Raw genomic sequence first — 142411 nt, forward strand, 5'->3', positions numbered from 1 at the left:
GCTCTGCGGTGCGCCCAAACAGTGGTTTACCCCCACATATGGGGTATTGACGTACTCAGGAGAAATTGCACAACAACTTTTGTGGTCTAATTTCTCCTGTTACCCTTGTGAAAATAAAAATTTGGGGGCAAAAAGATCATTTTTGTAGAAAAAATGCGATTTTTTATTTTCACGGCTTTACGTTATAAACTTCTGTGAAGCACCTGGGGGTTTAAAGTGCTCACCACACATCTAGATAAGTTCCTTAAGGGGTCTAGTTTCCAAAATGGTGTCATTTGTGGGGGGTCTCCACTGTTTAGGCACATCAGCGGCTCTCCAAACGTGACATGGCGTCCGATCTCAATTCCAGCCAATTCTACATTGAAAAAGTAAAACGACACTCCTTCTCTTCCAAGCTCTGCGGTGCGCCCAAACAGTGGTTTACCCCCACATATGGGGTATTGACGTACTCAGGAGAAATTGCACAACAACTTTTGTGGTCTAATTTCTCCTGTTACCCTTGTGAAAATAAAAATTTGGGGGCAAAAAGATCATTTTTGTAGAAAAAATGCGATTTTTTTATTTTCACGGCTTTACGTTATAAACTTCTGTGAAGCACTTGGGGGTTCAAAGTGCTCACCGAATATCTAGATAAGTTCCTTAAGGGGTCTAGTTTCCAAAATGGTATCACTTGTGGGGGGTTTCCACTGTTTAGGCACATCAGGGGCTCTCCAAACGCGACATGGCATCCGATCTCAATTCCAGCCAATTCTGCATTGAAAAAGTCAAACGGTGCTCCTTCACTTCCAAGCTCTGCGGTGCGCCCAAACAGTGGTTTACCCCCACATATGGGGTATTGACGTACTCAGGAGAAATTGCACAACAACTTTCGTGGTCTAATTTCTCCTGTTACCCTTGTGAAAATAAGAATTTGTGGGCGAAAAAATCATTTTTGTGAAAACAAATGCGATTTTTTATTTTCACGGCTCTACGTTATAAACTTCTGTGAAGCACTTGGGGGTTCAAAGTGCTCACCACACATCTAGATAAGTTCCTTAAGGGGTCTAGTTTCCAAAATGGTATCACTTGTGGGGGGTTTCCACTGTTTAGGCACATTAGGGGCTCCCGAAACACGACATGGCGTCTGATCTCAATTCCAGCCAATTCTGCATTGAAACAGTCAAACGGTGCTCCTTCACTTCCAAGCTCTGCGGTGCGCCCAAACAGTGGTTTACCTCCACATATGGGGTATCGGCGTACTCAGGAAAAATTGCACAACAAAATTTGTGGTTAAATTTCTGTTTTTACACTTGTGAAAATTAAAAAAAATGGTTCTGAAGTAAAATGTTTGCAAAAAAAAGTTAAATGTTCATTTTTTTCTTCCACATTGTTTCAGTTCCTGTGAAGTATGTAAAGGGTTAATAAACTTCTTGAATGTGGTTTTGAGCAGCTTGAGGGGTGCAGTTTTTAGAATGGTGTCACACTTGGTTATTTTCTATCATATAGACCCCTCAAAATGACTTCAAATGAGATGTGGTCCCTAAAAAAAAATGGTGTTGTAAAAATGAGAAATTGCTGGTCAACTTTTAACCCTTATAACTCCCTAACAAAAAAAAAAATTGTTTCCAAAATTGTGCTAATGTAAAGTAGACATGTGGTAAATGTTATTTATTAACTATTTTTTGTGACATATCTCTCGGATTTAAGGGCATAAAAATACAAAGTTTGAAAATTGCAAAATTTTAAAAATTTTCGCCATATTTCCATTTTTTTCATAAATAATCACAAGTAATATCGAAGAAATGTTACCAGTAACTTGAAGTACAATATGTCACGAAAAAACAATCTCAGAATCAGTGGGATCCGATAAAGCGTTCCAGAGTTATAACCTCTTAAAGTGACACTGGTCAGAATTGTAAAAATTGGCTCGGTCATTAAGTACCAAATTGGCTCTGTCACTAAGGGGTTAAACATATAGAAACATCTATCTGCAGTACCTGTGACCATATAAACATATATCGAAGATCAGATACCTATCACAGTGGTAAGTCACAGTACCCGTGCACAGCAATCCCGTCCTCCCTGATGCGCGTTTCCTGAGGAAGGCAAATCGCCGAAACGCGCGTCGGGGAGGACGGGATTGCTGTGCACGGGTACTGTGACTTACCACTGTGATAGGTATCTGATCTTCGATATATGTTTATATGGTCACAGGTACTGCAGATAGATGTTTCTATATGTTTATGAATAGACACTCTATATGGACTTTTTACTTCTATGGTCCATAATACTACTAATGCACTTTAATCCGGTCCCTTTGTGATATGTGTGTGTGGGCTTGTGTAGGGAATGTTTTCCTGCCATGCTGTATACCTGTGTTTTTACCACATAATAAAGGTTTTTCTATATTTGCATTAATCGGACGGTGTTGACTGCGTTTTTGGTGCTTTTTTATTTGGTATATCTATATGCAGTTGTCCATTCATGGTTCGGGTCTGCCTTGGTTAGTATAATGTATACAGTGCCTACAAGTAGTATTCAACCCCCTGAAATTTAGCAGGTTTACACATTTGGAATTAACTTGGCATTGTGACATTTGGACTGTAGATCAGCCTGGAAGTGTGAAATGCACTGCAGCAAAAAAGAATGTTATTTCTTTGTTTATTTTTTTGTAAAATTGTGAAAAGTCTTTTCAGAGGGTCATTTATTATTCAACCCCTCAACCCACCAGAATTCTGTTTGGTTCCCCTAATGTATTAAGAAGTAGTTCAGGCACAAAGAACAATGAGCTTCACATGTTTGGATTAATTATCTCTTTTTCCAGCCTTTTCTGACTATTTAAGACCCTCCCCAAACTTGTGAACAGCACTCAAACATGGTCAACATGGGAAAGACAAAGGAGCATTCCAAGGCCATCAGAGACAAGATCGTGGAGGGTCACAAGGCTGGCAAGGGGTACAAAACCCTTTCCAAGGAGTTGGGCCTACCTGTCTCCACTGTTGGGAGCATCATCCGGAAGTGGAAGGCTTATGGAACTACTGTTAGCCTTCCACGGCCTGGACAGTCTTTGAAAGTTTCCTCCCGTGCCGAGGCCAGGCTTGTCCGAAGAGTCAAGGCTAACCCAAGGACAACAAGGAAGGAGCTCCGGGAAGATCTCATGGCAGTGGGGACATTGGTTTTAGTCAATACCATAAGTAACGTACTCCACCGCAATGGTCTCCGTTCCAGACGAGCCCGTAAGGTACCTTTACTTTCAAAGCGTCATGTCAAGGCTCGTCTACAGTTTGCTCATGATCACTTGGAGGACTCTGAGACTGACTGGTTCAAGGTTCTCTGGTCTGATGAGACCAAGATCGAGATCTTTGGTGCCAACCACACACGTGACGTTTGGAGACTGGATGGCACTGCATACGACCCCAAGAATACCATCCCTACAGTCAAGCATGGTGGTGGCAGCATCATGCTGTGGGGCTGTTTCTCAGCCAAGGGGCCTGGCCATCTGGTCCGAACCATGGGAAGATGGATAGCACGGCCTACCTGGAGATTTTGGCCAAGAACATCCGCTCCTCCATCAAGGATCTTAAGATGGGTTGTCATTTCATCTTCCAACAAGACAACGACCCAAAGCACACAGCCAAGAAAACCAAGGCCTGGTTCAAGAGGCAAAAAATCAAGGTGTTGCAGTGGCCTAGTCAGTCTCCTGACCTTAACACAATTGAAAACTTGTGGAAGGAGCTCAAGATTAAAGTCCACATGAGACACCCAAAGAACCTAGATAACTTGGAGAAGATCTGCATGGAGGAGTGGGCCAAGATAACTCCAGAGACCTGTGCCGGCCTGATCAGGTCTTATAAAAGACGATTATTAGCTGTAATTGCAAACAAAGGTTATTCCACAAAATATTAAACCTAGGGGTTGAATAATAATTGACCCACACTTTTATGTTTAAAATTTATAAAAATTTAACTGAGCAACAAAACTTTTTGGTTTGTAAGATTTATGCATCTGTTAATAAATCCTGCACTTGTTTGAAGTTTGAAGGCTCTAACTTATTTGCATCTTATTAAACCTGCTAAATCTGCAGGGGGTTGAATACTACTTTTAGGCACTGTATAATTGAATGGATATGATAACTAAGACAGACCATGTATTCTACTGAATTCTGTACACAGTGTTCCAAATTATTATGCAAATTGGATTTAAGTGTCATAAAGATTTAATTGTTTTGTTTTTCAAATACACCCATGGATGGTATTGTGTCTCAGGGCTCAATGGATCACTGAAATCAATCTTAAACACATGTGATAATTAGTTTTCCAGGTGATTCTAATTAAAGGAAAACTACTTAAAAATGATGTTCCACATTATTAAGCAGGCCACAGGTTTCAAGTAACATGGGAAAGAAAAAGGATCTCTCTGCTGCCGAAAAGCATCAAATAGTGCAATGCCTTGGTCAAGAGATGAAAACATTAGATATTTTCCAAAAACTTAAACGTGATCATCGTACTGTTAAGAGATTTGTAGCTGAATCTGAGCACAGATGTTTCATGCTGATAAAGGCATAATGAGGAAGATTTCTGCCAGGCAAGTTCATTGGATTAAGAGAGCAGCTGCTAAAAAGTCATTACAAACCAGCAAACAGATATTTGAAGCTGCTGATGCCTCTGGAGTCCCTTGAACCTCAAGGTGTAGGATCCTTCAAAGGCTTGCTGTGGAGCATAAACCGACTGTTCGGCCACCCCTAAACAGTGTTCACAAGCAGAAACGATTGCAGTTGGCCCAGACATACATGAAGTCTAATTTTCAAACAGTCTTGTTTACTGATGAGTGTCGAGCAACCCTTTATGGTCCAGATGGTGGAGTAGTGGATAGTTGGTGGATGGCCACCATGTCCCAACAAGGAGGTGGAGGAGTCATGTTTTGGGCCGGAATCATAGGGAAACAGCTGGCAGGGCCCTTTAAGGTTCATGAAGGTGTGAAAATGACCTCTGCAAAGTATATAGAGTGTCTGACTGACAACTTTCTTCCATGGTATAAAAAGCATAAACGTGCCTTCAGGAGCAAAATCATCTTCATATTATTATTATTATTATTTATTTATATAGCACCATTGATTCCATGGTGCTGTACATGAGAAGGGGTTACATACAAGTTACAGATATCACTTACAGTAAGCAAGCTAACAATTACAGACTGATACAGAGGATGAGGTGAGGACCCTGCCCTTGCAGGCTTACAGTCTACAGGTTCATACATGACAATGCACCATCTCATGCTGCAAAGAATACCTCTAAGTCATTGGCTGCTATGGGCATAAAAGGAGATAAACTCATGGTGTGGCCACCATCTTCCCCTGACCTCAACCCTATAGAGAACCTTTGGAGTATCATCAAGCAAAAGATCTATGAGGGTGGGAGGCAGTTCACATCAAAACAGCAGCTCTGGGAGGCTATTCTGACTTTATGCAAAGAAATACAAGCAGAAAATCTCCAAAAAATCACAAGTTCAATGGATTCAATAATTGTGAAGGTGATATCAAAGAAGGGTTTCTATGTTAACATGTAACTTGGCCTTAGCTTTTTTGTTCACTGAATGTGACCTCCTAATGCTGCAAATTCAACAAATGAGCATTTTCAGTTTTTTTAAACATATCAAATGTTTAGAAATTCTACTGTGCCTAATAATTTGGAACAGTGCATTTTGAGTTTTTATTCATTTTGGAGATTATACTTGTTATCATTGGGAGGTTTCGCAATAGAATTCGATGTATACTCTAACGAGTGATGACTTTTATTAGACTGACTGTCATTTGCACCGACCATTTAGGAAAATCTGAGAAAAATGTTATTTGCATAATAATTTGGAACATAGTGTAGTAATGGCACCTGTTTGAACTTGTTTTTTCACACATACCTTTGATAATTATTGCCAAGAGCAGGTATCTCTGAACAGTAGAACAATCGAGCACAAATCCAGAGTTTGCTAAATGCTAAATCTTTCTGAAGGTCTTTTACTTTCAAGTAGAGGTTCTGATTTGCCTCTCATTTCCGGTTCAAATAAAAAATGTTGCCCTCCTAATTAATGTTTCTATCAATTTTTATTTAAAAAAGTTGGTTCCACGTCACAGACACCCCCTTTGCAGGGGAAGATATAGACTGCATGGTTACAGAGCCATATTCACTGGTGGTCCATGAGAGAACAGTGGATGGCACGTGTCTGTGACTGGTATAGAGAAGTCACAAACTGTAGCAGCCATTTTGGAAAGATGGAAAAACAAAATGCTGAATCGATGGCAGAAATATTCATTTTGAAAGCAACAGGTATGTTGACTGTACATTTGCTGTATATACTTAAAATTTACTTTGAAATATCTGGGACTAATTATTTTTTTTTTGCTTATGGGCCTGATAAGTTATAATCAGGTAGCTGCTAATTACCTGCCAGTTGTGCCCGCTGCCGATCTGGCTCAGAGCATTCAAGGGCTTCTGTGGCTTTCGGTTATGTCACGTCGAGAGAGAACCTGCTTTTCTTTGACTCAGCTGTGTTGACGAAGCGTTACTGCCAATGCTGCGGGGAGCGAGCTTTCGATCACCATCATGTCAGCAGTTACGCTCCGTCAACACAGAAGCCCAGAAGAGGAAGAGCTGCTCTGTTGACATGAAGCAGAAGAATCGCTGGCAAGAGTGGTATGTGATCACTCTGAACAGGAGCTGGGCACAACATGAAGTAGTTAGCAACTACCTGCCTGTTCCCGTTAGTTCTTAGTCCAATAAAAAAAAGAATAAAATAGTCCTGGAAACCCCTTTAAGATATCAGAACACATCCCCTGCTGGGTGTCAAGTACAATCAGTCCTGTCTTTGACAACACAGAAGCCGCCGCAGGCTCTGTACGTACATCTCACAAGGTGGTTCCAGGAGGTCTCCACTCACAGGAGCTTCCAACACCGACCATCCAGGTCCACGGTCTTTCCAGGTGCTTCCAGGAAGTCTCCACTCACAGGAGCTTCCAACACAGACCGTCCAGGTCCACGGTCTCTCCAGGTGATTCCAGGAAGTCTCCACTCACAGGAGCTTTCAACACAGACCTGACCTCTTCCAGGGCCTACAGTACAGACCATTCAGGTCCAAACACTCTAAACCCTGTGACAAACACCCTGGTCACATTATGAAGCTGTAACCACCCCCACAGGTGGGAGGTGTGTGTGGCTAGTTCGACCCGCTCAGCTCTTCAAACTAGCCCAGTAAGCCTCCCTCTATAAACTATACAAATACTTGTGAGACTACAAGTCCCAGAATGACAATACTGCAGGCTTATGGCGCAGACGTCCTCTGCGACACATACTGGCCATTTACAATCCTGCCGGACTTTGTCTCATCACCACAGTTATACCCACGACTGCCATGCATTCTTATGGCCTCAATACACCTCCGTGCATATTCTGAAGAGACCATGCAGCGCCCCCATCCTGTAACAGGGGTCACTGCATCACATACCCTCTACCTCTGTTCAAACTTGCGGGGTTGAACACATGCCATAAACCAGTGGTCTCGAGACCGGGTGCTCAAGTCACCTTGCCCTACAAGTTGCGAGAACTGTCTCAGTCGGTTCTGGACATCATTCAGTATCACACCTTTGATAGGCCTCCCCCGCCCACAGCGGTCAGTATGTCTGCCTTGGGCTTCAGACCTTGAGTCACTATCTGTCTGTGTCACCAGACCCTTTTTAGTCAACCCACTTACAGTCGAGGCGACTGTCTGGTCTGAGTCTGACTCATCTACTACATCACAGGAGCTACTGTCCAGGTCTCTCAGTCTCATACTGAGAGAACTGCCACTTGCGGATTCTCAACGTTCTTGTCTTGCTGAAAGTCTTCCGCTACCTGCCATTTCATTATTTGGAGGGCCCCTTCTGGTCCTTATATCTCGGGTTGAAGGTGGCCGCCATCTTATGTTCTGCATCTGTTTATTAATCTGTAGTCTGTCCAGTCTTAGATGCTCTATCTCCATCAGGTACTTTACCTGATATTCCAGGAGCATTCGGATGTTCCTAAGGCTTTCCACGGAGCCAACAACAATGATTAGAACAATGCCATCTTCACCAGCTACCTGGACTTCATCATCAGGTGGGATCCTCACTCTCGCCACACCGGATCTATTCACAAGCTCTTGCATCACTTTTCCACGCCTTCCAATGACTTTCCCTAACAGATGTCTAGGTACCGGAATTACATCTTCCATTAAGCCCAGACGATTTTTAACTTCCCTTGAAAGCTCCAGACAGCGAGCGGCTTTCCTATTACTCAACATTATCATCTGTTTTGTGCGGAGACATTGTAGATGCATATCCCTCAGGACAGTCACCCGCTTCACTGTTTCTTCCCTGGTCGATAGTACGCTTAATCTCAGGTGCCCAGTGCACCCTACACGCTTCGACCGCTTTTTTAAAGGCCTCATGCACACCTTCACTGGTACATGCATCTTGTACGTCTTCGGGTACCTCTATCACGCACTTGAAGAGCGGGGTCTCACTCTCTTCATGGACGGACGGCTCCTGCTTTGCCATGGACCTTTCCATCAAGACATCTGCCACAACCAGGGGACTGTCTTGTTCTGTTTTTAGTGCCAATTCCTCCGCTTTACACTCTTCCAGACCCCTGGCCAAGATGGGCATTAGCAGCTTCACCCTGTTACCACTCTGGCACCGGCACGGTAAATCTGCGACCACCACCTCTTTCTCTTGTAGAGGGCCTCTTAGTGCTTCTCTGAGGATTTCCACATCTTCCTTTAGGGCCTTGGTCACAGTTTGCCACGTTGACAGGTGATCTCTGAGCTCAGACACCTCTTTCTCCAAGGCACCCACTCGGCACTCAGCAGCCTGTCTCCGAAGCTCCTCTTGCTTTAACCGGGTTTCTACTGCCTTCTCGATCCTCCTTAACTCGCTTCTCACATCTTCTGGCTTGGTTGAGTTTCCATCACTCGAGAAGGTATCTGCTTCGCTTCAGGCCCTACACCTCTGGTGGCTTCCTCCACCTCTGCACGCTTGCACTCAGCACGGTCATCTTCAGCCCTCTCTGGGTCTCAGCAGTGACATCCTTAGCTTCGTCCCGGTTCTCTGGGACTTTAGAGTACTTCACACACTCCAGGTCCTCAGCATCAGCTTTTCTGGAGCCTTCACCATCTTCCGTCACCCCACCTTTATTCAAATCTTCACAAGGTGTAACTGGTTCAGCCCCTTTTCCTCTTTTACGTCTCCGGTGACGGAAGAATTGCCGTTTGGACCTGAGTCAGCCTTACTGCACTCTCTTCCACTGGCGTCCTCATCTGAATGGGAGTCACCACCACCCGATCGGTCATCCTGGATCCAGCAGTCGCCACTTACACAGGTCATATTTTCTGGTATGGCTGCCCCTGCCATCCTGACATCAACTTGTGGAGCACTGTCGTTCCCCTGTGTCAGTGTTTCTGTCAGCACAACATCGTACTCAGCTCTAGCGGTTGTTGCTGGCAATGACATGTCACAGTCACCCTCGGAGTCTGTGTCACACCCCACAGTATGGTGAACCCTTAAGTTCCTCTCTATCTGGGTGTCAGCTCCACAGGTTTTATAAACGACATTACTAACAGTCCTTTTGGGGTACACGTCAGGTGACATGTCAGTAAGTTGAGCAGACGCAGCCTTCCCACTGGTCAACCCGATGTCTGACCCGTCAATTTTGGGAGGTATTACTGTCTTAATGTATGCCCCCGCAACAGTATAGAGACTTCCATCCTCCTGCTGTAGAAGAACGCCCTTCTCCCATAAGACTGAGAATAACTTAGAGTCCCGGCCTACTATCACTGGACAGGGTAGGTTTGGGACTATGGCGGCCTCAAGATTTGTATAGCCCCTGACCTTGTCGAGGTGCACCCGGGCCACTGAATACACCTTAGTGTCCCCATGGATGCTGCTAACCTCGATCTTTTTGGACCTTACAAATTGATCCTCAGCAGACTTTACCAGGGTCACCGAGCTCCCGAATCGACCAGACCAAATACATCCTCTACCTCTGCATCAAGCTCCAGAACACATCCATGTAGCCTCTGGCCAGGAGAGTAGTTCTTATTGCAGATTGGACATGCGTAGTACCATTGTCCCTGGCAACAGTTCGTCTGTACCACCCCTTTAACTTTGGGAGGCTCTGCCCCTTTTTGGGTAACTTCCACTTCCCGGGACTCCTTATTGGTCAAGCAACCCACAGCACTGCATGGACCTACATAGCATGAACTACGTTGTTCCCGGCTACAGTCCAATGGTACATTCGCCGCCACCTCTTTTTTTGCCACCACACCTATTTGGGTTACCACCCCCTTTTGTAACTCCGCCCCTTTAGGGATTCCACCCCCTTTTGGGCAACTACTCCCTTCTGGGATACCACCCCTTTTGGGACTTCGCCCCATTTTTGGCATCCATCCATGTTTGGGTTACCGCCCCCTTTTTTGGGACACCATCTCTTCCCCGGGGTACACCCCGTGGACTCCCCATGGTACTCTCAGGCACCAGTTCGCACAGTAAAAAAAGTTTCTTTAGGTCGGTACTGGCCCTTTAAGAGTTTGCACAATCTGGACCAACAAAGTTTTAATGACACCTAACCAGCTCCTGCTGGTGCTACCACAGCTCCTGCTACAGTCACAAACCACCAGTCATCCGTGTGCTGATCACAAGCCGCTGCAACTGCCACTGCAGCTAGTGCTGCTGAACCTTTTGCTGCAACTGCAGCTCCTCCTGCAAGGCTCTGCACGACTCCGCACCGCAGACATCGTGGACCCGCCGATTCACAGCAACTCTTCGTAACCCCACCGAGTTACAGCCAGATGCTTGTACTCTTTGTGACCCCACCAAGCCACAGCAAGCTGACTTGAGAAAAAAAACTTTGTGACCCCGCCGAGCCACAGCAAACACCTCATACGTGCTTTCTGAACCGTTGCCCGCAGTCTAGTACCATATGTGAGATAGCACTCACTAACGGGTTGGGGAATACTCGCTTGACAGCGGATTAACGTAGTCAGGCACAGTTTTCTCACAAAAACAGTCTATTTGGTTTATTTATACAGCAAAAACCACATAACATAAAGTCCATTTCATTACATCCATGAACATATTACGACCACCAGTTTGTTCATGCAGCAGATAAACCTCTCTGCCATATATTACAATCCCCTTGTCTGGGTTACCTTCCAGGAGCTTTGCTCCCCACTCCATCTCCTTGTCAGTCCTGTGTTGTGAATTCTGCTCTTGGGCTCCCTCCGGTGGTTGTTGGTGGTAGTGCAGTTGTCTTGGGGTTGTAATCCGGGCAGGTGTTTCTGCTGATTGCAGCTCTATTAGGTATTTAGGTGTGCAGAATCCATGAGTCCATGCCAGTTGTCCATTGTACTTGGAGGGATTGCATCTCTCTCTGGCTCCTCATGCCCTGCTGCCAATTCAGCTAAGATAAGTGTCTGTTTTTTTGTCTCTGTGCACACATGCAGTGTGCTTTGCAATTCAGTGCAATTCATTGTGTTTTTGTCCAGCTTAGACTTTGTTTGGATTTTTCAGTCATGCTGGATTCTCAGGAGATGCAGATATACTTTCTATGTCTTTAGTTAGATGTAGAATATTTGTATTATCTGCTGTGGATATTTTTAGGATTTTAACACTGACCGCTTAGAATTCTGTCCTATCCTTTTCTATTTAGCTAGAAGTGTGTTGTGAATTTGGATTCTGGGCTCCCCCGGTGGCTACTGGTGGAATTGAACTTGTGTCATCATCTTCCCTGTTCACCTGTTCCCATCAAGTGTGGGAGTCGCTATATAACCTGGCTTCTCTGTTAGTTGCTTGCCGGTCAACAATGTTATCAGAAGCCTCTCTGTGCTTGTTCCTGCTCCTAGACAACTACTAGATAAGTTGGACTCTTGTCCATGTTTGTTTTTGCATTTTTGTTCCAGTTCACAGCTGTAGTTTCGTTACTGTGTCTGGAAAGCTCTTGTGAACAGGAATTGCCACTCTGGTGTTATGAGTTAATGCCAGAGTTTTAAAGTAATTTCTGGATGGCGTTTTTGATAGGGTTTTCAGCTGACCATGAAAGTGTCCTTTCTGTCTTCTGCTATGTAGTAAGTGGACCTCAAATTTGCTAAACCTATTTTCATACTACGTTTGTTATTTCATCTCAACTCACCGCCAATACATGTGGGGGGCCTCTGTCTCCTTTCGGGGTATTTCTCTAGAGGTGAGCTAGGACTAATATTTTCCTCTGCTAGCTTTATTTAGTCCTCCGGCTGGTGCTGGGCATCTAGAATCAACGTAGGCATGCTACCCGGCCACTGCTAGTTGTGCGTTAGGTTTAGTTCATGGTCAGCTCAGTTCCCATCTTCCAAGAGCTAGTTCCTATATATGCTTATGCTATGTTCTCTTGCCATTGAGATCATGACAGTTTGACCGGCCCTCAAAGTGTTAATTGTTTGGGCTGAAGCAGGAGAAAAAGAAGTGTTGAAGGGAAATTTTTTTTTTTTTCCCCTCAGAGTTTTGCTGCCTAGCCCTTAATTGCTGTCTAGCTGCTTCTTACCTCCTCTTAACCCTTGAATGGCTCTGTGTCCACCTGTTTGTAATGGATCTTCAGAGTGTAACTGCAGGTTTGAATAATCTCGCCACGAAGGTACAAAATTTGCAAGATTTTGTTTGTCATGCACCTGTATCTGAGCCGAGAATTCCTTTGCCGGAATTTTTCTCGGGGAATAGATCCGGGTTTCAGAATTTTCGAAATAATTGCAAATTATTTTTGTCCCTGAAATCTCGCTCTGCCGGAGACCCTGCACAGCAGGTCAGGATTGTGATTTCCTTGCTCCGGGGCGACCCTCAAGACTGGGCTTTTTCATTGACACCAGGGGATCCTGCGTTGCTCAATGTGGATGCGTTTTTTCTGGCCTTGGGGTTGCTTTATGACGAACCTCATTTGGAGCTTCAGGCAGAAAAAACTTTGATGTCCCTATCTCAGGGGCAAGATGAAGCGGAAATTTACTGCCAAAGATTCCGTAAATGGTCTGTGCTTACTCAGTGGAATGAGTGCGCCCTGGCGGCGACTTTCAGAGAGGGTCTCTCTGATGCCATTAAGGATGTTATGGTGGGGTTCCCTGTGCCTGCGGGTCTGAATGAGTCCATGACAATGGCTATTCAGATCGATAGGCGTTTGCGGGAGCGCAAACCAGTGCACCATCTGGCGGTGTCCACTGAGAAGTCGCCAGAGAGTATGCAGTGTGATAGAATTCTGTCCCGAAGCGAGCGGCAGAATTTTAGACGGAAAAATGGGTTGTGTTTCTATTGTGGTGATTCTACTCATGTTATATCAGCATGCTCTAAGCGCACTAAAAAGCTTGGTAAATCTGTTTCCATTTGCACCTTACCGTCTAAATTTATTCTATCTGTGACCCTGATTTGCTCTTTGTCATCTATTACCACGGACGCCTATGTCGACTCTGGCGCCGCTTTGAGTCTTATGGATTGGTCCTTTGCCAAACGCTGTGGGTATGATTTAGAGCCTTTGGAGACTCCTATTCCTCTGAAGGGGATTGACTCCACCCCATTGGCTAATAATAAACCACAATACTGGACACAAGTAACTATGCGTATTAATCCGGATCACCAGGAGATTATTCGCTTTCTGGTGCTGTATAATCTACATGATGATTTGGTGCTAGGATTGCCTTGGCTGCAATCTCACAACCCAGTCCTTGACTGGAGAGCTATGTCTGTGTTGAGCTGGGGATGTAAGGGGGCTCATGGGGATGTACCTGTGGTTTCCATTTCATCATCCATTCCCTCTGAAATTCCTGAGTTCCTGTCTGACTATCGTGACGTCTTTGAAGAATCCAAGCTTGGTTCGTTACCTCCGCACCGAGAGTGCGATTGTGCCATAGATTTAATCCCGGGTAGTAAATACCCAAAGGGTCGTTTATTTAATCTGTCTGTGCCTGAACATGCTGCTATGCGAGAATATATAAAGGAGTCCTTGGAAAAGGGACATATTCGTCCATCGTCATCTCCCTTAGGAGCCGGTTTTTTCTTTGTGTCAAAAAAAGACGGCTCTTTGAGACCATGTATTGATTATCGGCTTTTGAATAAAATCACTGTTAAATATCAATACCCATTGCCGTTGCTGACTGATTTGTTTGCTCGCATAAAGGGGGCCAAGTGGTTCTCTAAGATTGACCTTCGTGGGGCGTATAATTTGGTGCGAATCAGGCAGGGGGATGAGTGGAAAACCGCATTTAATACGCCCGAGGGCCACTTTGAGTATTTAGTGATGCCTTTTGGTCTTTCTAATGCTCCGTCAGTTTTCCAGTCCTTTATGCATGATATTTTTCGCGATTATTTGGATAAATTTATGATTGTGTATCTGGATGATATTCTGATTTTTTCGGATGACTGGGACTCTCATGTCCAGCAAGTCAGGAGGGTTTTTCAGGTTTTGCGGTCTAATTCTTTGTGTGTGAAGGGTTCTAAGTGTGTTTTTGGGGTACAGAGGATTTCCTTTTTGGGATATATTTTTTCCCCCTCTTCCATTGAAATGGATCCTGTCAAGGTTCAAGCTATTTGTGATTGGACGCAGCCCTCTTCTCTTAAGAGTCTTCAGAAATTTTTGGGCTTTGCTAACTTTTATCGTCGATTTATTGCTGGTTTTTCGGATATTGCTAAGCCATTGACCGATTTGACTAAGAAGGGTGCTGATGTTGCTGATTGGTCCCCTGATGCTGTGGAGGCCTTTCGGGAGCTTAAGCGCCGTTTTTCCTCTGCCCCTGTGTTGCGTCAGCCTGATGTTGCTCTACCTTTTCAGGTTGAGGTCGACGCTTCTGAGATCGGAGCTGGGGCAGTGTTGTCGCAGAAAAGTTCTGACTGCTCCGTGATGAGGCCTTGTGCCTTCTTTTCCCGTAAATTTTCGCCCGCTGAGCGGAATTATGATGTTGGGAATCGGGAGCTTTTGGCCATGAAGTGGGCTTTTGAGGAGTGGCGCCATTGGCTTGAGGGGGCCAGACATCAGGTGGTGGTATTGACTGACCACAAAAATTTGATTTATCTTGAGACCGCCAGGCGCCTGAATCCTAGACAGGCGCGCTGGTCATTATTTTTCTCTCGGTTTAATTTTGTGGTGTCATACCTACCGGGTTCTAAGAATGTTAAGGCGGATGCCCTTTCTAGGAGTTTTGAGCCTGACTCGCCTGGTAACTCTGAGCCCACAGGTATCCTTAAGGATGGAGTGGTATTGTCAGCCGTTTCTCCAGACCTGCGGCGGGCCTTGCAGGAGTTTCAGGCGGATAGACCTGATTGTTGCCCACCTGATAAACTGTTTGTTCCTGATGATTGGACCAGTAGAGTCATCTCTGAGGTTCATTCTTCTGCGTTGGCAGGTCATCCTGGCATTTTTGGTACCAGGGATTTGGTGGCAAGGTCCTTCTGGTGGCCTTCCCTGTCACGAGATGTGCGAGGCTTTGTGCAGTCTTGTGACGTTTGTGCTCGGGCCAAGCCTTGTTGTTCTCGGGCTAGTGGATTATTGTTGCCCTTGCCTATTCCTAAGAGGCCTTGGACGCACATCTCGATGGATTTTATTTCAGATCTGCCTGTTTCTCAGAAGATGTCTGTCATCTGGGTGGTGTGTGACCGTTTTTCTAAGATGGTCCATTTGGTTCCTCTGCCCAAGTTACCTTCTTCTTCCGAGTTGGTTCCTCTGTTTTTTCAAAATGTTGTTCGTTTGCATGGTATTCCTGAGAATATCGTTTCTGACAGAGGGACCCAATTCGTGTCTAGATTTTGGCGGGCATTCTGTGCTAGGATGGGCATAGATTTATCTTTTTCGTCCGCTTTCCATCCTCAGACGAATGGCCAGACCGAGCGGATTAATCAGACCCTGGAGACATATCTGAGGTGTTTTGTGTCTGCTGACCAGGATGATTGGGTTGCTTTTTTGCCATTGGCGGAGTTCGCTCTCAATAATCGGGCCAGCTCTGCCACTTTGGTGTCTCCGTTTTTCTGTAATTCGGGGTTTCATCCTCGATTTTCCTCTGGTCAGGTGGAATCTTCGGATTGTCCTGGAGTGGATGCTGTGGTGGAGAGATTGCATCAGATCTGGGGGCAGGTGGTGGACAATTTGAGGTTGTCCCAGGAGAAGACTCAGCTTTTTGCCAACCGCCACCGTCGTGTTGGTCCTCGGCTTTCTGTTGGGGATTTGGTGTGGTTGTCTTCTCGTTTTGTCCCTATGAGGGTCTCTTCTCCTAAGTTTAAGCCTCGGTTTATCGGCCCGTATAAGATATTGGAGATTCTTAACCCTGTTTCCTTCCGTTTGGACCTCCCTGCATCCTTTTCTATTCATAACGTTTTTCATCGGTCATTATTGCGCAGGTATGAGGTACCGGTTGTGCCTTCCGTTGAGCCTCCTGCTCCGGTGTTGGTTGAGGGTGAGTTGGAGTACGTTGTGGAGAAAATCTTAGACTCTCGTGTTTCCAGACGGAGACTCCAGTATCTGGTCAAGTGGAAGGGATACGGCCAGGAGGATAATTCTTGGGTGAATGCATCTGATGTTCATGCCTCCGATCTGGTTCGTGCCTTTCATAGGGCCCATCCTGATCGCCCTGGTGGTTCTGGTGAGGGTTCGGTGCCCCCTCCTTGAGGGGGGGGTACTGTTGTGAATTTGGATTCTGGGCTCCCCCGGTGGCTACTGGTGGAATTGAACTTGTGTCATCATCTTCCCTGTTCACCTGTTCCCATCAAGTGTGGGAGTCGCTATATAACCTGGCTTCTCTGTTAGTTGCTTGCCGGTCAACAATGTTATCAGAAGCCTCTCTGTGCTTGTTCCTGCTCCTAGACAACTACTAGATAAGTTGGACTCTTGTCCATGTTTGTTTTTGCATTTTTGTTCCAGTTCACAGCTGTAGTTTCGTTACTGTGTCTGGAAAGCTCTTGTGAACAGGAATTGCCACTCTGGTGTTATGAGTTAATGCCAGAGTTTTAAAGTAATTTCTGGATGGCGTTTTTGATAGGGTTTTCAGCTGACCATGAAAGTGTCCTTTCTGTCTTCTGCTATGTAGTAAGTGGACCTCAAATTTGCTAAACCTATTTTCATACTACGTTTGTTATTTCATCTCAACTCACCGCCAATACATGTGGGGGGCCTCTGTCTCCTTTCGGGGTATTTCTCTAGAGGTGAGCTAGGACTAATATTTTCCTCTGCTAGCTTTATTTAGTCCTCCGGCTGGTGCTGGGCATCTAGAATCAACGTAGGCATGCTACCCGGCCACTGCTAGTTGTGCGTTAGGTTTAGTTCATGGTCAGCTCAGTTCCCATCTTCCAAGAGCTAGTTCCTATATATGCTTATGCTATGTTCTCTTGCCATTGAGATCATGACAGAAGTGCCTCTTTTGCTAAATCCTGTTTTTCTGCCTGCGTGTGTTTTTCCTCTTATACTCACAGTCAATATTTGTGGGGGGCTGCCTATCCTTTGGGGTTCTGCTCTGAGGCAAGATAGAATTCCCATTTCCATCTATAGGGGTATTTAGTCCTCCGGCTGTGTCGAGGTGTCTAGGACGTGTTAGGTACATCCCACGGCTACTTCTAGTTGCGGTGTTAGTTTAGGGTTTGCGGTCAGTACAGGTACCACCTACTCCTGAGAAAGTCTCTCATGCGGCTCCAAGGTCACCGGATCATAACAGTACAACTGGCCCACAATGAGTTAAATGCATCTCAGAAGAAGGGAAGAAAGAGCCATTTTTCTTTCTGTAGCCTGCTTTGTCTTTTCTTCCCTCTTTTCCTCTGGGTGACTGAGGAGTCTTGTGCTAGCATGGATGTTCAGGGATTAGTTTCTCGTATAGACCAGCTTGCTGCTAAGGTACAGGGTATTTCTGATTATATTGTTCAGACTCCGCTTTTAGAACCTAGGATTCCTACTCCTGATTTGTTTTTTGGGGACAGGTCCAAATTTTTGAGTTTTAAAAACAATTGTAAACTGTTTTTTGCTCTGAAGCCTCGTTCCTCTGGTGATCCCATTCAGCAGGTTAAAATTGTCATCTCCCTGCTGCGTGGCGACCCTCAGGATTGGGCATTTTCCATGGAATCTGGGAATCCGGCCTTGCTTCATGTAGATGCCTTTTTTCAGGCTCTAGGATTATTATATGATGAACCAAATTCTGTGGATCAAGCGGAGAAGACCTTGTTGGCCCTGTCTCAGGGTCAAGAAGCGGCAGAATTGTATTGTCAGAAATTTAGAAAATGGTCTGTGCTGACTAAATGGAATGAGGATGCTTTGGCGACAATTTTCAGAAAGGGTCTTTCTGAATCTGTTAAAGATGTTATGGTGAGGTTTCCCACGCCTGTTGGTCTGAGTGATTCTATGTCTCTGGCCATTCAGATTGATCGGCGCTTGCGGGAGCGCAGAACTGTGTGCGCTGTGGCGTTGTCCTCAGAGCAGATACCTGAGCCTATGCAGTGTTATAGGATTCTGTCTAGAACGGAACAACAAGGATTCAGATGTCAGAATAGGTTGTGTTTTTATTGTGGCGATGCTTTTCATGTCATTTCAGTCTGCCCAAAGCGTACAAAGAGAATCGCTAGTTCAGTTACCATCGGAACTGTGCAACCTAAATTTCTGTTATCTGTGACCTTGATCTGCTCATTGTCGTCATTTTCTGTCATGGCGTTTGTGGATTCAGGCGCCGCTTTGAACTTAATGGACTTTGAATTTGCCAGGCATTCTGGTTTCCCCTTGCAGTCTTTGCAGAACCCTATTCCTTTAAGGGGCATTGATGCTACACCTTTGGCTAAAAATAAACCCCAGTTTTGGACACAGGTGACCATGTGCATGGCGCCAGCCCATCAGGAATATTGTCATTTTCTGGTGTTGCATAATTTGCATGATGCTATTGTGCTGGGTTTTCCATGGTTGCAGATACATAATCCTGTGTTGGATTGGAAGTCTATGTCTGTGACTAGTTGGGGTTGTCAGGGGGTTCATAATGACGTTCCTGTGATTTCAATCTCCTCTTCCTCCTCTTCTGAAGTTCCAGAGTTTTTGTCTGATTTTCAGGATGTATTCGATGAGCCCAAGTCCAGTTCCCTTCCACCGCATAGGGACTGTGATTGTGCTATTGACTTGATTCCAGGCTGTAAGTTTCCTAAGGGCCGACTTTTCAACCTGTCGGTGCCGGAACATACCGCCATGCGGAGTTATGTCCAGTCTTTGGAGAAAGGGCATATTCGGCCATCTTCTTCACCGTAGGGAGCGGGATTTTTTTTTGTTGCTAAGAAGGATGGCTCCTTGAGACCCTGTATTGATTATCGCCTCTTGAATAAGATCACGGTCAAGTTTCAATACCCTTTACCTTTGCTTTCCGATTTGTTTGCCAGGATTAAGGGGGCTAGTTGGTTTACTAAAATTGACCTTCAGGGGGCATATAATCTTGTTCGTATTAAGCAGGGTGATGAATGGAAAACTGCGTTTAATACGCCCGAAGGCCATTTTGAATACCTTGTGATGCCATTCGGGTTCTCTAATGCTCCATCTGTTTTTCAGTCCTTCATGCATGATATCTTCCGGAATTATCTTGATAAATTCACGATTGTATATTTGGATGACATCTTAATTTTTTCCGATGATTGGGAGTCTCATGTGAAACAGGTCAGGATGGTATTTCAGATCCTTCGTGATAATACTTTGTTTGTGAAGGGGTCTAAGTGTCTCTTTGGAGTGCAGAAGGTTTATTTTTTGGGCTTTAATTTTTCTCCCTCATCTATAGAGATGGATCCGGTTAAGGTTCAGGCCATTCATGGTTGGATTCAACCCACATCTGTGAAGAGCCTTCAGAAATTTTTGGGCTTTGCTAATTTTTATCGCCGTTTCATTGCTAACTTCTCCAGTGTGGTTAAACCCCTGACCGATTTGACGAAGAAAGGCGCTGATGTAACGAATTGGTCCCCTGTGGCTGTCTCTGCCTTTCAGGAGCTTAAATGCCGATTTACTTCTGCCCCGGTGTTGCGTCAGCCAGATGTTTCTCTTCCGTTTCAGGTTGAGGTTGACGCTGCTGAGATTGGGGCAGGGGCCGTTTTGTCTCAGAGGAATTCTGATGGTTCCTTGATGAAACCGAGTTCCTTCTTTTCCCGTAAGTTGTCGCCTGCTGAACGCAATTATGATGTCGGCAATCGGGAGTTGTTGGCTATGAAGTGGGCGTTTGAGGAATGGCGACATTGGCTTGAGGGAGCCAAGCACCGTATTGTGGTCTTGACCGATCATAAAAATTTGATTTACCTCGAATCTGCCAAGCGGCTGAATCCTAGACAGGCTCGATGGTCCCTGTTTTTCTCCCGTTTTGATTTCATGGTCTCGTGTCTTCCGGGTTCTAAGAATGTTAAGGCTGATGCCCTCTCTAGGAGTTTTTTGCCTGATTCTCCTGAGGTATTTGAGCCGGTCGGCATTCTGAAGGAAGGGGTTGTCCTTTCTGCCATTTCCCCTGATTTGCGATGGGTTCTGCAGGAATTTCAGGCTGACAAACCTGACCGCTGTCCAGTGGGGAAACTGCTTCTTCCTGATAGATGGACTAGTAGAGTGATTTCGGAGGTTCACTGTTCTGTGTTGGCTGGTCATCCTGGTATTTTTGGTACCAGAGATTTGGTTGGTAGGTCCTTTTGGTGGCCTTCTTTGTCGCGTGATGTGCGTTCTTTTGTGCAGTCCTGTGGGACTTGTGCGCGGGCCAAGCCTTGTTGTTCCCGTGCTAGTGGGTTGCTTTTGCCTTTGCCGGTCCCTGAGAGGCCCTGGACGCATATTTCTATGGATTTTATTTCAGATCTTCCGGTTTCCCAGAGGATGTCGGTTATCTGGGTGGTTTGTGACCGGTTTTCTAAGATGGTTCATTTGGTGCCTTTTCCTAAATTGCCTTCCTCTTCTGATTTGGTTCCGTTGTTTTTTCAGCATGTGGTTCGTTTGCATGGTATTCCGGAGAATATTGTGTCCGACAGAGGTTCCCAGTTTGTTTCTAGGTTTTGGCGGGCCTTTTGTGCTAGGCTGGGCATTGATTTGTCTTTTTCTTCCGCATTTCATCCTCAGACAAATGGCCAGACCGAGCGAACTAATCAGACTTTGGAAACTTATTTGAGATGCTTTGTGTCTGCTGATCAGGATGATTGGGTGGCTTTCTTGCCATTGGCCGAGTTTGCCCTTAATAATCGGGCTAGTTCGGCTACCTTGGTATCGCCCTTCTTTTGTAATTTTGGTTTTCATCCTCGTTTTTCTTCGGGGCAAGTTGAACCTTCTGATTGTCCTGGTGTGGATTCTGTGGTTGACAGGTTGCAGCAGATTTGGGCTCATGTGGTGGACAATTTGGTATTGTCTCAGGAAGAGGCTCAGCGTTTTGCTAACCGTCGTCGGTGTGTTGGTTCCCGGCTTCGGGTTGGGGATTTGGTCTGGTTGTCTTCCCGTCATGTTCCTATGAAGGTTTCTTCCCCTAAGTTTAAGCCTCGGTTTATTGGTCCTTATAGGATTTCTGAGATTATCAATCCGGTGTCTTTTCGTTTCCATAATGTTTTCCATAGATCTTTATTGCGGAAATATGTGGTGCCCGTTGTTCCCTCGGTTGATCCTCCTGCTCCTGTGTTGGTTGATGGGGAGTTGGAAGATGTGGTTGAGAAGATTTTGGATTCTCGCTTTTTGAGGCGGAGGCTTCAGTACCTTGTCAAATGGAAGGGTTATGGCCAGGAGGATAATTCTTGGGTTTTTGCCTCTGATGTCAATGCTGCTGATTTGGTCTGTGCCTTTCATCTGGCTCGTCCTGATCGGCCTGGGGGCTATGGTGAGGGTTTGGTGACCCCTCTTCAAGGGGGGGGTACTGTTGTGAATTCTGCTCTTGGGCTCCCTCTGGTGGTTGTTGGTGGTAGTGCAGTTGTCTTGGGATTGTAATCCGGGCAGGTGTTTCTGCTGATTGCAGCTCTATTAGGTATTTAGGTGTGCAGGATCCATGAGTCCATGCCAGTTGTCCATTGTACTTGGAGGGATTGCATCTCTCTCTGGCTCCTCATGCCCTGCTGCCAATTCAGCTAAGATAAGTGTCTGTTTTTTTGTCTCTGTGCACACATGCAGTGTGCTTTGCAATTCAGTGCAATTCATTGTGTTTTTGTCCAGCTTAGACTTTGTTTGGATTTTTCAGTCATGCTGGATTCTCAGGAGATGCAGATATACTTTCTATGTCTTTAGTTAGATGTAGAATATTTGTATTATCTGCTGTGGATTTTTTTAGGATTTTAATACTGACCGCTTAGAATTCTGTCCTATCCTTTTCTATTTAGCTAGAAGTGCCTCTTTTGCTAAATCCTGTTTTTCTGCCTGCGTGTGTTTTTCCTCTTATACTCACAGTCAATATTTGTTGGGGGCTGCCTATCCTTTGGGGTTCTGCTCTGAGGCAAGATAGAATTCCCATTTCCATCTATAGGAGTATTTAGTCCTCTGGCTGTGTCGAGGTGTCTAGGACGTGTTAGGTACATCCCACGGCTACTTCTAGTTGCGGTGTTAGTTTAGGGTTTGCGGTCAGTACATGTGCTACCTACTCCTGAGAAAGTCTCTCATGTGGCTCCAAGGTCACCGGTTCATAACAGTCCTGTCTTTGACAACACAGAAGCTGTCCCAGGCTCTGTAGGTACCAGGAGGTCTCCACTCACAAGAGTTTCCAACACCGACCATCCAGGTCCACGGTCTCTCCAGGTTCTTCCAGGAAGTCTCCACTCACAGGAGCTTCCAACACAGACCTGATCTCTTCCAGGACCTACAGTATAGACCATTCAGGTCCAAACACTCTCAACCCTGTGACCCATACCCTGGTCACATGATGAAGCTGTAACCACCCCCACAGGTGGGAGGTGTGTGTGGGTAGTTCGACCCGCCCAGCTCTTCAAACTAGCCCAGTAAGCCTCCCTCTATAAACTATACAAATACTTGTGGGACTACAAGTCCCAGAACGACAATACTGCAGGCTTACCGGGCAGACTTCCTCTGCGACACATACCGGCCATTTACAATCCTGCCAGACTTTGTCTCATCACCACAGTTATACCCACGACTGGCATGCATTCTTATGGCCTCAATACGCCTCTGTGCATATTCTGAAGAGACCATGCAGCGCCCCCTACCTGTAACAGGGGTCACTGCATCACAATATATACCACACAGGAATATGAAATATCCATAATTCAGGGAGATATTGCACTCCGGTTGGTTGCCAGCTACCAAAACTGTTACGATTTCACCCACAGATGCAAATATTTTTGCTGATCATGGATATATCCACGGATTGTGTCAAACTCAGATTTTATATATACTAGAACAGACCCAAGAAGAAAATTAACTGTTTACGGTTCACCCACATTGCTCACACCCCCAGTGGGGGAGCATATAAATAGGGAGGACCACTAGTAATTACAAAAAGGACACTCCTACAATATTAAGGACCAAAAAAGAAATTGGAGTATATGTCCAAAAGATTAATATTCCAAATTTTATTGAATAAAATACACAGATAGCAAAACAAACATTAAGGCAGCACATAAATATATAAATAAATTCAGTTAAAGTGGGTAGCACAGACCAGACCGCCCCCTGACGAAGCCGACGCGAAACGCGCGTTGGGGCAACGGTGCTGTCCAAATCTGACGCCATTCTTGTGGTAAGTGCATGGGGTCCGGTTTTTTGACTATTGGTCACTTGAGTGCTAGCCTGTGTACAGGGCTGCACGGGTGTTTATACATGACCCAACATATGTCCCCTGTGCCTTGGTACAAAACTTTGCATTGTGCACATGACTTGTTATATTTATACGGCGTTGGTAATGGACAGCACCGGCTTTCTGGTCTGTGCTACCCACTTTAACTGAATTTATTTATATATTTATGTGCTGCCTTAATGTTTGTTTTGCTATCTGTGTATTTTATTCAATAAAATTTGGAATATTAATCTTTTGGACATATACTCCAATTTCTTTTTTGGTCCTTTATATATACAGTTGTGTGTGACAACGTTTTTTCCCCTTAGTGATTTCCTATTATTTTGAATGTTTGTCACACTTAAATATTTCAGATCACCAAACAAATTTAAATATTAGCCAAAGAAAACACAAGTAAACACAAAATGCAGTTTTTAAATGAAGGTATTTTTTATTAATTGAAAAAGAAATCCAAGCCTACAGCAGGGCCAGACTGGGACTAAAATTCAGCCCTGGCATTTGAAGTCACACAGGCCCACTTGTCGCATGGTGACTGTATAATATCTTTGTACACTTGTAGGCTACAAGAAGTGAGGGGAGTGTAACACGACTATATAACATATAATTACAGCTGTATCCAGCATTACAGCTCAGTCCCCATAGAATGTAATACAACACAGCCCCCATAGACTATAATACAGCACAGCCCCCATAGAATGTAATACAGCACAGCCCCATAGAATGTAATACAGCACAGCCCCCATAGAATGTAATACAGCACAGCCCCCATAGAATGTAATACAGCACAGCCCCCATAGAATGTAATGCAGCCAGCCCCATAGAATGTAATACAGAACAGCCCCATAGAATTTAATGCAGCACAGTCCCCATAGAATGTAATGCAGCACAGCCCCCATAGAATGTAATGCAGCCAGCCCCATAGAATGTAATGCAGCACAGCCCCCATAGAATGTAATGCAGCCAGCCCCATAGAATTAAATGCAGCACAGCCCCATAGAATGTAATACAGCACAGCCCCATAGAATATAATGCAGCACAGCCCCATAGAATATAATGCAGCACAGCCCCATACAATATAATGCAGCACAGCCACCATACAATGTAATGCAGCCAGCCCCATAGAATATAATGCAGCACAGGCCCATAGAATGGAATGCAGCCAGCCCCATAGAATATAATGCAGCACAGGCCCATGGAATGGAATGCAGCCAGCCCCCATAGAATGTAATGCAGGCAGACACCATACAATATAATGCAGCACAGCCCCCATAGAATGTAATGCAGGCAGGCAGCCCCCATAGAATGTAATGCAGGCAGGCAGCCCCCATAGAATGTAATGCAGGCAGGCAGCCCCCATAGAATGTAATGCAGGCAGGCAGCCCCCATAGAATGTAATGCAGGCAGGCAGCCCCCATAGAAAGTAATGCAGGCAGGCAGCCCCCATAGAAAGTAATGCAGGCAGGCAGCCCCCATAGAAAGTAATGCAGGCAGGCAGCCCCCATAGAAAGTAATGCAGGCAGGCAGCCCCCATAGAATGTAATGCAGGCAGGCAGCCCCCATAGAAAGTAATGCAGGCAGGCAGCCCCCATAGAAAGTAATGCAGGCAGGCAGCCCCCATAGAAAGTAATGCAGGCAGGCAGCCCCCATAGAATGTAATGCAGGCAGGCAGCCCCCATAGAATGTAATGCAGGCAGGCAGCCCCCATAGAAAGTAATGCAGGCAGGCAGCCCCCATAGAAAGTAATGCAGGCAGGCAGCCCCCATAGAAAGTAATGCAGGCAGGCAGCCCCCATAGAAAGTAATGCAGGCAGGCAGCCCCCATAGAAAGTAATGCAGGTAGGCAGCCCCCATAGAATGTAATGCAGGCAGGCAGCCCCCATAGAATGTAATGCAGGCAGGCAGCCCCCATAGAATGTAATGCAGGCAGGCAGCCCCCATAGAAAGTAATGCAGGCAGGCAGCCCCCCCCCAATAGCTCCACAGTCCAGTCATCACTCATTGATAAAAAAAACCCAAACAAACACACTACTCACCTCTCTCCTCGTGTCCCGCGCTGCTCCTGGCTCCGGCCTCAGCAGTCGCAGTCTGCCCGCCCGGTCACACAGCAGGTGCGCGATGATATGACGTCATCGCGCACCCGCAGTGTCAGCGGCAGGCAGAGTGGGGAATGATGGGAGAGGGGGCGTCAGCAGACGCTCTCTCCTCCATCATTGCATTCAACTGTACCGGCGTCTATGACGCCGGTATAGTTGAATGCGGGGCCGGGAGTGCGCCGACAGCGGGGGGAGTGTGCCGACAGCGGCACATTCGAGCGGCCCACTACTGCCATCGGCCCTTCTGGCATTTGCCAGAACTGCCCTATGGCCAGTCTGGCCCTGGCCTACAGGGCCCTGTGTGAAAAAGAGATTAAACCCCTGCCCCTTCAAAGATAAATTAACCATGGTTTATCACATCTTTGGAAAGCTGCGTTCACATTTCCTAGCACACCCAGGCCTGATTACTGCCACACCTGTTCTCAATCAAGAAGTCACCTAAATAGAAACTGCCTGAGGAAGTGAAGTAGACCAAAAGATACTCAAAAGCTAGACATCATGACACCATCCAAAGAAATTTTGAAACAAATGATAAACAAAGTAATTGAGATCAATCAGTCTGAGAAAGGTTATGAAGCCATTTCTCAAGCTTAGGGACAAATGGCGAAAACATGGAAGTGGTGAACCTTCCCAGGAGTGGCCGGCCAACCAAAATCCAAAATTACCCCAAGAGTGCAGCAACGACTCATCCAAGAGGACACAAAAGACCCCACAACAACATCCAAAGAACTGCAGCCCTCACTTGCCTCAGTGAAGGTCAGTGTTCATGACAGCACACAAAAGTTGAACTTCTTGGAAGGTGCATGTCCCATTACATCTGTAGAAGTAACACAGCATTTCAGAAACGGAACATCAAACCAACAGTAATACATGGTGGTGGTAGTGTGATGGTCTGGGACTATTTTGCTGCTTCAGGACCTGGAAGACTTGCTGTGATAATGGAATAATTAATTCTGCTGTCTGCCAAAAAATCCTGAAGGAGAATATCCGGTCATCTGTTCGTGACCGCAAGCTGAAGTGCACTTGGATTAGCAGCACAATGATCCAACACACACCAGCAAGTCCACCTCTGAATGGCTTAAGAAAAACAAAATTAAGACTTTGGAGTGGCCTTGTCAAGGTCCTGACCTTAATCTGATTGAGATGCTGTGGCATGACCTTAAAAAAGCGGTTCATGCTCGGAAACCATCCAATGTGGCTGAATTACAACAGTTCTGCAAGGATGAGTGGACCAAAATTCCTCCAGAAAGTTGTAAAAGACTCATTGCCAGTTATTGCAAACACTTGATTGCAGTTAATGCTGCTAAGGGTGGCCCAACAAGTTATTAGGTTTGGGAGGCAATCACAATTTTCACACAGGGCCCTGTGGGTTTGGATTTTTTTTCCCTTAATAATAAAAACATTCATTTAAAAACTGCATTTTGTGTTTACTTGTGTTATCTATGTCAAATATTTACATTTGTTTGGTGATCTGAAACATTTATGTGTGACAAACATGCAAAAGAGTAGGAAATCAGGAAGGGGTCAAACACTTTTTCACACCACTGTATATAGAATTGAAAATATTGTACTTCCATTGTCATGTAAGGCCTTCTGACATGGAGCTGTGCAGGCTTCCTTTAGGCATTTTTCACCCAGCATTGCTTAGCACCTATATAGTAATTAGGATGTACACAGTCAAAAGATATGTAGGTACAGTAAGGCCTCATACTACTCTATGGGTGTCATGTTATGGCTGCATACAAAATGAAGCCATGACACAGACTTTTTAATAAGGCTCTGAAATCATATCTGATTTGAAGCACTCATTGCAGATTTGTAATGGAAAAGACATACTTCTGGGACTGGTCGTTATCTGGAGATTGGGCCCTTCTGATGAGGAAGCTCCTGCCTCCATGCAAAACAATGAACGAAGAGGTGGCCATGCTGTTGCTGTAGTGCGCACTAGGGTTGAGCGAAACGGGTCGGCCATTTTCAGAAGTCGCCGACTTTTGGCAAAGTCGGGTTTCATGAAACCCGACCCGACCCCTGTGTGGGGTCGGCCATGAGGTCGGCGATCTTCTGAATCTGGTATCGGAATTCCGATACCGAGTTCCGATATGTTTGCGATATCGGGAATCGGTATCGGAATCCATATTTAAGTGTTAAATAAAGAATCAAAATAAAAAATATTGATATACTCACCCTCGGACGCGCCCTGGTACTAACTGGCAGCCTTCCTTCCTAAGAATGAGCGCGTGAATGACCTGCGGTGACGTCGCGGCTTGTGATTGGTCGCGAGCGGTCACATGGACAAGCCGTGACGTCATCTAAGGTCCTTCACGCGCTCATTCTTAGGAAGGAAGGCTGCCGGAAAGAAGCAGGGCGCGTCCGAGTGTGAGTATATACCTAATAGGAATATACTCACCCTTGGACGCGCCCTGCTTCTTTCCGGCAGCCTTCCTTCCTAAGAATGAGCGCGTGAAGGACCTTAGATGACGTCGCGGCTTGTCCATGTGACCGCTCGGGACGAATCACAAGCCGCGACGTCACCGCAGGTCATTCACGCGCTCATTCTTAGGAAGGAAGCCTGCCGGTTAGTACCAGGGCACGTCCGAGGGTGAGTATATCAATATTTTTTATTTTGATTCTTTATTTTACACATTAATATGGATCCCAGGGCCTGAAGGAGAGTTTCCTCTCCTTCAGACCCTGGGAACCATAGTATCCCATTGCACTGCATTGGGTTTCGTGTTTCGGCCGACCCCGACTTTTTTATAGGATCGGCTGATTTCACTCGACCCGACCCGATCCTATAAAAATAAAAGTCGCTCAACCCTAGTGCGCACTCAATAATTTATGCTTCAAAAATGTTAACAAAAGGAGTAACATTTTCTTCATTACCTTTTCTTCAGGAGCGTACAGCTCCTCTATCCCCCAGCTGTCTGCTGTTTGGGGGGTAGTGCTATCCTGTTGATCAACAGTTCAGACAAACAGCATAGCAAATTGCTGGCCCAAAAGAGTGCGTTTCCACTAGGGCGATCTGGCCAGCTGCAAGGGTGATCCAGCCAGCTGCAAGGGTGATCCGGCCAGCTGCAAGGGTGATCCGGCAGCTGCTAGGGTGATCTGGCCAGCTGCAAAGGTGATCCGGCCAGCTGCAAGTGATCCGGCCAGCTGCTAGGGTGATCTGGCCGGCTGCAAAGGTGATCCGGCCAGCTGTAAGGGTGATCCGGCAGCTGCTAGGGTGATCTGGCCAGCTGCAAAGGTGATCTGGCCAGCTGCAAGGGTGATCCGGCAGCTGCTAGGGTGATCTGGCCAGCTGCTAGGGTGATCCGGCCAGCTGCTAGGGTGATCCGGCCAGCTGCTAGGTTGATCCGGCAGCTGCTAGGGTGATCTGGCCAGCTGCAAAGGTGATCCGGCCAGCTGCAAGGGTGATCCGGCAGCTGCTAGGGTGATCTGGCCAGCTGCAAAGGTGATCCGGCCAGCTGCAAGGGTGATCCGGCCAGCTGCTAGGGTGATCTGGCCAGCTGCTAGGGTGATCCGGCCAGCTGCTAGGGTGATCCAGCAGCTGCTAGGGTGATCTGTCCAGCTGCAAAGGTGATTCGGCCAGCTGCAAGGGTGATCTGGCAGCTGCTAGGGTGATCCGGCCAGCTGCAAGGGTGATCCGGCCAGCTGCTAGGGTGATCCGGCAGCTGCTAGGGTGATCCGGCCAGCTGCTAGGGTGATCTGGCCAGCTGCTAGGGTGATCCGGCCAGCTGCAAGGGTGATCCGGCCGGCTGCTAGGGTGATCCGGCCAGCTGCTGGGGTGATCCGGCAGCTGCTGGGGTGATCTGGCCAGCTGCAAAGGTGATCCGGCCAGCTGCAAGGGTGATTCGGCCAGCTGCAAGGGTGATTCTGCAGCTGCTAGGGTGATCCGGCCAGCTGCAAGGGTGATCCGGCCAGCTGCCAGCTTCAGAGTGCCATGAGCAGGCTGTAAAGCATGATCTGCTCGCACCACTTGACCCTAGGCAACGAACTGTACACTAGAAATAAAGATCCCCTTTTATTGAGAATGAAGAGGTTTTTTTAATAAAATCGAAATTACAAAGATCCTGATTTTTACAATCTTGCTTTGTAAAACTTGCACTGCGCCAAATTTATTATGGGACTAAGATGAATTTCAAAATGCGTCATATAAATTAACAGACTGTACTGTTATCTCTGTAGAAAATGTTGGTGCAAAAGTAAGGCTAGTTTCACATTTGCACACCAAACAACAGATCCAGAATTGAGCAGCACCAGGTAATGTGGATAATCTTCACAGGCTGTGACTATAGAGGACAGATTTTTCCAAAGACTTCTAACACAAAGCTCTATTCTTGCATGTACGGGAGGTGCTCTTCATATAGCAAGAAAATAGAAATCCACATAATGCAAAGTTTGAACAGATGCGGCACTCACCCGAATGTTACAGAAATCAGTGTCTTTTATTCGCTTTATGCGGCATTAGACATTTGCGGAGAGGCAGCAGGAGACAGAGAGGGCTGCGGGGAGAAGAAAGTGGACAAGTGGAACGCATGCGGTTAAAAAAATGCCGCATTTGCACACTTCTCAATGCGTTTTTTCCTGCGTTTGCGTTTTTGGTGCGCATGGTGACAAATTTTACAGGAGAAAAATCTAGATAACCAGACACCGCCAATGGGACTACAGAGGGTGTGTATTATGGGATCTCTATATATAGACCCTAGGACTGCTGAAATCTTAACAGTGTGCTACTGTATCCTGTGTCATGATGGATCTTCGCATGGAGAGCTTTTATTTCAACCTGGATTTAAGCATCAAGCTGTTTCTTGCCTGTGCGTTTGCTTGGGAGCAAGACAGAAATCGCGAAAGATGGAGGAGACGTCGTAGGCGTTTTTGGAGACACCCCATTATTGAATTACGTGAGAGACGTGGAGCCTATCACACGCTGTATGGCAAGCTTAATGCCAACCCGGACAAATTCCCTGAATATACAAGGATGTCGCAAGACTCGTTCCGGGATTTGCTTGCTCGTGTCCAAGGAACCATACGGAGACCGGACACCCAGCTCTGTAGAGCGATTCCACCAGAGGAACGTCTGCTGGTTACATTAAGGTACGTAACAAATCTAAACCAATGGCAGTGCAAATTTTGGGTGTTCTGACATGTATTTTTTTGGTGTTTTCCTTTCTGTCTTTAGCATAACAACACCATAAATAGAATAGATTGTAATTTTTTTTTATTTTCTTCCAGATTTCTGGCAACCGGAGAGAGTTTATCATCCCTCCACTTCCAATACCGGCTTGGAATATCCACCCTGTCCTGAATAGTTGCGGACACCTGCCGGGCTTTGTGGAATGTACTCCGGGATGAGTTCATACCCCTACCCACCTTGGACATGTGGATTGAAAATGCGGAAAAATTCTGGAGTGTGTGTGATTTCCCCAACTGTTTGGGAGCGGTGGATGGAAAGCACATCCGCATTATCAAACCAGCAAGAACAGGATCGGAGTACTTCAATTATAAAAAATATTTTTCTGTTGTGCTCATGGCAATAGCCGATGCGGACTGTCGCTTCATCGCCGTGGACATTGGAGCTTTTGGCCGTGGCAACGATTCCCAGACTTTTAAGAACTCTGATATGGGCCGCCGTGTGTATGGCAAAAATTTTAATTTTCCACGGCCACGACCGCTCCCCAACACTCAAGGTCCACCAATGCCATTTGTTATGGTTAGTGATGAGGCCTTTCAGATGTGTAAAAACCTACTGAAGTCATATTCCAGTCGGGACTTGAACCACACTAAAAGGATTTTTAACTACAGACTGACCAGGGCCCGAAGAACAGTAGAGTGTACTTTTGGGATTCTAGTCTCAAAATGGCGCATTCTTGCATCAGCCATTAATCTAAAAATGGAGACAGTCGACGAGGTGGTCAAAACCTGTGTGGTTCTGCACAATTACATAATGGCTAAGGAGCGGCCCAACATTGAACTGGATGAACCAGTTGCACACCCACTGCCCGATTACCAGCATCACCCGCTGTGGTCAACAGCTGAAGTTGGCCACATGCGGGACCAATTTGCTGCCTTTTTTGTTTCGGATATTGGACGTGTGTCATGGCAGGACAATGCTGTGTAAATGTCCTGTTGTGATTTTATCTGTACCTGTTATTTTCTTAAATGTTACTAATATTTCTCGTTAATAAACTTTATTTTTTGGTGTCTTGACCGTGTCTCCTATGTACAGTGGGGCAAAAAAGTATTTAGTCAGTCAGCAATAGTGCAAGTTCCACCACTTAAAAAGATGAGAGGCGTCTGTAATTTACATCATAGGTAGACCTCAACTATGGGAGACAAACTGAGAAAAAAAAATCCAGAAAATCACATTGTCTGTTTTTTATCATTTTATTTGCATATTATGGTGGAAAATAAGTATTTGGTCAGAAACAAAATTTCATCTCAATACTTTGTAATATATCCTTTGTTGGCAATGACAGAGGTCAAACGTTTTCTGTAAGTCTTCACAAGGTTGCCACACACTGTTGTTGGTATGTTGGCCCATTCCTCCATGCAGATCTCCTCTAGAGCAGTGATGTTTTTGGCTTTTCGCTTGGCAACACGGACTTTCAACTCCCTCCAAAGGTTTTCTATAGGGTTGAGATCTGGAGTCTGGCTAGGCCACTCCAGGACCTTGAAATGCTTCTTACGAAGCCACTCCTTCGTTGCCCTGGCGGTGTGCTTTGGATCATTGTCATGTTGAAAGACCCAGCCACGTTTCATCTTCAATGCCCTTGCTGATGGAAGGAGGTTTGCACTCAAAATCTCACGATACATGGCCCCATTCATTCTTTCATGTACCCGGATCAGTCGTCCTGGCCCCTTTGCAGAGAAACAGCCCCAAAGCATGATGTTTCCACCACCATGCTTTACAGTAGGTATGGTGTTTGATGGATGCAACTCAGTATTCTTTTTCCTCCAAACACGACAAGTTGTGTTTCTACCAAACAGTTCCAGTTTGGTTTCATCAGACCATAGGACATTCTCCCAAAACTCCTCTGGATCATCCAAATGCTCTCTAGCAAACTTCAGATGGGCCCGGACATGTACTGGCTTAAGCAGTGGGACACGTCTGGCACTGCAGGATCTGAGTCCATGGTGGCGTAGTGTGTTACTTATGGTAGGCCTTGTTACATTGGTCCCAGCTCTCTGCAGTTCATTCACTAGGTCCCCCCGCGTGGTTCTGGGATTTTTGCTCACCGTTCTTGTGATCATTCTGACCCCACGGGGTGGGATTTTGCGTGGAGCCCCAGATCGAGGGAGATTATCAGTGGTCTTGAATGTCTTCCATTTTCTAATTATTGCTCCCACTGTTGATTTCTTCACTCCAAGCTGGTTGGCTATTGCAGATTCAGTCTTCCCAGGCTGGTGCAGGGCTACAATTTTGTTTCTGGTGTCCTTTGACAGCTCTTTGGTCTTCACCATAATGGAGTTTGGAGTCAGACTGTTTGAGGGTGTGCACAGGTGTCTTTTTATACTGATAACAAGTTTAAACAGGTGCCATTACTACAGGTAATGAGTGGGGGAAAGAGGAGACTCTTAAAGAAGAAGTTACAGGTCTGTGAGAGCCAGAAATCTTGATTGTTTGTTTCTGACCAAATACTTATTTTCCACCATAATATGCAAATAAAATGATAAAAAAACTGGATTTTTTTTTTCTCAGTTTGTCTCCCATAGTTGAGGTCTACCTATGATGTAAATTACAGACGCCTCTCATCTTTTTAAGTGGTGGAACTTGCACTATTGCTGACTGACTAAATACTTTTTTGCCCCACTGTATTTCCTCTACAAACCAAGGCTGTCCTAATACTAGCAGTATTTGGTCTGTATTTAATATCAGTATTTGTAATCCAAAACCAGGAGTGGGTGATAAAGGCAGAGGTGCTAGTTATGTTAATATTATAATTTTCATCTAATGGTTCCACTCCTTGTTTTAGCTTACAAATACTGATATAAAACACTGACCACATACTGCTAGTGTGACGGCTTCCATGTTGTTTTAGTGTTAAGGTTGTTGAAGTCATTGCGTGCTGATTCTGTTCTGCAGTATCCATTGGACACAGACTGAAGAGACAATGGCTGTCATACAAAAGAGATCTATACTCATCAAGTCAGGTGTCAGAAATAATGAATTCATGATGCACATATAACAGCCTCATGAATTCACTATTTCTGACACATGTACAGGTGAGCATAGATATGCCGTGTATGACCTCCATCGTCCCTTCACTTTGTGTGAAATAGATTACGTACACAGAAGAGAAAATGGAGGTTATAAAAGCCAGTTCTCTACTCACCAGGTCTGGTGTCCTAACTAATGAGTTTTTGGACACCTGACCTGTTGAGTATAGTTATGCATTTTATTTCTGCCATTTTCTCTTCAGTCTGTAACACTAGTCACAGACTAAGCAGAAGGAAGAGATTATGGAGATAATACAAGTATTAATTTTTGGCCCACCTCATATCTCTATACTAAAGACACAGAAAGCTGCAGTCTTTTATTTGCTAACTACTGGAGCTATGATGTGGCCAAAAAATTAAGTGTTCGGCGCACAGTGTGTGTTGACGGCGGTGAAAAACACAATTAAACCACACATAATTGGGGGCAAAAAATAATATTATTTATTTTGTTATACACAAACTTTTAATTTAACTGCGCCTGCTTGGGGTAGAGTGATGTAAACGGGGGGTGTGAAGCTGTGAGGTCTGGCTAACTGTTGACGACGCAGAGGTGGCAGGAGAAGGGGCAATGAAACTAGAAGAGTCTGGAAGTTCGGGGATGGGGCTTGACACATGAGAGGCTTGAGACGCACTGGAAGGGTGAGACAAACCTGACATTACAGACACACTGGGAGGTGAAGGGGGAGGAATACTAAGAGTCAGCTGTTTTTTGTTTTTTTTTCCTTTCTGGGATTGCCGGGTTCTGGGAAGCCTCGGTGGGCTCATATGTCGTGGCATTGTCGTGGTGGGTGACCTGTCAGGGTCCGGCTGCACTGTGCCAGAGTCCATTGTGCTCGTAGAGCGTGCAGCCATGCCAGAGTCCATAGTGCTCGTAGAGCGTGCAGCCATGCCAGAGTCCATAGTGCTCGTAGAGTGTGCAGCCATGCCAGAGTCCATAGTGCTCGTAGAGCGGAAGGCCATGCCAGAGTCCATAGTGCTCGTAGAGCGTGCAGCCATGCAAGAGTCCATAGTGCTCGTAGAGAGTGCAGCCATGCCAGAGTCCATTGTGCTCGTAGAGCGTGCAGCCATGCCAGAGTCCATAGTGCTCGTAGAGCGGAAGGCCATGCCAGAGTCCATAGCGCTTGTAGAGCGGAAGGCCATGCCAGGGTCCTGCTGCATCGTGGTGTTGGCGGTACGGAAGGCCATGCCAGGGTCCTGCTGCATCGTGGTGGTGGCGGTACGGAAGGCCATGCCTGGGTCCTGCTGCATTGTCGTGTCAGTGGAGGAGGTCCAAGCAGGAGCAGCGGTTGTCATGGTGGTGGCGGTGGGCTGTCCAACAGCACTCGGCATGGTGGTGGTGCTGTACTGGTGTCCGGCAGTGCTAGGAATAGAGGTGGCCGTGCAGTGGTATGCAGCAGAGGTCGGCATTGAGGTTAAGGTGTTCCAACATGCCCTGCTCAATTTGGTTAAAAAAATGATGTGCTGGCCTCTGGAGGTCGGCTTTTACTTGGTCAAGGCTTTTGGTGACCTCTTGGATACGTGTATTCATGTGGCTAAGGGAAATATCCATTCGGTCACCCAAAGCTTTGAGTCCTTCGTGAAAAACCGAGCTCAAGTGCAAAAACTCGGGCATGAGGGACCTGTCCGATGCTTACCTGTCTAAATGGGCCTCAATACAAATGCACAAGCAGGGTGCAGCAGACCCAAATAAAACAGCAAATGCACAGGTGCAATACCTAATGAAACAGCCAGCCTTCAATCAGGGATTGGCCGTGTGCATTCCTTGTGTGAACACGCCACATACAGAGTATGTATCTTAGTGCATTGGTGTACCACACGGCCAATCCCTGATTGAAGGCTGGCTGTTTCATTAGGTATTGCACCTGTGCATTTGTTATTTTATTTGGGTCCGCTGCAACCTGCTTGTGCATTTGTATTGAGGCCCATTTAGACAGGTAAGCATCTCTGCCTGTTTTTGGTGTGTTTTCTTGAATTTTTCCTTTTTTGGTGTTTTTCATGGACCTGTCCAATGCCCTCTGCCGCTGCCGGGAGGAGCCCCAAAAAAAAGGGGCAGTGGCAGAGGACTGGGAAAGGGGAAGACCTGATGGACCAGCTTCCTGGTCTCCAGTTTGTGTGGCAGGCCCACTTGCTGCAGCGCTGCTGGATGGCTGGGACGGGTCCGTGGCTGTCTGATGAAGGACCGCTCCAGAACCTGGGCCAACAGTGCTGCTCCATGTGCTGCGAAAAAAGGAGAAAAAAAATTAATACCAAAAATTAACCAGACGCCAACTCCTGTGGAATAGAAACATACAGATTATGGCAATACAACACAACCTAATGCACGGGAGAAATACTTACGTTCTCTGGTTAAGGATCGGTCTTAAAAATGCCAGAACGCGATGGTATTTGTACTTTCGGATCCTTGCTCCTGAACCAATGGGAACACGGCTCTCTTGACGCAGGTCCTTGTTGAAGCGGTCCTTCATCGAACGCCAACGTGTTTTGACTCTGGCCACTGTTGAAAAAACAAAACATAATGGTCAGACAATGGACTTTTGGCCGTGGTCACACAACTGTGTGTGATGGGAGAAACTCCTGAGAGTTTCTTTCATCACACAGAGTCGAGTGAGCACGGCCAAGGTCTCTGCTGCTTCACACTGCATTGCAATTCTTACCAAATGCATTTCGGACCCGAGTCGGGGCGTTGTCCCAGCCATCCCGTATCGCTTTGGCCACCTCATTCCATAGGCGCCGGATCGTCACGTTGTCCGAGTGCTGTGGAACCCGGGTGTCCCACAACGGGACTCGCTCCTGAACCAGGGAGATGAGGAGGTCATTTTCTATGAGGTCTTCATCCCGTTCTGGAACCTAAAAATTAAATAAATACATTAATGTTGGATACATTAACATAAGGAAAAGAAAGAAAACAGAGGCTGAGAAATGGCATGAATAAGGAAAGTCAAGATACAAAAGGATTCCAGAAGAAAAATGTAAAGAAATAGGAATGTAAAGAAAGGAAGATTCAAGAATACTAAAGTGAGGATACAGTAAACAGTCAGCCTTGTATACGTACACGCTGCCGCCTTGCCACCCGACCGTGACTCTGCTGCTCCTGCCCAGTCTCTGCCGCAGTAGAAGAAGAGCTCTAAAAAAATGAAAAACAAAAATTGTCATATGTGTAGATGTGACAGTGAATACTTACCAATCTGAGGAGGCGAGTACTCATCTCACTGACATGTTCTACTTCAGAAGGCCCAGGATGTTGCTCCTCATCAGAAGTAGAAGAAGACGACATTCTGATGCATGTAGAAAGAAAGAAATGGCAGAAATTAGGACATGTAGAGACAGAAAATAGAAAATAAAGGCATTGGCTAGGATATATCACATTGTTCAGAGGATTGTTTGTTCCAAGGTGCTGTGGTCTGTCTGCTCTGCTTGGCTGTCTGCGCAGTAGTGATCCGCAAATGTCCACTCCCTCCCTTTATCACCTTGTATGTGGGGGGTGGCTTATCAGTGTCTAGACATGTTTTTCTCTGGTGCAACGCATGCGTTCACATAGACAGCAATGCGTTTTTTTTTGCGCATTCCTTACGCAATCGAGCGCATACGTTTCTAGGCGGCAAATTGACGCCTCTAAAATTACTACATGTAGCATTTCCGCGCCAAACCGCAGACGACGAAACGACGCATGCGTCATCAAACGCGGCAAAACGCAATCGAACGCAGGCACATGCGTCCCTAATGTTAAAGATAGGAATACACAACGCATGCGGATATTTGCGGAAGAAACGCTGCGGACATAACCGCAAATGTGAAACCGGCCTAAGCGAGCTAAGAGGTGACGAAGGAAAACAGGGCTAAGGCTAGTTCACACTGTTTTTTTCTGCTTCATTATAAAACCTTAACTCCTTGAGAAAACACATCCATCCTACCGTATGATGGGTCCTTCCTACAACAAATCTGTCCTGATGTGTCCGTCCGTCCCATGAAGGATCCGTCCTGTTGGTTCTCTTCTTTGATGGCTATGTCTGATGATGGGTCAGTCCTATGCTGGATGTATCCTATCAATGGTTTGTCCTATGATTTCCTAGGATGTATTTGTCCTACGGTGAATCTGTCCTGTGATGGATAAGTCCTTTACGGACTATGAGGTGTTTGGCTCCTGTCCTGGAGGTGCCAACTTTAGTTTACCCCAGTGTCATGGCAGGCACGGTGCACATCCTGTATCATCTGTCTATGGTCATACTGTCATAGAGCAGGACACTACCAATACATCTCCACTATTATGTCTCGGGTGCATCACTTTGACAATTCACCCCCACAGCCTATTACATGCCTCACACACTGGAAATCCCCCAGTCTGTGCAGAGCAGAGTTACCCCCCCACGCAGACGTAATGCACAGCTCTTCCTCTTTTGCTACAGTGTACACTCTACCGGGCTGATCCATTGTTCGGTTTCTAGGGGGAGGACCGCTGATCTCCTCCTGTACGCGTCCTGAGTTCCAGGCCTACCTAGTACCTCGGTGGAGTGAGGACCGGTGCACGGAGCAGTCGCTTGTGTAGTGGGCGGCCCCTGTGTGAGGATGGCTGAGTGCAGGCTCCGGGATGGGCCGGGGCAGAGGCTGGGACCAGAGTCTCCGTGGTGAGTGCAGCTCATGTCCTGCTCCTCCCTGCACAGGTAAGCGCTGGGTGTCACTGTGGCCCCTACAGTGCTAGTCTGTATGTGGTGGCTCCTCACACTGCAGACTGGCTGTGGCACCTGCCGGCTCCTCATCCTGGGCTCACAGCTGTTCCTAGGTCCCTGCTCACATTGCCAGGCATCGGGGACACACACCTGGAGCTGTCTTGTGGATGTGCTGGCAGGTTAGTACCCAGATTAGCCCCAGTGTAAACCTATACCAGTAATCTGCAGTGTTTCTGGCCCTAATCTGTGCACATAATGGGCATGCTGTATGTGAGAACATCTAAAGCTAAGTTCACACAATAAGTATTTGGTTCAGGTTTTTCCACTGCGCATTTTAGTGTGCAAAACATGCAGCGTCTTAGGCTGAGTGCACACGGTGCGAGTTTTCGGATGCATACGGTGCTGATTTTGACTTGCGGCTTGTTAATTCAGTGTTTTTGCTGCAGATTTCTCCAATACCAATGACAGGGGGGAAATCTGCACCAAAAATGCAAGTAAAAAACATACGTTTCTGCCTCTGCGGTATTCCTGCGAAGAGATGCAGAAATATCTGCACCAAATATTTTACATGTGCACATACCCCTACAGTTCCAGCAAAGTAGATGGGATTTCTCAGAATCTTATGCCCACTCTGCTTTTCCGCACTGTAAACTGACCCGCGATGGGGTAAACTGACCCGCGGTGGGGTAAACTGACTCGCAGTGGGGTAAACTGACTCGCGGTGGGGTAAACTGACCCGCGATGGGGTAAACTGACCCGCGATGGGGAAAACTGACCCGTGATGGGGTAAACTGACCCGCGATGGGGTAAACTGACCCGCAGTGAGGTAAACTGACCCGCTATGGGGTAAACTGACCCGCGGTGGGGTAAACTGACCCGCGATGGGGTAAACTGACCCGCGGTGAGGTAAACTGACCTGCGGTGAGGTAAACTGACCCGCAGTGAGGTAAACTGACCCGGGGTGGGGTAAACTGACCCGCGGTGGGGTAAACTGACCTGCGGTGGGGTAAACTAACCCGCGGTGAGGTAAACTGACCCGCGATGGGGTAAACTGACCCGCAATGGGGTAAACTAACCCGCAGTGAGGTAAACTGACCCGCTATGGGGTAAACTGACCCACTATGGGATAAACTGACCCGTGGTGGGGTAAACTGACCCACGATGGGGTAAACTGACCCACGATGGGGTGTACTGACCCGCGGTGAGGTAAACTGACCCGCGGTGAGGTAAACTGGCCCGCGGTGAGGTAAACTGACCCGCAGTGGGGTAAACTGACCCGCGGTGAGGTAAACTGACCCGCTATGGGGTAAACTGACCCTCAGTGGGGTAAACTGACCCGCGGTGAGGTAAACTGACCCGCGGTGGGGTAAACTGACCCGCGATGGGGAAAACTGACCCGTGATGGGGTGTACTGACCTGCGGTGGGGTAAACTGACCCGCAATGGGGTAAACTGACCCGTGATGGGGTAAACTGACCCGCGGTGGGGTAAACTGACCCGCGGTGGGGTAAACTGACCCATGACGGGGTAAACTGACCCGCGGTGGGGTAAACTGACTCGCGGTGGGGTAAACTGACCCGCGGTGGGGGTAAACTGACCCGCGGTGGGGTAAACTGACCCGCCGTGGGGTAAACTGACCCGCGATGGGGTAAACTGACCCGTGATGGGGTAAAATGACCCGTGGTGGGGTTAACTGACCCGCAGTGAGGTAAACTGACCCGTGAAGGGGTAAACTGACCCGCGGTGGGGTAAACTGACCCACGGTGGGGTAAACTGACCTGCGGTGAGGTAAACTGACCCGTGATGGGGTAAACTGACCCGCGGTGGGTTTTTGAAACCCGCAACAGCTTCTCTTGCGGTTTTGTGTTTTCTTTGTGGATTTTCTCCATAAACTAGAGATGCAGAAAATCTGCATGTAAAAAAAGCTGACTTGCGGTCACGCGCCTACCCCTAATGGTTCTGGCGCCATAGAATCCTCACAGTGCGCAGTGCGATGTGAGGATTCACTTGTCTGCACATAGGATATAAGTCTGCAGTCACAATAAGGCCAGACAACCCCTTTAAAGGGAACCTGTCAGCAGGATTGTGCACAGTAACCTGCAGACAGTGTCAGGTCGGAGCCATTATACTGATTACAATGATATCTGGTGATGAAATCCATCTTGTGGTTGTTGTGTAATCTTTATTTTCAGTTTTGAGCTAACGATATGCCCGTGCTCCAGGGCGGCCTGTGGGGGTCTTCATGTAGTGCTCCGATTGTTCATCTGTATGGCTTCTGACAGATCACTGATCCCTCACTGACCCACTCCCGAGTGTGCATAATAAATATTATACATATCTTGGAAAAAAAATACCTTTCTGCAGGCAGGTACCAGTGGTGGCATGATCGCATATGTGCTGTGTTTATAATTAATTTCTTTGCTGTTCTCCTGATATTCCTAGAAAAAAAAAAGTTTAAAAAGGGCACTGGCCGCAGGTGAAAATAAAAATTACACAACAACCACAAGACGGATTTCATCACTAGGTATCATTGTAATCAGTATATCGGCGCCAACCTGACACTGTCTGTAGGTTACTGTGCACAGTCCTGCATTTCCCTTAACTTACATAAGTGCTGTAATGTGAGCTGAGTAGCTACATGTGTATCTTGCTACAATCCAGTTATATCACATTCCATTATGTTTTGCTTTCTGAATTTCCACTGTCAGGCTAAGGCTGCTTTCACACATCAGTTTTTTGCCGTCAGGCTCAATCTGGCGAATTTAAAAAAAAACCGGATATGGCGAATGATGCCGCTGGATCCATTTTTTTCCCCATAGACATGTATTAGCGACGGATTGCAATGGATGGCCACACGTTTCATCCGTTGTTCGCCGACGAAAATTGTTGATCCGGCGGCGGGAAAAAATGTACAAAGTTATGTTTTTTGTATCCGGGAAAAAAACGCACAGCGCTGGATCCGGCGGCATCCGGCGTTTGCTACAATGGAACCCTATTGCGCTGGATCCGTCAAATGACGGAATCCAGTGACAGATTCCGTTTTTTTAAATTGAGCATGCTCCAATTTTTTTGGGAATCCAATTAGCTGGATCAGCTAGTCGGATCTGTCGAAAAAACGGATCCGTTGCATCAGTTTTTCACAATCTGCGACGGATCCGTTTGTTTCAAAATTCGCCGGATTGTGCCTGACGGCAAAAAACTGATGTGTGAAAGCAGCCTAAGTTCATAAATGTGTATGCAAATCAGCTGATTTTCTTCCTGAAAAAATGGCTGATTTTCATCTGTATTGTCATCTGTTTTTATACATATGGCATCAGCAGTTGTCAAAATATGCAAGAGCAAGTAAAGTTTCCTATGTTAAAAAATGCAATTTATTTGTAAATATGATGTTACAAGGTGGATCCACCCCACTGGCTTCAGCCCTCCTCCAGGTGATTGACAGTTCCCTCCCCATGTACACACGGGCGGGAGAGACCTGTCAATCAACTACAGTGGTGCCGGTCTTATCTTGTCTCATTGTGGTCACCGGCTGGATATTTAGACTGTATTTTATCGGGATCGCCGAAGTGCCAAACACGAGTGATAGCTAAGAGGTGGTTATATAACTGCACCTACAAGACCAGTGAATGCATGTAACTGCACAGTGCAAAAAAGCCCCAAATAATGTACATGTGAGTGTGTGTCTGCCCTACTGACTAGCTCACCGGGTTTTTTCCCTGCCATTGTTTCCATGATTCTCATTAAGTTATGTTTACTTTTCTCAATGATTTTTTAGGTTCCGTGATGAATCTGTCATATGGATAGAAACATGTTCTGAGTGTCAGGACAGCAATTTTTATATGAGACATGCTATGGACTATTTGATTGGGTCAAGTATTCAGTTTGGGGGCCCCCGGCACAAGAAGGCAGTAACCAAAGTAGGACATAACATGAGAGGAGCCATTGCCTACCAGGGGAGGACCATGCATCTTGATGAGCTCTTGACATAAACTGGACCCTTAGTGACGTGACAACTTGAGCAGTAAGCTGGGTTCACACAAGCTATTTCACGGTCCATATATAGACCTCAATGCACGTCTGGTGGCCGGGAATCCAGACCTGAAATTACACCCTCCTATGTGTCCATGAGGCAGTAAGTTTGGGTTAGGAGACCAGTAGTCAGTCCGGTCATTGAGGTGCATAGATGGAGCGTGACTTACACTCTTGTGAACTTGGCCTAAACAGTGATCCAGTTGGTGTTTATTCTGCACTGTTCTCTCATTCAGAGACGTTCTGAATTGTTATCGCCACTTTTAGATATCTTCTATCATTTCATGTGCAGTGATACATGACGAAGGCTTACCCTGTATACGCACGTCATTTGGTGCTTATGATCCTTTTTTTTCACCATGGAGTTACAGGCGTCCGCCAGCTTTGTAGGTGTAATGTTACCGTATATACCGTACCCACATTGTATTATGGGTATCGGTACATGTAGTTTAATGCATATTTGAATAGAAGTTAAGATTTATAGTCCTCAGCCAATCACTTGTTTTATCTGGGATGATGTGGTGAGTTGAGGCTACTCTTATGGTATCAATAAGCCTTTTTTGTAATATCTCCCTATAATTTCAGGCGTATTAGAAATGCAATATGGACAACGTTTTCCAGAAATGTAAGAATCAGATGGCTGAAAACCAACAATGGATGTCCAATCTGAGTGAAGAACTGTGGGACATTCCCCTGTATAAACTGTCAGTTCCAGGTATAATTTGGTGTATCACTGGTCTTTGGCTTCATTTTCCATTTGTAGTGTTGAAACCCATCTTTTACCCCAGGGTAAGACAGCAATTAGCATTTTTGAGGAGTATTTTTTGCCATCATGGAGTATGTAATTTGTAGTAACTTCCAACTGCAACATATAGGAGCTCGCTAGTTGTGCAGAAAAGCATTCCTACATCTTGTAACAATGCTTCAATGTCTTATATAGAGAATTGAGGCAATTCTAAAGCTACGTGCACACTTTGTTTTTGACTTACATTTACTCTACGCACCTGTAAAGTTCCTAATACACACACACACGCTAAATGGGTAAATAGCCCGGTATATGGCAAAAAAAGTAGTTTACTGCAGTATTACATAACTATACTTTTTTATCCCACAGGGTCCAGTAAAAGAAAAAAAAAAAGCATTAAACAAATAGGCACCAATTCATCAATACCGGCAGTTTTCTTGCCGTCTTGATGAGTGGATATGGTGGAGTCATATGAGCTGCACTACTCTTCGTGAATCTGAAGAGTTACATGCGCCTCCGTGTGCTACCCCAGAAGTTTCACCCCGTTCTGGGTTTGGAGTGAGATTTCTGACATAAGGAATGCCACAACTCTTCCATGAATTGGACGCCTTTCACCCCCCAGCTTCGCTCATTTTAATGACACTGACAATAACGGGCTTGAAAACGCCAAAAGTTGCCACATTTTTGGACAGTTTTTGAGTTGTGACAGCACTTTGTGACTTTTCAAAGCAATTTACTCCAGAATTTTGGTGACATTGCAGAATTGCAGCCATACTTTTTTTTTACTTACAAGTCTATGACTGATTTGTGAGCCATCAGTCTTTCATTAATCACAGTTTATAAAACATAGTGTGAACGTAGCCTATTGTGCGATTAGTGTGTGATAGGAATGACGAAAAAAAGGTAGAATGGAAAAGCCATCTCTGTACAGGTAGCCGTTGGGACCAGTTAGGTGTTCCTTGTACAGTTCTTCTAATAATCCTGTAAAGTAATCTATAGAAACTTTGTGCAATCCTCAAGCAAGAAATCAGTCTTGTGATCAGGTAAATCAAATTCAATTTTAACCTGCTTTTTTTCTTTAAATCTCTGCTCATTTTAGGCTTAGCAGTCAAGAGGGTGTCCTGGTCAGTGATTGACCACTTCCTGCATATAGAGATACAAGGGCTTGCAAATGTATTCACCCCCTTAACTTTTTAGCTATTTTATTACATTACAACCTGTGTTTAAATATTTTTGCCATCCGATTTGTGTGTGATGCAGCAGCACTAAATAGTCTAATTTGGTGAAGTGAAAAAAATATAGGCATAAATTAAATTTATGGGATCAAATAACTAAAAATTGGCATGTGAATATGTATTCACCCCTTTTGCGATGAAGCCCCTAAAAATTTCTGATGTAAGCTATTACCTTCATAAGTCACATGCTTAGTGAAAGGATGCTCACCTGAGTGCAAAGTAAGTGTCACATCGTCTGTCAGTATATACACACCTTTTCTGAAAGGCCACAGAGGCTGCCACATCACTAACCAAACACCATCACGAAGGCCAAGGAGATCTCCAAACAAGTCAGGGACAATAGAAAACATAGAGAATGAATGAGCACCAAGGAACCAATGAGTAAATATTTAAAAGGTAAAGTTTTCTTGAAGTAAAATATAAAAAACAAGTATGACTGAGGAAGTAGGGTGATGACACTGACAAGCCAGAACGTGGAACTACAAGTCAGAGAGGTAACAAACAGGCAATAATAAATGGAATCTGACTCGCCCAGAAGAAGGAACTTAGCCGAAACGCGCGTTGGGGCAGTGGCACCGCAAATCCCAGGTACCATCAGGTTGTTTTAACATACTCCCTCTCTTTGCTCAATATCTTTTCCAAACACTGCATACAGCTTTGTTTATCTCATCTGTTGGTGCTCTCATTTTCCTTATACTTTGTATATAGTCTGTAGCATTGCTTTATATGGAATTATTTGGCTACATATGTACTCTTGAGCAATGTATATTCCGTTTATTATTGCCTGTTTGTTACCTCTCTGAGTTGCAGTTTCACATTCTGGCTTGTCAGTGTCATCACCCTACTTCCTCAGTCATACTCGTTTTATAAATTTTACTTCAATAAAGCTTTACCTTTTATATATTTACTCATTGGTTCCTTGGTGCTCATTCGTTCTCTATATGTTTTCTATGGTTTCTGCACTGAACCTGCTGTACCTATCCTTTCTCCCCCTAGTGGCCACTAGACTTGTTTCTATATTTATTGTGGGTGATTGCCTCTAGAGGATTAAGTCAGGGACTATGTTGATTTGACGTATAAGTCAGGGTTGGATTATTAAAAAAAAATAAAATCGCAATCTCTGATGATCCCCGGAGCACCATCAAATCCATTATCATCAAATGGAAAGAAGAAAGTAGCACAACCTGCCAAGTAAGGGAAGCCTACCAAAACTTTCAGCCAGGGCAAAGAGGGCATTAATCAGAGAGGCAGCACAGACACCAAAGCAGCTGCAGAGTTCCCAGAGACTGGAGTATCGGTCCATACGACCACAGTAAGCCGTACACTTCATAGAGTGGCCTTTATGGAAGAGTGGGCAGAATAAAGCCTTTGCTTACACACAAAAATTGTAAGGCTCGTTTTGAGTTTGGCAAAAGACGTGTGAGACTCCGCAAATGTATGAAGGAAGGTGTTGTGGTCAGATGAGACAAAAAATTACCTTTTTGGCCACCAAGGTAAACAGTATGTCTGACACCAAACCAACTCAGCTCATCACCCCAAGAACACCATCCTCACAGTGAAACATGGTGGCAGGATCATGATGTGGGGATGTTTTTCAGCAGCAGGGACAGGGAAAATGGTATGAGTTGAGGGGAAGATTGATCGTGCAAAATACAGGGATATTCTTGTGCAAAACCTGTTTGTCAGTGACTTGAGACTGGAACCGAGGTTCACCGTCCAACAAGATAATGACCCAAAGCGTACTGCTAAAGCAATACACTAGTGGTTTAAGGGGAAACGTGTAAATGTTTTGGAGTGGCCTAGTCAAAGCCCAGACCTTAATCCAATTGAAAATCTGTGGTCAGACTTGAAGAGTGCTGTTCACCTGAGGAAACCATCTAACCTGAAGGAGCTGGCCCAGCTTTGCTTTGAGGGACAGGCAAAAATCCCAGTGGCAAGGTGTGGAAAGCTCCATAGAGACTTTTCCAAAGTGACTTGCAGCTGTAATTGCTGCAAAAGGAGGCTCTACAAAGTTCTGACTTTAGGGGGGTGAATAGTTATGCACACTGAAGTTTTCAGTTTTTTTGTCCTATTGTTTTCTTCACAATAAGAAAACAAAATGTGCACAGTTGTAGGCATGTTCTTTACAGGAACTGATACAAACCCTCAAAAAAAAACAACCTGTGAAATTCCAGGTTGTGAGGCATCAAAACACGAAAAATGCCAAGGGAGGGGAATACGTTCACAAGCCACTGTAGCTGGAAATCACTAGCTCCTAAACTCTCCCTAGCTGTCATGGTATTGCATACATTGTGGGTGAAGGGGAGTGGTTATGGGCAGCAGAATGAACACCCACAGAGATTGTAAGGGTATGGCTCCACGGTACGGCTTGCCGGCGGGTTCGCCGCAGCGGCGAAGCCGCTCGGCGCTAAGCCCCGCCCCCTTTCTGGGACGCGATGGTGCCGGATGTGTACAGTACACATCCGGGATCATCGCACCCCTCGCCATAGGGCCCTGTGATATGCCTTGCGGGGACGCTGCGTCCCCGCAAGGTGTACGGACATGCTGCGTTCTGAAAAGACGCGCAGCATGTCCGGAGTCGCAGGGCCGCCGCGTGCGGGTTTCCACGCATAGTGGAGACGGGATTTCATAAAATCCCCTCCACTATGCTGGAACATCTGGACGCTGCTTGTTTGACGCTGCAGCGTCAAACAAGCAGCGTTTACTGACCGTGGAAACATACCCTAACAGTTAAATGCCGCTATCAGATAGTTTTGATCGATGTTGTCTAACTCTGGTCACTGCTTTTAGAGGCAGGTGCAAACCCAGGAGAGGAACAATCAGCGGAAAAATATAATAGAAACACGTCACCACTTCTGTATTTATCACCCACTCATGGTTTTGGCTTACAGATACTGAACGTGTGAACGTGGCCCAAAGTTGAAGTTTTATGTTGGAGTTTGATTTACCTGTAAGGGTATGTGTCCACGTTCAGGATTGCATCAGGATTTGGTCAGGATTTTTTTTGGTTTTGGCTTACAAATACTGATGGAAAATCCTGACCAAATCCTGAAGCAATCCTGAACGTGGACACATACCCTAAATCAGTCTTTTCAGCTCCTCCTGCTGTGTTAGGGTATGTTTCCACGGTAAGTAAACGCTGCTTGTTTGACGCTGCAGCGTCAAACAAGCAGCGTCCAGATGTTCCAGCATAGTGGAGGGGATTTTATGAAATCCCGTCTCCACTATGCGTGGAAACCCGCACGCGGCGGCCCTGCGACTCCGGACATGCTGCGCGTCTTTTCAGATCGCAGCATGTCCGTACACCTTGCGGGGACGCAGCGTCCCCGCAAGGCATATCACAGGGCCCTATGGCGAGGGGTGCGATGATCCCGGATGTGTACTGTACACATCCGGCACCATCGCGTCCCAGAAAGGGGGCGGGGCTTAGCGCCGAGCGGCTTCGCCGCTGCGGCGATACCGCCGCCCCTCCGGACCGTGGAGCCATACCCTTAGGGTATGTGTCCACGTTCAGGATTGCATCAGGATTTGGTCAGGATTTTCCATCAGTATTTGTAAGCCAAAACCAGGAGTGGAACAATTAGAGGAATAGTATAATAGAAACATATGCTCCACTTGTGTATTAATCACCCACTCCTGGTTTTGGCTTACAAATACTGATGGAAAATCCTGACTGTTATGGTTCTCAATGGCAAGAGAACATAGCCCAGCAAACATAAGTACTAGCTCTTGGAAGGATGGAAACTAAACTGACCATGAACTAAACCTGCCGCACAACTAACAGTAGCCGGGTAGCGTTGCCTACGTTTTTATCCCTAGACGCCCAGCGCCGGCCGGAGGACTAACTAGTCCTGGCAGAGGAAAATATAGTCCTGGCTCACCTCTAGAGAAATTTCCCCGATAGGCAGACAGAGGCCCCCACATATATTGGCGGTGATTTTAGATGAAATGACAAACGTAGTATGAAAATAGGTTTAGCAAAATTGAGGTCCGCTTACTAGATAGCAGGAAGACAGAAAGGGCACTTTCATGGTCAGCTGAAAACCCTATCAAAATACCATCCTGAAATTACTTTAAGACTCTAGTATTAACTCATAACATCAGAGTGGCAATTTCAGATCACAAGAGCTTTCCAGACACAGAAACGAAACTACAGCTGTGAACTGGAACAAAATGCAAAAACAAACGAGGACTAAAGTCCAACTTAGCTGGGAGTTGTCTAGCAGCAGGAACATGCACAGAAAGGCTTCTGATTACAATGTTGACCGGCATGGAAGTGACAGAGGAGCAAGGTTAAATAGCGACTCCCACATCCTGATGGAAACAGGTGAACAGAGGGGATGATGCACACCAGTTCAATTCCACCAGTGGCCACCGGGGGAGCCCAAAATCCAATTTCACAACAGTACCCCCCCCTCAAGGAGGGGGCACCGAACCCTCACCAGAACCACCAGGGCGATCAGGATGAGCCCTATGAAAGGCACGGACCAGATCGGAGGCATGAACATCAGAGGCAGTCACCCAAGAATTATCCTCCTGACCGTATCCCTTCCATTTGACCAGATACTGGAGCCTCCGTCTGGAAACACGGGAGTCCAAGATTTTTTCCACAACGTACTCCAACTCGCCCTCAACCAACACCGGAGCAGGAGGCTCAACGGAAGGCACAACCGGTACCTCATACCTGCGCAACAATGACCGATGAAAAACATTATGAATAGAAAAAGATGCAGGGAGGTCCAAACGGAAGGACACAGGGTTAAGAATCTCCAATATCTTGTACGGGCCGATGAACCGAGGCTTAAACTTAGGAGAAGAAACCCTCATAGGGACAAAACGAGAAGACAACCACACCAAGTCCCCAACACAAAGCCGAGGACCAACCCGACGCCGGCGGTTGGCAAAAAGCTGAGTCTTCTCCTGGGACAACTTCAAATTGTCCACCACCTGCCCCCAAATCTGATGCAACCTCTCCACCACAGCATCCACTCCAGGACAATCCGAAGATTCCACCTGACCAGAAGAAAATCGAGGATGAAACCCCGAATTACAGAAAAAAGGAGACACCAAGGTGGCAGAGCTGGCCCGATTATTGAGGGCAAACTCCGCTAAAGGCAAAAAAGCAACCCAATCATCCTGATCTGCAGACACAAAACACCTCAAATATGTCTCCAAGGTCTGATTCGTGCGCTCGGTCTGGCCATTTGTCTGAGGATGGAAAGCAGACGAGAAAGACAAATCTATGCCCATCCTAGCACAGAATGCTCGCCAAAATCTAGACACGAATTGGGTTCCTCTGTCAGAAACGATATTCTCCGGAATACCATGCAAACGGACCACATTTTGAAAAAACAGAGGAACCAACTCGGAAGAAGAAGGCAACTTAGGCAGGGGAACCAAATGGACCATCTTAGAGAAACGGTCACACACCACCCAGATGACAGACATCTTCTGAGAAACAGGAAGATCCGAAATAAAATCCATCGAGATGTGCGTCCAGGGCCTCTTCGGGATAGGCAAGGGCAACAACAATCCACTAGCCCGAGAACAACAAGGCTTGGCCCGAGCACAAACGTCACAAGACTGCACAAAGCCTCGCACATCTCGAGACAGGGAAGGCCACCAGAAGAACCTTGCCACCAAATCCCTGGTACCAAAGATTCCAGGATGACCTGTCAACGCAGAAGAATGAACCTCAGAAATGACTTTACTGGTCCAATCATCAGGAACAAACAGTCTACCAGGTGGGCAACGATCAGGTCTATCCGCCTGAAACTCCTGCAAGGCCCGCCGCAGGTCTGGAGAAACGGCAGACAATATCACTCCATCCTTAAGGATACCTGTAGGTTCAGAGTTACCAGGGGAGTCAGGCTCAAAACTCCTAGAAAGGGCATCCGCCTTCACATTCTTAGAACCCGGCAGGTAGGACACCACAAAATTAAACCGAGAGAAAAACAACGACCAGCGCGCCTGTCTAGGATTCAGGCGTCTGGCGGACTCAAGATAAATTAGATTTTTGTGGTCAGTCAATACCACCACCTGATGTCTAGCCCCCTCAAGCCAATGACGCCACTCCTCAAAAGCCCACTTCATGGCCAAAAGCTCCCGATTCCCAACATCATAATTCCGCTTGGCGGGCGAAAATTTACGCGAGAAAAAGGCACAAGGTCTCATCACGGAACAATCGGAACTTCTCTGCGACAAAACTGCCCCAGCTCCGATTTCAGAAGCGTCGACCTCAACCTGAAAAGGAAGAGCAACATCAGGCTGACGCAACACAGGGGCGGAAGAAAAGCGGCGCTTAAGCTCCCGAAAGGCCTCCACAGCAGCAGGGGACCAATCAGCAACATCAGCACCCTTCTTAGTCAAATCAGTCAATGGTTTAACAACATCAGAAAAACCAGCAATAAATCGACGATAAAAGTTAGCAAAGCCCAAAAATTTCTGAAGACTCTTAAGAGAAGAGGGTTGCGTCCAATCACAAATAGCCTGAACCTTGACAGGATCCATCTCGATGGAAGAGGGGGAAAAAATATATCCCAAAAAGGAAATCTTTTGAACCCCAAAAACGCACTTAGAACCCTTCACACACAAGGAATTAGACCGCAAAACCTGAAAAACCCTCCTGACCTGCTGGACATGAGAGTCCCAGTCATCCGAAAAAATCAAAATATCATCCAGATACACAATCATAAATTTATCCAAATAATCACGGAAAATGTCATGCATAAAGGACTGAAAGACTGAAGGGGCATTTGAAAGACCAAAAGGCATCACCAAATACTCAAAGTGGCCCTCGGGCGTATTAAATGCGGTCTTCCACTCATCCCCCTGCTTAATTCGCACCAAATTATACGCCCCACGGAGATCTATCTTAGAGAACCACTTGGCCCCCTTTATGCGAGCAAACAAATCAGTCAGCAGTGGCAACGGATATTGATATTTAACCGTGATTTTATTCAAAAGCCGATAATCAATACACGGTCTCAAAGAGCCATCTTTCTTAGCCACAAAGAAAAAACCGGCTCCTAAGGGAGATGACGAAGGACGAATATGTCCCTTTTCCAAGGACTCCTTTATATATTCTCGCATAGCAGCATGTTCAGGCACAGACAGATTAAATAAACGACCCTTAGGGTATTTACTACCCGGAATCAAATCTATGGCACAATCGCACTCCCGGTGCGGAGGTAATGAACCAAGCTTAGGTTCTTCAAAAACGTCACGATATTCAGTCAAGAATTCAGGAATCTCAGAGGGAATAGATGACGAAATGGAAACCACAGGTACGTCCCCATGCGTCCCCTTACATCCCCAGCTTAACACAGACATAGCTTTCCAGTCAAGGACTGGGTTATGAGATTGCAGCCATGGCAATCCAAGCACCAACACATCATGTAGGTTATACAGCACAAGAAAGCGAATAATCTCCTGATGATCCGGATTAAGGGGTATAGGAGTTTCAAGAGGCTCCAAATCATACCCACAGCGTTTGGCAAAGGACCAATCCATAAGACTCAAAGCGGCGCCAGAGTCGACATAGGCATCCGCGGTAATAGATGATAAAGAACAAATCGGGGTCACAGATAGAATAAACTTAGACTGTAAAGTGCCAATTGAAACAGACTTATCAAGCTTCTTAGTACGCTTAGAGCATGCTGATATAACATGAGTTGAATCACCGCAATAGAAGCACAACCCATTTTTTCGCCTAAAATTCTGCCGTTCACTTCTGGACAGAATTCTATCACATTGCATATTCTCTGGCGTCTTCTCAGTAGACACCGCCAAATGGTGCACAGGTTTGCGCTCCCGCAGACGCCTATCGATCTGGATAGCCATTGTCATGGACTCATTCAGACCCGCAGGCACAGGGAACCCCACCATAACATCCTTAATGGCATCAGAGAGACCCTCTCTGAAATTCGCCGCCAGGGCGCACTCATTCCACTGAGTAAGCACAGCCCATTTACGGAATTTCTGGCAGTATATTTCAGCTTCGTCTTGCCCCTGAGATAGGGACATCAAGGCCTTTTCCGCCTGAAGCTCTAACTGAGGTTCCTCATAAAGCAACCCCAAGGCCAGAAAAAACGCATCCACATTGAGCAACGCAGGATCCCCTGGAGCCAATGCAAAAGCCCAATCCTGAGGGTCGCCCCGGAGCAAGGAAATCACAATCCTGACCTGCTGAGCAGGATCTCCAGCAGAGCGAGATTTCAGGGACAAAAACAACTTGCAATTATTTTTGAAATTTTGAAAGCAAGATCTATTCCCCGAGAAAAATTCAGGCAAAGGAATTCTAGGTTCAGATATAGGAACATGAACAACAAAATCTTGTAAATTTTGAACTTTCGTGGTGAGATTATTCAAACCTGCAGCTAAACTCTGAATATCCATTTTAAACAGGTGAACACAGAGCCATTCCAGGATTAGAAGGAGAGAGAGAGAGAGAAAGGCTGCAATATAGGCAGACTTGCAAGAGATTCAATTACAAGCACACTCAGAACTGAAGGGAAGGGAAAAAAAAAAAAAAATCTTCAGCAGACTTCTCTTTTCTCTCCTTTCTCTGTCAATTAATTTAACCCTTTGAGGCCGGTCAAACTGTTATGGTTCTCAATGGCAAGAGAACATAGCCCAGCAAACATAAGTACTAGCTCTTGGAAGGATGGAAACTAAACTGACCATGAACTAAACCTGCCGCACAACTAACAGTAGCCGGGTAGCGTTGCCTACGTTTTTATCCCTAGACGCCCAGCGCCGGCCGGAGGACTAACTAGTCCTGGCAGAGGAAAATATAGTCCTGGCTCACCTCTAGAGAAATTTCCCCGATAGGCAGACAGAGGCCCCCACATATATTGGCGGTGATTTTAGATGAAATGACAAACGTAGTATGAAAATAGGTTTAGCAAAATTGAGGTCCGCTTACTAGATAGCAGGAAGACAGAAAGGGCACTTTCATGGTCAGCTGAAAACCCTATCAAAATACCATCCTGAAATTACTTTAAGACTCTAGTATTAACTCATAACATCAGAGTGGCAATTTCAGATCACAAGAGCTTTCCAGACACAGAAACGAAACTACAGCTGTGAACTGGAACAAAATGCAAAAACAAACGAGGACTAAAGTCCAACTTAGCTGGGAGTTGTCTAGCAGCAGGAACATGCACAGAAAGGCTTCTGATTACAATGTTGACCGGCATGGAAGTGACAGAGGAGCAAGGTTAAATAGCGACTCCCACATCCTGATGGAAACAGGTGAACAGAGGGGATGATGCACACCAGTTCAATTCCACCAGTGGCCACCGGGGGAGCCCAAAATCCAATTTCACAACACCTGACCAAATCCTGATGCAATCCTGAACGTGGACACATAGCCTTAAGGTACCGTCACACTAAGCAACGTCGCCAGCGATCTGTGACGTTGCAGCGTCCTAGGTAGCGATATCGCTGTATTTGACACGCAGCAGCGATCTAGATCCCGCTGTGAAATTGCTGGTCGCTGCTAGAAGGTCTGCACATTATTTGGTCGCTAGGTCGCCGTGTATCGCCGTGTTTGACAGCAAAAGCAACCATACCAGCGACATTTTACGCTGGTAACCAGGGTAAACATCGGGTTACTAAGCGCAGGGCCGCGCTTAGTAACCCGATGTTTACCCTGGTTACCAGCGTAAAATGTAAAAAAAAACAAACACTACATACTCACATGCTTCCCCCGGCGTCCGCTTCCCACACTGACTGAGCGCCGCAAATTGAAAGTGAAAGCACAGCACAGCGGTGACGTCACCGCTGTGCCCTGCTACTGCCGGCGCTCAGTCATTACAGGAAGCGGACTCCGGGGGACGCATGTAAGTATGTACTTACATTTTACGCTGGTAACCAGGGTAAACATCGGGTTACTAAGCGCGGCCCTGCGCTTAGTAACCCGATGTTTACCCTGGTTACCCGGGGACCTCGGCATCGTTGGTCGCTGGAGAGCGGTCTGTGTGACAGCTCTCCAGCGACCACACAGCGACGCTGCAGCGATCGGCATCGCTGTCGCTATCGCTGCAGCGTCGCTTAGTGTGACGGTACCCTTACACGCTGTTGTCAGATCTGACGGCATGTTCACTGTGACATGCTCCCTTTAAATAAAAATAAATACAAACTCTTTATTCAGTTGTTTAATTTTCCACATCTTTGCATGCAGTCATGGAATAGAAGCACACTTTATATTCAGAGACTAAAATCTTGCCCTGAAAATCTGGCGTACAGTCTTGGTCAGCAGCTGCGATATAGTTTTGTTCTCTGAATGTAAACAACAGTTATCTCATCTGTGTGTGGTGACAAGCTTGCTGACTGTTTCCAATTACAACCAGGAGCTGTGAATGACTCGTCAGTCCATTTATATAATACAGGCTGTAAATCATTACTCAGTAGTAATATGATGTACACACAAAATTACTCACCATTAGTTTGATAAATTGTGAGTTGGTGTCAATGGTGCATAAAACCACTGTTAGGCTATGTGCACACGATGCGGATTTGCTGCGGATCCGCAGCGTTTTTTTCCGCACAGAAACGCTGCAGATCCGCAAAGTGATTTACAGTACAATGTAAATCAATAGTAAAAAAAAAATGCTGTGCTAATGGTGCGGAAAATTCTGCATGGAAAACACAGCGGATTGAAAGAAGGAGCATGTCACTTCTTTTGTGCGGATCTGCAGCGTTTCTGCACCTTTCCATTATAGAAATCCGCAGGGGTTAAAAACGCATGAAATCCGCACAAAATCCGCAGCAAATCAGCAACAAAAACGCACAAAATCCGCATCAAATCTGCACCTGCGTTTTCTGCCAGGAGATGCAGATAATTCTGCACCCAAATCTGCAATGTGTGCACATAACCTTACTGTAGTATACGGGCAGCACGGCAGCTCAGTGGTTAGCACTGTTGCTTTGCAGCGCTGCGGTCTTGGATTCAAATCCCACCAAGGACAACATCTGCAAGGAGTTTGTATGTTCTCCCTGGTTTGTGTGAGTTTCTTCCAGGTACTCAGATTTCCTCCCACACTCTAAAGACATACTTTTCGGGACTCTAGATTGTGAGCCCCAATGGGGACAGTGATGATAACGTCTGTAAAATGCTGTGGAATTAATGGCGAGTAAAATAAATAAATAAACTTACATTTGGACCCAAACATCACAGTGGTCATCAGCCTTTTATTGCATTTTTTTAACATTTATCTAAAGCGTTATCTCAGTAAAAGGGTTATTATAATGAAACAGCACAAAACGTATGATAATTACTGAAGCTTAAAAAATTACTAGAAATCCCTGAGCGACAGGAATGAAAGAGTGACCTACATTTATTTCACAGTGCTGATGACTGTTCTAACTAATCTCAGCCCCATCTTGTCTGAGACATTTACTTTCTTATGACTATTAGGCCGGCGTCACACTGGCGAGTTTTACGCACGTATGAGCGCAGAAAATACATCCGTAAAATACGCATAACACACGGCACAATGATTCTCTATGGCCCAGCTCCTATCAGCCGTATTTTACTGATCCGTATTATACGGTCCTCTACGGCCGTACAAAATCGCAGCATGCTGCGTTTGTCAGCGTATTGCGCAAATAAATCGCCAATGAAAGTCTATGGGGGCGAGAAAAATACGGATTCCACACGGACCAGCAGTGTGACTTGCGAGAAATACGCAGCGGTGTTAGTGAAAAGCCGGTAATTCAATTGCCGGCTTTTCATTTCTCCTGCCTAAACCCGACATGATATGAGACATGGTTTACATACAGTAAACCATCTCATATCCCCCTTTTTTTTGCATATTCCACACTACTAATGTTAGTAGTGTGTATGTGCAAAATTTGTGCACTGTAGCTGCTAAAATAAAGGGTTAAATCGCGGAAAAAATTGGCATGGGCTCCCGCGCAATTTTCTCCGCCAGAGTGGTAAAGCCAGTGACTGAGGACAGATATTAATAGCCAGGAGAGGGTCCATGGTTATTGGCCCCCCTGGCTACAAACATCTGCCCCCAGCCACCCCAGAAAAGGCACATCTGGAAGATGCGCCTATTCTGGCACTTGGCCACTCTCTTCCCACTCCCGTGTAGCGATGGGATATGGGGTAATGAAGGGTTAATGTCACCTTGCTATTGTAAGGTGACATTAAGCCAGATTAATAATGGAGAGGCGTCAATTATGACACCTATCCATTATTAATCCAATTGTCTGAAAGGGTTAAAAAACACACACACACGTTATTTAAAAAGTATTTTAATGAAATAAACAAACAGGTTGTTTGAGTATTTTATTGCTTTCTCAATCCATCCGGAACACCCTCGCTTGGCAAAATAATAAACACACAATATACATACCATCCGAGGATCTGTCAGGTCCCACGAGGTAATCCATCTGAAGGAGTTAATTATTTTACAGGCAGGAGCTGCGCTAAAGCACTCGCTCGTGTCTGTAATCCCCGGGTGATGAAATGAAAGCTGGGTGATCTGTACTTACATTGAGTTGCGGTGAGGCGCCCTCTGGTGGATGAACTCATGAACTGCAGCCTTGGAAAAGTTCCCACGCTCCAGTTCATATGAGTTCATCCACCTGCGCCTCACCGCAACTCAATGTAAGTACAGATCACCCAGCTTTCATTTCATCACCCGGGGATTACAGACACGAGCGAGTGCTTTATATATATATATATACTGTATTTATGTTTTCCCGAACATTTGAGCACATAGATCCATTAGATGTCGGTTTTGCAAGCCTGCGAGAAAATATCGCAGTACGGATGCCATACGGATTACATACGGAGGATGCCATGCGCAAAATACGCTGACACACCCTGCCTACGGATCACTATTTTGGGAACATTTCTCCGTATTACGGCCGTATTACGGCCGTAAAAAAACGGACCGTATTGTCTTACGCTGAGTGTGACGCCGGCCTTAGAAATTAAAAATATATTTTTAAACTTTTGTGTTTTTTGTTGTTCTTGTTTTACCATTTGTAGTCCTCTTTTTTCCCAATCTGCAAATAAAGAAATAGATAAGTGTATTTTGGATTGTTGCTTTTGTAAAACTGATCTATCAAAATACAAACTTAATCCATTTCATAAGTTCTGTAAAGAAAAAAACATAAAAAATACCAGAATTAATGTATCACTGTACCCACCTTAGCCCCTTTCTGACATCGGACATAATAATCCGTCCATGTGACCTGGGCCTATTTGACGAGGGGCGGATTATTATGTCCGCGTGATCGCCCACGCACACGGGTGGTTTGCGGGCGATCACCGCCAAGTGTCAGCTGATTCTGACAGCTGACACTCGGCACTAAGTGCCAGTAGTGATCACGCACCACTGCCGGCACTTTAACCCCCTAAATGCTGCGATAGAACGCAATCGCAGCATTCCAGGAGAAAAATGTCATGTGCCCGAAAATGGTACCAATAAAAACGTCAACTTGTCCCGCAAAAAACAAGCCCTCTGTGGCCCAAAATATGGACAAATTATAGCTCTCAAAATGTGGTGATGCAAAAACTATTTTTTGCAATAAAAAGCGTTTTTTAGTGTGTGACAGCAGCCAAACATAAATACCCGATATAAATCTGGTATCGCTGTAATAGCATCAACCCAAAGAATAAAGTCGTCTAATCACTTATACCGCACAAGGAACGGCGTAAAAAATAAAACCAATTCTTCACCTGCTGTTGATTTTTTCATTCTGCTTCCCAAAGATTGCAGTAAGGCTCGGCGCACATTTATCCTGTGCTAAGTGCTTGCACCGGGGTTTCCATGTAAATCTCTGAAATATGTGATTCAGATGGAATCTCTGGCGGAAGATTCCCTATAGGGCAGATGGGGGCACTGTGGGCGCCATAGGACCTGTGATCTGGAGGTGTGCGTCTTTTTAGGATTGCATAAAAGTGCCGTCGGCCACAGCTTTGTGTACTTCTGAAAAAGACACCGCTGAACAGAGGCCAGATGGAGTCCAGAGTAACTCTGCTGCCTCATTATAGTGAATGTCTAGTTGCCCAGTCAAGAGTGTGTCCTTCCCTTTAAGTAATCCTGGATTGTGAGTAGCTTCTGTACACTACAGCTCACTCTCTAACTGCCCCTCTACATTATCCCCTGCATTTGTGAGCTGTAATTCTCCATTTGTAGTCACCTCCATTTTTAGATGCAATGCATTTCTCATTTGCGGTGTTCTGGCGTCATCTAATGGTGAGAGTGTACAATGACTCATAATTATTGTTTTGTAAGGATCTGAGATGTGAATTCGGTGTACTATTGGTTAGCTCCTAGTCACATGGTCATCAGGAGGAGCTGTTTTCCAGGCAAGTTTAGAATGTTCTTGAGGCTGTGTGCACACGTAGCATATTTTTCGCGTTTTGTTTTCGCAGTTTTTCGCTATAAAAACGCTATAAAACCGCTATAAAAACGCTACCATTAAGCATCCTATGTAACAGAATGCATTCCGCATTTTTTGTGCACATGCTGCATTTTTTTCCTGAGCGGAATCACATTCCAGAAAAAAACGCAGCATGTTCATTAAAATTGCGGAATCGCGGCGATTCTGCAGCCATAGGAGTGCATTGATCTGCTTACTTCCCGCACGGGGCTGTGCACACCATGCGGGAAGCAAGCAGATCAAGTGCGGTTGGTACCCAGGGTGGAGGAGAGGAGACTCTCCTCCACGGACTGGGCACCATATAATTGGTCAAAAATAAAAGAATTAAAATAAAAAATAGCGATATACTCACCTTCGATGTCCCCCGCAGTCTTCCGGCCTCTCCGCTGCACGCTGCCGCTTCGGTTCCTATAGCTGCTGGGCGGTGAAGGACCTGCGATGATGTCACGGTCTTGTGATTGGTCGCGAGACCGCATGTGACCGGTCACGTGACCAATCACAACTGTGACGTCATCACAGGCCCTTCACCGCACAACAGCTATAGGAACGGACGCCGCTGAGGTCTGCAGGTGAGTATAACCATGTTTTTTATTTTTTTTATTATTTTTAAACATTCTATCTTTTACTATAGATGCGGCATAGGCAGCATCTATAGTAAAAAGTTGGTCACACTTGTCAAACACTATGTTTGACAAGTGTGACCAACCTGTCAGTCAGTTTTCCAAGCGATGCTACAGATCGCTTGGAAAACGCTAGCATTCTGCAAGCTAATTATGCTTGCAAAACGCTAGTTTTCTGCGGGTATATGCATGCTAATTCTGCATGCGATACACCCGCGGCAGGAGGCGCAGAATTGCCGCGGAAATTTCCGCGGCAATTCTGCAACGTGTGAACTTTAGCCTTAGTCTGAGGGATGCCCTTAGGGAGAGCAGAACACATGTGGAGGCTGTTTTCACTCCAAGATCTCCTGCAGACCTAAGAGCCTGGGTTCACTCTCTAACCTGTACAGACATCATTCTAAAGTCTTTCTGACTGGATTCACCTCAGTTTTTACATTCACCTATAAGTACTTGTGCACATGCCCTAACACACTGTGGAGTTAACCCCGAGTACAGGTCTGTAACCTCAATTGCTGCGTCTACCTCTTTCTGTAAGCTATCAAAAGACACTGTCCAGTGCTCTTAACGCTCTAGAACTCAATCACATCTCAGCATCTAAGTGTGAACTGTAATTGCTGTGGACTATCCATGAGAGACTGTTCCTTTTTTGTACAAGTTATAATTCCCATTCCTGCTGAAGTAAAAGCAGCTGTTATCCCCAAGACCGCTGTGGGTCATAATTCCTTCGGCTGATAACACCATGTGGGGGTGGATAGCAGGGAACATTTGGCCTGGTCATTACAAATGGATCCCTTACTCAGAGATTTAGATGGAAACCTCAAAGTGGTCAGCGTAGAGCGCCGGATAAATGTGATCCCAAACGTTATGTAAAATGTTCCCAATAAAAGCTTCAACACAATCCACAAAAAAAGCAAGTCCCCACTCAAACCTTAATGGAAATAAAAGGGGCTTCCACGGTACCGGTAGTACAAAGGCTCTGGAAAAGCGAAATGGCTCCTCACACAGCCAAAATCCAAATGCCCCCCTCCCTTATGAGCCCCACAGTGTACCTAAACCACATATTGCATCCACGTTTGGCATTTCTGAAGCGATGAGAGCCCACCTAACTTACGGATGCATGCCTCCAGAAGCACGGGCTGAGCATAACGTACTGGTGACTGCATCGTACTGGTCACTACAATGGCAGTTTGCAATTTTCACTTGGTAACATTCTTTGCTGCTTGTTTCTTGAAAATACCCATGTGGTCACAATCGTCACTATGCCTGTAGATAAATTTCAAAGGGGTATAGTTTCCAAAATGGGGTCACTTGATGGGGGATTCTGCTCTTCTAGAAATTAGGGGCTCTGGATATGGAATCCGCAAACTGTTCTAGGAAAATCTGCGCTCCAGAAGGCAAATAGCGCTCCATTCCTCCCGAGTCTCTCCGTATGGCTAAGTAATATTGTATAGCCACATATGGGGTATTGCCACCTTCAGTAGAAATTGTGGGACAAATTTTGGTGCCATTTTTACCCACTTCTTGTGTGAAAATGTAAGAACTCGGGCTAAAACAAAATTTTGGTAGTAAAAATGTAGTTATTTTTTCTTCACTGCCCAATGGTATTAAATTCTGTGACACACCAGTGGTGTCAATATGATCACTGCCCCCCTAGATTAATTCATTGAGAGGTGTAGTTGTAAATTCGGGTCACTTATGGTGGGTTCCGCTGTTTTGCCACCTCATGGGCTCTCCCAGTGGGTCATGGCACCTGCAAACCATAACAGTAAAATCTGGAGCTCCTTGCCTTCTGAGCTTTGCGCTGTACCTGAAAAATATTTCCCGATTTAAATGTAGGGTATTTGCACATTCAGGAAAAAATGCACCTCAGTTTGTTGTAAAAACAAATTCTTATTAGCCTTTAGAAAAATTAAAAACTTGGGGCTAAAACAACATGTTGGTGATTTATTCTTTCTTCACCGCTCAGTGGTATAAAATTCTGTGAGACATGTGGTGTCAATATGATCACTGCACACCTAAATGAATTAATTGGGGAGTGTAGTTTGTAAAATGAGTTCACATATAGGGGTTTCTGTTCTGGCACCTCAGCTCTGCCAATGTGGCATAGCACCCTCAAACCATTCCTGCAAAATTTGAACTCAAATGGCGCTCCTTCCCTTCCGAGATCTCCATTTATTTTGAATGGAGCATTTAACATGCGCTTTTTTTTCAGATTTTTAAAAAACATTTTTTTACTTTTGCGAAGCTTCAATAGCCTCTATAGGAGGCTAGAAGCTGACACAACTAACTAGTTAATAGGCGGGGGCGGATCGCGCCTATTGCGAGCACATGTCAGCTGTTCCAAACTTTGATGCAGGCTCACCGCCGGAGCCCGCATCAAAGCGGGGGTTCTGCCATCGGACGTACTATTCCATCCGATGGCAGAAAGGGGTTAAGCACCTGAACGGTTAATAAACTTTTTGAATGTGGTTTTGAGCACCTTGAGGGGTGCAGTTTTTAGGGTATGTGTCCACGTTCAGGATTGCATCAGGATTTGGTCAGGATTTTTCATCAGTATTTGTAAGCCAAAACCAGGAGTGGAACAATTAGAGGAAAAGTATAATAGAAACATATGCACCACTTCTGCATTTATCATCCACTCCTGGTTTTGGCTTACAAATACTGATGAAAAATCCTGACCAAATCCTGATGCAATCCTGAACGTGGACACATACCCTTAGAATGGTGTAACTTTTGGGTATTTTCTATCATATAGACCCCTCAAAAGGGACTTCAAATGTGATGTGGTTTATAAAAAAAATTGTTTTGTAAATTATGTTGTAAAAATGAGAAATCTCTGGGCAAATTTTTACCCTTATAACTTCCCAGGAAAAAAAAAAATGGGGTTCCAAAATTGTGCTGATGTAAAGTAGACATGTGGGAAATGTTACTTATTAAGTATTTTGTGTGACATATCTCTGTGATTTAAAGGGAACCTGTCACCCCGTTTTTTCCGTATGAGATAAAAATACTGTTAAATAGGGCCTGAGCTGTGCATTACAATAGTGTATTTTGTGGACCCCGATTCCCCACCTATGCTGCCGAAATACGTTACCAAAGTCGCCGTTTTCGCCTGTCAATCAGGCTGGTCTGGTCGGATGGGCGTGGTGACATCGCTGTTTCTTCCCCCAGATCTTGCTTATTTTTCCGTTGGTGGCGTAGTGGTTTGCGCATGCCCAAGGTCCCGAATCCACTGCACAGGGGAGGGAAAAGAGCGCGATCTGCGCTATTCCCCTGGTGATCGGTGGGGGCGGCCATCTTCCTGTGGCCGCGCGAGCGCAGATGGAGCGCTATGCTGCCCGGGGCTTCAGGAAAATGGCCGCGGGATGCCGCGCGTGCGCAGATGGAGATCGCGGCGGCCATTTTCCTGATGCAGAGTTCGCATCTCGGCTTCAGGAAAAATAAGCAAGATCTGGGGGAAGAAACAGCGATGTCACCACGCCCATTTGACCAGACCAGCCTGATTGACAGGCGCAAACGGCTACTTTGGTAACGTAGCGTGCGCAGATGGAGATCGCGGCGGCCATTTTCCTGATGCAGAGTTCGCATCTCGGCTTCAGGAAAAATAAGCAAGATCTGGGGGAAGAAACAGCGATGTCACCACGCCCATTTGACCAGACCAGCCTGATTGACAGGCGCAAACGGCTACTTTGGTAACGTATTTCGGCAGCATAGGTGGGGAATTGGGGTCCACAAAATACACTATTGTAATGCACAGCTCAGGCCCTATTTAACAGTATTTTTATCTCATATGGAAAAAACGGGGTGACAGGTGCCCTTTAAGGGCCTGAAAATTCAAAGTTGTGGAGTGCCTGGTGTGGAGTGGAGGTGTCGGTTGTTGGCAGAGGCGTTTGGAGTGGTGATCTGTGACTATTGCTTGGTGTTTCGGCTGTGTGCAATTCTTTGTCCTCTCCTATTTTATTTTCCTCCCTTTTCTTCCATGGTGTTCCTGTCTGTTGTCTCTGAATGCATATTTGGTATTTTCATTTATCTCTGTATGTCCTCCCTTGTTAGTCTGGCTAATGAATACACTATTCTTCCCCACTTTCTTGGGTGGGGTAGGGTGCCAGATATAGGGTTTAGCAAGGTATGTGGCCCCGACATCTTCACCATCAGAAGTAATCCGGATAGCTAGGGTGCCCCTAGCATTAGGTATAGGGAAGAAACCCCTGGTCACAGGTATTCCAACAACAGAGTTGTGTTTGTGATATTGTCCCATTCTTGTCTGATGTAGGATTCTAGCCGCTTAGCGCTCCTGGGTCTTCTTTGCCAGATTTTTTGTTTCATAAAGAGTTTTCTATTTACTACTCTTTAATGTCCTGAAGTGTCTCTGTGACAAAGTTTTCTAAACTTTTGGTTTTACTTTAGAAATTAAAAAACAGTCTGTCCTTACTTGTGTCTCTATTCATGCAAAATGGAAAAGATTATCGCTTTGTATTTTGTTACCATTTTATAATTCATGTTCTTAATCATTTTTTTTTGTCTCCGTTTCAGGGAGTCATGACACCATGACCTATTGCTTAGATAAAAAATCACCAGTCGATCCTAGCTCTCCTAAGCTGCTGCTGTTTTTAGAGAAATATGTGCCTAATTTCACACGTGCCTTTATTTTAAGATGGAGCGCTACTCAGGTCTGTATGCAGAATTGTTTTTTTCTTTACAATACTTTTATACTTTTAAAGGGGTTATCATTTTTTTTAAATGTATTGAAGCAGTTGCTAATATACAAGTATTACAGATTCAGTGCCGCATGGCCAGTTTATGGTGCCCAACCTAACATTAAATGTGTATTTTAAAGGGAACCTATCAGGTCCCCTATGCCCTCCAATCCAGCACTGTTCATCTGTGATTAAACTCCCTCCCTAATGAGCCCTTTATAACATAATTCACTTAAATAAATGCTTTAAAAAAGCATTTATAATGTCTCCGTTTGCTATGCTACTGAGGGCTTTGGCTAGTGGATGGGGTGTTAGCTGCCCCAGACTAGTCAGCCCTCTTTCCATGTTATCACGCCCGTTTGCAAATCTCGCTCATGCATGCCGCTCATTTCGGCAGCATCACTGCATCTCTGAAGCTGGGAAGCGTTACACATGGCTGGTTAGGCAGGGAGCTAATCATACATAGGTGAATGCTGCTGGGTTGGAGAGCATGGGGGACTGGACAGGTTCCCTTTAAGCCGTTTCTTTGCACGTTCCTGTCATCAATTTATCTACTGTACATACCTTCTATTTTACCAAATATATGTTAAAGAAATGTGAAAAAAGATAAATAAAATGCAGCTTATATAATAACATTCCCCTTTTTTAAAGGGCCACTGTCACCCCCTCCAGCCGTTATAAACTAAAAGAGCCACCTTGTGCAGCAGTAATGCTGCATTCTAACAAGGTGGCTCTTTTAGTTTTTGGTGCATGTATTCCCAAAATAAAGCGTTTTATAACTTCTCCAAAATACCTGTCTTTCGCCAGGGAGGCAGGTCCTCACCCCCCTGCTTGAAACGCCACACTGCCGTCACTCAAATCTTCAGGGGCGCCGCCCCCTCCGTGCTGTGTTCACATGAAATCCGGCGCCTGCGCTGTGTAGTACTATCTGGTGCAGGCGCAGTGAGCTTTGGCCGTCTGACGTCACAGCCAGGCTTGCAGACGGCGCCTGTGCGGCCACCCACCTTGGTAATCCCAGCCCCGCACTGTGCATAATGCATAACACACTGTGGGGCTGAGATTACCAAGGTGGGTTGCCGCACTGGCCGCACAGGCGCCGTCTGCAACCCTGGCTGTGACGTCAGACGGCCAAAGCTCGCTGGAACGCTTGCTGGTATGCAAACGATCCAGGTATGAGCGCATCCGGAACTGAACAGGGCAGGGAGCTGGCGCATGCGCACGACCACAGGAGCACTCAAATCCACCGCAAGTGAAAGATAGGAACAGGGATCCATCATAAAAGAGCCGTGCAATGGGCAGAGTGACAGTAGGAAGGGGACAGGGATAGTGTTACCTAATGAGAAGGATTCTGTGTGCCGAAATGAGGACATTTTAATAAAAAACTCCCTCATGCCAGAGATATTATATAAGTGACAAAAGTGATATGGTGCCTGTCTTAAAGACCATAACTGTATACCCATACATTACTCTTCATGTGCGTATATTAGTGTATCTTCATTATACTTAAAGTGCAGCATCTTGAGTGCACATAAATACTAATTATTATTAAAGTGATATAGTGCCTATATTGTGAAAGAGACTCATAAAATTATATATTATTCCTTTAAATGATAAATCATTATCAGTAAGGAATGTGCACATTTTAAAATACAGTGCCTATTGTACCACACTAGGTCTCGAACCAGTAAAAACACATACGAGTACCCACTAAAGTACCAATAGTGAACATACAATACATGTGTGTGTCATAGTTTATTATTAAAAGGATATCATATCAAAATACCCCCACCGGGGTTAGTGCAAATAGAAAATTGATGCCCAAATACATCCTTACTCTATGTACCTATCCATACCAACCTCCCATCCACTGTATCTATACCAGCCCAACAATAATTACACCTCCCCCCTCCCATCAAATCACCCGGCAGACTATCCCCACTAAGAGAACAGAGAGGCAAAAAAAGAGAGTCCCAAACTATTTCAATTATAATGCTATACATAAATGGTGAACCATCCTTGAATTATTAAAGCAGTTCATTCGTTGTTATTGAAAGGGTAATTTTCTCCAACCCAGTGGTATACTGGTCATGTTGTAAGTTTCCATCTTCATGGTTCCTCTTCACTATCCAATGTAATTATCTCAAGATCACCCAATTCCAGGGATACCCCTTCTAAGATTAAACACGATAGCACTAAGGACAACCTCTCATATGTCACATACTCCTAAAAACTGATAAAAAACAAGGTTAAAATCATATATTAATAATATAATACAATATGAAAACAAAAAACCCCCAACCCAATCCCATAAAAAGATATCTCGCAAAGATTTCAGGGAATTATATCTGAAATGTACCCATGCTCATAGGAATGAGGCGAATCCTAGCGTTTCATTAAGACCTTGTGGGGTGTGGGCTGTTATATGCTACGTGGCTGTGCTATATGCTACGTGGCTGTGCTGTATACTACGTGGCTGTGTTATATACTACATGGCTGTGCTATATACTACGTGGGCTGTTATATGCTATGTGGCTGTGTTATATGCTATGTCGTTGTGTTATATACTACGTGCACTATGCTATATACTACATGGGCTGTGTTATATACTACGTGGACTGTACTATATACTACGTCGACTGTACTATATACTATGTGGATTGTGCTATATACTACGTGGACTGTGCTATATACTACGTGGACTGTACTATATGCTACGTGGGCTGTGTTATATGCTACGTGGGCTGTGTTAGATACTACATGGCTGTGCTATATGCTACGTGGGCTGTGTTATATGCTACGTGGCTGTGCTATATGCTACGTGGGCTGTGTTATATGCTACGTGGCTGTGCTATATACTACGTTGGCTGTTATATGCTATGTGACTGTGCTATATGCTACGTGGCTGTGCTATATGCTAAGTCACTGTGCTATATATTACGTGGGCTGTGTTATATACTGTGGCTGTGCTATATGCTATGTGCGCTGAGTTATATGCTACGTGGCTGTGCTATATACTACTATGTGGCTGTGTTATATACAGTACTATGTGGCTGTGCTGTATACTATGTGGCTGTGCTATATGCTACGTGGCTGTGCTGTATACTACGTGGCTGTGTTATATACTATGTGGCTGTGCTATACACTACGTGGGCTGTTATATGCTATGTGGCAGTGCTATATAATATGTCGTTGCGTTATATGCTACGTGGCTGTGCTATATACTACGTGGCTGTGTTATATACTACGTGGCTGTGCTATATGCTATGTGCGTTGAGTTATATGCTACGTGGCTGTGCTATATACTACGACGTGGCTGTGTTATATACAGTACTACGTGGCTGTGCTATATACTACGTGGGCTGTTATATGCTACGTGGCTGTGCTATATGCTATGTGGCTGTGTTATATACTACGTGGTTGTGCTATATGCTGCGTGGGCTGTATTATATGCTACGTGGCTGTGCTATATGCTACATGGGCTGTGCTATATGCTACGTGGGCTGTTATATGCTACGTTTACCTTTACTGAACAAGTTCTGTTTTTGGTACCTCAGGGGCTCTGCAAATGTGACATGGTATCTGCAATCTATTCCAGCCAAATTTACATTCCAAATACCAAATGGCGCTTATCCCTTCTGAGCTCTGCCGTATGTCCAAACAGCAGTTTTTGACCACATATCGGATATTGCCATATCCAGGAGTAATTGCTTAATACATTATAGGATCCATTTTCTCCTATTAACCCTTGTGAAAATGAAAAATTTAAGTTTTAATTTTATCAATCCATTTTGCCTTAATACCTGTGTAGCACTTGAAGGGTTAACAAATTTCCTAACAGCAGTTTAGAATAATTTGAGTGGGTCAGTTTTCAAACTATAACCACTTCTGAGGGTTATCAGTTATATAAACCCCTCCAAGTCCCTTCAAAACTGAATGGGTCCATTAAAAATTGAATTTGTAAATTTCCTTAGAAAAAAAAAAAAAATAGCAACAAGTTAACCATTTTACCCCCCAAGGTGGTTTGCACATTAACCCCTTAAGCCCCGAGGGTGGTTTGCACGTTAATGACCGGGCCAATTTTTACAATTCTGACCACTGTCCCATTATGAGGTTATAACTCTGGAACGCTTCAACAGATCTTAGCGATTCTGACATATTGTACTTCATGATAGTGGTAAAATTTCTTCGATATAACTTGCGTTTATTTGTGAAAAAAAATGGAAATTTGGCGAAAATTTTGAAAATTTCACAATTTTCCAACTTTGAATTTTTATGCCCTTAAATCACAGAGATATGTCACGCAAAATACTTAATAAGTAACATTTCCCACATGTCTACTTTACATCAGCACAATTTTGGAACCAAAATTTTTTTTTGTTAGGGAGTTATAAGGGTTAAAAATTGACCAGAAATTTCTCATTTTTACAACACCACTTTTTTTTAGGGACCACATCTCATTTGAAGTCATTTTGAGGGGTCTATATGATAGAAAATACCCAAGTGTGACACCATTCTAAAAACTGCACCCCTCAGGGTGCTCAAAACCACATTCAAGAAGTTTATTAACCCTTCAGGTGTTTCACAGGAATTTTTGAAATGTTTAAATAAAAATGAACATTTAACTTTTTTTTCACACAAAATTTATTTCAGCTCCAATTTGTTTGTTTTTTACCAAGGGTAACAGGAGAAAATGGACCCCAAAAGTTGTTGTACAATTTGTCCTGAGTACGCTGATACCCCATATGTGGGGGTAAACCACTGTTTGGGCGCTGTTATGATCCTTAGTGGTTGAGGATCGCAAATTACTCCAGCTAAGTAACAAACATAGGACAAGCTCTAGTGAGGTGGCAAACTGGACTGACCGCAAATCTGAACCTTTCCAAACACACTAGAAGTAGCCGGTGAACGTGCCTAAAAATCCTAGACGTCTCGAGCCAGCCTGAGGAACTAACTACCCCTAGAGAGAAAGAAAAGACCTCTCTTGCCTCCAGAGAAATAATCCGCAAAGATATAGAAGTCCCCAACAGATAATAACGGTGAGGTAAGAGGAAGGCACATACACAGGGGTGAAAGCAGATTCAGCAAATGAGGCCCACTAATACTAGATAGCAGAACATAGAAAAGGGAATCTATGCGGTCAGTAAAAAACCCTTACAAAATATCCACTCTGAGATTTCAAGAACCCCCACACCCACTAACGGTGTGGGGGGAGAAACTCAGTCCCCTAGAGCAACCAGCAAGCGAGGAAATCACATTTTAGCGAGCTGGACTAAAAACATAATGAACACTGATAATCAAAAAATGATCAAACAAAAACTTAGCTTGTCTTGGAGAGACTGGGAGCAAGGTAGACACAAGGAATCTGAAGAGCACTGAATACATTGATAGCAGGCAAGGAACTGAGTCTCCAGGTGAGCTAAATAGGAAACCAACCAAGGATAACGAACCAGCTGATGCAGCCAACCTGCAGAAAGACAACACTACACAGTACCGCTTGTGACCACTAGAGGGAGCCCAAAAATGGAATTCACAACAGTACCCCCCCTTTGAGGAGGGGTCACCGAACCCTCATCAAGACCCCTAGGGCGATCAGGATGAGCCGCGTGGAAGGCACGAACCAAATCGGCCGCATGCACATCAGAGGCGACAACCCAGGAATTATCCTCCTGACCATAGCCCTTCCACTTAACCAAATACTGAAGCCTCCGTCTAGAGATACGAGAATCCAAAATCTTCTCCACCACGTACTCCAATTCGCCCTCGACCAGCACCGGAGCAGGAGGCTCAACAGAAGGAACCACAGGTACCACATACCTCCGCAACAAAGACCTATGGAACACATTATGAATGGCAAACGATGCTGGGAGATCCAAACGAAAAGACACCGGGTTAAGGATTTCCAAGATCTTATAAGGACCGATGAAGCGAGGCTTAAATTTAGGAGAGGAGACCTTCATAGGAACATACCGAGAAGACAGCCACACCAAATCCCCAACACGAAGTCGGGGACCCACACCGCGGCGGCGGTTGGCAAAGCGCTGAGCCTTCTCCTGTGACAACCTCAAATTGTCCACCACATGGTTCCAAATCTGCTGCAACCTATCCACCACAGAATCCACCCCAGGACAGTCAGAAGGCTCAACCTGACCCGAGGAAAAACGAGGATGGAAACCAGAATTGCAGAAAAAAGGCGAAACCAAAGTAGCAGAACTAGCCCGATTATTAAGGGCAAACTCGGCCAATGGCAAAAAAGTCACCCAATCATCCTGATCAGCAGAAACAAAACATCTCAAATAAGTTTCCAACGTCTGATTAGTTCGCTCGGTTTGGCCATTAGTCTGAGGATGGAAGGCCGACGAAAAAGACAAATCAATGCCCATCTTAACACAAAAAGTCCGCCAAAACCTGGACACAAACTGGGATCCTCTATCAGACACAATATTTTCAGGAATGCCGTGCAGGCGAACCACATTCTGAAAAAATAGAGGAACCAAATCGGAGGAAGAAGGCAACTTAGGCAAGGGCACCAAATGGACCATCTTGGAAAAACGATCACACACCACCCAGATGACAGACATTTTCTGAGATACTGGAAGATCCGAAATAAAATCCATGGAAATGTGCGTCCAAGGCCTTTTCAGAACAGGCAAAGGCAAAAGCAAACCGCTGGCACGAGAACAGCAAGGCTTAGCCCGAGCACAAATCCCACAAGACTGCACAAAGGAACGCACATCCCGCGACAAGGAAGGCCACCAGAAGGACCTAGCCACCAAATCTCTGGTACCAAAAATCCCAGGATGACCCGCCAACACCGAAGAATGAACCTCGGAAATAACTCTGCTGGTCCATCTATCCGGGACAAACAGTCTCTCTGGTGGACAACGGTCAGGTCTATCCGCCTGAAATTTCTGCAGCACTCGTCGCAAATCTGGGGAAATGGCAGACAAAATCACTCCCTCTCTGAGAATACCAGCCGGCTCAGAAACTCCCGGAGAGTCATGCACAATACTCCTAGAAAGTGCATCAGCTTTCACGTTCTTCGAACCAGGCAGGTATGAGACCACAAAGTTGAAACGGGAGAAAAACAACGACCAACGAGCCTGTCTAGGATTCAGGCGCTTGGCAGATTCAAGGTAAATCAGATTTTTGTGATCAGTCAAGACCACCACACGATGTTTAGCTCCTTCGAGCCAATGTCGCCACTCCTCAAATGCCCACTTCATAGCCAACAACTCCCGATTACCAACATCATAATTCCGCTCGGCAGGCGAAAACTTTCTTGAAAAGAAAGCACATGGCTTCATCACAGAGCCATCAGAGCTTCTCTGCGACAAAACAGCCCCTGCTCCAATCTCAGAAGCATCAACCTCGACCTGGAAGGGGAGAGAGACATCTGGCTGACATAAGACTGGAGCTGAATAAAACCGGTGCTTCAGCTCCCGAAAGGCCTCCACGGCCGCAGGAGACCAATTAGTCACATCAGAACCCTTCTTGGTCAAATCCGTCAAAGGTATAACCACGCTAGAAAAATTAGCGATGAAACGACGGTAAAAATTAGCAAAACCCAAGAACTTCTGAAGACTCTTAACAGACGTGGGCTGAGTCCAGTCATGAATAGCCTGGACCTTGACTGGGTCCATCTCCACAGTAGAAGGAGAAAAAATAAAACCCAAAAAGGAGACCTTCTGTACTCCGAAGAGGCATTTTGAGCCCTTCACAAATAAAGCATTAGCACGCAGGACCTGAAACACCATCCTGACCTGCTTCACATGGGACTCCCAATCATCAGAAAAGACCAAAATGTCATCCAGATAAACAATCATAAATTTATCCAGATATTCTCGGAAGATGTCATGCATGAAGGACTGAAAACAGAAGGAGCATTAGAGAGTCCAAAAGGCATCACTAAGTACTCAAAATGGCCTTCGGGCGTATTAAATGCTGTTTTCCATTCATCTCCCTGCTTAATGCGCACAAGGTTATACGCACCACGGAGATCTATCTTGGTGAACCAACTGGCACCCTTAATCCGAGCAAACAAATCAGACAATAGTGGCAAAGGATACTGAAATTTGACTGTGATTTTATTCAGAAGACGATAATCTATACAAGGTCTCAAAGAACCGTCCTTCTTGGCCACAAAAAAAAATCCTGCACCAAGAGGGGAAGAGGATGGGCGAATATGTCCCTTTTCCAAAGACTCCTTTATATAACTCCGCATCGCGGCATGCTCTGGTATAGACAAATTAAAAAGTCGTCCCTTAGGGAATTTACTACCAGAAATTAAATTTATAGCACAGTCACAATCCCTATGAGGAGGCAGGGCACAGGACCTGGGCTCATCAAATACATCCTGGTAGTCAGACCAAAACTCAGGGACCTCAGAAGGAGTGGAAGAAGCAATAGACACCAACGGAGTATCGCAATGAATTCCCTGACAACCCCAACTTGACACAGACATAGCTTTCCAATCTAAAACTGGATTATGAGCTTGCAGCCATGGCAGACCCAAAACGACAACATCATGCAAATTATGCAGAACAAGAAAGCGAATCACCTCCTGATGTACGGGAGTCATGCACATGGTCATTTGCGTCCAATACTGAGGCTTATTCTCAGCCAATGGCGTAGCATCAATTCCCCTCAGAGGAATAGGAAATTCCAAAGGCTCCAGGACAAAACCACAGCGCCTGGCAAACGACAAATCCATCAGATTCAGGGCAGCACCCGAATCCACAAAAGCCATAACCGGGTAGGACGACAAAGAACAAATTAAAGTAACAGACAAAATAAATTTAGGCTGTATAGTACCAATGGTGACAGGTTTAGATTTTTTTCTTAAGCGTTTAGAGCATGCTGAGATAACATGAGTAGAATCACCACAGTAAAAGCACAACCCATTTTGACGTCTATGACTTTGTCGCTCAATTCTGGTCAGAGTTCGGTCACATTGCATAGACTCAGGTCTCTGTTCGGAAAATACCGCCAAAGGATGAGCAGATTTGCGCTCCCGCAAACGCCGATCAACCTGAATGGCTAAAGCCATAGAATCACTCAGACTTGCAGGGGTGGGAAACCCCACCATAACATTCTTAACGGCCTCAGAAAGACCTTCTCTGAAATTTGCAGCCAGGGCACACTCATTCCATTGAGTAAGCACCGACCATTTCCGAAATTTTTGACAATACACCTCTGCTTCATCCTGACCCTGAGAGATAGCCAGCAACGCTTTTTCTGCCTGATTCTCAAGATTAGGCTCCTCATAAAGCAGTCCAAGAGCCAGAAAAAATGCATCTACATTAAGCAATGCAGGATCTCCTGGCGCCAGAGAGAAAGCCCAATCTTGAGGGTCGCAACGCAACAAGGAGATAACAATTTTAACTTGCTGAGCGGAATCACCAGAGGAACGAGGTCTCAGAGATAGAAATAACTTACAATTATTCTTAAAATTTTGAAACCTAGATCTATCTCCAGAAAACAACTCAGGAATGGGTATCTTTGGTTCTGACATAGGGCTATGAATAACAAAATCCTGAATACTTTGCACCCGTGCAGTAAGATGATCCACACTAGTCAGAGTCTGTACATTCATGTCTGCAGCTGAGCTCAAAACCACCCAGAGTTCAAGGGGATGAAAGAAGCTAAACAGACTGCAGCAAAGGAAAAGCGGGAGGAAAAAAAAAATAAAATGTACTCAGGTCTTCTTTTTATCCCACTTCTGCGATGCATTAAACACTTTTTGGCCTGCTATACTGTTATGATCCTTAGTGGTTGAGGATCACAAATTACTCCAGCTAAGTAACAAACATAGGACAAGCTCTAGGGAGGTGGCAAACTGGACTGACCGCAAATCTGAACCTTTCCAAGCACACTAGAAGTAGCCGGTGAACGTGCCTAAAAATCCTAGACGTCTCGAGCCAGCCTGAGGAACTAACTACCCCTAGAGAGAAAGAAAAGACCTCTCTTGCCTCCAGAGAAATAATCCCCAAAGATATAGAAGCCCCCAACAGATAATAACGGTGAGGTAAGAGGAAGGCACATACACAGGGGTGAAAGCAGATTCAGCAAATGAGGCCCACTAATACTAGATAGCAGAAAATAGAAAAGGGAATCTATGCGGTCAGTAAAAACCCCTTACAAAATATCCACTCTGAGATTTCAAGAACCCCCACACCCACTAATGGTGTGGGGGGAGAAACTCAGTCCCCTAGAGCAACCAGCAAGCGAGGAAATCACATTTTAGCGAGCTGGACTAAAAACATAATGAACACTGATAATCAAAAAATGATCAAACAAAAACTTAGCTTGTCTTGGAGAGACTGGGAGCAAGGTAGACACAAGGAATCTGAAGAGCACTGAATACATTGATAGCAGGCAAGGAACTGAGTCTCCAGGTGAGCTAAATAGGAAACCAACCAAGGATAACGAACCAGCTGATGCAGCCAACCTGCAGAAAGACAACACTACACAGTACCGCTTGTGACCACTAGAGGGAGCGCAAAAATGGAATTCACAACAGGGCGCATGGCAGAGCTCGGAAGGAAAGGAGCGCCATTTTACTTTTCAATGCAAAATTGACTGGAATTAAGATGGGACGCCATGTTGCGTTTGGAGAGCCTCTGATGTGCCTAAACATTGAAACCCCCCACAAGTGACACCATTTTGGAAAGTAGACCCCTTAAGGAACTTATCTAGATATGTGGTGAGCACTTTGACCCACCAAGTGCTTCACAGAAGTTTATAATGCAGAGCCGTAAAAATAAAAAATCATATTTTTTCACAAAAAATGATTTTTTAGCCCCCAGTTTTGTATTTTCACAAGGGTAACAGGATAAATTGGACCCCAACAGTTGTTGTCCAATTTGTCCTGAGTACGACGATACCCCATATGTGGGGGTAAACCACTGTGTGGGCGCATGGCAGAGCTCAGAAGGGAAGGAGTGCCATTTGGAATGCAGACTTAGATGGATTGGTCTGCAGGCGTCACGTTGCATTTGCAGAGCCCCTGATGTACCCAAACAGTAGAAACCCCCAACAAGTGACCCCATATTGGAAACTAGACCTCCCAAGGAACTTATCTAGATGTGTTGTGAGAGCTTTGAACCCCCAAAATGTTTCACTACAGTTTATAACGCAGAGCCGTGAAAATAAAAAATCCTTTTTTTCCCACAAAAATGATTTTTAGCCCCCCAAATTTTTATTTTCCCAAGGATAACAAGAGAACTTGGACCCCAAAAGTTGTTGTCCAATTTGTCCCGAGTACGCTGATACCCCATATTTTGGGGTAAACCCCTGTTTGGGCGCACGGGAGAGCTCGGAAGGGAAGGAGCACTGTTTTACTTTTTCAAGGCAGAATTGGCTGGAATTGAGATCGGACGCCATGTCGCGTTTGGAGAGCCCATGATGTGCCTGAACAGTGGAAACTCCCCAATTCTACCTGAAACCCTAATCCAAACACACCCCTAACCCTAATCCCAACGGTAACCCTAATCACACCCCCTAACCCTGACACACCCCTAACTCTAATCACAACCCTAATCCCAACCGTAAATGTAATCCCAACCCTAACCCTAACTTTAGCCCCAACCCTAACTTTAGCCCCAACCCTAACCCTAACTTTAGCCCCAACCCTAACTTTAGCTCCAACCCTAGCTCCAACCCTAACCCTAGCCCTAACCCTAGCGCTAATGGGAAAATGGAAATAAATACATTTTTTTAAATTTATTATTTTTCCCTAACTAAGGGGGTGATGAAGGGGGGTTTGATTTACTTTTATAGCGTTTTTTATAGCGGATTTTTATGATTCGGCAGCTGTCACACACTAAAAGACGCTTTTTATAGCAAAAAAGTTTTTGCGTCTCCACATTTTGAAACCTATAATTTTTCCATATTTTGGTCCACAGAGTCATGTGAGGTCTTGTTTTTTGCGGGACGAGTTGACGTTTTTATTGGTAACATTTTCGGACATGTGACAGTTTTTTTATCGCTTTTTATTCCGATTTTTGTGAGGCAGAATGACCAAAAACCAGTTATTCATGAATTTCTTATGGGGGAGGCGTTTATATCGTTCCACGTTTGGTAAAATTGATAAAGCAGTTTTATTCTTCGGGTCAGTACGATTACAGCGATATCTCATTTATATCATTATTTTATGTTTTGGCGCTTTTATACGATAATAGCTATTTTATAGAAAAAATAATTATTTTGGCATCGCTTTATTCTGAGGACTATAACTTTTTTATTTTTTTGCTTCTGATGCTGTATGGCGGCTCTTTTTTTGCGGGACAAGATGACGTTTTCAGCGGTACCATGGTTATTTATATCCGTCTTTTTGATCGCGTGTTATTCCACTTTTTGTTCGGCGGTATGATAATAAAGCGTTGTTTTTTTGCCTCGTTTTTTTTTTTTCTCTTTTGGTGTTCACTGAAGGGGGTTAACTAGTGGGACAGTTTTATAGGTTGGGTCGTTACAGACGCGGCGATACTAAATATGTGTACTTTTATTGTTTGTTTTTTTTAATTTAGATAAAGAAATGTATTTATGGGAATTTTTTTTTTATTTATTATGTAGGAATTTATTTATTTATTTTTTTTACACATGTGGATTTTTTTTTTTTACTTTTTAACTTTGTCCCGGGGGGGACATCACAGATCGCTGATCTGACAGTTTGCACAGCACTCTGTCAGATCAGCGATCTGACTAACAGCGCTGCAGGCTTACCGGCGCCTGCTCTGGACCCGGAAGTAGTCCCTGCAGGACCCGGATGAAGCCCCGCAGCCATTTTGGATCTGGTGCCTCCAGGGATAGGAGGTAAGAGACGCTCGGAGCAACGTGATCACATCGCGTTGCTCCGAGGGTCTCAAGGAAGCCCGCAGGGAGCCCCCTCCCTGCGCTTTGCTTCCCTATACCGCTGGAACACTGCGATCATGTTTGATCGCAGTGTGCCGGGGGTTAATGTGCCGGGGGCGGTCCGTGATTGCTCCTGGCACATAGTGCCGGATGTCAGCTGTGATAATCAGCTGACACCCGGCCGCGATCGTCCGCGCTCCCCCCGTGAGCGCGGCCAATCGCATATGACGTACTATCCCGTCGGTGGGAATTAAGGCCCACCCCACGTCGACGGGATAGTACGTCATATGGGATTAAGGGGTTAAACACCAGGACAATTTTTACAATTCTGATCAGTGTCCCTTTATGAGAGAATAACTCTGGAACGCTTCAAGGGATCTCAGTGATTCTGAGACATATTGTACTTCATGACAGTGGTAACATTTCTTTGGTATGACTTGCGTTTGTTTGTGAAAAAAACTGAAATTTGTAGAAAATTTTAGCAATTTTCAAACTTTGAATTCTTATGCCCTTAAATCAGAGAGATATGTCTCACAAAATAGTTAGTAAATAACATTTCCCAGATGTCTACTTTACATCAGCACAATTTTTTTAAACAAAATTATTTTTTGTTATAAAGTTGTAAGGGTTAAAAGTTGACCAGTGATTTCTCATTTTTAAATCAAAATTTACAAAATCTTTTTTTTTTTTACGGACCACATCATATTTGACGTTACTTTGATGGGTCTACATGACAGAAAATCCCAAAAGTGACACCATTCTAAAAACTGCACCCCTCAAGGTGCTCAAAACCACAGTCAAGAAGTTTATTAACCCTTCAGTGCTTCACAGGAATTAATGGAATGCGAAAAGAAAAAATTAACATTTAACTTTTTTTCCTAAAATTTTATTTAAGACCAATTTTTTTTTAATTTTCACAAGGGTAACAGAAAAAATTGACCCCAAAATTTGTAGTGCAATTTCTCCTGAACACGCCGATACCCCATATCTAGGAGAAAACCACTGTTTGGACGCAAGGAAGGGGTTGGAAAGGAAGAGCGCCAAGAATGCAAAATTTGCTGGAATAATTAGCGGACGCCTAGCTGCGTTTGGATAACCCCTGATGTGCTTAAACACTGGAAATCCTCCACAAGTGACACCATTTTGGAAACTAGACCCCACCAAAGAATTTATCTAGATGTGTGGTGAGCACCTTGAACCCCCAGGTGCTTAACAGACAATCATAATGTTGAGTAGTGAAAATAAAAAAATCTATTTTTTCAACAAAAAATATCTTTTAGCTCCCATTTTTTCATTTTCACAAGGGTAACAGGAGAAAATGGACTGCAAAATTTGATGTGCAATTTCTCCTGAGTACGATGATACCCCATATGTGGGAGAAAACTACTGTTTCAGTGCACGCGGGGCTCAGAAGGGAAGGAGTGATGTTTTGGAATGCAGACTTTGATGGGATGCTCTTTGGGTGTCATGTCGCGTTTGCAAAACCCCTGATACGCCTAAACAGTAGAAATGCCTCACAAGTGGCCCCATTTTTGAACATTTTGAACTGATCTACTGTTTACTGGTATGTGAATTTTATAATGTAGTGGCAAACGTAAGTTGTATTGAGTGGATCAGGTTGGTATAAATGAGTTATGTAGTGTACGTCAGGAAGGTAAACATGAGTTGTATAGTGTTTGTCAGGTTGGCATTCGTAAGTTGTGTAGTGTTAGTCGGGCTGGCATATGTGAGTTGTGTAGTGTTCGTCAGGCTGGCATTCGTGAGTTGTGTAGTGTTCGTCAGGCTGGCATACGTGAGTTGTGTAGTTTTTGTCAGGTTGGCATTCAAAAGTTGTGTAGTGTTCATCAGGCTGGCATACATGAGTTGTGTAGTGTTCGTCAAGTTGGCATATGTAAGCTGTGTAAGTCAGAAACGAATTTAGTAGTCCATGGATGTGTGGTACAGTCTGAAGCATTTTTTTTATACACAGGTCAGGTTTGTTGGGGCAGGTGTCGCATTGATAAGTGATGTCCTTGCATATCCCCCTTCTGTAACACACTTGGCAACTCTCTTGCGACCTCCCCTGGTCAGTGTTGGCCTGGTACGATATGAGCACCTTCAGTTCCGCAAGTACTGGGGTCATGCTCCTTCTTGATCTCTAAAGAATAGGGCCTTGATCACCACTTCCTGGAACTGAAGGTATGATACACCGGTCTGGCCTGCAAATCGTGATCGCACAAAAGTGTTGTACATTGTCATCTGTACGATGTGCACAGCCAGCTTCTTGTACCACACCATGTCCTTTCTCATGGCATACTACGGCTGGAGGACTTGATCAGCAAGATCAATTCCCCTCATGTACTTATTGTACCCCAGTACAGTCTGGTTTGCAGACCTGTGTAGAGGTACCTCGTATAGTGCTAGGGGTGCTGTCGTTACCATGTATGGTGGTCAAGAAAAGGGCATCCTTTTTGTACTTGACCACCAACATGTTATTGTTATTTTGGGCTCTGCTCTCACCCTTCCTGAGCAGCTGACCTATTAGCATTTTAGGGAGGCCTCTGTGAGTTTTGCGGACAGTACCGAAGGCTGCAGTATCCTCCTCAGAGAGGGACTTGAAGAGTGGGATGTTGGTATAAAAGTTATCTACGTAGCGGTGATAACCTTGATCCAGCAGTGGGTGCACCAAATCCCACACAATTTTTCCACTCACATCCAGTACAGGGGGGCATTCAGGGGGTTCAATCCGGGAGTCCTTCCCTTCATAAACGCTAAACTTTTGGGTGTACCCTTAGGTACTCTTACATAATTTGTACAGCTTAATTCCATACCTGGTCCTCTTACTGGGCAGTTACTGCCGGAATGAGTCTCTCCTTGAAATGGATTAAGGACGCATCCACGCAGATGTCCCTTTGGGGCATGCACACCTCAGCAAACTTGTTGCTGAAGTGCTCAATTACCAACCAAACTTTGAAAAGACGGTCAAAGTCGGGGTCACCTCGGGGAGGATACCGTGCATTATCTTTATAATGCAAGTATTTTTGGATGGCCTCAAAATATTTACAGGTCATGGGCCATTCAGAACACTGGAGTATTATACAAAACTTCAACACTCCAATATTGCCAAAGTTCTGGCTGCTTCAGTAGCCCCATGTGAAGAACTAGGCCCAAAACATCATCATTTCTACTTCGTCTACAGGAGTCCAGTTAGAATATGATGACGGGCTGTTTTGTGACAAAAATTGCTGGGCGTACAATTTTGTTTGGCCCACCATGAGGTTTACAAAATCCTCAGAGAAAAGGACTTTGACAAGTCTTCTTTCTGTGAGTACAGTGGTGTCAAATTTGATTCCTGATTGCGCCAGAAAATCAGTGGCACAGTCTTCGGGGGGCGGGGGGGTGAGGTCCATACTGGGTCAATAATGGTGGGCTCAGGTGCAGTTTCTGCCCTAAGGAGTCAGTGTATGAGGCAAGGAAAGTGTATGCCTCCTCCGCTGAATACCGTGTTTGGGACAAGTGGGACATTTTTTTTTACTTGTGTGATGTGTGTGTGAGTACCAAATTTTATTTGTGTGTGTGTGTGTGTGTGTGAGTGCTTGGTGTAAACTTTTATCTTTTTTCTAAATAAAAAAAGCAGCAACTGGAGGCTGGTCAGTGATGTGTGTCAGTGATATGCACTCGACTGCTGTAGGACGGATGCACAGATGTGCAAAAAAGGGAATGGGAAAAAAATATATATTGCCAAAAACAGGGGCAGGTGCTAATCAGTGGCGTACATCTGATCAACGGCTTGGTGGCTGTAGGACTCACGCATGGTGTGGTGCAAAAGGGGGGAGAGAGAGAAAAAATAGTGGGAAAAAAAAAGTTGTGGAAAACAGCGAGCACGAGTGCGGACCAGTGATTTGTGTCACTGATCAACGCTCGGCGGCTGCTGGATGCACACAGGGAGGTGGTGCAAAGGGGAGGGGGGAATGGACAGGGACAAGAAAAGTCCTGGAAAACAGTGAGCATAGACGTAGATCAATAATTGCTTCACTGATCAGCGCTCGGCTACTGCAGGACACACGACAAAGAAAAAAAACTGCCAAAAATCAAGCGATCAAGTACTGATCAGCGCTCGGCTGATCAGTAGATCCTGTCAAGGATCAGGAACTCTTCTTCTTTTATTAGCAGGAGCAGGATAACAGGCAGCAGCAGCAGGATCTCTGATGTCACAGGCTGCTATGGCACCACAAGGCCCAGCACAGATGGACAGTTTCCGTCCTGTGCAAATCCGAAGTTTCTGTGCACTCTGATTTGTGCAATCGATGTCGTCGTCGATCACACCAATCAGAGCTGGCCCTTGTGATCCTGGCATTGCCAGGCACCAGCCTATGCTCTTACAGCACCGATCCTAGGCTGGACATTAGTGTTTCAGGCAATCTGACTGAAACACTGAGAAACGCTTTGATTGGCTATTCAGAATTAAATAGCCAATCACAGCTATCTCATAGTTGCGTGGGATGTCTCCACTCCCCCAGGACAACTCCATGTGCCCAGTTCCAAGATGGCACCTGAATTTGAATGCTAGCACCACGACTGTTGCAATGCCGCATTAAAGATTTGATTTTTCCATACGTGCAAGGTCAGTAAGGATCAGGCGACCTGGACATATGGATACGTCTAAGTTCGGAAAGTGGTTAACCCTTCTAACATCGTAACAAAATAAAATGTTTGAAAAATGATGCTGACAAAATATGCATATGGGAATAATTAATTATTTTGCATGGTATGACTCTCTGGTTTAAGGACATAAGAATTCCAAGTTTGAAAATTGCTAACTTTTCTAAAACTTCAACAAATTTCAAATGTTTTCCCAAGAATTGAAAAATGTATCACCCTAAATTTACCTCTGACATACAGTATAGACCAAAAGTTTGGACACTCCTTCTCATTTAAAGATTTTCCTGTATTTTCATGACTATGAAAATTGTACATTCACACTGAAGGCATCAAAACTATGAATTAACACATGTGGAATTATATACTTAACAAAAAAGTGTGAAACAACTGAAATTATGTCTTATATTCTAGGTTCTTCAAAGTAGGCACCTTTTGCTTTCATGACTGCTTTGCACACTCTTGGCATTCTCTTGATGAGCTTCAAGAGGTAGTCACCGGGAATGGTTTTCACTTCACAGGTGTGCCCTGTCAGGTTTAATAAGTGGGATTTCTTGCCTTATAAATGGTGTTGGGACCATCAGTTGTGTTGTGCAGAAGTCTGGTGGATACACAGCTGATAATCCTACTGAATAGACTGCTAGAATTTGTCTTATGGCAAGAAAAAAGCAGCTTAGTAAAGAAAAACGAGTGGCCATCATTACTTTAAGAAATGAAGGTCAGTCAGTCTGAAAAATTGGGAAAACTTTGAAAGTGTCCCCAAGTGCTGTGGCAAAAACCATCAAGCGCTACAAAGAAACTGGCTCACATGAGGACCGCCCCAGGAAAGGAAGACCAAGAGTCACCTCTGCTTCTGAGGATAAGTTTATCCGAGTAACCAGCCTCAGAAATCGCAGGTTAACAGCAGCTCAGATTAGAGACCAGGTCAATGCCACACAGAGTTCTAGCAGCAGACACATCTCTACAACAACTGTTAAGAGGAGATTTTGTGCAGCAGGCCTTCATGGTAACATAGCAGCTAGGAAACCACTGCTAAGGACAGGCAACAAGCAGAAGAGACTTGTTTGGGCTAAAGAACACAAAGAATGGACATTAGACCAGTGGAAATCTGTGCTTTGGTCTGATGAGTCCAAATTTGAGATCTTTGGTTCCAAGAAGCTCATCAAGAGAATGCCAAGAGTGTGCAAAGCAGTCATCAAAACAAAAGGTGGCTACTTTGAAGAACCTAGAATATAAGACATAATTTCAGTTGTTTTTTGTTAAGTATATAGTTCCACATGTGTTAATTCATAGTTTTGATGCCTGTAGTGTGAATGTACAATTTTCATAGTCATGAAAATACAGAAAAATCTTTAAATGAGAAGGTGTGTCCAAACTTTTGGTCTGTACTGTAAAGCACAATGTGTTATGAAAAAACAGTCTCAGAATCACCAGGATGTATAGAAGTGTTGGAGTTATTGCCACATAAAGTAACACTGGTCAGATTTGAAAAATGAGGCGTGGTCATTAAAGGGAATCTGTTAATAGGATCAACCCTCCTAACCTATCTTTATGGGAATCCAGGTCATAGAAAGCTGAATAAAATTATACATTGATATCTGAGATCCAATGTCTCATTCCAGAGAAATCCACATTCTCTTATATGTACAGTTATATGAAAAAGTTTGGGCACCCCTATTAATCTTAAGCTTAATGTTTTATAAAAATTGTTTTTTTTACAACAGCTATTTCAGTTTCATATATCTAATAACTGTTGGACACAGTAATGTTTCTGCCTTGAAATGAGATTTATTGTACTAACAGAAAATGTGCAATCTGCATTCAAACAAAATTTGACAGGTGCATAAGTATGGGCACCCTTATCATTTTCTTGTTTTAAATACAACTACCAACTTTTAATAGATTAATAGGGGTGCCCAAACTTTTTCATATAACTGTAAGTGACCTCTTCCAGGCTATGGGCCGGACACTGATATCTAACTATATGGATGACCAATTTCAGAACACGAGGAAACCGTTCCGAATGATGAACCCCTGATCTAATATGAACATCATAGTGTTGGGCTTTATTAATTTTATTGGACACATTCTAAGCCTAATCCTAGACAGTGGATGTGAATTTAGCCACAGTAAGATGCAAAGTAAAGACATTTTGATTTCCAGCTTTTGCATTTAGATCCCACGTAGCATAAATACTGCATTTTTTTAGTGTAGAAAATCAGATTGAGGCAAAGTGGATGAGATTTAATGAAAACTCATGCCCACTGTGTTTAACAGTGGTTCCCCGTGTATGGTGACAACTCGGGATGAGCCTACATCATACCCAGCATTGGATGGCCTCTGGATGGCTAACAGCAGCCACCATAGCTGAGCTGCACCCACTGCTGTTAGCCTTTTAATGTCGCTGTCAATCTCAAACATTTAAAGCACGAGGCCCTGGAGTTGGGTTGTGCTGTTCCACTTCCATCGCCATCCCCCACTAAACAGTCACAGGGTGCCAATGGGTTCCCATGGCAGTTAGGGGATCTGCCAAAAGGGCCTGCCATAGATACTGAAGAATTAAATGTATACTCAATTTGTATAATGCAAAGTGTCCAAAGGGTATTCACACTGCTCATACACCTATTTTCTAGGACAGGACAAGGTATTTGGTAATCTAGGCAGATGAAGCCAATGGCGTCCACCCTACAATGGACCCTCAGCCCCCTAGAAAAGGAATGGGTCAGGGACCAGCACCCCTAAAATGCCTCCTCTCTATATAGGTCCCCACAGCCAGCCACACAAGTCCCCACAGATGGCCCCACAGCTAGCCACATGTTGAACCTCACAGCTAGCCTCACGTTGGTCCCCACAGTTAACCCCTCTTGTGATGTCTCCCATTCATAGGCAAACTAAGTAAAAAAATAAATAAAAAGCTTATGCTCACTTAATCCAGGCTCCTGTCCAGCGCAGCCTCCGTCTCCTCTTCTGTCTTGTGCAGCAGTGGGCGCTGAACGGCACGATCACGTCACTGCATTGCGCTGTCCGATGTCCCCTACATGTGCCACCTCCTTCATTGCACAGGCCAGAAGTGGCCTGCATTCTCCCAGAGTTCCGAGAGGAGCAGGGGGCTGATTACAGCTCCTCTGCTCCTGGCCTGGGTGGCTCCGAGATCAATTGTATGTGCATCCGACAGACATGAATATAATTGAGTGCAGGGAGGGAACAACGGCCAGGGCACAGGCAGAGAGAGGGGTGAGCAGTGTCGGTGACTGACACTGCTTCCCTGTTTGACTGCGCCCCAGCCATCACTGTGCTCAATGCCTGCGACTATTGAAAGGCGTTCAGCAATGTCCACTTTTTTCCCCAAAGTGCTCCTCCCTCGGAGAGGCAGGAGGTAATGCCCTACGCAGCCATTGTTGCATCAGTTTTGTATAACATATGATCGAATATTAATATTTTACAGAATATTCTTTGTGTTTGATAGACTTTGAGCGTTACTGAGCAGCTGGATGCAGGAATCCGATACCTGGATCTCCGAATAGCTCACAGGCCTGATGTCTTCTCGAATCTGTACTTTGTACATGGCCTTTATACATCCCGGACTGTGGAAGTAAGGCAGACTGCAGTTCTTCATATTTGTTCCTGCATCTTGGTCCTTTCACTTCACATACATAGGCCCTGGTTCATTAAAGTGTTCACGCCAGAAATCTGCCATAGAAATCAAGGTTAATAATTGGTCTGCACTCTAAATAAAATGGAGGTGCTAGAGGAGTGGGTTGTAGTCCTGGTATATAGAAAGGAATGCCCACCGCACTCTCATAGTTGATATATTCAAGATTCTTTATTGATTGGTACACATCAAAAAATCATGAACCAGTTGAAAACAGGTTAGCGACAAAATAAGGAAGACGTTTCTACCCGTCCCGGGTCTTTCTCACAAGGTCGCAGTATATCTGAATCACTGAAATACAGCATATGGAAGCATGAGCTTGTTATATAGGGATAGCTTAGAACAGGTCATCTGTCTGGGGAAACAGTAACGCAGGCACATCCCGTGCCCTTGCGGTGTCAAAACGTCTTCTTATTTTGTCGCTAATCTGTTTTCACCTGGTTTATGCTTTTTTGTTGTGTACCAATCAATAAAGTATCTTGAATATATCGACTTTGAGAGTGCGGTGGACATTCCCTTACAGAAATCTGCTGAAAACACTGTAAAAAAAATCATTATATTATAGCGCAATGGCCGTGCGCCTTTTCACGCTAGCTGCACCAAAGTGAACAGAGCTGGAACGAGACGAACATGGGGACGCCTGATTGTCTAATTCATGACGAGCTATGGCACATTAAGCTACAAATCTTACTCCAGTCTCTGGAATAAGATTTGTGGTGAGGGGAACACTACTATTAAGACGTGTGATTCATTAAGTGGCATGCACCTCTTAACAGATCAGGCACCTCTGACTCAAACACGTCCCCTTATCAAGACTGGCGTGAACAACGATGAAGTGGGTCAATAATGTTTCGTCTTCAAATATTTGTCCATCTTCGTCCTATATTTTCAACATTTATATAAAAAAAATGGATCCATTATTTTTTTACTATATGTATGTGCATTTTGTTACAAATTTTGTGGCTTTATGATAAATATTGTTCAATTTAGGCTTCTTTCTCACCCTTCAGACATAAATACAGGACAGACAAATGGATGTGTTGCATAACTGATTCCAATAGAAGCAGACGGACATCATTGGGGTCCAATTGGGTTACGTTATGTGTTCATTTTTAGAATGGGAGATGCAGAACTTTTTTCCTCAATTTTAAAAATTAACATATAATGGAACCCAGGGGCCCCCTAATACGGTCGATTTTGTTTTTCTGTTTCAGCTTGCATCAGTTATGCAACACATCCTTTTTAGACCTTAATTCCTTTTGTCTCGTTAAAAACTGATAAAATGGACTGCCTACACACAGCTATAAATGTTGCATTATGTGCATGGTTCACTTTAAGGCTATGATGAATATATAATGTGTTTACGATGTTGCAGATTTGCTGTAGCATATCTGTACCTATTCGGTTTTGTGGGTTTTTTCATAGGATTTTTGACACTACGGTTTTTGGTGTCTTATTTTAAATTACAGTATATACTCGAGTATAAGCCGACCCGAGTATAAGCCTAATTTTGCCACAAAAAACTGGGAAAACTTATTGACTCGAGTATAAGCCTAGGGTGGGAAATGCAGCAGCTACTGATAAATTTCAAAAATAAAAATAGATACCAATAAAAATAAAATTAACTGAGACATCAGTAGGTGAAATGTTTTTGAATATCCATATTGAATCAGGAGCCCCATATAATGCTCCATGCAGTTCATAATGGGCCTCATAAGATGCTCCATACAAAATACGCCCATATAATGCTGCATGAAGGTTAATGATGTAATGGTGGTAAGATGTTTCATAGAAAAATATACCCCATATAATGCTGCACAAAAGGATATTGATGCCCCATAAGTTGATCCATATTAAAATATGCCCCATATAATGACTCCTACGCTTATATGCATTGTTTTTGTCCCAGCGATTCTGTTGCTCTTCAAGAGTCTTATTTGCCTTTTGTTGTCTTTGACGTTGTGCCTTTGCTGCTTTTTTTTCATTGTCATTGGCGTACTTTTTAGGAAGAGCCATGTTGGTGTTGATATTTGCTTTTTAAAGGGGTTTTCCCACGAACAAAAGTTCATTTTAAAAATTGTCTGTGTCTGACCATGTACCAAACATACCACAGCTCCTGGGCCGGGGAGGAAGCAAAAGTCAATACTGACATTACAGCAGGGGATCGCAGAGGATACATTTTGTGAGGTAAAATATTTTTTAAAAACAGTCAGTGAAATATTTTACCTCACAAAATGAATCCACTGTGATCCCCTGCTGTAATGTCAGTATTGTCTTTTGCTTCCTCCCCTGCCCAGAAGATGTGGTATGCTCCGTACACGGTCAGACACACTCAATTTTTAAAATTAACTTTCGTTTGTGGGAAAACCCCGTTAATGTGACCGGCTTCCTCTGCCTGTAGACACGTCGTGCATCTGCTGCCGGGATCAGCTGAATGATTCACTGCACCTGTGTGTAATTTGCGCAGGCGCAATAAATCAGACCACCGCCATCTTTGTGCAGACAGATAGCGGCGGTCACATTAAAACTGTGCATGCGCACCTCCTGTACAAAGATGGCGGCAGTCAGTTTATCATTCGGCTGATCCCGGTGGCGGCGTGTTCCCGATGGTGTTCTGCTGGTGGTACCGGGCAAGAGGCTGCGTGAGTGTGTGTGTGGTGCGTATGGCGTATAGAGTGTGTGTGGTGCGTATGGCGTATAGAGAGTGTGTGTGTGTGTGGTGCGATGGTGTTCCGCTGGTGGTACCGTGCAATAGGTTGGTACCACCAGCAGTTTCCATATTGAGACACCCATCACTTGGGTGTCCCAATTTGGCGGTCGGTGAACTTCCTCCGCTTGGAATTGGATACGGTGACATCTGGACAGAACGGGAAATGAAAACATTACAAGGCAATTATATAAACAGATGCCCCATATAATGCTGCACAAAGGATAATGATGTCCCATAAGATGCTCCATACAAAAATATGCCCCATATAATGCTGCACAAAGGATAATGATGGCCCCATAAGATGCTCAATATTAAAATATGCCCCATATAATGCTGCATAAAGGTTAATGATGGCCCCATAAGATGCTCCATACTAAAATATACTCCATAATGTTGCTGCGATAAAAAAAAAATAATATAGGACATACTCCCCTCTCGTCCCAGCAGTCCTACTCACCCTCCTGGCGCTGCATATCAGTCCCTGCATCTCAGGCGCCAGCATCTCTCTTCCTTCCTGTGCTGAATGGTCAGTGATACCGCTCATTAAAGTAATGAATATGCACTCCACGCCTATGGGAGTGGAGACGCGTGCATATTCATTACTTTAATGAGCGGTACCATGTGACCGCTCAGCAAAGGAAGGAAAAAAGGAAGAGAGATGCCGGCGCCCGAGATGCAGGGACTAAGGCTGCCATCACACTATCAGTATTTGGTCAGTATTTTACATCAGTATTTGTAAGCCAAAACCAGGAGTGGAACAAATAGAGGAAAAGTATAATAGAAACATATGCTCCACTTCTGCATTTATCACCCACTGCTGGTTGTGGCTTACAGATACTGAGGTAAAATACTGACCAAATACTGCTAGTGTGACGGCAGCCTAATATGCAGCATCAGGAGGGTGAGTATGATGTCTTCTGCTCCCCCACCTCCCCGACCGCAATGACTCATGTATAAGCCGAGAGGGGCGTTTTCAGAACAAAAAAAAGTGCTGAAAATCTCAGCTTATACACGAGTATATACGGTAAGGTGCTTGGTTTTTTATACTTTACAGTATTTAGCTTTCAGCATCTAATGCAGGGGTCCCCAACCTGTAGCTCGGGAGCCACATGTGGCTTGCGGTCCCATGAATTGTGGCTCGCGGCTGTCTGTCAGATTGGTGCATTAGCTCCAGTTCTAGCCAACAGGTATGAAGAGCACATCTGAAAATGGTGAACTTTGTGAGCAGCCCTGCACAGAAGAGCAGATCTGGATGCACATATACTGGTCTTAAGGGTTTTGAGATGAATTAAGTATGGTACGCTGGAGACCGGATGACACCACCTGTCAGAGGAGGTGTTTGAAGCTGGATGTGACAGTGTCTTGGGAGTGCGTGATAGGAGAATACTGAACTGGGGGTATTGTAGGAACCCCTGGATCTTTGTATACTGCTTTGGAGTGATTGATTTTTGTGGAAAAGCATTGGTTACCATTATGCGTATAACGGGGGCTTTGGTTGCCACTATTGTGAGGGGGGGTGGGAGCTGAATGTGGCTCGCGACCCTCTGTCAAGGCTGGATGTGGCTGAATGTGGCTCTCAAGGTCAGAAACATTGGGGACCTCTGATCTAATGCAATTCTATGGGGAAAATCCGCACATAAAACTTTGAAATACGCACCACAGAAAAATCACAGTGGGCATGAGATTTTTCTAAATCCCATCTACTTTGCTGAAACTTTAAGACCCTGAGTATTCGACGCTGCATATATTCACTGTGCCAGAAACACATTGTGGGAACTTAAAGTAAAATGAGAAAATATAAACGACTGTGCATTAAACAAAGTTAATTTACTGTATATATTTTTTTGTAGCACACACTACAGGAGATTGCCGACTGGTTACAGCGGAATCCTCGAGAGGTCCTCATCCTGGGGTGCGATAATCTACAGTCCATGTCCCCAGAGCATCACGTGTATTTAATTAACGCCATACACAGGATATTTGGACTGAAACTATGCCCTAAGCATGTAAGTACACAAAATCTAATCCTAGACTTGTATGTGTTCTGTTATGGAGCTTCACTGCAAAAAGCCTGGGTACAATGTAGTAAAGTAGAATAAGAAGAAATATATTGGGTATATTTCTTAAGCCAAAATTCAGATTTTAGCGATACAAAATAGGCAATTGTGAACTTTGATCAATGCTGCTAGCACATTTTTGCAACCAAGTTACGAGTGCAGTACCTTGACTTTGTGCAGAATAAATTTAGATCACCAACATCTATGCAGGTTTTCTGCTATATAAACTGATAGCAGCATGATGTAGGGACAGAGACCCTGATTCCAGTAATGTGTCACTTGCTGGACTGCATACTATTGTTTTGACATCACAGTTTCATCTGCTGCAAATCTAGCCGTTCTCCGCATACTGAGCCCTGTATAACCCCGCCCACACCACTGATTGACAGGAAGCTACTAATCCGCAGTGGGGGTGGGGTTACAGATAAAATGACCAGAAGGCACTAGACACTTAGTCCTGTAGTAATTATCTCCTGCTGATAAAACACTGATTTTATGAAAACAGCCACACCGAGCTTATTAACCCCTTCATGACCTTGTGATTTTCCGTTTTTCCGTGTTCGTTTTTCGCTCCCCTCCTTCCCAGAGCCATAACTTTTTTATTTTTCTGACAATTTGGCCATGTGAGGGCTTATTTTTTGCGGGACGAGTTGTACTTTTGAACGACATCATTGGTTTTACCATGTAGCGTACTAGAAAACAGGAAAAAAATTCCAAGTGTGATGAAATTGCAAAAAAAGTGCAATCCCACACTTGTTTTTTGCTTGGCTTTTTTGCTAGGTTCACTAAATGCTAAAACTGACCTACCATTATGATTCTTCAGGTCAGTACGAGTTCATAGACACCTAACATGACTAGGTTATTTTTTATCTGAGTGGTGAAAAAAAATTCCAAACTTTGCTACGAAAAAAATTTGGTGCAGATACGTTCTTTTGATCGCCCGTTATTGCATTTTAATGCAATGTCGCGGTGACCAAAAAACCGTAATTCTGGCGTTTCTAATTTTTTTCCCGCTACGCCGTTTAGCGATCAGGGTAATGCTTTTTTTTTATTGCTAGATCGGGCGATTCTGAACGTGGTGATACCAAATATGTGTAGGTTTGAGGTTTTTTGTTCATTGATTTATTTTGATTGCGGCGAAAGGGGGGTGATTTAAACTTTTATATATTTTTTATTTTTTTCACATTTTTTTTTACTTTTGCCATGCTTCAATAGCCTCCATAGGAGGCTAGAAGCTGGCACCACTCGATCGGCTCTGCTACATAGCAGCGATCTGATGTTCGCTGCTATGTAGCAGAAATGCAGGTGTGCTGTGAGCGCCGACCACAGGGTGGCGCTCACAGCTGCCGGGGATCAGTAACCATAGAGGTCTCAAGGACCTCTATGGTTACTATTCTGAAGCATCGCCGACCTCCGATCATGTGATGGGGGTCGGTGATGCGATCATTTCCGGCCGCCCGGCCGGAAGCGGTAGTTAAATGCCGCTGTCTGCGTTTGACAGCGGCATTTAACTAGTTAATAGGCGCGGGCAGATCGCGATTCTGCCCGCGCCTATTACGGGCACATGTCAGCTGTTCAAAACCGTTGACATGTTCCCGGCTTTGATGCGGGCTCACCGCCGGAGCCCGCATCAATGCGGGGCTTCTGACCTCGGACGTACTATCCCGTCCGAGGTCAGAAAGGGGTTAAGTGACACATCACTGGAATCAGGATCTCACCTCCTGCATCATGCTGCTCTGAGATTACATAGCCAAAATCTGATGACAGGTTCACTTTCAGTGTGGGGAAGCAGAATTCACAGAAGTGCACTGCCCACAAGTTTTTATGTACCAGTTTGCTTGAAGAATCCAGCTTTCCCTCCTATTATCTGGAAACTGCCCTATTCACATGTAGAATGACCTATACCAACTGTGCCCAACGGATCTCAGTGACAGTGGAAAAAACTGCGTTGAGCGCTATTCTTCCTGTCACTGACTCAGATGCTCAAAAACGCTTATTTTGGGGGTACAAATATTTAGTAAGATAATGCAATCGTCCACTTCTGTACGTGAAAAAGGTGCATGTTCCACATTGTGACATTTTAGGGCTGCTGCACAATGCAAAAGTTGTCCGCCAGATTAATGTGAACTTCAAGCCGGATCCTTGCAAACAACTGTAATACTTTTATGCATGTCCGCTCTATTTCCAGGAACGGCCAACCCTGAGGGACTTGTGGAAGCAAAATTATCAAGTCATTGTGTGCTATGATCATCCCCAGGCACTGGTGATTGACTTTCTATGGCCATCTATGCCGTACTGGTGGGCAAACACAACTAATACAGACTACTTGCTGCACTTTATGGAGATGAAAAAACACAGTGGGAGGCCAGGTATCTGGTTCTCCATTTCAGTTTTTACTTGTCTTTTAGGTGTTTATAGAACGTTATTGTTAGCATAAAGGGACAGTTTGGTGTTCTCAGTATTTTATCCTCTGTATTTTTATTTTGGGGAATATTACCAGAATTTTTTTGGCATTCTTAGATTAGCAATATCCCATGTACATTTTTTAAACCATAAAAGAAAGACTCATTATTGCATTTGTGGTTATTTATTTTTTTAAGCTTTTTTTTGTTTTGCGCTTTATCGTTCTTTTCTGTATTGTTCTTGTACAACAATATAGCACAAAACAAAAACAATTAGTTTGTTAGGTCTCCAAAATGTAAAGTTCACTTAAATATGCAGGTCCAAAAAGTGTTTTTAGGCCTGCAGCTACATAAATATGCTATAGTGCGAAGTGCGACTTCACACAAAAATCTAAAATGTGAAACCGTGGAAAATCTCATGATTTTCTGCAGTGTTGTGTGAATGGGATTCTTAGGTTTAGTCTTTTTCCCTTTTTTTTATGAAAAAAAAACTAAAATCTGCCATGATGAGATCTTTTCTCCTGTGACACCAGTCCCTCCCCTAGGGTATCTTTGCCATTTTGAAGAATACATTTCTAAAATGATCTTAATGTAAATAAGAAAAACACACTTCTACATAAAATGTTTTTTTCCTGCAATTTCACTTTACATGTTTAAATACACTGTGTGCAGAATTATTAGGCAAGTTGTATTTTGATCACATGATACTTTTTATACACATTGTCCTATTCAAAGCTGTTCAGGCTTGAGAGCCAACTACCAATTAAGTAAATCATGTGATGTGCATCTCTGTAATGAGGAGGGGTGTTGTCGAATGACATCAACACCCTATATAAGGTGTGCTTAATTATTCCTTTCCTTTGGCAAAATGGGCCAGAAGAGATTTGACGGGCTCTGAAAAGTCCAAAATTGTGAGATGTCTTGCAGAGGGATGCAGCAGTCTTGAAATTGCCAAACTTTTGAATCGTGATCACCGAACAATCAAGTTTTTCATGGAAAATAGACAACAGGGTCACAAGAACATACTAGAAATAGGAGGAAACCAATATGGCTAAATAGAGCTGTTAGGGGCGCAATAAGGGACAAAAAGAAAGCATTTAGAGAATTAAAGGAAGTAGGTAGTGATGAGGCATTAAATAAATACAGAAAATTAAATAAATTCTGTAAAAAGCAAATCAAGGCAGCAAAGATTGAGACAGAGAGACTCATTGCCAGAGAGAGTAAAAATAATCCCAAAATATTCTTTAACTATATAAATAGTAAGAAACTAAAAAATGACAGTGTTGGCCCCCTTAAAAATAGTCTGGGTGAAATGGTGGATGAGGATGAGGAAAAAGCCAATATGCTAAATGACTTTTTTTCATCAGTATTTACAAAAGAAAATCCCATGGCAGACAAAATGACTAGTGATAAAAATTCCCCATTAAATGTCACCTGCTTAACCCAGCAGGAAGTACAGCGGCGTCTAAAAATCACTAAAATTGACAAGTCATTGATAGACCATTATTTTTAATCTTTAAAGAGTCCATAATAACAGGGTCTGTACCACAGGACTGGCGTATAGCAAATGTGGTGCCAATATTCAAAAATGGGACAAAAACTGAACTCGGAAATTATAGGCCAGTAAGTTTAACCTCTACTGTGGGTAAAATCCTGGAGGGCATTCTAAGGGATGCTATACTGGAGTATCTGAAGAGGAATAACCTTATGACCCAGTATCAGCACGGGTTTACTAGGGACCGCTCATGTCAGACTAATTTGATCAGCTTCTATGAAGAGGTAAGTTCCGGACTGGACAAAGGGAACCCAGTGGACGTAGTGTATATGGACTTTTCCAAAGCTTTTGATACGGTGCCACACAAAAGGTTGTTACATAAAATGAGAGTAATGGGGATAGGGGAAAATATGTGTAAGTGGGTTGAGAGCTGGCTCAGGGATAGGAGACAAATGGTGGTTATTAATGGAGCACACTCGGACTGGGTCGCGGTTAGCAGTGGGGTACCACAGGGGTCAGTATTGGGCCCTCTTCTTTTTAACATATTTATTAATGACCTTGTAGGGGGCATTCAGAGTAGAATTTCAATATTTGCAGATGACACTAAACTCTGTAGGGTAATCAATACAGGGGAGGACAATTTTATATTTCAGGATGATTTATGTAAACTAGAAGCTTGGGCTGATAAATGGCAAATGAGCTTTAATGGGGATAAATGTAAGGTCATGCACTTGGGTAGAAGTAATAAGATGTATAACTATGTGCTTAATTCTAAAACTCTGGGCAAAACCATCAATGAAAAAGACCTGGGTGTATGGGTGGATGACAGACTCATATTCAGTGGCCAGTGTCAGGCAGCTGCTACAAAGGCAAATAAAATAATGGGATGTATTAAAAGAGGCATAGATGCTCATGAGGAGAACATAATTTTACCTCTATACAAATCACTAGTTCGACCACACTTAGAATACTGTGCACAGTTCTGGTCTCCGGTGTATAAGAAAGACATAGCTGAACTGGAGCGGGTGCAGAGAAGAGCGACCAAGGTTATTAGAGGACTGGGGGGTCTGCAATACCAAGATAGGTTATTATACTTGGGGCTATTTAGTTTGGAAAAACGAAGACTAAGGGGTGATCTTATTTTAATGTATAAATATATGAGGGGACAGTACAAAGACCTTTCTGATGATCTTTTTAATCATAGACCTGAGACAGGGACAAGGGGGCATCCTCTACGTCTGGAGGAAAGAAGGTTTAAGCATAATAACAGACGCGGATTCTTTACTGTAAGAGCAGTGAGACTATGGAACTCTCTGCCGTATGATGTTGTAATGAGTGATTCATTCATTAAATTTAAGAGGGGACTGGATACCTTTCTGGAAAAGTATAATGTTACAGGGTATATATATTAGATTCCTTGATAGGGCGTTGATCCAGGGAACTAGTCTGATTGCCGTATGTGGAGTCGGGAAGGAATTTTTTTCCCCATGGTGGAGTTACTCTTTGCCACATGGGTTTTTTTTGCCTTCCTCTGGATCAACATGTTAGGGCATGTTAGGTTAGGCTATGGGTTGAACTAGATGGACTTAAAGTCTTCCTTCAACCTCAATAACTATGTAACTATGTAACAAGAAGCGTGTTGGGCAAAAAAGGCGCAAAATAACTGCCCAAAAACGACCACCTTTGAATAAGAAACATAAGATAAAATGTCAATACTGGGCCAGGAAATATCTTAACACTGACTTTTCAAAGGTTTTATGGACTGATGAAATGAGAATGACTCTTGATGGGCCAGATGGATGGGCCAGAGGCTGGATCAGTGAAGGGCAGAGAGCTCCACTCCGACTCAGACACCAGCAAGGTGGAGGTGGGGTACTGGTATGGGCTGGTGTTACAGAACCCCCCAGCACCAAGAATATGTTATACAGTATATGTATGTATAATAGGTTCCATGTGAAATGCATCAGTCCACAGGCTGCGCCTCTGGACAAGATATTCTCCTTCTGACCTCCCCCACCTTTGTAATTCCCACAGTAAATATCGGCAGGCTCCGGCCCCCTGCGGCTATTGTAATGTATGTCTGGTCTGCTGTTTTTTCTATTGGCCTGCCCTCTATCTGTGTTATATATTCTGTGTGCTGTGAATAAAGTGTTGTTAGACTGGAAATACGTGGAGAAGCAGTGATATTTTATATGCGCCCATGTAATGAAGCCATTCCAGTCAGCGTCCTTCATTCAGACTCCAGCCAAGGCAGAGTGGACCTCCTGAAACACGGGGTGGTACCTAAAGAGGTACTACAGCACAGTAGACCCCGTTACACTGGTGGCAGACAGCGGGATGTGAGACCCCTTCTACAGGAGGAAAGGAATGAATGGAAAACAACTACCAGAAGTTAAAGAGGATTACATTAAAAGATCTGGTGGAAGCCCGAGGGTTAATCGCCAGCAACAAAACAAAAGCGGATTTGATAGCAGCCATCATGGAACACGACAGTGCAGCGCCCCCAATGTGAACGTGGAGGAGACTGAATTCCAGAGGGATGTACAGAACAGACTGGCGTTCTATGGCCCAAACCCTGCAGTAGAGATCATACGAGAGGTGATGGCTGATGTGCGTACTGATCTGAAGAAAAAGATGGCAGAGCAGACCAGGATAGAGCTAGCCAAGATGGAGATGGCAGAGCGGACCAAAGTGGAGCTGGCCAAGATGGAGATGGCAGAATGGAGAGAGGAGAGTCAGCGAGCAGGGGGAGCTCTGGCCTCCGCCCAGGTACCTTCAACAGTAAGCCACAAAAAGATCCAGTATAATGCCTTCCGACAGTTAAGGGAGGCAGAGGAAGACATTGATGGCTTTCTGCAGGACTTTGAGCGGCAGTGTGCCCTTCATCAATTGAAGCCGGAGGAACGGGTTCAGATTCTGGCCAGCAAGCTGACAGGCCGGGCAGCGGATGCCTAGCGCACAGTACCTGATGAGGACTGTATGGACTATGAGCGGATCAAAGAAGTGATCTTGGCCCGGTATGCGCTGACACCAGAGGCATACCGCCAAAAGTTCCGTGGACTTATAAAACGAGTAATCGATACCCACGCTGAATGGGCCTGTAAATTACGGCGGTCACTGCTACAGTGGGTACAAGGGAGCCAAGCAACCACTAAGGAGGACGTCCTCCAGCTCGCCTTTTTAGAACGATTCTTTAATGGACTTACCCCCGAGACACAGGAATGGCTTTGGGACAGGCGGCCAACGACTCTTGAGGAAGCCGCTCGTCTGGCCGATGAACATCATGATGCCAGGAGGCCTCAGTTGTCCGGATCAAAGATAGTCACTAGGGGTCTGTTATGACCCCAATGGCAGAGGGTCTCAGAAATAATTTCTAAGTCTGCAAACACAAAAAACCAGCTCATAGGGCAGTGGTAACTGGGCTGACAATATATCTAATCCTAGCACCACAAATAACAGCAGCCGGGGAACGTTCCTACGTTGGTTCTAGACGTCTCGCGCCAGCCGGAGAACTAGCTAACCCTAGAAGGGAAAAGAAAGACCTTTCTTGCCTCCAGAGAATAGACCCCAAAAGTTGGATACAAGCCCCCAACAAATAATAACGGTGAGGTCAGAGGAAAAGACAAACATAAGAATGAGCTAGGTATTTAGCAAAGAGAGGCCCACTAGCTAATAGCAGAATATAGAAAGATAACTTATATGGTCAGCAAAAACCCTATCAAAAATATCCACACTGGAAATTCAAGAACCCCCGAACCGTCTAACGGCCCGGGGGGAGAACACCAGCCCCCTAGAGCTTCCAGCAAGATCAGGAATCACATTTAGTACAAGCTGGACAAAAATGAGAGCAAGCAAATAACCCAAAAAACAAAGAAGCAGGACTTAGCTTAATTTTGCACGAACCAGGACCAGCAGATAGGAGCAAACAGAATGTGTCTGATTACAACGATGCCAGGCACTGGACTAAGGTTCCAGGAGGTTTATATAGCAACACCCCTGAACTAACGACCCAGCTGGGTGCAAACTGAGGGAAGAAAATCCCAGAGTCATATCACTAGTAACCACAAGAGGGAGCCAAAAAGTCTAATTCGCAACAGTACCCCCCCTTAAGGAGGGGTCACCGAACCCTCACCAAGACCACCAGGGCGATCAGGATGAGCAGCGTGAAAGGCACGAACTAAATCGGCCGCATGCACATCAGAGGCAACCACCCAGGAATTATCCTCCTGACCATAGCCCTTCCACTTGACCAAATACTGAAGCCTCCGTCTGGAGAGACGAGAATCCAAGATCTTCTCAACCACGTACTCCAACTCGCCCTCAACCAACACCGGAGCAGGAGGCTCAGCAGAAGGAACCACAGGCACAACGTAGCGTCGTAACAAAGACCTATGGAACACGTTGTGAATGGCAAACGAAACCGGAAGATCCAAGCGAAAGGACACTGGATTAAGGATTTCCAATATCTTGTAAGGACCGATGAAGCGAGGCTTAAATTTAGGAGAGGAGACCTTCATAGGAACAAATCGAGAAGACAGCCACACCAAATCCCCAACACGAAGTCGGGGACCCACACCGCGGCGGCGGTTGGCAAAACGCTGAGCCTTCTCCTGTGACAATTTTAAGTTGTCCACCACATGATTCCAGATCTGCTGCAACCTATCCACCACAGAATCCACCCCAGGACAGTCAGAAGGCTCCACATGTCCCGAGGAAAAACGAGGATGGAAACCAGAGTTGCAGAAAAATGGCGAAACCAAAGTAGCGGAACTAGCCCGATTATTAAGGGCAAACTCAGCCAACGGCAAGAAGGTCACCCAATCATCCTGATCTGCCGAAACAAAACACCTCAAGTAAGCCTCCAGAGTCTGATTAGTTCGCTCAGTTTGTCCATTAGTCTGAGGATGAAAGGCAGACGAGAACGACAAATCAATGCCCATCCTAGCACAAAAGGATCGCCAGAACCTAGAAACAAACTGGGATCCTCTGTCAGACACAATATTCTCAGGAATGCCGTGTAAACGAACCACATTCTGAAGGAACACAGGAACCAGATCGGAAGAGGAAGGCAGCTTAGGCAAAGGCACCAAATGGACCATTTTCGAAAAGCGATCACATACCACCCAGATGACAGACATACCCTGAGACACCGGGAGATCAGAAATGAAATCCATGGAAATGTGTGTCCAAGGCCTCTTCGGGACAGGCAAGGGCAAGAGCAACCCGCTGGCGCGAGAACAGCAAGGCTTAGCTCGAGCACAAGTCCCACAGGACTGCACAAATGACCGCACATCCCGTGACAAGGAAGGCCACCAAAATGACCTAGCCACCAGATCTCTGGTGCCAAAAATTCCCGGATGACCTGCCAACACCGAGGAATGAACCTCGGAAATGACTCTGCTGGTCCACTTATCAGGAACAAACAGTCTGTCAGGTGGACAAGAGTCAGGTCTACCAGCCTGAAATCTCTGCAACACACGTCGCAAATCAGGAGAAATGGCTGACAAGATAACTCCCTCTTTAAGAATACCAACAGGTTCTGTGACTCCAGGAGAGTCAGGCACAAAGCTCCTTGAAAGAGCATCAGCCTTCACATTCTTTGAACCTGGTAAATACGAGACCACAAAGTCAAAACGGGAGAAAAACAATGACCAGCGGGCCTGTCTAGGATTCAGGCGTTTAGCAGACTCGAGATACATCAAATTTTTGTGATCAGTCAAGACCACCACACGATGCTTAGCACCCTCGAGCCAATGACGCCACTCCTCAAATGCCCACTTCATGGCCAGTAACTCCCGATTGCCAACATCATAATTCCGCTCAGCAGGCAAAAACTTCCTAGAGAAGAAAGCACATGGTCTCATTACCGAGCAACCAGGGCCTCTCTGTGACAAAACGGCCCCTGCCCCAATCTCAGAAGCATCCACTTCGACCTGAAAGGGAAGTGAGACATCAGGCTGGCACAAAACAGGTGCCGAAGTAAACCGGCGCTTCAACTCCTGGAACGCCTCCACGGCTGCAGGAGCCCAGTTAGCAACATCAGAACCTTTCTTGGTCATATCCGTCAAAGGTTTAACAACGCTAGAAAAATTAGCGATGAAACGACGGTAGAAGTTAGCAAAACCCAAGAACTTCTGAAGACTCTTAACTGACGTGGGTTGAGTCCACTCATGAATAGCTCGGACCTTGACTGGGTCCATATCCACAGCAGAAGGGGAAAAAATAAACCCCAAAAAGGGAACCTTCTGTACTCCAAAGAGACACTTTGAGCCTTTAACAAACAAAGCATTCTCACGCAAAACCTGAAACACCATCCTGACCTGCTCCACATGTGAGTCCCAATCTTCAGAGAAAACCAAAATATCATCCAGATAAACAATCATAAATTTATCCAGATACTTCCGGAAAATATCATGCATAAAGGACTGAAACACTGAGGGAGCATTAGAGAGCCCAAAAGGCATCACCAAGTACTCAAAATGACCTTTGGGCGTATTAAATGCAGTCTTCCATTCATCTCCTTGCTTAATGCGCACAAGGTTGTACGCACCACGAAGATCTATCTTGGTGAACCACTTGGCACCTTTAATCCGGGCAAACAAGTCCGACAACAGAGGTAAAGGATACTGAAATTTTACAGTGATTTTATTCAGAAGCCGATAGTCAATACAAGGTCTCAAAGATCCGTCCTTCTTGGCCACAAAAAAGAATCCTGCACCAAGAGGGGAAGAGGATGGACGGATATGCCCCTTCTCCAGAGACTCCTTAATATACGAACGCATTGCGGCATGCTCAGGAACAGACAGATTAAATAATCTTCCCTTAGGAAATTTACTACCTGGGATCAAATCTATGGCGCAGTCACAGTCCCTATGAGGAGGCAGAGCACTGGATCTGGACTCGCTGAATACATCCTGATAATCAGACAAATACTCAGGAACTTCCGAAGGAGTAGAGGAAGCAATAGACACCGGCGGGGAATCAGCATGAATTCCCTGACAGCCCCAACTTGACACAGACATTGCCTTCCAATCCAAGACTGGATTGTGGGTCTGTAACCATGGCAGACCCAAAACGACCAAATCATGCATTTTATGCAGAACAAGAAAACGAATCACCTCCCGATGTTCAGGAGTCATGCACATGGTCACCTGCGTCCAAAACTGCGGTTTATTTTCCGCCAATGGCGTAGCATCAATACCTCTAAGAGGAATAGGATTTACTAACGGTTCAAGAACAAAACCACAGCGCTTGGCAAATGACAGATCCATAAGACTCAGGGCAGCACCTGAATCCACAAACGCCATAACAGGGTAAGAAGACAAAGAGCAAATTAAAGTCACAGACAAAATAAATTTAGGTTGCAAATTACCAATGGCGACAGGACTAACAACCATTGTTAGGCGTTTAGAGCATGCTGATATAACATGTGTAGAATCACCACAGTAAAAACACAACCCATTCTGACGTCTATGATTTTTCCGCTCATTTCTAGACTGAATTCTATCACATTGCATTAAATCAGGTGTTTGTTCAGACAACACCACCAGAGGATTAGCGGTTTTGCGCTCCCGCAAACGCCGGTCAATTTGAATAGCCAGCGCCATAGAATCATTCAGACTTGTAGGAATGGGGAAACCCACCATCACATTCTTAATGGCTTCAGAAAGGCCATTTCTGAAATTTGCGGCCAGAGCAAACTCATTCCACTGAGTAAGCACGGACCATTTCCGAAATTTTTGGCAATACACTTCAGCTTCATCCTGACCCTGAGAAATAGCCAGCAAGGCTTTTTCTGCCTGAATTTCAAGATTTGGTTCCTCGTAAAGCAATCCGAGCGCCAGAAAAAAACGCATCAATATTTGCCAATGCCGGATCTCCTGGCGCTAGCGAGAAAGCCCAATCCTGAGGGTCGCCCCGTAAAAAAGAAATAACAATTTTAACTTGCTGAGCTGAATCTCCAGATGAACGGGGTCTCAGAGAAAGAAACAATTTACAATTATTCTTGAAATTCCTAAACCTAAATCGGTCTCCAGAAAACAATTCCGGAATAGGTATTTTAGGTTCAGACATAGGACTACTGGTAACCAAATCTTGTATGCCCTGCACACGAGCTGCCAGCTGGTCTACACTTGTAATCAAGGTCTGGACATTCATGTCTGCAGCAAGCTCAAGCCACTCAAAGGTAAAGGGGAGGAAGAGAGGAAAGAAAAAAAAAAAAAAAAAACTCAGAATTTCCTTTCTTATTATCCCACTTCTGCAATGCATTAAACATTCAATGTTGGCCTGGCATACTGTTGTGACCCCAATGGCAGAGGGTCTCAGAAATAATTTCTAAGTCTGCAAACACAAAAAACCAGCTCATAGGGCAGTGGTTAACTGGGCTGACAATATATCTAATCCTAGCACCACAAATAACAGCAGCCGGGGAACGTTCCTACGTTGGTTCTAGACGTCTCGCGCCAGCCGGAGAACTAGCTAACCCTAGAAGGGAAAAGAAAGACCTTTCTTGCCTCCAGAGAATAGACCCCAAAAGTTGGATACAAGCCCCCAACAAATAATAACGGTGAGGTCAGAGGAAAAAACAAACATAAGAATGAGCTAGGTATTTAGCAAAGAGAGGCCCACTAGCTAATAGCAGAATATAGAAAGATAACTTATATGGTCAGCAAAAACCCTATCAAAAATATCCACACTGGAAATTCAAGAACCCCCGAACCGTCTAACGGCCCGGGGGGAGAACACCAGCCCCCTAGAGCTTCCAGCAAGATCAGGAATCACATTTAGTACAAGCTGGACAAAAATGAGAGCAAGCAAATAACCCAAAAAACAAAGAAGCAGGACTTAGCTTAATTTTGCACGAACCAGGACCAGCAGATAGGAGCAAACAGAATGTGTCTGATTACAACGATACCAGGCACTGGACTAAGGTTCCAGGAGGTTTATATAGCAACACCCCTGAACTAATGACCCAGCTGGGTGCAAACTGAGGGAAGAAAATCCCAGAGTCATATCACTAGTAACCACAAGAGGGAGCCAAAAAGTCTAATTCACAACAGGGGTCCACCCATGGACCTGGAGGGCTCCAAACCACCGAAGATTGTAGGGGGACCAGCTAGAAACCCGGCCTACCACAGTTCCCCTGGGGCACGATGCCACACCTGCCGTCAGCTGGGCCACCTGCAAAGACAATGTCCCAACCGCACTCATCATACCCAGTGGCCAAAGGCGGGAACAGCTACCTTCAGCCGGGCCGCTGTACACTGCTACCAAGGCGAAGTTGACCCGACATTGGGGGCTACGACTAACCAAGGGGTGGAAGAGATGGAGGAAGTGCTGCATGAAGTGGACCCCGTGCAGGCAGCCCAGGCAGATAATCGACAACAGCATCGACAGGTTGTGTGGGTTAATGGGAAACGTATGCAGGGACTAAGAGATTCCGGGGCAACTTTGACCCTTGTGAAGCCTCATCTCGTCCGGGACCAAGAGAAGACGGACCGGACAGTGGCAGTCCGTGTAGCAGGGGGAGCCATACATCGACTGCCCACTGCCCGGATTCACCTAAACTGGGGAGTCGGGGATGGGCTTGTTGAGGTCGGCTTGATGGAGGATTTGCCCGCAGATGTCTTGCTGGGAAATGACTTGGGGCCCATGTTGTCTGCCTTCTCGGTTGCCCCTCTGGCTGAGACATATCCTGTGACCACCCGGAGATAAGCTCGAGCTGCGGAGGCGAAATCACACTCAGAGGAGGCCCAGGTAAGACATTCCAGCCCTACACGTATTCCCATAGCCAGGCACATTTCTTGGGCCACACCAGATGAATTTAAGAGGGAGTTACTTGAGGATCCTTCATTGGAGGGATATTGTGGGAAGGCACAAGAGGGGAGAGGGGCACTGGAAGGGGAACAGTTTATATGGAAGCAGGGACTCCTCTACCGGATCACAGAGCAGCACCACACAGGGACGAGCCCCACTATAAAATGACAGCTGGTAATTCCCAAGAAGTACAGGCAGGATTACTGCGAATCTCTCATGACATACCCTTGGCCGGGCACTTCGGCGTCAGTCGCACCAGGCATCGTCTGACACATAACTTCTTTTGGCCGGTGGTAACCTATGATGTTCATCAGTACTGCCAGACCTGTGACAGTTGCCAGCGCATTGGCAAGAGGGGAGATCGATGCAAGGCCAAATTACGCCCCCTCCCCATTGTGGAGGAACCATTAGCCGAGTAGCGGTCGATCTGATAGGGCCGTTAGCCAAACCCAGTCCGTCAGGGAAAAGGTATATATTGACAGTGGTAGATTATGCCACACGGTATCCAGAGGCGGTTGCGTTACCTAACATACTGGCAGAGACGGTGGCGGCTGCCCTGCTCCAGGTTTTCTCATGGGTTGGATTTCCCCGGGAGATTATCTCGGACCAGGGTACCCAGTTTACAGCAGAGGTGACCAACCAACTGTGGAAGCTGTGCGGCGTAAAGTCCATTAGAAGCACCCCGTACCATCCGCAAACCAATGGGTTGTGTGAACGCTTTAACGGGACGTTAAAACATCTCATTGGGACTTTTACCAGGACCTACATGGACTGGGAGAAATTCTTGCCTCACCTCCTGTTTGCCTATCGGGAGGTGCCCCAAGAATCCATGGGGTTCTCCCCGTTCGAACTGGTATACGGGAGACGGGTAAGGGGACCCCTAGACTTAGTGCTAGAACACTGGGAAGGGGAGGGCATCATAGAAGGGGTACCTATTGTACACTATGTGCTGGAATTCCAGGACCGCCTACAGGAACTGACCCAGGCTGTACGTGGGAACATGCAGGAGGCTCAGCGGCGCCAGCGCGTATGGTACGATCGGAGGGCCAGAGAGCGCACCTTGGAAATAGGACAGAAGGTCCTGGTGTTAGAGCCCACTAGGCAGAACAAGTTCCAAGCTGCATGGCAGGGGCCCTACCAGGTAGTGGGGAAAATAGCTGACACCACCTATAATGTCGCCGATTGTGACGACCCCAGGGTTATCCGCATGTTCCACGTGAATATGCTGAAGCCCTACCGGGAGCGCCCTGAAGAGGTAGTGGCCATCTGTGCACCTGAAGCAGAGGATTTAGCCGGACTTCCCTTGCCTGATGTTTTAGGGGAAAGGACTCAGTCTAAAACATGGGACCAGGTACACTTGGGTGAAGACCTAGGTCCCCGGGAGAGACAGCAGGCGGAGGCATTGTTGAGGCAGCGACAGAGGATGTTTTCAGGGAGACCAGGGTACACTCGCCTGGCACAACACAAGGTTGAGACCCAGGATCAGACCCCCCTGCGACAACCCCCCTTCCACGTCCCTGAGTCTGTACGAGAAGGGATGCGACAAGAGATACAAGAGATGTTGCGTTTAGGGGTCATTGAAGAGTCAGATAGTCCCTGGGCATCCCCCGTAGTGTTAGTGCCCAAGAAGGATGGGACTACACGGTTTTGTGTAGACTATCGTAAGCTCAATGAGAAAACAGTGACGGATGCGTATCCCATGCCGCCTGTGGATGAGTTGTTAGACCGGCTGGCAGGGGCAAAGTATTTGACCACCATCGATCTATGCAAAGGCTACTGGCAGATTCCCCTTAGTCCTGAGGCTATTCCCAAGTCTGCATTTGTCACCCCGTTCGGCTTATTCCAGTTTCGAGTTATGCCATTCGGGATGAAGACTGCCCCGGCGACCTTCCAGAGGCTGGCTGACCGGCTTCTGGATGGTCTCCAGGACTATGCTTGTGCCTACCTGGATGACATCGCCATCTACAGCGCGACATGGGAAGAGCATCTAAATCACATAGAGACAGTATTAGACAGGATCCACAAGGCTGGAATCACCCTGAACCCAAACAAGTGTCACGTGGGCAAAGCAGAGGTTCAGTATTTAGGGCATTGGTTGGGAAGTGGGAAACAGAGACCAGAACCAGCCAAGATTGAAGCCATAGCCAAATGGCCCACCCCACGCACTAAAACCCAGGTCATGGCGTTTCTAGGGACAGTGGGGTATTACAGGAAATTCATTCCCAATTACAGCAGCGTAGCCAAGCCCCTCACTGATCTGACCCATAAGAACCAACCCCGCCAGGTAACCTGGACCCCAGAGTGTGAGGAAGCCTTCCGCCAGCTAAAGGACGCCCTCTCCAATACCCCTGTATTGGCCGCACCCGATCCAACTAAACGTTTCCTTGTTCACACGGATGCTTCTATGTTTGGATTGGGGGCAGTACTAAGCCAAGTCGGGCCGGACGGCCAAGAACACCCGGTAGCTTACCTGAGTCGGAAACTACTGCCCTGTGAAGTGAGCTATGCGGCCATCGAGAAGGAGTGCCTGGCAATAGTATGGGCACTCAAAAAGTTACAACCATATTTGTATGGACGACAGTTTTCCCTCCTAACAGACCATAATCCCCTAGCCTGGCTTAATCTGGTCTCCGGAGACAACGCCAGATTACTGCGGTGGAGTTTAGCCCTACAACCTCTGGACTTCACCATCCACTACAGACCCGGCAAACAAAACGGTAACGCCGATGGACTAAGTCAACAAACAGAACTTGCACCAACCCCATAAACTTCGGTCATCCCCAAACCGATCCGTTAAGGATCAGACTGTGTATGCCGATCGCGTCGCTAAAAGGGGCGCCGTGTTACAGAACCCCCCAGCACCAAGAATATGTTATGCAGTATATGTATGTATAATAGGTTCCATGTGAAAAGCATCAGTCCACTGGCTGTGCCTCTGGACAAGATATTCTCCTTCTGACCTCCCCCACCTTTGTAATTCCCACAGTAAATATTGGCAGGCTCCGGCCCCCTGCGGCTATTGTAATGTATGTCTGGTCTGCTGTTTTTCTATTGGCCTGCCCTCTATCTGTGTTATATATTCTGTGTGCTGTGAATAAAGTGTTGTTAGACTGGAAATACGTGGAGAAGCAGTGATATTTTATATGCTCCCATGTAATGAAGCCATTCCAGTCAGCGTCCTTCATTCAGACTCCAGCCAAGGCAGAGTGGACCTCCTGAAACACGGGGTGGTACCTAAAGAGGTACTACAGCACAGTAGACCCCGTTACAGCTGGTATCATCAAAGATGAACTTGTGGGACCTTTTCGGGTTGAGGAGGAGTAATGCTCAACTCCCAGACCTACTGCCAGTTTCTGGAAGACAACTTCATCAAGCAGTGCTACAGGAAGAAGTCGGTATCGTTCAAGAAAAACATGATTTTCATGCAGGACAATGCTCCATCACATGCCTCCAACTACTCCACAGTGTGGCTGGCCAGTAAAGGTCTCAAAGAAGAAAAAACAATTACATGGCCCCCTTGTTCACCTGATCTGAACCCCATAGAGAACCTGTGGTCCCTCATAAAATGTGAGATCTACAGGGAGGGAAAACAGTACACCTCTCAGAACAGTGCTGGGAGGCTGTGGTGGATCCTGCATGCAATGTTGATCGTAAACAGATCAAGCAAATGACAGAATCTATGGATGGAAGGCTGTTGTGTCATCATAAAGAAAGGTGGCTATATTGGTCACTAATTTTTTAGGTTTTGTTTTTGCATGTCAGAAATGTTTATTTCTAAATTTTGTGCAGTTATATTGGTTTACCTGGTGAAAATAAAAAAGTGAGATGGGAATATATTTGGTTTTTATTAAGTTGCCTAATAATTCTGCACAGTAATAGTTACCTGCACAAACAGATATCCTCCTAAAATAGCCAAATCTAAAAAAAACCACTCCAACTTCCAAAAATATTAAGCTTTGATATTTGTGAGTCTTTTGGGTTGATTGAGAACATAGTTGTTGACCAATAATAAAAATAATCCTCTAAAATACAACCTGTCTAATAATTCTGCACACAGTGTACACTAAGTATAAACCATAGAAAGTAGGACCGATAAGCAATAAAATAACTATTCACACACTGAAGTCAACCCTGACACATGATAAGGTTTTTAATATAAGACAGCGTAGGACCATCCCGATCAGAGTCACCTTGTCGAGGTGAGATGGCTTTTATGCTATTTTTGATCACAAACAGTATTACTAAGAACTCTGTGTTATTTAGATGCACTTTTGCTTTTTACTTATTTAGTTACAGCAGGGGTTTTTGCTCATTTTGTTTCTTGTAGGTTTTGTAGTCAAATAACTATGTAAAGTTATTGCTTTCTCAGGGAAAATGTAGTTTAAAAACTCATCCTATTTAGGTAACACCTAATTACTGAGGTCTGGTACTTTTAAAGCAGTCATCCAGTTAAAACAAGTTTCCACCTATGCTGAGACCCACACTAATCGGCAGAAAGGGGAGCTTTTATCCCATTATAATGATGCACATGTTCAACCTCAGCTCCGTTCATTACCAATATAGTATTGTGCTTGATTAAGGTTATGTGTATATGTATTTGCTTCCGAAATTTCTGCATAAAATACCGTATTTTTCAGACTAAAAGACGCACTTTTTTCCTCCAAGAATGTGAAGGAAAATGGGGGGTGCGACTTACAGTCCCAATGTACATGTTCTGGTTGTGGTGGGGGAGCAGGGGGTCACAGGAGTCAGGTGCCGGCGGCTGCAGCTAACTCCTGTGTTCGCTACTAAAGATAAATTAATATTCACTCCATTCCACGCCCATGGGAGTGGTGAGCAGTGAATATTAATTTCTCTAAATCCTGGTATGCATGGCCCCATTCTTATCCTGGTATGATTGGGCCCCATCCCTGTCCTGGTATGCATGGCCCCATCCTTATCCGGGTATGTATGGCTGCATCAGAAAAACAAACAAAACCCCAAAACATTACACTTACCAACCTGCGTTCCTTCGCAGGATCTTGTTCCGGTGCCAGAACCTGCTTTACTCTTGTAAGCAGTGCATGGCAGGGACATCATGCGCTGCTTACAAGCCAAGGACAGCTGCCGGAATACTCACTGCTCTCCACGCCGGGACTATGTGCGTGGAGGGCAGTGAGTATTCATTGCTCTTCAGTAGCGTGCAGTGTAAGCCACAGCCGCCGGCTTCCTGCAGCTGCCGGGCTTTCATGTGTCCCTGCTACTAAAAGGAATGAATATTCAATGCTCTCCACTCCCATAGGCGTGGAATGCATTGAATATTCATTTCCTTTAGTAGCTGACATGTGAAAGCCCGGCAGCTGCAGGAAGCCTGCGGCTGAAACTGCACGCTACTGAAGAGCAATGAATACTCACTGCCCTCCACGCACATAGTCCCGGCATGGAGAGCAGTGTGTATTCCGGCAGCTGTCCTCTGCTTGTACGCATCCCATGACGTCCCTGCCATGCGCTGCTTCCAAGCATAAATCAGCTGCTGGCACCAGAACAAGACGCTGCAAGGGAGCGCAGGTAGGTAAGTGTAATGTTTGTTTTATATTTTAAAGTTTATCTGATGGGGCCATGCATACCAGGATAGAGATGGAGGCCAGTCATACAAGCATAAGGATGGGGGCCAATCATATCAGGATAAGGATGGGGCTATGCACACCAGGATGGGGATGAGAGGGGCCATGCATACCAGGGTAGCGGAGGCAGCCATGCATACCAGGGTAAGGATGAGGGGGGCATGCATATAAGGATGGGGATGAGGGGACCATATATACCAGGATATTAAGTACAGAATTGACCACATTTTTTGCTTCATTTTTTTCCTATTTTCCTCCTCTAAGATCTAGCTGCGTCTTATAGTCCAAAAATACGGCATGTGTCTCCTGGCAAGAAACATCTTTCTGAGCATTTTTTTTTCCTTTCATTAGAATGGGTGAAAAATGCAGCAAAACAGATTCAAATCTGGAAAGAAAAATATATACAGAATCTGCATCAAGATTTTAGAAATTTCATCCACTTTGCCAGGACAATAAAATGCTGCGTTTTCATGGACACAAGAAAAAACGTGACATGTGAACATGCCCTAAAAGTTTCACCTGTTCTATCCGCTTGCAGAGCAGTGAATTCCCATGTGTTGCGCTGTGGGAAGGGATATAAGGGAAAACAACTTAAAAACAGAAAATTCTATAGTCTTTAACGGAGTCTGTCTGGTTGCTAAAGATTACTATGTAATCAATACGGTGTATAACACAGTGTTTAAAATAAGTGGACTGAAATTTTTTTTTATTGTCTTTGATTCTGAATGTACTATATTTTACAGATGGATTTTTTGTGGCTGGTCTTAATTTAACGGAGAATTGGTCTTACATCTTAAAACATCCATTTGGTTCCATGAGAAGCATGACTTTGCCTAAACTTCCATTTTTGTACAAGTGGATACAAAAGCAACATCCAGGAGGGAGCGGTGATGCCACCAATATTATTGCAGAAGATCTTATTGGATCTGATGACTTTGTTTCTGTGGTGATTGAGCTCAATAAGAAGCTTCTGGACAGAACTGATGCACTGCTTAGCTATAAGACTTGAAATATTGTAGTATTTTACACTTCTCAGTTAAAGATGTATGAATAGCAATATGCCCTATGCTTAAAGCACCACTACAGCGTTTTTTTATTTCAGCGTTAAAGTGGTGCTGTTAATATAAGCCATGCCCCTAGTCTTATACTTAGCAACCACTGCCTTCATTTGTTACCGCGGTTCTCTTGTCACTCCTCTGCAGGGCCGGCACCAGGTTTTTGTGGGCCCAGGCCAAAGAGTCCAGTGGGCCCCTTTAACACATACCACGATTCATGATGCACAGAAATATAGGTATAGTACAATGCCAAAGATTTCACTTCTTAGATTACATGAGTAATATCAATTGTAAATTATACACTGCTCAAAAAAATAAAGGGAACACTTAAACAACAGAATATAACTCCAAGTAAATCAAACTTCTGTGAAATCAAACTGTTCACTTAGGAAGCAACACTGATTGACAATCAATTTCACACGCTGTTGGTCAAATGAAATAGACAACAGATGGAAATTATTGGCAATTATCAAGACACACTCAATAAAGGAGTGGTTCTGCAGGTGGGGACCACAGACCACATCTCAGTACCAATGCTTTCTGGCTGATGTTTTGGTCACTTTTGAATGTTGGTTGTGCTTTCACACTCATGGTAGCATGAGATGGACTCTACAACCCACACAAGTGGCTCAGGTAGTGCAGCTCATCCAGGATGGCACATCATTGCGAGCTGTGGCAAAAAGGTTTGCTGTGTCTGTCAGCATAGTGTCCAGAGGCTGGAGGCACTACCAGGAGACAGGCCAGTACACCAGGAGACGTGGAGGAGCAGTGGGAGGGCAACAACCCAGCAGCAGGACCGCTACCTCAGCCTTTGTGCAAGAAGGAACAGGAGGAGCACTGCCAGAGCCCTGCAAAATGACCTCCAGGGTGCATGTGTCTGCACAAACGGTTAGGAACGGACTCCATGAGGATGGTCTGAGTGCCCGACGTCCACAGATAGGGGTTGTGCTCACAGCCCAACACCGTGCAGGAGGATTGGCATTTGCGACAGAACACCAAGATTGGCAAATTCAGCACTGGCACCCTGTGCTTTTCACAGATGAAAGCAGGTTCACACTGAGCACATGTGACAGAGGTGACAGAGTCTGGAGATGCTGTGGAGAGTGATCTGCTGCCTACAACATCCTTCAGCATGACCAGTTTGGCAGTTGGTCAGTAATGGTGTGGGGTGGCATTTCTTTGAACGACCGCACAGCCCTCCGTGTGCTCACCAGGGGTAGCCTGACTGCAATTAGGTACTGAGATGAGATCCTCAGACCCCTTGTGAGACCATATGCTGGTGCGGTTGGCCCTGGGTTCCTCCTAATGCAGGACAATGCCAGACCTCATGTGGCTGGAGTGTGTCAGCAGTTCCTACAAGGTGAAGGCATTGAAGCTATGGACTAGCCCACACGTTCCCCAGACCTGAATCCAATTGAACACATCTGGGACATCATGTCTCACACCATCCACTAACGTCACGTTGCACCACAGACTGTCCAAGAGTTTGCGGATGCTTTAGCCAAGTCTAGGAGAAGATCCCTCAGGAGACCCTCTGCCGCCTCATCAGGAGCATGCCCAGGCATTGTAGGGAGGTCAAACAGGCACATGGAGGCAACACACACAACTGAACATCATTTCCTTGTCTTGAGGCATTTCCACTGAAGTTGGATCAGCCTGTAATTTGATTTTCCACTTTGATTTTGAGTATCATTGCAAATCCAGACCTCCATGAAATATTCATTTTGATTTACAGTACATTGATCATTTTTATGTTTTATTGTTCTCAACACATTCCACTATGTCATGAATAAAGATTTGCAACTGAAATATTTCATTCAGTGATATCTAGGATGTGGTGTTTTCGTGTTCCCTTTATTTTTTTGAGCAGTGCATAATACCATACATATAGGATAATGCATCGCTTAGTCCTCCATATAGTATAGTGCTCATCTCATAGTCCATATAGTATAATTCACAGTGCATAGTCCTCCATAAAATATACCCCCCCATTTTCCTCTATATAGTATATAATGCACCTCCATATACAATGCTCAGCTCATAGTCCTCCGTGTAGTATAATGCACAGCCCATAGTCATCCATGTAGTAGCATGGCCACCGTATAACTCTCCTCCCATCCGCACCCCCGCCACACAGCATCCTCTTCTGAAGCCGGCAGCTGACTTCAGCGGGCAAGCGACAGGAGCGCATGATATCACTGCCATGTGCCCCCAGTCATCTGCATGACCATGTCAGCTTTTAGCCTCTGATTGGTTGGTAACGTGTATTGACACTCACGGACCCAGTGGGTCCATGTGTTCCAATACACATCAGCTGAATATGTGTCCAAAGACACACATCCAGCTGGAGTATTTGCGAGTGTCAGTGGGCGACCTTGTGATCGCAGCTGAGACCGCTGTAGTTACGCCCATGGCAACGGCGAGTGGCCCCCCACCTTGTTTGTGGGTGGTGTGAGATATATATATATATATATATATATATATATATATTTATTATTGCTAATAACTCTTATCTATATTACAGTCTAAACTAAAAATAAAAAATATAAATCTTGCTATTTTCCTATTGGCCACTTGGGCTTTTGTAGTCTCCAACTTCCTATTGTTTCAGGAAGACACATATACAAAGCCACAGTGGTTGGATCCGAACCCTAACATTTGTATTGACGTGTCTAATAAGCATGTACAAAAGGTCAACTGTGACATCGCCTATTGTGTATAGTGTTACTTGTCATTGTACATTGTAATCCTGCTTTGATAATATGGAATTTTACTGTAAACTCTTCCAAAATGGCTGGAAGTATGAGTCTAAAAAGCCTCATTGGCCAGTGTGAAAGTTGCAAGATTACCATTTTTTTAATTTACTTTTTATAAAAATTGCAATATAAAAATAAAATTCTAATAAAAAAAAAAATACACAGCATTTAAAACTGATTTTTCTGTTTATAACTCATTTTCTGATTCTACACTCCCTTTCACTTCTTCCCCCCTAGCTTTGGTCTTCATGACCAACTCCAGTTTAAGTGTGACATGTGTCACCTTATCGTAATAACTTAAAGGAGTTGTCCTGTTAAAACTGATAAAGCTGCAGTTAGGCCCGACCAATGGGCATGGCCTCAGTCCATACACTTGTATGAAGCCGAGCCCAGACCAGTCACATTAGTGGCCATGACCGACTAGAGGGCATAGCCTCGCTCCATACAAATGTATGGAGAGCGAGGCCGCGCCCACTGGCCGAGGGTATGTATAACTTGTATGTACCCACCGTTCCCTGGTCTGAAACCGGCGAATCCCTGCAGCGCACAGTGCATGCACTGGGAGGATTCATACGTCTGCAGTCACATGGAGCGACTGCAGGCTTTATCGGACAATGCCTTTAAGAATGCTTCTACACACCTCAGTAATTCCCAGATTGTTTTTTTCCATGACATTGTACTTGTTTGTGGTAAATTTAGGTCAATAATCTGAAATTTTCTGAAATTGTAGAAAAATTACAGTTTTTCAGACTTTGAAGTATTATGCCTTTTAGGGTGCAGTCAGACTGCCAAATTACTAGCGCAAGGATCGCATTGTGAAGCTCGGACTGGCCGTGGGCTCTACTAACCTGAGCGTGACAGCATGTATTTCTATGCATGATTGTGATGCTATCATTGCACGATGCTAACTGCACCCTAAACTAGATCGTTGCACCACGCAAAAAAAGTTATTAAATTCCATGGACCATTGTCTGCTTTACATCAGCATCATTTTTCCAACCATCTTTTTAATGTTGTTAGGATGCTACAAGACTTAAACATTTAGCAATAATTTTTAGTATTCAAGGGATTTTCCAAAAGCTATTCCGATATCCTTAAAAACAAAACAAAAAAAAGCGCGTTGAAAAAATTTCTCCCCTCAAGACATTCAAAACAGCAATTGGGAAGTTTGTTAACACTTCAGTTAATTCACATGAATTAATACAGTGGAATATATAAATAAAAAAGTGTCCACTAATTTAGCATTTTGATCAGGATAAAAATCTCTACAATTGGATATGCACATGTGGTCATAAACTATTGTTTGGGCACACAGCCGTGCTATGAAGGGATGGAGCATTATTTTACTCTTGGTGCACAAATTTGGCTGAATAGATTGCAGATGCTATAAACATAAGGGTGAATGACCTCGGGGAGATCAAAACATCTAACACCGCGGAGACACCATCACTGGAATGCAGTGATCCAGAACACTGCCCCATCCCTAAAGGGAAATATGCAAATGCATGTAGAAAAGCCGCGGAGACACCATCACGTGTTTCTCAACGCAAGCAATGAATAGCCAGGTCCCGGTGAAAGACCTGGCTATTCATTGCTTGCATTGAGAAACACGTGATGGTGTCTCCGCGGCTCTTCTACATAGATTGCAGATGCTACGTCACATTTGCAAAGCCATCGTTTTTGAAACTACATCCTTCAAGCAACTCATCTAGGGTTGTTTTCGACAAAAGAGGTGATTCACAGATTGGGCTGTGAAAACAATGGATGTTCACATTTAACTTTGCAATCTCTGCACCTTTCTAATGAGTTCGTTTGAAAATAGCAAAAAAAAAATGAAAAAAAAAAAAATTATAGAAAGGTAAAGCCACAGACTGTAATGGTCAGACGTAGTACAACCATACTTGCGTTTAACTATCTTTATTAAAGGTACCGTATATGTTTTTAAGGGGAATAGAATAGTGTGGAATGCGGCACCTTTTTTTTAGGTTTGCTGCTTTTAAACCATATAAACACTGTAATAAAAAAATATTTTTGGTTATTGACGTTGCTGTTCATTGCACAGTATTAATAAGTTGTTTCGCATTTTTTATACAGCATTTATATAGTTGTTTTATGTTTTACTACTTCTGCAGAACAATAAATTCACTTTTTTTTCAAAAAATTATTTTTTCCTTTTTCTATATTCTAGGAATATCTATATATAGGAATATAACATAGGAACCCTTCTTTGATATCACCTTCACAATTCTTGCATCCATTGAACTTGTGAGTTTTTGGAGAGTTTCTGCCTGTATTTCTTTGCATGAAGTCTGAATAGCCTCTCAGAGCTGCTGTTTGGATGTGAATGGCCTCCCACCCTCATAGATCTTTTGCTTGATGATACTCCAAAGGTTCTCTATAGGGTTGAGGTCAGGGGAAGATGGTGGCCACACCATGACTTTATCTCCTTTTATGCCCATAGCAGCCAATGACTCAGAGGTATTCTTTGCAGCATGAGATAGTGCATTGTCATGTATGAAGATGATTTTGCTCCTGAAGGCACGTTTCTGCTTTTTATACCATGGAACAAAGTTGTCAGTCAGAAACTCTATATACTTTGCAGAGGTCATTTTCACACCTTCAGGAACCTTAAAGGGCCGTACCAGCTATTTCCCCATGATTCCGGCCCAAAACATTACTCCTCCACCTCTTTGCTGACGTCGCAGCCTTGTTGGGACATGGTGGCCATCCACCAACCATCCACTACTCCATCCATCTGGACCATCCAGGGTTGCTCGACACTCATCAGTAAACAAGACTGTTTGAAAATTAGTCTTCATGTATGTCTGGGCCCACTGCAACCGTTTCTGCTTGTGAACAATGTTTAGGGGTGGCCGAATAGTAGGTTTATGCACCACAGCAAGCCTTTGAAGGATCCTACGCCTTGAGGTTCGAGGGACTCCAGAGGCACCAGCAGCTTCAAATAACTGTTTGCTGCTTTGTAATGGTATTTTGGCAGCTGCTCTCTTAATCCAATGAATTTGTCTGGCAGAAACCTACCTCATTATGCCTTTATCTGCATGAACTCTGTCTGTGCTCTGCTTCAGTCACAAATCTCTTCACAGTATGATGATCACTCTTAAGTTTTCGTGAAATATCTAATGTTTTCATGCCTTGTCCAAGGCATTGCACTATTTAACGTTTTTCAGCAGCAGAGAGATCCTTTTTATTTCCCATACTAGATTGTGGCCCGATTCTAACGCATCGGGTATTCTAGAATATGCGTGTCCCCGTAGTATATGGACAATGATGATTCCAGAATTCGCGACAGACTGTGCCCGTCGCTGATTGGTCGAGGCAACCTTTATGACATCATCGTCGCCATGGCAACCATTATGACATCTATGTTGATACTGTGCCCGGCGCTGATTGGTCGAGGCCTGGCGGCCTATATATATATACACGCAGTATATAACACAGGGCACAGTGCTATATACTATGTGGCTGCTATATACATACATACATACATACATATTCTAGAATATCCGATGCGTTAATACAGGCCACTCAGTATATAACACAGCCCAAACACTATATAACAGCCCACGTACTATATAACACAGCCCACGCAGTATATAGCAGCCACGCAGTATATAACACAGGCGACTGTTGTGAATTAGACTTTTTGGCTCCCTCTTGTGGTTACTAGTGATATGACTCTGGGATTTTCTTCCCTCAGTTTGCACCCAGCTGGGTCGTTACTTCAGGGGTGTTGCTATATAAACCTCCTGGAACCTTAGTCCAGTGCCTGGCATCGTTGTAATCAGACACATTCTGTTTGCTCCTATCTGCTGGTCCTGGTTCGTGCAAAATTAAGCTAAGTCCTGCTTCTTGATTTTTTGGGTTATTTGCTTGCTCTCATTTTTGTCCAGCTTGTACTAAATGTGATTCCTGTTCTTGCTGGAAGCTCTAGGGGGCTGGTGTTCTCCCCCCGGGCCGTTAGACGGTTCGGGGGTTCTTGAATTTCCAGTGTGGATATTTTTGATAGGGTTTTTGCTGACCATATAAGTTATCTTTCTATATTCTGCTATTAGCTAGTGGGCCTCTCTTTGCTAAATACCTAGCTCATTCTTATGTTTGTCTTTTCCTCTTACCTCACCGTTATTATTTGTTGGGGGCTTGTATCCAACTTTTGGGGTCTATTCTCTGGAGGCAAGAAAGGTCTTTCTTTTCCCTTCTAGGGTTAGCTAGTTCTCCGGCTGGCGCGAGACGTCTAGAACCAACGTAGGAACGTTCCCCGGCTGCTGTTATTTGTGGTGCTAGGATTAGATATATGGTCAGCCCAGTTACCACTGCCCTATGAGCTGGTTTTTTGTGTTTGCAGACTTAGAAATTATTTCTGAGACCCTCTGCCATTGGGGTCATAACAGGCGACGTAGTATATAACACAGGGCACGTAGTATATAGCACAGCCCACGCAGTATATAACACAGCCCACTCAGTATATAACACTGCCCATGTAGTATATAGCACAGCCCCCGCAGTATATCACACAGCCCCCGCAGTATATCACACAGCCCACGTAGTATATAGCACAGCCCCCGCAGTATATCACACAGCCCATGTAGTATATAACACTGCCCATTTAGTATATAGCACAGCCCCCGCAATATATCACACAGCCCACGTAGTATATCACACGGCCCATGTAGTATATAGCACAGCCCCCGCAGTATATCGCACAGCCCCCGCAGTATATCGCACAGCCCCCGCAGTATATCGCACAGCCCCCGCAGTATATCGCACAGCCCCCGCAGTATATGGACAGTGATTATTCCGGAATTCGCGGCAGACTGCCCGTCGCTGATTGGCCGAGGCAACCTTTATGACATCGTCGCCATGGCAACCATTATGACATCTACGTCGATACTGTGCCCGTCGCTGATTGGTCGAGGCGAATTCGCGGCAGACTGTGGCCGTCGCTGATTGGTCAAGGCAACCTTTATGACATCATCGTCGCCATGCTGTGCCCGTCGCTGATTGGTCGAGGCCTGGTGGCCTCGACCAATCAGAGACGCGGGATTTCCAGGACAGACAGACAGACAGACAGACAAACCCTTAGACAATTATATATATAGATTGCTTGAAACCTGTGGCCTGCTTAATAATGTGGATAATAATGTGGTTTTCCTTTAATTAGAATCACCTGGAAAACTAATTATCACGTGTTTAAGATTGATTTCAGTGAAACATTGAGCCCTAAGACACAATATCATCCACGAGTTTATTTGAAAAACAAAACAAATATTTATGACACTTAAATCCAATTTTCATAATAATTTGGAACATGGTGTAGTACTCACCTGGTCTGGCTATCTGCAAACAACTTAAGGCTGCTGCAGACCCAAGAGGAGATGAAACCATAAAAGGAAAAGCAAATGGGTAGTTCTGCGCTGTCATGAAAGAATGCCGGATGCCAAGCCAATACTTATCGTGGTTGTCCTGATGAAGAAGTTGTATACTTTGAAATGTGTTGACGAATAAACCTCTTACCATTGGATTGGCATCCTCCATTCTTTCACGGCAGCACTGAACTACCCATTTGCTTCTTTTTATGAATGCATTTTATTAACAGATATGTCCCAGTACTGTTCTATATGAAGGGGCAGATTTATCAATACAGTGCAAACTGAGATTAGACAATATTAAATGTGCCTAGTTTGCTCATGCTCTTTGATTAATTTTATTTTTAAAGACTGCCTAGCCTAGCTTTAGAACACATATTAGTTGGCTTCCTTTCCACTAGACAAGTATGCCACAGTTTTGCTGCATATTTTAGCACATTAAAGGGGTTTTCCCATGAACAAAGTACATTTTACATGTTCCTGTCGCGAGATAATCTTATAAATGTGCCCCTGAGTAATGCATTTGTCAGACCATGCAGGAACATAGTCCAGAGCTCCTGGGCAGGAGAGGAAGAAAAAGTGAGGTAAAAATGTAAAATTTACTCACCTGAAATTTTTGTTTCCTGGAGTGTGTAGGCAGCACATTATGGGTTAATACTTTACCCCTAAGTAGCAATTAAGACATGTTAATAAGCAATTAAAACTAACTAACCACAAGTATTCAACCACTCCATTATCCTACACAATAAAGGAAGCAAAACCCTCACACACCACCTATGTTCATAGAAAATAAGTAGTTTAATCAATATGGGAGGAAAGTCTGTGCTACCTATGGTCTCTAGAAAATAAAAATTTCAGGCGAGTACATTTTACACTTTCCTGGCCGTCCTATAGCAGCACATATAATGGGATTTGTAAAGCAATAAACAAAAAAATTAGCGTAGGATACAGGAACCAGCTGCTTGCTCTAGCACTCTTGTCGAAGCTGAATCCTCTGTAGCAAAGACATCTAATCTGTCATGGTTCACAAAAGTGGACGTAGATCACCAAGTGGCAGGTCTACTAATGTGTTCTAGCGGTACCTGTGCCAACTCAGCCTAAGACATGGAAGCTCCTAAGCTTTGGACCGCCCAATTGAACAAACAGGTTTTCTTCTTTCCTGAAAGCTTGAGTCCTTTGAAGATGAAGGAGAAGGATCCTCCCAATATCTAATAAATGTAATCACCGTTGCTCGTCCCATTGAGGATTAGGGAAAAGGACCGGCAGAACCACTTTTTCATTGATATTAAAAGCAGGATTCACTTTAGGAATATATCCTGGCATAAGCCTGAATGCAATATGATCTCAAGAGAGATGGAAGTAAGAATCTCTTGAAGATAATCTCCCCAACTCTCTTAGCAGTTGTAACAGCCACCAGAAACAGCGTTTTCCATGTTAGATATTTTCAAAAGGAAACTCCTGCAAGGACTTCAATACTAAGGCCATATCCCAGGAGGACACCAGAGCCCAGAATGAAGCTCTGAGGTTCTTGTCTTGAAGAAAAAATGTACAAGATGAGGACCCAAAAATAAGTAATTCAGATATGCATTGATTGCTGAAAACTGAGCCTTAAGCTCTTCTCCAATCTCAACTGCAGAAACTGTAGAATGGAGCGCTCCGATCATCATTTCCATGACTTGATCGTGGGGCACCGATGGGTTGTCATAACAACTGGAGGTCTGCTGATGACCCCCATGCCTGTAATTCCAATCCTGTGAACGCCAGCTCGTGTTTATAGGCGATAGTGATTTCTGCTCTAAATTGCAGTCCTAAGGGGACTATTAAATACAGTAAAAAAATGCCAGAATTATATATTTTTGTCAGCTGGAAAATTGCAATAAGAGGCGATCAAAACATTGTATCTACCTCCAAATTATATATTATATATTTAAAAATAATCAGCTGAGGGTGCATAAAATAGGTCCTCACACAGCCACATTTCCCAAAAAAATGAAAACGTTACAAGCCTTGGAAAATGACAAAAGCCAAAAAATGTTTTTCTTCCAAATTTCCATTTTTTTCCACCACTTAAAAAAATAAATAAAACTATACATGTTTGGTATCTACATACTCATATTGACCTGGAGAATCATATTACTAGGTTAGTTTTACTATATAATGAACTTTGTAAATTAAAAAAAAAACAATTGTGGAATTGCACTTTTTTTTTTGTAATTTCACCACCTGTTTTCCAGTACACTATGTGGTAGAATGAATGATGTCATTCAAAAGTACTCGTCCTGTAAAAAACAAGCTCTCGTGGCTATATTAACAGAAAAATGAAAAAGTTATGGATCTTGGAAGAAGGGGAGGAATAAACAGAAAAAAATAAAATATGGCTAATCACTCGGGGGGGGGGGAGGAGGGGTGAAGGGCTTAAAAACAGACACATGTATATGGATGGTTTTGTTGATTATGAGTTGTCTCCTACTATCCTACTACATGGTCCTGTGCCACAGTTCAGGGCATTCAGACCAGACTGCTGCCTAGGGCCCCCGCTCCTCCAGGAGCCCCCAGCCAGTGAGGCCACTATGGGGCCCATGAGTAAGAGGGGCCCAGAGACGCCCCCCAACCGCATCACGCCTTCAACTTACCTGCATCATGATACTGATACAGTTGAAAGCAGTGATGGAGGAGAGCATCAGATGACGCTCCCTCTCCCATCATTCCCCTCTGCTTGTGACACAGCAGGCGTGTGATGATGTCACTTCATAGTGCGCCACGCTGTGCCAGCAGTGGAGCTGATTAGACCGGAGTACGAGCCTGGAACAGCGCGAGGAACGAGGAGAGGTATTACATGTGTATGCATTATACTGTGTGTGTGTGTATGGGGCTGCATTATACTCTGAGGCATCTTTATTATACTGTGTGCATGTGGGGGGCTGCATTGTACTTAAGCCACACTTTCCCTAAAGACGCCACACTCTTTCCTTGCTCTTTCCTCCACGCATCATGCTGTGACTGGGTTACCTTCACTTGGCAAACTTACGAACAGGTCTTATATAGCCTTGCTCTCCTGGGGCCTTTCTTCTTATAGTATCTGTTGTATTTCTCATTTTGGGATACTATAGGTTTTTCTCTTGAAATACTTTTCTGGGGTTCCAACTGTTTAGCACTATCTGCACTTGTTTATACTTATAGATTGTGATTTTGCATTATATTGTTTGCAACACAGCTTGAAGTTATTTTATTTTCACAGGGCAGTTTGAGTGCGCATTATCTGCAGCATACACCGGTTCACAGTGGAGGGGTCTGGATGGTCCTTACATGGTCCTCCAGCTGTTACATTTTCAAGCCCTTTGGCTTTTTAATAGTTTCTAAATGTGATTTTGTCTTTCTTGAATATTTGTATCTTAAATAAATTCATTTTATATAGATCGGTGATCCTTGCCATGTTTTACACACTTCTTTTCGTCTCAGTTGTCTGTGCTTTTTCAAGTGTGTGGTCAGTGATCCCGACTACTATTTTGTAGTGCCATCAGTTTTCTCTATTTCCAGCAATTCAGTACTGCAACCTATGAAGCGTCGTTCTAAGAAGTTCATGTACGATCATGTCTTACTCTCTATGATGTCAGTAACGTCATCTCGCTGGATACTTGACCAGCAGTAACCTATGCTGGCAGTACCGAATCTGAGCTGCCGTCTCCCGCAAGACCTGACAGCTCTGAACAGCGGTGACATCTGTAACTACAACGCTCATCAGTTGCCAACTCTCAGAGTCCTCGTAGAGGAGACGCTAGACCTGCCCATCACATTCTTATCAAGCAAACCATGTGTGGTTTATATTTCTATTTGTAGGGGAACCACAAATGGTGTCACTGTTTACTTTATGTTGTTCTATTCCCCTCTCTCATTGGATTTAGGTTGTTATGACCATGTCATTCCTTTTGAATACATCATTACATGTTGTAGTGGTTAATTATACAAGCTGCTAATTATTTTAGTCCATTATAAAGGGGTCACATGACTTATTACATACTTCTGTATTTTGATCTTATACACACCCTGACAGAAGTTATGTTATGTAAATAAAAGCTTATAACCTGAAGTTAAATTCATCCATTGGTTGTATAAATTATTCTTTTGAAAGCTGAAACCCTCCGAAATGTGGTTTAGGTTAAGAAAATAAATTGGCTTCAATGCAGAAATAATGATCAGTTAATGGACACAGAATGGTCAGATTTTGGCAAGACAAAAGTTTTGTCGCCTACAGAAAGTAATGTGATATTCAAACAAATAATTAACTTAAAATACAAATATATGTTACATAACATTGGTGAATGAAGTTGTGGTGCAATTAGAGTCATATTTAATATTTTGTGTGACTTCCATGAGCTTGAAGGACTGCATCCATGCGGTTCAACAATGATTCATACACTTTATTAATCGAGTCATCAGGAATAGCAAAGAATGCAGTTTTACATGCCTGTTGTGAACTCTGTTTTTGGGCTCCCTCTTGTGGTCACAACTGGTACTGTGTGAGTGCTGTCTTTGGGCTCCCTCTGGTGGTTCTTTGTGTCATTCTGCAGGTCTGAGGCTGATCAGCTGTCTCGTTATCTGTTAGCTGGTTTCCTATTTAGTTCACCTGGACTCTCAGTTGTTGCCTGCTGTCAATGTCTTCAGTGCTATTTTGGAGCTCTCCTGTAGTCCTTCGTTTTCAGTCTCTTCAAGAGAAGCTAAGTTTTGCTTGGTTCATTTTTTGACCATCAGTGGTCATATGTTTCTTGGTTTATTTTTGTTTCTTGCCCAGCTTGCTAATATGTGATTTCCTTGCTGGCTGGTAGCTCTAGGGGGCTGAGTTTCTCCCCTCACACCGTTAGTTGGTGTGGGGGTTCTTGTATTCTCAGCGTGGATATTTTGCATAGGGTTTTTTACTGACCGCACAGTTCCCTATCTGTCTTCTGCTATCTAGTATTAGCGGGCCTCATTTGCTGAATCTGTTTTCATTTCTACGTTTGTGTTTTCCCCTTACCTCACCGTTATTTTTTGTTGGGGGCTTCCTATATCTTTGGGGTGATTTCTCTTGAGGCAAGTGAGGTCTTACTTTCCCTCCAGGAGTAGATAGTTTCTCAGGCTGCGTCGAGACGTCCAGGATTTTAGGCACGTTCACCGGCTACCTTTAGTGTTTTGGTTAGGATCAGGTTTGCGGTCAGTCCAGTTTCCACCTCCCTATAGCTCGTGTCTATGTTCATAAACTTAGCTAGTCCGTTTTGTGATCCTCAGCCACTAGGATCATAACAGTACAGCAGGCCAAAAAGTGTTTAATGCATCGCAGAAGTGGGATAAGAGAAGCCCTGAGTACAATTTTTTTTTTTTTCCTCTCTATCTTTGCTGCAGTCTGTCCAGCTTCTCTCATCCCCTTAATCTCTGGGTGGTTTTGTGTTCAGCTGCAGACATGGATATTAAGAGTCTGACTTCTAGTGTGGATCATCTTGCTGCAAGGGTGCAAAGCATTCAGGATTTTGTTGTTCATAGCCCTATGTCAGAGCCAAAAATACCTATTCCTGAGTTGTTTTCTGGAGATAGATCTAGGTTTCTGAATTTTAAGAATAATTGTAAATTATTTCTATCTTTGAGACCTCGTTCCTCTGGTGATTCCACTCAGCAAGTTAAAATTGTTATCTCCTTGTTACGTGGCGACCCTCAAGATTGGGCTTTCTCTCTGGTGCCAGGAGATCCTGCATTGCTTAATGTGGATGCGTTTTTTCTGGCGCTTGGACTACTTTATGAGGAACCTAATCTTGAGAACCAGGCAGAAAAGGCCTTGCTGGCTCTTTCTCAGGGCCAGGATGAAGCTGAGGTGTATTGTCAAAAATTTAGGAAATGGTCGGTGCTTACTCAATGGAATGAGTGTGCCCTGGCTGCAAATTTCAGAGAAGGTCTTTCTGAAGCCATTAAGAATGTTATGGTGGGGTTCCCCACGCCTGCAAGTCTGAATGACTCAATGGCTTTGGCCATTCAGATTGATCGGCGTTTGCGGGAGCGCAAATCTGCGCACCATCTGGCGGTGTTTTCTGAACAGAGACCTGAGTCTATGCAATGTGACCGAGTTCTGACCAGAATTGAGCGGCAAAATCATAGACGTCAAAATGGGTTGTGCTTTTACTGTGGTGATTCAACTCATGTTATCTCAGCATGCTCTAAGCACGTTAAAAAAATCGCTAAACCTGTCACCATTGGTACTATACAGCCTAAATTCATTTTGTCTGTTACTTTAATTTGTTCTTTGTCATCCTACTCGGTTATGGCTTTTGTGGATTCAGGTGCTGCCCTGAATCTGATGGATTTGTCGTTTGCCAGGCGCTGTGGTTTTGTCCTGGAGCCTTTGGAATTCCCTATTCCACTGAGGGGAATTGATGCTACACCATTGGCTGAGAATAAGCCTCAATATTGGACTCAAGTGACCATGTGCATGACTCCTGTGCATCAGGAGGTGATTCGCTTTCTTGTGCTGCATAATTTGCATGATGTTGTCGTGTTGGGTGTGCCATGGCTGCAGGCCCATAATCCAGTTCTGGATTGGAAAGCTATGTCTGTGTCAAGTTGGGGTTGCCAGGGGATTCATGGCGATGCTCCTTTGGTATCAATTGCTTCTTCCACTCCTTCTGAGGTCCCTGAGTTTTTGTCGGACTACCAGGATGTATTTGACGAGCCCAGATCCGGTGCCCTGCCTCCTCACAGGGATTGTGATTGTGCTATAAATTTGATTCCTGGTAGTAAGTTCCCTAAGGGACGACTTTTTAATTTGTCTGTACCAGAACATGCCGCAATGCGGAGCTATATAAAGGAGTCTTTAGAGAAGGGACATATTCGCCCGTCCTCCTCCCCTCTTGGTGCAGGATTCTTTTTTGTGGCCAAGAAGGATGGTTCTCTGAGACCTTGTATAGATTATCGTCTTCTAAATAAAATCACGGTCAAATTTCAGTATCCTTTGCCATTGTTGTCTGATCTGTTTGCTCGGATTAAGGGGTCCAGTTGGTTCACCAAGATAGATCTTCGTGGTGCGTATAACCTTGTGCGCATTAAGCAGGGGGATAAATGGAAAACAGCATTTAATACGCCCGAAGGCCATTTTGAGTACTTGGTGATGCCTTTTGGACTCTCTAATGCTCCTTCTGTGTTCCAGTCCTTCATGCATGACATCTTCCGAGAATATCTGGATAAATTTATGATTGTGTATCTGGATGACATTTTGGTCTTTTCTGAGGACTGGGAGTCCCATGTGAAGCAGGTCAGGATGGTATTTCAGGTCCTGCGTGCTAATGCCTTATTTGTGAAGGGCTCAAAATGTCTCTCCGGAGTACAGAAGGTTTACTTTTTGGGTTTTATTTTTTCTCCTTCTACTATTGAGATGGACCCAGTCAAGGTCCAGGCTATTCATGACTGGACTCAGCCTACATCTGTTAAGAGTCTTCAGAAGTTCTTGGGTTTTGCTAATTTTTACCGTCGCTTCATTGCTAATTTTTCTGGCGTGGTTAAACCCTTGACGGATTTGACCAAGAAGGGTTCTGATGTGACTAATTGGTCCCCTGCGGCCGTGGAGGCCTTTCGGGAGCTGAAGCGCCGGTTTTCTTCGGCTCCAGTTTTGTGTCAGCCTGATGTCTCTCTTCCTTTTCAGGTCGAGGTTGATGCTTCTGAGATTGGAGCAGGGGCTGTTTTGTCGCAGAGAAGCTCTGATTGCTCTGTGATGAAGCCTTGTGCTTTCTTTTCAAGAAAGTTTTCACCTGCCGAGCGGAATTATGATGTTGGTAATCGGGAGTTGTTGGCTATGAAGTGGGCATTTGAGGAGTGGCGACATTGGCTCGAGGGAGCTAAGCATCGTGTAGTGGTCTTAACTGATCACAAAAATCTGATTTATCTCGAGTCTGCCAAGCGGCTGAATCCTAGACAGGCTCGTTGGTCGTTGTTTTTCTCCCGTTTCGATTTCGTGGTCTCGTACCTGCCTGGTTCGAAGAACGTGAAGGCTGATGCTCTTTCTAGGAGTTTTGTGCCTGACTCTCCGGGAGTTTCAGAGCCGGCTGGTATCCTCAGAGAGGGAGTGATTTTGTCTGCCATTTCCCCAGATTTGCGACGAGTGCTGCAGAAATTTCAGGCGGATAGACCTGACCGTTGCCCACCAGAGAGACTGTTTGTCCCAGATAGATGGACCAGCAGAGTTATTTCCGAGGTTCATTCTTCGGTGTTGGCAGGCCATCCTGGGATTTTTGGTACCAGAGATTTGGTGGCTAGGTCCTTCTGGTGGCCTCCCTTGTCGCGGGATGTGCGTTCCTTTGTGCAGTCCTGTGGGATTTGTGCTCGGGCTAAGCCTTGCTGTTCTCGTGCCAGCGGTTTGCTTTTGCCTTTGCCTGTCCCGAGGAGGCCTTGGACGCACATTTCCATGGATTTTATTTCGGATCTTCCAGTCTCTCAGAGAATGTCGGTCATCTGGGTGGTGTGTGATCCTTTTTCCAAAATGGTCCATTTGGTGCCCTTGCCTAAGTTGCCTTCCTCCTCCGATTTGGTTCCTCTATTTTTTCAGAATGTGGTTCGCTTGCATGGCATCCCTGAAAATATTGTGTCTGACAGAGGATCCCAGTTTGTGTCCAGATTTTGGCGGATCTTTTGTGCTAAGATGGGCATTGATTTGTCTTTTTCATCGGCCTTCCATCCTCAGACGAATGGCCAAACCGAGCGAACTAATCAGACCTTGGAAACTTATTTAAGATGTTTTGTTTCTGCTGATCAGGATGATTGGGTGACTTTTTTGCCATTGGCCGAGTTTGCCCTTAATAATCGGGCTAGATCTGCTACTTTGGTTTCGCCTTTTTTCTGCAATTCTGGTTTTCATCCTCGTTTTTCCTCGGGTCAGGTTGAGCCTTCCGACTGTCCTGGGGTGGATTCTGTGGTGGATAGGTTGCAACAGATTTGGAACTATGTGGTGGACAATTTGAAGTTGTCACAGGAGAAGGCTCAGCGCTTTGCCAACCGCCGTCGCGGTGTGGGTCCCCGACTTCTTGTTGGGGATTTGGTATGGCTGTCTTCTCGGTATGTTCCTATGAAGGTTTCCTCTCCTAAATTCAAGCCTCGCTTCATCGGTCCTTATAAGATTTTGGAAATCCTTAACCCGGTGTCATTTCGTTTGGACCTCCCAGCGTCGTTTGCCATTCATAACGTGTTCCATAGGTCTTTGTTGCGGAGGTATGTGGTGCCTGTGGTTCCTTCTGTTGAACCCCCTGCTCCGGTGCTGGTTGAGGGCGAATTGGAGTACGTAGTGGAGAAGATCTTGGATTCTCGTATTTCTAGACGGAGGCTTCAGTATTTGGTTAAATGGAAGGGCTATGGTCAGGAGGATAATTCCTGGGTTGTCGCCTCTGATGTTCATGCGGCCGATTTGGTTCATGCCTTCCATGTGGCTCATCCTGATCGCCCTGGGGGTTTTGATGAGGGTTCGGTGACCCCTCCTCAAGGGGGGTACTGTTGTGAACTCTGTTTTTGGGCTCCCTCTTGTGGTCACAACTGGTACTGTGTGAGTGCTGTCTTTGGGCTCCCTCTGGTGGTTCTTTGTGTCATTCTGCAGGTCTGAGGCTGATCAGCTGTCTCGTTATCTGTTAGCTGGTTTCCTATTTAGTTCACCTGGACTCTCAGTTGTTGCCTGCTGTCAATGTCTTCAGTGCTATTTTGGAGCTCTCCTGCAGTCCTTCGTTTTCAGTCTCTTCAAGAGAAGCTAAGTTTTGCTTGGTTCATTTTTTGACCATCAGTGGTCATATGTTTCTTGGTTTATTTTTGTTTCTTGCCCAGCTTGCTAATATGTGATTTCCTTGCTGGCTGGTAGCTCTAGGGGGCTGAGTTTCTCCCCTCACACCGTTAGTTGGTGTGGGGGTTCTTGTATTCTCAGCGTGGATATTTTGCATAGGGTTTTTTACTGACCGCACAGTTCCCTATCTGTCTTCTGCTATCTAGTATTAGCGGGCCTCATTTGCTGAATCTGTTTTCATTTCTACGTTTGTGTTTTCCCCTTACCTCACTGTTATTTTTTGTTGGGGGCTTCCTATATCTTTGGGGTGATTTCTCTTGAGGCAAGTGAGGTCTTACTTTCCCTCCAGGAGTAGATAGTTTCTCAGGCTGCGTCGAGACGTCCAGGATTTTAGGCACGTTCACCGGCTACCTTTAGTGTTTTGGTTAGGATCAGGTTTGCGGTCAGTCCAGTTTCCACCTCCCTAGAGCTCGTGTCTATGTTCATAAACTTAGCTAGTCCGTTTTGTGATCCTCAGCCACTAGGATCATAACAGTACAGCAGGCCAAAAAGTGTTTAATGCATCGCAGAAGTGGGATAAGAGAAGCCCTGAGTACAATTTTTTTTTTTTTCCTCTCTATCTTTGCTGCAGTCTGTCCAGCTTCTCTCATCCCCTTAATCTCTGGGTGGTTTTGTGTTCAGCTGCAGACATGGATATTCAGAGTCTGACTTCTAGTGTGGATCATCTTGCTGCAAGGGTGCAAAGCATTCAGGATTTTGTTGTTCATAGCCCTATGTCAGAGCCAAAAATACCTATTCCTGAGTTGTTTTCTGGAGATAGATCTAGGTTTCTGAATTTTAAGAATAATTGTAAATTATTTCTATCTTTGAGACCTCGTTCCTCTGGTGATTCCGCTCAGCAAGTTAAAATTGTTATCTCCTTGTTACGTGGCGACCCTCAAGATTGGGCTTTCTCTCTGGTGCCAGGAGATCCTGCATTGCTTAATGTGGATGCGTTTTTTCTGGCGCTTGGACTACTTTATGAGGAACCTAATCTTGAGAACCAGGCAGAAAAGGCCTTGCTGGCTCTTTCTCAGGGCCAGGATGAAGCTGAGGTGTATTGTCAAAAATTTAGGAAATGGTCGGTGCTTACTCAATGGAATGAGTGTGCCCTGGCTGCAAATTTCAGAGAAGGTCTTTCTGAAGCCATTAAGAATGTTATGGTGGGGTTCCCCACGCCTGCAAGTCTGAATGACTCAATGGCTTTGGCCATTCAGATTGATCGGCGTTTGCAGGAGCGCAAATCTGTGCACCATCTGGCGGTGTTTTCTGAACAGAGACCTGAGTCTATGCAATGTGACCGAGTTCTGACCAGAATTGAGCGGCAAAATCATAGACGTCAAAATGGGTTGTGCTTTTACTGTGGTGATTCAACTCATGTTATCTCAGCATGCTCTAAGCACGTTAAAAAAATCGCTAAACCTGTCACCATTGGTACTATACAGCCTAAATTCATTTTGTCTGTTACTTTAATTTGTTCTTTGTCATCCTACTCGGTTATGGCTTTTGTGGATTCAGGTGCTGCCCTGAATCTGATGGATTTGTCGTTTGCCAGGTGCTGTGGTTTTGTCCTGGAGCCTTTGGAATTCCCTATTCCACTGAGGGGAATTGATGCTACACCATTGGCTGAGAATAAGCCTCAATATTGGACTCAAGTGACCATGTGCATGACTCCTGTGCATCAGGAGGTGATTCGCTTTCTTGTGCTGCATAATTTGCATGATGTTGTCGTGTTGGGTCTGCCATGGCTGCAGGCCCATAATCCAGTTCTGGATTGGAAAGCTATGTCTGTGTCAAGTTGGGGTTGCCAGGGGATTCATGGCGATGCTCCTTTGGTATCAATTGCTTCTTCCACTCCTTCTGAGGTCCCTGAGTTTTTGTCGGACTACCAGGATGTATTTGACGAGCCCAGATCCGGTGCCCTGCCTCCTCACAGGGATTGTGATTGTGCTATAAATTTGATTCCTGGTAGTAAGTTCCCTAAGGGACGACTTTTTAATTTGTCTGTACCAGAACATGCCGCAATGCGGAGCTATATAAAGGAGTCTTTAGAGAAGGGACATATTCGCCCGTCCTCCTCCCCTCTTGGTGCAGGATTCTTTTTTGTGGCCAAGAAGGATGGTTCTCTGAGACCTTGTATAGATTATCGTCTTCTAAATAAAATCACGGTCAAATTTCAGTATCCTTTGCCATTGTTGTCTGATCTGTTTGCTCGGATTAAGGGGTCCAGTTGGTTCACCAAGATAGATCTTCGTGGTGCGTATAACCTTGTGCGCATTAAGCAGGGGGATGAATGGAAAACAGCATTTAATACGCCCGAAGGCCATTTTGAGTACTTGGTGATGCCTTTTGGACTCTCTAATGCTCCTTCTGTGTTCCAGTCCTTCATGCATGACATCTTCCGAGAATATCTGGATAAATTTATGATTGTGTATCTGGATGACATTTTGGTCTTTTCTGAGGACTGGGAGTCCCATGTGAAGCAGGTCAGGATGGTATTTCAGGTCCTGCGTGCTAATGCCTTATTTGTGAAGGGCTCAAAATGTCTCTTCGGAGTACAGAAGGTTTCCTTTTTGGGTTTTATTTTTTCTCCTTCTACTATTGAGATGGACCCAGTCAAGGTCCAGGCTATTCATGACTGGACTCAGCCTACATCTGTTAAGAGTCTTCAGAAGTTCTTGGGTTTTGCTAATTTTTACCGTCGCTTCATTGCTAATTTTTCTGGCGTGGTTAAACCCTTGACGGATTTGACCAAGAAGGGTTCTGATGTGACTAATTGGTCCCCTGCGGCCGTGGAGGCCTTTCGGGAGCTGAAGCGCCGGTTTTCTTCGGCTCCAGTTTTGTGTCAGCCTGATGTCTCTCTTCCTTTTCAGGTCGAGGTTGATGCTTCTGAGATTGGAGCAGGGGCTGTTTTGTCGCAGAGAAGCTCTGATTGCTCTGTGATGAAGCCTTTTGCTTTCTTTTCAAGAAAGTTTTCACCTGCCGAGCGGAATTATGATGTTGGTAATCGGGAGTTGTTGGCTATGAAGTGGGCATTTGAGGAGTGGCGACATTGGCTCGAGGGAGCTAAGCATCGTGTAGTGGTCTTAACTGATAACAAAAATCTGATTTATCTCGAGTCTGCCAAGCGGCTGAATCCTAGACAGGCTCGTTGGTCGTTGTTTTTCTCCCGTTTCGATTTCGTGGTCTCGTACCTGCCTGGTTCGAAGAACGTGAAGGCTGATGCTCTTTCTAGGAGTTTTGTGCCTGACTCTCCGGGAGTTTCAGAGCCGGCTGGTATCCTCAGAGAGGGAGTGATTTTGTCTGCCATTTCCCCAGATTTGCGACGAGTGCTGCAGAAATTTCAGGCGGATAGACCTGACCGTTGCCCACCAGAGAGACTGTTTGTCCCAGATAGATGGACCAGCAGAGTTATTTCCGAGGTTCATTCTTCGGTGTTGGCAGGCCATCCTGGGATTTTTGGTACCAGAGATTTGGTGGCTAGGTCCTTCTGGTGGCCTTCCTTGTCGCGGGATGTGCGTTCCTTTGTGCAGTCCTGTGGGATTTGTGCTCGGGCTAAGCCTTGCTGTTCTCGTGCCAGCGGTTTGCTTTTGCCTTTGCCTGTCCCGAGGAGGCCTTGGACGCACATTTCCATGGATTTTATTTCGGATCTTCCAGTCTTTCAGAGAATGTCGGTCATCTGGGTGGTGTGTGATCCTTTTTCCAAAATGGTCCATTTGGTGCCCTTGCCTAAGTTGCCTTCCTCCTCCGATTTGGTTCCTCTATTTTTTCAAAATGTGGTTCGCTTGCACGGCATCCCTGAAAATATTGTGTCTGACAGAGGATCCCAGTTTGTGTCCAGATTTTGGCGGATCTTTTGTGCTAAGATGGGCATTGATTTGTCTTTTTCATCGGCCTTCCATCCTCAGACGAATGGCCAAACCGAGTGAACTAATCAGACCTTGGAAACTTATTTAAGATGTTTTGTTTCTGCTGATCAGGATGATTGGGTGACTTTTTTGCCATTGGCCGAGTTTGCCCTTAATAATCGGGCTAGTTCTGCTACTTTGGTTTCGCCTTTTTTCTGCAATTCTGGTTTTCATCCTCGTTTTTCCTCGGGTCAGGTTGAGCCTTCCGACTGTCCTGGGGTGGATTCTGTGGTGGATAGGTTGCAACAGATTTGGAACTATGTGGTGGACAATTTGAAGTTGTCACAGGAGAAGGCTCAGCGCTTTGCCAACCGCCGTCGCGGTGTGGGTCCCCGACTTCTTGTTGGGGATTTGGTATGGCTGTCTTCTCGGTATGTTCCTATGAAGGTTTCCTCTCCTAAATTCAAGCCTCCCTTCATCGGTCCTTATAAGATTTTGGAAATCCTTAACCCGGTGTCATTTCGTTTGGACCTCCCAGCGTCGTTTGCCATTCATAACGTGTTCCATAGGTCTTTGTTGCGGAGGTATGTGGTGGCTGTGGTTCCTTCTGTTGAACCCCCTGCTCCGGTGCTGGTTGAGGGCGAATTGGAGTACGTAGTGGAGAAGATCTTGGATTCTCGTATTTCTAGACGGAGGCTTCAGTATTTGGTTAAGTGGAAGGGCTATGGTCAGGAGGATAATTCCTGGGTTGTCGCCTCTGATGTTCATGCGGCCGATTTGGTTCATGCCTTCCATGTGGCTCATCCTGATCGCCCTGGGGGTTTTGATGAGGGTTCGGTGACCCCTCCTCAAGGGGGGGTACTGTTGTGAACTCTGTTTTTGGGCTCCCTCTTGTGGTCACAACTGGTACTGTGTGAGTGCTGTCTTTGGGCTCCCTCTGGTGGTTCTTTGTGTCATTCTGCAGGTCTGAGGCTGATCAGCTGTCTCGTTATCTGTTAGCTGGTTTCCTATTTAGTTCACCTGGACTCTCAGTTGTTGCCTGCTGTCAATGTCTTCAGTGCTATTTTGGAGCTCTCCTGCAGTCCTTCGTTTTCAGTCTCTTCAAGAGAAGCTAAGTTTTGCTTGGTTCATTTTTTGACCATCAGTGGTCATATGTTTCTTGGTTTATTTTTGTTTCTTGCCCAGCTTGCTAATATGTGATTTCCTTGCTGGCTGGTAGCTCTAGGGGGCTGAGTTTCTCCCCTCACACCGTTAGTTGGTGTGGGGGTTCTTGTATTCTCAGCGTGGATATTTTGCATAGGGTTTTTTACTGACCGCACAGTTCCCTATCTGTCTTCTGCTATCTAGTATTAGCGGGCCTCATTTGCTGAATCTGTTTTCATTTCTACGTTTGTGTTTTCCCCTTACCTCACCGTTATTATTTGTTGGGGGCTTCCTATATCTTTGGGGTGATTTCTCTTGAGGCAAGTGAGGTCTTACTTTCCCTCCAGGAGTAGATAGTTTCTCAGGCTGCGTCGAGACGTCCAGGATTTTAGGCACGTTCACCGGCTACCTTTAGTGTTTTGGTTAGGATCAGGTTTGCGGTCAGTCCAGTTTCCACCTCCCTAGAGCTCGTGTCTATGTTCATAAACTTAGCTAGTCCGTTTTGTGATCCTCAGCCACTAGGATCATAACACATGCCTCCCAGAGTTCATCTAGTTTCTTTGGTTTTGTCTTCCAAGCTTCCGCTTTCATCCTACCCCAAACATGCTCAATGATGTTCATGTCTGGTGACTGGGCTGGCCAGTCCTTCAGCACCTTTATCTTTTTTGCCTGGAGGAATTTTGTTGTAGAGATGGATGTATGAGATGGAGCACCATCCTGCTGCAGAAATTGACCCCATTTATGATTTGGAATATAAGAGGTAGCTAATACTTCTTGATATTTTAGGCTATTGATATTACCTTCCACCTTGCAAATGTTTCGCACACCCCCATGCTGAATGTAACCCCAGACCATGATCTTTCCACCACCAAATTTAACTTCTGGGCACTGATTCGACCATGGAGGCCATTTCGAGAGAGAATCCTACAAACTGTTCTAGTTGACACGGACTTGAGGTGACCAGGCCTGTTGGAGCTCTGCTGCAGTGGAAGAGGGGCTTGCTTTGGATTTTCTATCCAACAAACGTTCCTCCTGAGCAGTTGTCTTACGGGGTCTGCCGGTCCTGGGCTGGTCAAACACATCTCCAGTCTCTTCAAATCTTTTTTTAATTCTTTGTACTTGACGCTGAGACACATTAAAGGTGCCAGTGTCAAGGTGAAAATATATTTTCTTATATACTTTTGTACTTTTATACTCTTATACTGTGAAACAATAAGTTTTCCCTTGCTAATGCAAATGTAACTATTAAAGATGGCTGCCAGTGTTCATTCTTCACTTCAGTTTAGAATCTGAAGGGTTAAGTTTAATTTCTTCTGAAATCGAAACTTGGAAATAGAAAGAAGAGGAGGAATCCACCAGAAGACGTCCGACGAATCAGAGAGAGAGACTAAGCACTAGACGTATACTGCTTAAACCCCGCCTATTGCATTCCTTTTTAGTACCGTGTATTTGGAAAATAAAGTTCAGTTGCTATGACCGTGGCTGACACATATAGTCACATGAGCATGCACTGAGATTGAACCAGCTACCTGTCTGACTCATTCTTACCCGGTACCACATGCTTATAGTTTAATTTGGAATGACTGGTGAATGAGGATTTTTTGTCGTTACGACCCCGACAATTTGGAGCCCAACGGGGGGCGTGGACAGCGATCCGAGACCCTCTGGACCCATGCCTGGATGTCTGCGGATGATACCTGTAGTGGCTGACCTCGAGGACTGATCACCCTTCGAACACGGTAAGTGGCGATCATATACATTGTATGTGTCACACTTGCTAGTGTGTCAGCCGTTATTGGTTTGTCTGTGGTCTCCTTGGGTCCGGGAGGTGACCGGTCAAGTGGTGAGATCGAACGTGATCCTGTGCCACGCTCTGAACCAGCAACTGAGAGACGTCGCATCCTGCGCGTCTTCGTGTACACCACACCTCCTCCACCGGTCATTGTACTCCGTTCAACCACCCTAGCCGTGACTGTTGTCTAGTAGTGAAGTGGAGTGAAAAATTGAGCCAGTTGTAGATTGTGGGGCAGCTTAGAGAAAGGGATAGGAGAAGCAGCCTCTGTGATATTGTGCTGACAGGTAACTAAGGCATTCCGAGAGGGGACCACCTGTGCTGACAGGTAACTAAGGCGTTCCGAGAGGGGACCACCTGTCCTGATAGGTAATTAAGGCGTTCCGTGAGGGGACCACCTATATTTTTGTGGAGGGGTCTCATTAGGAGGCTGCCTCCCAACGGTTTAGAATATCGTGGCAGGATAGTCTGTAATCACTGTTGTTCAGGTTAGGGACAGGAAACATTGAGCGTGAGGCTCTTTTCCTAGTACGTCGAACGTGAGGCTCTGTACTGTAGAACACCAGTGTTGACATTGCTGCTAGTGGTTTACTGCAGAAAACCATAGTATTCTGTAAGAGTCATGCTGCGTATCTTAAAGCAAAAGAAGTCTGTGCCCCACAAGTTAGATGAGGATACTGTGGAAGTCAAGACAATAGTAGAGTCACGGGAGGGCAAGAGGCAGTCAAGAAGCTTATCTGCGAGTTGCGCGAGGCTTAAAGAACAAAGGATGAAAAGTGGTTGATGGAGAGGGAGGATCAGAGAATGTAGAACCCGTGTTTGGTTATAAAATGCCTTTGAACTGTGATCTTACAGATTTTAAAATGGCCGCCGTGCCACTGATGATGAAAATGCAGTCCCAGCCACCGCCCTATAATGGCGACGGGATGAGCTCTCCAGAAGCGTGGGTGTGTCCTGTTTGTGTTGTGCAGAATCCAACCTGGGTGGAAACCTGCCGCGTGTGTGCGTACGGGCCGTCCTTGGGGCTCCGCCCAGACCACGGAGGATCATAGGAAAGTTTTGTAGAAATTAAGTCTGAAGACTGCTGCAATTTGTGACTGTGTAGAAGATACGGAGCTTTTTATCAGTGCTATGTAGGGGAGGGGAGGGGAGGGGCGAGTGAGCCCCTGCGTGACCTGTTTGAAATTTCTCCCTTCGGTGTTGTGGGCTAGAGAAAGGGGGGCAAAGAGCTGGGCTTTTGTATTCTCCCTCCTGCGCTGAGGAATGCAGTGATTTTTCTTATCTACGTGTTTCTAAAAGGGAGGGGACACACGCGTAGCTGCGCTCTTGAGTCTCTCTGTGTTTACTTGGTGTAGATCACGCGCTGGTCCGGATGATGCATTGAAAATAGTAAAGAGTTTTCAAAAGAATTTAGCCCAGCAGGAAAGGAAAGGAGTTAAATCAGCAGCCCGCTCACTGGCCCCCTCCGCTGCAGGTCACAGCTATGTTCCTTATCTCTATGTAACAGAGTTCAGCCTCTGCCCTCCCCCCACTTTACACGCAAGTCCAGCTTCACACTCCAATACGCCTTTAACCCTGTATAGGAATCTCACTCCATCCCAAGCCTCGTTATGTCAATTTTCAGACCAAGAGCTTGCTTTAATCGGTGTAAATGGCAGACCCCCCAGCCCGGAAAGGCCCCTAGATTTTCTCTTCCCGTGAAACCTTCACACTTACAAGGCCAGATTTTCCAGGAATCTGAAGTTTGGTTTCCCTGTCATTCACGTTACTACATCACACCTCAGGAATCCCAGGTTCTTTTCTCAGTGGGGTATGGGGACATAATTACCCACCAGGTAGGAGCCATAGTGAACCCAGCTAATTCTACCCTGTCATATAAAGGTGGTTTGGCCCAACAGATAGCCAACAGTGGGGGGGCCCAGCCATAGCCCAAGAGTGTCAGGCCTACCTTGCCACTTATGGCCCCTTGCATCCAGGAGACGCTATGTCCACCCAAAGAGGGAATTTGCCCTGTGATATAGTGTTACACACTGCAGGCCCCGTATATGATTACAAGACACCCGAGCACTGCTGTACAGTATTGCAGACAGAGCTCACCTATGCAGGACATGCTACAGGTGTGCTGACTCAGCTTTATGGAGACAAACAGACCTGTTGCTTATTACTGCGGCCGCCTGGATAGGGTGGCAAGAGGAAGTTCCTCCTATGTTTGGGCCGTGTTGTCTGTCCAGCTGTTGCTACACAAATCTTCAGAGATTGTTTTGGATTACCCACTGATGGTCCATACCCCACACGATGTATATAGTATCCTTAATCAAGTACAAAGCCACATGTCCATGGCCTGACAGCTGCGACTTCAGTGTGCTATTCTCATGTCTACTAATGTGACTTTGAAAAGGTGCACTGTCCTAAACCCCGCTACTCTTCACCTAGTTCCTATGGATCCAAAGGGGGGAGGAGTAGGTGACATGAGGAGAAGGTGACATGAAAAAGGAGGAATAGGTGACATGAGGAGAAGGTGACATGAAAAAGGACACTCTTTTTCTTTCTAGAATGGATCCAGAGGAACAAGATTAGGTTTCCAAACCACATGATTGTCTAGAATTGATGTCTCAGGAAACGGCTGGTCTCTAGTGTGCCTGTTCTAATGCTGATTTTGAGCTTTTTGTAGATGGATCCCGTCACCAAGATGACCAAGGACGCTTCTGTACCAGATATGCTGTGGTCTCAGAACATGAGGTAATCAAGGCAGAGTCAATGCCAGCTCATATGTCTGCACAAGGAGCAGAGCTCAAGGCGCTCATAGAAGCGTGCAAACTAGCAGAAGGTAAGACTGTAAATATCTACACTGATTCCAGGTATGCCTTTGGCATTGCACATGGTTATGGGCCTATCTGGAGAGCCATAGCTTTCCTGACAGCAAATGGCCACCCCTTTAAACATGCTGAGGCAGTCCAGCAACTTATGAATGCACTACAGCTTCCCACCCAAGCAGGCATCATAAAGGTAAAGGCACATACCAAAGGCACTGATGGACGGACAAAGGGTAACGCACTGGCAGACCAGGCTGCCAAGAAAGCAGCAAGCACTCCTGTAGCCTCTCAAGTACATCACTTAGACACCCCACCATCTCCACTTGTGTTGAAAGACATCTTAGCCCGGTTACAAGAACAGGCAAGTAAGGAGGAGAAAAATAGGTGGCAAAAGATAGGGGCTTGCTCTGATACCGTCACTGGACTATGGGGGAGGGGTGAAAAGGTCTGCCTACCACAGGTACTGTACCCAATGATGGCACAGGTTCTGCACGGGAATGTGCACCACTCGAAGACGGCCATGTGTGACACCCTACAGAGACAATGGATTGCCCCCGGGGTTTTTCACCTGCGCAGAAAGGCAGGTACAGAGCTGCATGATATGTGCCACACATAATCAGGGTAGGACAGTGAAAACCCCATCCAAACACACTCCCCGGCCCTTTAACCAATTCCAGAGACTGCAGATTGATTATATTCGGTTACCCAGGGTAGGGACGTATGAGTATGTGTTGGTCTGCATTGATTTATTTTCAGGTTGGCCAGAAGCTTACCCAGTTGCCAAAGCTACGGCTAAGACAACGGTGAAGAAACTGATGGCTGAGATCATATGCAGGTATGGAGTTCCTGTAGTCGTTGAAAGCGATCGGAGTTCCCATTTTACTGGAGAGATCATGTCAGAGGTAATGGCAGCACTGGGGGTAAGTCAAGCATTGCATACTCCATCCACAGAGCAGTGGAAAAGTGGAGAGACTAAATGGAACTTTTAAGCCTAAAATCCAGAAGGCAATGGCAGAGACTGGTAAACCATGGACAGAATGCCTTCCTCTAGCTTTGTTTTCAGTAAGATATACCCCAAACAGGAAGACAGGACTGTCACCGTATGAGATTCTGTTTGGCAGGAGCCCCAATCTTGAATGTTTCTTTCCACAACAGTTGCAGCTCAAGTACCAGGACTTGACTAGCTATGTGCAGGCCTTACATGGACACCTTGCCAAAGTGCATTTAACTGTCTTCAGTTCTCTTCCAGACCCAGACAAGGTTCCTGGACACCATCCCTTTGTGCCAGGAGACCTGGTGTATGTGAAAAAGTTTGTGCGCAGAGATTGTCTCCAGCCAAGATTTGAAGGACCCCACACGGTGATCCTGGACACCCCCACTGCAGTAAAACTTGAAGGAAAGAGCACTTGGATCCACGCTTCACACTGTAAAAGAGACCGAACCAGTGTTTAGTCACAGTAGTGACTGAAGGGAAATGTTGCTGTTGTTTTTGATCCTGGAAATGGGGGCCATCCTTGCCCCTACCTCTTCGGCCCCTATTGTAAATAAGAATCCTGGTCCTACTATTCTCTGGGTAAACCTGACAGCCCCGGTGAATATCTGGCGATTTGATTTCTGTGATGTAGTCAAGTGCCTCGAGACTGAACAGGTAGTAGAGGGGATCATCCAGTTTTATATGTGTGTTACCAGAAATGACAACAATAACCGTTATTATTGGTCAGATGCTGCCTGGAATACGGGAGATGATTGGGGATATAAACCTAGCGAAGCCATGTTCTCTAAGGATAGGACGGGTAGGAGTCTCCGTGAGAGAATGCATCTAACAGCCTTTCCGCAACCACTTAGGGGCTGTAAATGGGTAAAAGTTGTCACCCCCTCCTCCTAAATCTTGAAAGCCCCCAATCTGCTGATCTGCAGACGTTTGTACTAGGAAGGCATTATCATTATGTATTTAATGGTGGATACTATGGGAATTTAGGCCATATACAGCTCCAAGATATTAGCTTCAGACGGACCAAGGCCCCTGTTACCAGTACAGCTAAAGTAGGCCCAGGTGAGCGTTTGCAAAATGTAGTTAATGAAGTAGTCCCCATTCCAGGTCTCAGTTGGCAAGAAGTTTTCTCCATAGAAACCCAAACAGCCCCAAGAAAAAAACCTATGGTTAGAATGGGTGAGATACAATGTAAGAGTCCAGAATATCTCTGTAGGATGTATTGCTTCTGCTGCGAATACACACCTATACACACATGCATTGCTTTTTCCTGATGACAACACCACTGCCTGTGTCATGAATCTGTTGAAAGGTCTGAAGCCCACTGATTGTCCAGATTATGTCCCATTAATTCATGAGAAACCCAGACTAAAGGTTCCAGGAGAAGTAACCGTATTAGCTGACAATTACACCTGCTATAATTCCCACGACACCACAGGTACACCAGTAGGGATCTTCGAGACAGGTTTCTGCAGAGAGAACAGTTCTCTAGATACTAATTTGCTAATCAAACATACACATTATATGTACGACATTTATTGGCTATGTGGAGATGGTAAGCTCCGTCCTAGGTTGCCTAATGCCTGGATAGGCCAATGCACCCTTGTTAAACTAGTTATGCAGTTCAAGATTTTACCTTGGGATCCAAAGGTACCTGATGAACCTACCAGAAAGAGGAGAAGCCTTGATCAGCTCCACATGAGTTACGAAGAAGATCCACTAGTATATATATTAATGCCATTGGAGTGCCAAGGGGGTGCCTGACCAGTTTAAAGCCCAGAACCAGATTTGTGCCGGCATTGCTTCTATAGTCCCACAGGTGCAGATTAATAAAAATGTTGAATGGATCAAATATATATATATATATATATTACAGAGAACAAAGATTTGTCAATTTTAGCCAAGAAGCCTTTCAGGATATAGTTGAGGGCTTGGGCCCTAACATTTGTATGACCCGTGCTGCAACCCGACCTAAGAGAATTACACTGAATCCTGTCCAGACAAGATCACATGTAGTGACATAAGAAGCTGACACAGGATTGTGGTTGGTGGATAGTGGGGACATTAACCTTTGGGAGTAGGCTGACAGTAATCCTTTTGGGAAGGAGCTGTAGACCAGCATGTCATGTCACTCCCCACCACCAGAGAACCAACCACATCAGGTTGGGTAAGACAGATACAGGAGTATTATCCCTGGAGGCCCTCTGACTAGCTAGCTACGCAAAAGCAATTGGCTGACCCTGAGAACCAACCTTTCTCATTTTACAGACAAATAATGATCATATGATGGACGTATAAGTGCACCTAGGCAGGCCTAGGTAGTTGGTGAGCACAAAAACAGGTGACGTGCTAGGACGCAAATTAAGATCTTCTACAGATGTGACGAAGGAGAGAGTGTAGAGCTGTACTTTGGACGGTTACAGCTGAAATGGGAAGACATGAAGTACAGTCCCATAAACCCACTTGATGTTAGAGTATTGGTAAATACATTCATTGACGGTATGACCAAAGACTTACGAGACGAAATATAGACAGCCAGACCTGAATGGCGAAATGTAGATCCAAGAGACCTGAAGGTTGCAAAAAGAAGTTGAACAAATTAGGACAATAAGACGACGTGTCATGTATGCTGGAGTAGACACATCTTTCTTCTCCAGTTGGTTAGGTGGGATCAAGGGATTCTTTCAACAAGTTTGTTTGATACTGATTGCCCTCCTTATAATTGAATCGATAATTCTCTGTTGTGTTATTCCCTTGTATAAAAAGGTTATTGCCAAGGCAAGTCCGACTGGCACCTTCCTCAATCAAGAAATAGACCCACCAGAGTATGATGGTACTGATCTAGGGGAGATTCCTAAGTATGTCCCCCTCAAGAGAGTAGACAAAACCCCCCATTCTCAGATGATGCTAAGAGATTTAGTTTAGGGACAGTGGGAGAACTCCATGTGAGGTTAGTGAAGGGTTCAGCTGCCTGGAGGCCTCTCGCTAGGGGAGAGTTTCTGAGGTGTCTGGATGAAGAAATCCACCTCCCCTTTCCCCATCACATGGACAGTCTCGAAGGATCTTTCTTTAAGGGAAAAACTTAGTGTTTAGGGGGGATTGTCAAGGTGAAAATATATTTTCTTATATACTTTTGTACTTTTATACTCTTATACTG

The 142411-nt window shown here is 45.0% G+C and overlaps 2 protein-coding genes across 7 annotated transcripts; one reads left to right on the forward strand and one right to left on the reverse strand.

The window, feature by feature from the left end:
• Positions 1 to 29374: 29374 nt before the first annotated feature.
• Positions 29375 to 40225, reverse strand: LOC143817725 (uncharacterized). Its single transcript, XM_077299211.1, has 5 exons — positions 40202 to 40225; positions 36696 to 36888; positions 36379 to 36535; positions 35904 to 36258; positions 29375 to 29806 (listed from the first exon to the last, which is right to left on the reverse strand). Exons 1-5 carry the CDS (start codon positions 40223 to 40225, stop codon positions 29375 to 29377), a joined length of 1161 nt encoding a protein of 386 aa, XP_077155326.1.
• PLCXD1 (phosphatidylinositol specific phospholipase C X domain containing 1) lies at positions 38419 to 114977 on the forward strand. Of its 6 annotated transcripts, none has more exons than XM_077296903.1 (7): positions 38419 to 38699; positions 43319 to 43448; positions 64276 to 64412; positions 85393 to 85518; positions 90139 to 90294; positions 92534 to 92714; positions 110405 to 114977. In XM_077296903.1, the coding sequence occupies exons 2-7, from the start codon at positions 43337 to 43339 to the stop codon at positions 110668 to 110670; spliced, it is 978 nt and encodes a 325-aa protein (XP_077153018.1). In that variant the 5' UTR covers positions 38419 to 38699; positions 43319 to 43336; the 3' UTR covers positions 110671 to 114977. The 6 variants fall into 6 exon arrangements, with proteins under 6 accessions (XP_077153018.1, XP_077153019.1, XP_077153021.1 ...); XM_077296904.1 differs by having other exon boundaries at positions 38419 to 38663; XM_077296905.1 differs by lacking the exon at positions 38419 to 38699 and adding an exon at positions 38721 to 38884.
• Positions 114978 to 142411: the final 27434 nt, after the last annotated feature.

The sequence above is a fragment of the Ranitomeya variabilis genome, chromosome 3, assembly GCF_051348905.1.
Source record: "Ranitomeya variabilis isolate aRanVar5 chromosome 3, aRanVar5.hap1, whole genome shotgun sequence".
In the NCBI taxonomy this organism is placed as follows: Eukaryota; Metazoa; Chordata; class Amphibia; order Anura; family Dendrobatidae; genus Ranitomeya; species Ranitomeya variabilis.

Excerpts from the sequence above, each read along its gene's own strand:
- PLCXD1 (XM_077296903.1), top strand. The coding sequence starts at position 43,337 with ATGGACAACGTTTTCCAGAAATGTAAGAATCAGATGGCTGAAAACCAA. Across the intron at positions 90,295-92,533 it reads TGAAACTATGCCCTAAGCAT|GAACGGCCAACCCTGAGGGA; the intron begins GTAAGTACACAA and ends CTCTATTTCCAG. Across the intron at positions 92,715-110,404 it reads AAAACACAGTGGGAGGCCAG|ATGGATTTTTTGTGGCTGGT; the intron begins GTATCTGGTTCT and ends TATATTTTACAG.
- LOC143817725 (XM_077299211.1), bottom strand. The coding sequence starts at position 40,225 with ATGGGTCAGTTTACCCCACCGCGG. Across the intron at positions 36,889-40,201 it reads GTCAGTTTACCCCACCGCGG|GTTCCAGAACGGGATGAAGA; the intron begins GTCAGTTTACCC and ends TTTAATTTTTAG. Across the intron at positions 36,536-36,695 it reads TCGGGTCCGAAATGCATTTG|TGGCCAGAGTCAAAACACGT; the intron begins GTAAGAATTGCA and ends TTTTTTCAACAG.